General features: G+C 47.5%; 2 protein-coding genes across 2 annotated transcripts; one reads left to right on the top strand and one right to left on the bottom strand.

The window, feature by feature from the left end:
• Positions 1-2,984: 2,984 nt before the first annotated feature.
• Positions 2,985-6,039, top strand: POMC (proopiomelanocortin). The gene is made up of 2 exons (XM_057742424.1): positions 2,985-3,116; positions 5,212-6,039. The coding sequence occupies exons 1-2, from the start codon at positions 2,985-2,987 to the stop codon at positions 5,863-5,865; spliced, it is 786 nt and encodes a 261-aa protein (XP_057598407.1). The 3' UTR covers positions 5,866-6,039.
• A 1,953-nt stretch (positions 6,040-7,992) lies between these two features.
• On the bottom strand, positions 7,993-96,060 carry EFR3B (EFR3 homolog B). The gene is made up of 23 exons (XM_057743431.1): positions 95,949-96,060; positions 59,685-59,761; positions 58,563-58,690; positions 49,311-49,461; positions 35,652-35,773; positions 31,190-31,339; positions 29,543-29,677; positions 29,014-29,092; positions 28,155-28,290; positions 27,689-27,850; positions 26,806-26,917; positions 26,358-26,409; positions 24,228-24,400; positions 23,637-23,712; positions 22,997-23,158; positions 21,713-21,844; positions 20,249-20,316; positions 19,223-19,350; positions 18,023-18,114; positions 14,959-15,007; positions 13,824-13,930; positions 12,428-12,477; positions 7,993-12,029 (listed from the first exon to the last, which is right to left on the bottom strand). Exons 1-23 carry the CDS (start codon positions 95,953-95,955, stop codon positions 11,924-11,926), a joined length of 2,454 nt encoding a protein of 817 aa, XP_057599414.1. The 5' UTR covers positions 95,956-96,060; the 3' UTR covers positions 7,993-11,923.
• Between the last annotated feature and the right edge of the window lie 13,046 nt (positions 96,061-109,106).

The raw sequence follows: 109,106 nt of genomic DNA on the forward strand, positions 1-109,106 counted from the left end.
ATTCAGATTTCTGAATCCTTGTTTCCCTGCCCACCTCAGCGCACCCAACGTGGCTGCGTTGTGATACTGACTTGGTCTCCTCTATAAGACCAGCTTGTGTTACACAGAGGTTGTCGGCTAGGAACTGTCCACGGTCCTGAACCACCCCGTCTCTGCCCTCAACAGGACCTCAGAGTGGACCTTCTATTCCGCAGACCCTAGATTGCAGGGCAGACGCGGCCGTAGGAGCCGACGGAAGCTCAGGCAAGATGGAGGCTCAGGCAAGGTGGGTTCCCAGTTAGGGAGGGAGAGTCTGCAGGGCATTTGGGTCCCCCAAATTCTTCATGTACAAACAGGGAGGTGGTGGTTCTCACAGAACGGCTGGAAAGAGCCAAGGAAAGTAAAGGTGTGCGTTTGTTTTGTCCATTGTTAAGATATGTACAGATTATGGCTTATTTAATGACTTAACGTTCCTTTGACGTTCTGTTTTAGGACTTGATGCGTGTGTTTCATGGTGCAAGGTCAAAACTCTGCACCTCTGTTTCTCTAACCTTTACAGAGGGCGTGGCCAGTGTGCAATTTTAGAGTAACAAAACAAAATATTTTGGGGGTTGCGAGAGGGAAGGACTGGAATTTTGTGATTAGTAGAGGTAAACTATTATATGTAGGATGGATAAATAACAAGGTCCTACTGTATAGCACAGGGAACTATATTCAATATCCTGTGATAAACCATAATGAAAAAGAATATTTTAAAAAAATTAAATAAAAAATGTTTTGTTTAGCTCATAGAGAATTCACCTACACATATGAATTTTTAAGTATATTTCTAGTATAAAGTTAATAAGATTAGCAAATTACAAATTTCTATTTGTTTTTCCAAGCTTTCAATTATTGGGTGCTCCCTACTTACATTGAACATCTCCCTATTACTTTATTGCTTTAAAAAATGACACAATGTAATATTTGTCTTTTGTTAAAAAACAGAAAATATACAGAAGCAGAAAGAAGACAAGTTGCTTTCAGGGAGCTACAACTTTTTAGCAGGAGATTACAGCTCTGAGAGGGTGGGGAGTGAGAATGTCACCATGTTGTACAACATAGCCAATGGGGCAGGAGAGGAAATGCTCTCTGAGGATTTTCAGGAAGGTCTGAAATCATGAGGTGGGGTTTTAGAAGATGAAATCATTCCAGAATGGCTAATATTGAGAAGAACTGAAATACGGTTGAGGGGACTGTCAGAACTGTATAATTTTACTTCCTTCTTTACTAATATGTTATTTTACACTTGCCCATAGTGATATAAAACTGCCATCTTTCTGCTTCTCTTGTAAACCTGGGCATTTTTTTTCTGACCAAAATGTGTTATGTGGTCTCAGAGCTTTAACATAAATTGCCTTGTCCACCAAATTCAGGCTTTGTACTTGAACTGGAGCACCAAAATGTCTACAACAGTAGCAGCCTGTCCCCGGTCACAACTGGACGCCAACGTTGACCAATATTCTCCTAGCTGTACTGAGATGCTGATAGGCCAGCTCATTGGCTGCCAGCACCATCTAATGGCTGCTCTGAAGATACTCAGGCTGTGCTTGGCAACCATTCAGAAGGGAACCCTTTTGGCTCAGCTTTTGGGGAAAGGAGTGGGGTGGGACAGAGAGAAGGAAGTGGCTTCCTGAAGTAGACAATGAGAGCGGGGGGAACTTTCACTTCCAAAGCCTTCACTATAAAAAAGATTTGGCCCATGCTGCCACACACAGGAGATTTCTTTAGGAAAATATTTTTAAATTAGGAGAGACAATTAGTCATCTACACCTTAATGTGAATTACTTTTCTTATCTAATTAGATTTCTTCCTAACAGCTAGTTGAAAACATCTTCTGAAATCTAAAATGGTTATAGAGTTGGTGGTGAGCTGATGACAGAACTCAGGGTCATTTCAGAGGGCTGACCTTCATGAGGGGGGACAGGGCAGTATGAGAGCTAGAAAGCTGGGGAAAGATTCGGGCACAGGGGGCAAAAGGCAGCACTGATTCTTCCCTTTACTGCATCCTGATCCCTTGAACTCAGCCTCTGACCAGAAGTACTTCTTGAATTCTCTGAGAAAGAGTCTTTGGTAGGTGTTCACAATGGGAGGTAACGCCCTTCTGCTCTGAGTGACATCTTTCCTCCCACAACTATGGCATCTTCAAGTCTGGCTATTTCAGACTACATTTGAGAGACTCAGAGGACAAGAGGAGGTATGACATGTAATATGTTCAGGAGATGAACCAGTTTTAAAAGAATGGGGGTCTAATTTAAACATAAGTCTCTCCAAAGTTACAGGGGTCTGGGAAATAGTGATCCCCTGAGTGATTTGTGTACAGGACATCAAGTTGGATTGGCTGAGGTTTGGCTCAATTGAACAGAGGTTTTATTTGCCTTTATGCAAACCTACCATTCATAGGAAATAGGGTTCCTGAGGAATGATAGACTCCTGGTGGAGAGGAATAGACCACCTCGAGCAGGGGTTTCAGAGTGCTTTGTCTTTCCCAAGTTACTCCTTGGGTCTGGAGTGTTAGAACTATAGTTTCCTGAAGACGGTAAAATAGAAAAGCTCTGTGCTGGATCAGGAGAACTTAGCCTTACATTGTCATGAGCATCTAAGTCATTGTCTCTCTCTGAGCCTTAGTTTCCTCATCTCTCAAATAAGGGGCTAGACCAAATGACCCCTAAAAGAGCTTCCAGCCCTAACATCCCTTGGGGTCTGATTTTTAATAGGAGACAAAGGGGAAATTGTGCATAGTTTATCCAGGTCCCACTGCCCTCCTCTCTATCACAACTCACACGACCACCCTGCACACCAACCTGCTCCTTGAACTTGTCCTCAAAAAGCCTTGAGCTCCACAAATGAGTGTATTGTTAATGTTGGCTCATGGTCCTTCCTGATGAGTGGCCAACATTGTTCTGCTCCTTGCAGGGGTCCCACTAATCTTGTTTGCCTCTGCAGAGTCTCAGCCTGCCTGGAAGATGCCGAGATTGTGCAGCAGTCGTTCAGGTGCCCTGCTGCTGGGCTTGCTGCTTCAGGCCTCTATGGAAGTGCGTGGTTGGTGCCTGGAGAGCAGCCAGTGTCAGGACCTCACCACGGAAAGTAACCTGCTGGTATGTAGGCCATGGCCGCCATCTTGGTTTGGGTATCAGATGGGACTGGGGCTGGGACAGCACAAAGAAAGTGGTATGGGGAAGGGGAAATTCATTCCCAGAGATATGGATAACTCAACCAAGGGCAGGAATAGACCTCTAGGGTGAAGTCAAATTGGGTCAAGGAAGGGAGGAAGCAGCTTCAGGGAGATGGGTCTGGTCCCCAATTTCTGCTTGATTATTTTTACTTCCTGCCCTGTCTTCTTGTACAGAGACCCACTCCATTTAAACTATTTAGAGATTCATGCCATTAAAACAAACAATACTAACAATAGCAATAACAATAATTGCTCCTTTAACTGATCCTGTACTTTCAATCTTTTAGCCCCCAAATTATTCCTTTTTAAATAACTTCATATCACTTGCCATTTTCATTCCATTTTTCTTCCCTTTCTATCTACTACCAGTTACAAGCCCATCAAGATAGTACTACAAACCATCTCTAGAGGGAGAAGGAAAAACCCAGGTGCCATTTTCCTTTAACTCATGCCAAATGCCTCATGCTTCTCACGGAGGACTGACCTCCAGCAGCCTTTCCAGAAGCATATAAAGGCCCTTTGTGCAAGGTCACCACAGAGAGTGTGTGTGTGTGTGTGTGTGTGTGTGTGTGTGTGTGTGTGTGTATTTGTATTGTGAGGCATACATGAGAAACAATATCAAGTCAAGGCTAAAAGACACACTGCTGGTGTCTGTGACTGAGTTCCATCCTGCTGCGTGTACCTGCCTTGTGAGGGTAGAGTGCATATTACTACTTTTGGTGTGCTTTGTCAGTAGAGAAGCTGAGCTTAGGTGAGGAGAGAGACTTTCTCTCAAAAACAGAGCAGGTTGCATGTGGAATATAAAATAGCAACAAAGAGCCCAGGAAATCCTGTGAGCTCTAGTTCAGAGAGACCCAAAAGACTGTTGACCAGAGACACCCATTGCACAGCCTCTCCACTTGAAAGCTCACCAAGGAAGGATCACTGGCTGTGGTCAGAGCCCACTGGTTCTAGTCCCAATTCTGTCACCAATGGGCTGTGGAAACTTGCCAAGTTCCTTTCTCCTCTCTGAGAAATTGTGTCATTGTGTGTCCAGGGGAGAGGAGTATGAGATAATTTTTGTTTTCCACTGTTAATATTCTGCAGTGTTATAATTCTAAATCCCTGGAGTATGAAACTGCCAACTGAACAGAGTGGGTGGGACCGTTCTGTTTCCTCCTTTGTTGTCCTGAGTAACTGAAAACTCAAGGCTGCAGCCTCGAGGTCATTTTCCTAAGCAAATGTGTGCCAAAGTTGAGTTGTCTAGTTACAGGGAGCAGAGACACAGGCTCCGTGACCCCTGTGATGGAAATAATCCTGACTTTCTACCCTTCCCCGCAGTCAGAAGGTGACAGGGAAGTGAGCCACCCCCTTCCAAAGCTGATTGCGGAAAATACAGGATCAGCTCGGAAGACTTGAAAGTACCAGAGAAAGTGCCAGATGGGTGTAGGCAAGTTTGGAGGGAGATAGCTGGTGGGGGGGGGGAGTGCAGGAGGTAGGTTTGCAGACCACTGGGGTAACGTTGAGGCATTACTGAAAATATAGGCCTTAGAAACCTGACTTCTTTTCTCACCTTGGGGGATTCTCTCTCAAATTTCAACCCAGTGCCCTTCCTAGACGTGAACTGAACCATATTTATTTATTCAGTATTCATGAAGTGCCAACAACTACCACCCACCAGCCATTTACTGATGAATTCCTATATATCTGGCTTATAATGTTTAAGACGCTGACCCTGCCCACAAAGTTACGGGACAAGTAAACTACTGAGTGGGACGGGGATTTTGCTGTAGCTGCCGGGCAGGGGTACCAGGGGTCCAGGGGACAAAAGAGGTGCTGCCCGCGCTGAACCTCAGATGTCCGTGGGTGCCCACAGGCGGGGGGCGGGCAGACGTCCTCCGCGGGGAGCCCATCGTGCACGGGAGACGCTCGGGCGGCCCGCACGTGCGGAGGGCGCGGAGGGCGCAGGCGCAGCGCGGGGGTGGGGCGCGCGGGGTCGCCGGGGTCGGGGGCCTGACGCGCTCGCCGCTCTCCCGCAGGCGTGCATCCGGGCCTGCAAGCCCGACCTGTCGGCCGAGACGCCCGTGTTCCCCGGCAACGGCGACGAGCAGCCGCTGACCGAGAACCCCCGGAAGTACGTCATGGGCCACTTCCGCTGGGACCGCTTCGGCCGCCGGAACGGCAGCAGCGGCGTCGGCGGCGCGGCCCAGAAGCGCGAGGAGGAGGTGGCGGCGGGCGAAGGCCCGGGGCTCCGCGGCGATGGCGTCGAGACGGGCCCGCGCGAGGACAAGCGCTCCTACTCCATGGAGCACTTCCGCTGGGGCAAGCCGGTGGGCAAGAAGCGGCGCCCGGTGAAGGTGTACCCCAACGGCGCCGTGGACGAGTCGGCCGAGGCCTTCCCCCTCGAGTTCAAGAGGGAGCTGGCCGGGGAGCGGCCCGACCCGGCGCGCGGCCCCGAAGCCCCGGCCGAGGGCGCGGCCGCCCGGGCCGAGCTGGAGTATGGCCTGCTGGCGGAGGCCGAGGTGGCCGAGAAGAAGGACGAGGCGCCGTATAAGATGGAGCACTTCCGCTGGGGCAGCCCGCCCAAGGACAAGCGCTACGGCGGCTTCATGACCTCCGAGAAGAGCCAGACGCCCCTGGTCACGCTGTTCAAAAACGCCATCATCAAGAACGCCCACAAGAAGGGCCAGTGAGGGCACCGCGGGCTGGGGCTTCTCCCCCCAGGGAGTCGACCCGCAAGGCCCCACCTCCTGCCCTCCTGCCGCCTCGCAGCCTGGGTGAGGACTTGCCCAGGCGCTGATCGCCAGATATGCCACCTCTTAAAGCTGTCTGTAGTTAGGAAATAAAACCTTTCAAGTGTCGCATCCAACTCTGACTTTGAATATTGACTGGGTGAATAAACAGCAAACAGACATCCATCAAATAAAGAGCAGCACATACTGGTGGAGAGATACTGGTTTCCATGTGACCGAGTGGTAGTATGTGTCATAGGCTATAGTGGGAATAAAAAGAAAATGTATTTCCGTCCCTGCCCCTAATAAATGGGTCTTCAAGGGGTCAAATAGTTTGGGTGATGACTCAGTGTGGCTACATTTCCCACTCGCCACTGAGTGAGAAAAGACTGCTCAGCCAACGGACACCTCAAAAGGCAGGATTCCTCCAGTTGACCCTGGTTGCCATCCAATTCCAAGAGCCAGAGGGACACGATGAAGCCCGAACGAAATTGGGAGGGCTCTCTGGGCTCTGAGGTGGAAGCTGTGGTAATGCCTCCCTGGATCTAGCAATCTGTGGGACCTTAGGCAAGTCTCTGAACTTCTCCAAGATTTAGTTCTCTCATCTACCCCTTTCTTCCTTACCACTGTGAGGGCTATTGTGAGGATTAATGAGAAAATGAATGGGGTCATCTTTTTATCACCGAGAGACAAGTGTGAGAGCTGAGGGTTGGTATCAGTTCGAATTTGACTGCCTTCCCAGGCTACTCTCAGATATTCTCAAGCACTGGGTCTCACCCACATAGACACACACCCATGGAGACACATCTGTATAAATACAACACGACATGCACAGATGCTTCTTCCAGTTCCTGAGGCTCAAGCCTTGAGGTCTATCATGCCCTTGTCACGCCCAAGCTCTCTCCTCATGCTGTCCAGCTGCAGCCTTCTCTTCATTCTCAGTGCTCCCGGCTCAGGTCTTGACTATCCTAACAGCTTCCTAACCAACTAGTGTCCTTGTCTCCAGTTGCCTTCTTCCCCAATCCATCATACAAATTCTTCATATTAATGTATACAAAATCTTGCTTTCTCCACATTCCCTGGCTCAAGACACAAAACAATCACCCTACCCCCCACTCTTCCATCAATTCCAAACTGGTGGGCATGGCACACACAAGGGCCCTTGTCCATCAGTTTCACTCTCCTTACCAAACCCCACTTCCCTGGTCTTCTCACTCTTCTCCCATCCTCGTCCACCCTCTGCCTGGAATTCCCCACCTTCCCCCTCCATTTTGAATGTTAACCTTTTTTCAACATGAGCCCAGGCTCAAGCCCACTTCTGCTGGGAAAGTTGAGATCTCTTGCAGCCACGCCTACTCATTTTCAGGGTTTCTGCAGTCAGTTCCTCTGCACTGGGGGGCATGCAGTCCAGCTCGGATGGCAAGTTTCTTGCTGCACATGCTTCTTGTGCTCTTCTCTCAGGGAAACTGTAAGCTCCACGAGGGCAGAGGCCAAGGGTTGTGCTTCTTTTATATGTCTCTGTGATGTTTTCACAACGCTGGGGCAGATACACACCTTTACAATTCACAAGAGACTCACAGACACTGATACACAGAGATGCACATCTCCGCGTCAACTGCATCAGACACACCAGTGGATGATACAGATCAAAGCCAGCTGGGGAACACTTCTCTATGGTACTTCCATATTTACCCCCATAGTCTGATGCTCTTAGAAGTTCACAATTAAAGAAAACTGGAATGCACCTGGGAAGTCCTGATGTAAAGGGAATCAGAAAGCCAGACTCTTTAAGATAAAATCTTGCTCAATGGGTTATATGAAATGGGGCTAGAATCTAGTCATTGTAATGAAGAAACGGCCCAGGCCTTCCCATCTGAGGATGCTCCCATGCTGGGAATCCTGGGCCTCGTGTTTACATCTCGGTAGCATCCTGTCCCTTACCCTCCTTCCTTTTGAGGCAAGTAAAATAATGGTAGGTGGGGGTGGCTAAATGTCCGTGGTTAATGCTGGTGGTATTTTCAGATCCTGTTTGCATCTCAAAAAACCATTTACTTTAAAGAAATCAAATAGACAACTGTGTGGTGACAACATTAACATTTATTTGAAAAGGGCATCATGAAGGCTCATTGGGAAATCACGACTAATAGTCCTAAAGAATTATCTTGCTAAGAGTCCTTCTTACTACATCTCCCGCCCCTCCCCAATCCTCCTTCCCTTCCTTAAACTAATTTGATTCAATGAGTTCAAAATACACAAAACTGTCACAGGCACTAATTCTGCACTCACATATAAATACATCAGCTATTATATACATACATTGTCAACTATGAACTACACTATATACACATGCACACACATGGGCACACACACACTCGCCAGGTCATGAAGGTCTAAATGAACACAGACATGTTACAATGTATGTAATGCTGCAGCATTTGTGTATTCACAGCTCTGCACTCCACAGGCCAGAATCAACAGCCATGGAGGAAGAGCTTGAAAGAGGAAGGTGACGGGCTGAGGCCCCAAGGTCCCCTGAAGGAGAAAAAGACCTGATCAACCCGGTTGGTGCTAAAAGAGCATGGAAAACAGGCCACAGAGTCCCTCCCACAGGCCTGTGTCCCCTTCCCCACTTCCCCAACTGGCAGGCCCCACCACAACCATCCTTCTGCAGGCTTCATTCCTAGGCCAGATTTGGGATAAGGGGTATTTTCATTAGAAGATTTCTGGGTTTAGTGAGATGAAGAAGTAACACACTGCCCTCAGCATTCTCCCCAGATGTAAGGAAGATGCCTTGTTTCAGCACAACCCGCCTGCCAGGGTCTGTGGGTCCGGAGAAGTAGGTGTGGCCTGCCCTGAGGAGCCCAATTCCCTGTCTACAAACTTAATATTCAGCCTAACAGCTCAGGTCTAGTCTTTTCCCACAAGCCCCAACTGGCCAGCTGCCATTTCATGGTCATGAAGAGGAATTGGTAGAAATAGCCTCACTTCTCAATGAGACTCTTTGTACCCAAGTCAGAAGTCCCAGGGACAATGGAATAGCATCTGGAAAGTGTCATGACCCAGATGCCCCTAGGGAAGCCAGGAGGTCTGGTCTTTGAGGCATCTAAACAACTGCAAGGCTGTTCTGATTCTTAGGCCAGTTGAAACATATCCTCTGGGACTGAGAACACCCAGTGCAAAGGGCAGTGCACCTGTGACCCTGTACTTCAAGAACTTCTGATGGTCCTGGTCCCGCCTTTTCACTGCCCATCCATCTATACTTATGCTGGAGGTGGAAGGCTGGACAGAGGAGACTGTCTGAGGATTTTTCTTGTTCTTCTGATCTGCTCAGGCTCCTGCTCTGGGGAGGAGGTGTTTAGGAGTCAAGAAATCACTTATTTCTACCCTACAGAAAGAGGAAAACAGAAATAGGCACAGGCCATGGGGGACCCCTTTGCAAGGAAAACCAGAAGGAGCCTCCAGGGTCACACTGGGCTTTCCTCTTATCTGCTTCTCACGCACTTATGGGATTCAACAAAGTTCGCTAACTTCCAAATCCCAAATGCTACTGGGTTCTGTCAGCAGAACCCTACCCCTCACCCAAGAAGAAGAGTCTTCAGTGGTTTTGGATGGCCTTGCTGACTCAAAATCACAGCAGAGAAGGGTAGCAAAAAAGTCTGGTCACTTGACATGGTGCCACCAGATGCCAGAGCGCTTGGAAGGCAGGAAGAGTGATGCTAGGCTGAAGGCCTGGGTACCCACCAAACTCTGTTTGGCCTCTTTCCCAGGGCTTGGGAGGGCAGGGGTAGGGTGAAGGAGACTGCTTAATTTACCATTTAATTGTTCAAGTTAATGTTCATCATAAACTTTCTGATTCCGAGGCATCTTTGGCCAGAATCCAGATTCTACTCTGTGTCAGCAGGCAAGCTAATGTTCTACTGAGTGTAAATTTAAATTGAGACCGAGAAAAGAGGCACTCAAAATTTGGCCAGGTCTCCAAAAGAAGCACATCTTTGCTAGGTATTGGTGACATAAAGAAAAAGCTGCTTCAGACAGAGGAAACAGCAGTGGAATGTATGAAGAATGGGAATCCTGCACCATTTTTCTTCACTCTATTCCCAGGGTGGGGATGAGGGAGAGACAGCTGATGGACCTGTAGGTCTCTGGTTCTAGTGCTGGCTCTAGAAAGAGGCTCCAGGGAATGACTCCCAAGTCCCAGAACCAGGGCCCCAGAGCAGCGCTCGCAGTGCAGATGCCATGAGGTGGACACTACAGTCAGAGAAGCATGAGAGAGAAACAGGGCTTCGCGTCAAAGCCAAGCAGGGGAGAAAGATGGGAAGATCCACTGAGGAAAAGACATGTTTGTGGCTCAAGATTTAGATTTTTCTCTAAAGTTTCTTCCAAAGGTTATTGGTCTTCAAGTTTGTTTCTAGTCATTTTAAACTTGGTTTCTTAATAAAGAGATATTAAAGTAAAGAGAAATCTCAGTTCATGCTTTTAAAGTTGGGTTGAGCGGTAGCCAAAAGCCATAGAGCAGAGGCAAAGGCCGTGGGGGAAGCAGGAGCCGGGCTCTGCAATCCTGTAAACCCTCTGAAAGCCTCAGGCCCATAGCACAGAGGCAGCGACCGAGGCGGGAAACTACAGGAATGAGGGTCAGGCATTCCCCCTACCCAACAAGTTTACTGCACATGCAACAGGAAAGTACATATGTTAAGATTCTCCTGGTTTGGGCAAAAACACCCATCTGTCCTGATAACCAGACTCTCACAGTGTGTCTGTACAGGGCCATGCATCGGGGTGTGACCGAGGGTGTCCCCAAAAGACTGCCCTCCCCTTAGCAGAAACAGCCTGCTTCCGACCCCGCCCCCTGCTGCCTAAAACTGTACCCTCGAAAGGGGTTCCTTTGGGTCAAGAAATCTACTCACCCTCCCTCTTTTCAAAAGCAAATTCTCCAGGGAGGAATCATTTGATCACTCTCACCTTTCTGTGAGTCATATCAGCTCAGAAAAGTTATGGGAAGTTAGACTGGAAAAGAAGAAGAAAAGGGCTATTCTGGACCAGAGGGTGCTGCCCAGGAAGAGGCCCGGGTGAGGTTCTGCGAGAGGCCGCTCACATCAGGATCCTCAGGAAGAAAGGCATCAAAGAGAGAGAACTCAACTCAGAAGAACATCCCTCTGGACAAAGGAGGGGAGATGCTACAGAGGGACGCACGCAGACTTGCCCGCGTCTGCCCGCTGCTCCTCTACAGGAGGCCAGCCCGTGCTCCTGCTCCCTGGCCCAGCCGCCCAGCCTGGGGAGAGCAGCCCCCTCTATCAGCGGCCTGCCCACCCTTCACTTCATCCTCTGCTGCCCCCCATGGTGTCTCTAGCCCAGCTCCTATTATAAGGGCTCAATATTAATTAACAATATAAAGAACCACGAAGAGGCAACTGGCAGGGTGAGCAGGGGAGTGGAAGAGACTGGAAGGCCTTTGGACCCTCAAATGGGGAAGGAGGAGGGGGTGTTCTGGAGGAGTTCAGTGCCCCATCTTCCAGCTCTCACACGCTGCTGCTTTACAGGAGGAGCTGGCCTCGCTTCCTCCCGATTGCAGTCTACGGCTTCCTTTGACCAACTGTGTCACCATCTAGTTCCCTCCTGCGAGGATGGCAGGCAGGCCCCCCTAGGCCCAGCCCTGTGAAAAAGCCCTTCACTCACTACACTAAGCAGGAGCTTCCTGGGACCTCAGCCTCTCTCTGAGACCTCACCATGGCTCTTGGCCCCAGGCTGACACAGAAGAGGAGACAAAGGACACAGGTGGAATGCTTATTGGCCCCAGAGGGGCAGGTGGCCGGATCTCCCTCAGGGAAGACAAGGAGGAAGCGGGGAGGCTGAGAGGGGGCTGAGGGGGCCCTGGGGCTCCACCTTGCTTAGCTGGGGAGGTACTGCTGTCCAAGGTGCTTTTTCTCTGAGATCCCAGTTAGATTTCCATGTCATAGACGTGGGCGTGAAGGCAAGCCCCTCCCTCAGACCCCACCCCTCCGAGAAGCTTGTGTCTTGGAATTCAGTATACGCACAGATCGGGAAACTTCATCTCATAAACGGGGATGGAGTGGTTCTGAGGCTGGCCATAGGCTGCGGTGATGGTTCCTGATGGGCTTGGGGGGGGCCTGGGGCAGAAACACGAGGAGAAAGGCATGAGGAGGGGGTTCTGGGGTCCCACTCCATGCAACAGAGCAGCTGACTGAGGTTTCTCTTTGGATAGGCACCAGAGACTTTGTCATTCCATGGTTCCCAGGATTCTACAGTGACTCTGTTGCTTTAGAAAGTAAAGTACTAGCTTGTGACACTAGGACCCCCGGCTCCCTTCCAGAGTTCACTGAGCTGTCTCTTTCCTCCTTCAGTCTCTGTTTCCTTTTCTGGGGAGAGTTGGTGGCCGACTCCAGCCCTGGAGACAGAGGCTGGGGGCAGGGAGGGCTGAAGACAGGTGTGAGAGGAGGACTTAGGGGGAGGGGTACCTACACTGAGCCACAGAGGTGAGCATCCCCTGCCCAGGGCTGCCACTTACCGGATGGTGATCTCAAAGATCTGATTGAGTTTGCTCTGCAGCAGTGATGCCTAGACACAAACAGAGGGAAAGTGAGCTGGGGCTCCCTGCACCTCTGCCAGCTGACTCCCAAGCCTGTCTGTCCAGCATGCACTGGAGGTGCCAGGCACTTGTGGTCTTAGGAAAGAAACCGCTGTGAGCTCATTTCCAGCACTTATCTGTGGACCCTGGTGGTGGGTTCAGATCAGACAGCGTTGCCCAGCAAAGGCCTGCTGGGGACAGCACAAAGGCCACGAATTCCAGGAAGGACAGCAGTTCTGGAAGGGCCCTTAGCTCCTCCAAGGGGGGCAATAGGGCCTACTGGGCAGAGAGTCAGGAGGCTCAGAGCTGGTTCCAGCTCTTGCCTTAACTCCCAAGGAGCAGTTGTGCAAAGTTGGTGCATTAGGGAGGAAGCTCTCTCTGGTCCCTCCTGGCCCCAACTAAGTCCATGTACACAGAGAATGAAACTGTGCTCAACTCTCAGCTCACGAAATGAGCAACATCTGTCTCTCAAGATGGGACAAGAGGTTAGCATAATATAAGCTCAGAAAAATCTGTATTATATTTACATAGATTTTATATACTATAATATATATTACTATATATAATTATTATAATAATGAGAAGTTTATGTATATATATTAGAAATACATATAATAGAAAATTACATGCATTTTTATTGAGAGGAAAAAGTACAAGAAAAGATAAGTTATCTGTAGACTCTGGATGTTTATAATTATGTTTCATTGTTACAAAGATGGACACTGGGACTGACAAATCCTGGTATGTCATATTCAAGAAATGTGTGTGCTCTTCCCTTAACCATAAACATGAGTCCGTCTTTCTACCCGTCTGCTGCCCTCTCATTCAAATCTCTTTTCCAAGATCGGGCTGTTCCATTCTGCCCGCCGGGGTCCTCCAGCTGGAAACGGGCCCTGTAGCGAACACTGGCCATCGTTTCTGTGCCATGGCCCCTTCCCCCATCGTCACTCCATAACATGACGACCTTAATGGCAACAACCTCGCAGAGTTGTCATGGGAATGAGATCAGCTGATAAGTGTAAGATGCTCTGGTGAACTGTAAGTGCTATTTACATGCTTGCTCTGATGATTAGAATTATTGTAATGTATTTATTTGGCACAGGAGATCCTGAGGTCAGGATTTCTTCCTTATATGAAAATTGTGACCTCTGGAGGGGTGTATGACTAGCAGCCTTTTGGTTCACGGGGAAACAATGTAGTGCCAGGGCACCGTTGGGACCTAAACCCTAATTTCTGGGTGACGACAATACAAGATCTCCTAGAAACTCAGTCCTGCCCTGGACCCGCATCCAGCGTCCGTTTGGTCCCAGAATGGACCCTGTTACACCTCACTTACCCGGGCCCCGCAGTGTGCTGCAATCTCTTCAAAGGGTGCCTTCTGGAACTTCTCCACCACCTGTCGCCGCCGTTCACGCTCCTGCTCCTCGACGGCCACACTGTCCACTGCGGCACAGAGAGCCCGGTCAGCCCCCATGATGCGGTCTCAAGTTGCCGCATCCCCCCAGCTCTCTCCTCTGCTGAGGGGGCGCAGGGCGGCACGGAGGGTGCTGTGCCTTCACTTGGCCCCGGGAGGGCTAGACCCTTTCCTGATTCTGCCCGAGGGTTCAGCCCCGTTCCTTGCCTAAGAGTTTGAAAACTAGTTAAGTGGACCCTTAAGTGGGGCTAAAGACCCATATAGCTGCATTGCCACTGGGACTCTTAGGCAGAAGTTCCTGGACCAGGAAGTACTCTGGGAGTAATACAAAAAGGGACATTAACAATGGAAAAGCCAGCTAGGCCACAAAAGCCAACGAAGACCCTCTATGGCAGAGCAATCTGAGGCCATTCAGTTTAAGGCTTCTGCACATGGCTCTCGGTATCCGAAATGAAGCAAAAAAAAAAAAAGAGGGGTATGAAATATGTTTATCATGCCCAGTTTAAGAAGGCAGAGCAGTGGGAACGTTTTGAAGGAGTACCATGAACGACAACAAAAATAAAGATGTTATCAGTTATCGGAAAAATTCTCTAATCCGGGATATTAATAATTCAGATCAGGTAATACTGCCTCTTAAAGTCTAGTGCCATTATTAAATAAACAGTACTAGGATTTGTTCTTAATGATGTTTTCATTGGCCAACTTGTTCTTTTGTATGACACTCCACCAGAAGATTGTCAAAGTATTTATACAAATTAAAATTGCTTTTTACCTGATTGGCTGTCACCCTCAACGGACTACTTTTAACAGCAGTGGTCAGTAGGAAAAGGGTCCCTGGCATAGGACACTGACCCCCGTAAGAGAGGGGGAGCTGCTCATTGCAGCTTCGGTAGTTGCGGAGGGTTTAGAGGAAGCCACCAGCCTCTCCCCTCACATCTGCGGGAATCGCACTTGGGAGGGCAGCAGACGGGGCACTCCCACCCCCATGCACACCCACACGCCTCCCCAAGACCCAGCCCCCCCTCCCTTGGGGAGGGGGAGGGGGTCTCCCACTTACCAATGGCCTTCTTCAGCGTCTCGTAGGTGATCTCCTCGGCAGGCACTCGCTGAGGGAGAGGGGACAGAAGTGCGAAGAATGCTCAGAAAACTGGAGCGGGGGGCGAGGGGGGGGGCCACCTCGGCTTCCTCAGTTACCTGGCAGCCCCTTCACTTCTCCGAAGAGGGTCCTGATGGGCAGAAACTCCCTCAGGACACCCACATTCTCACCAGGGTCTCCGGAAGCTGCCGGAGCAGGCACAGAGCCTCCAACTAAAGGAGAGCAGTGAGAGATGGAGGCGGGGAGGCTCGTTCCTCATCCGTCACACGTCTCACCTGAAAGAACTCACGGGCCCCTCTCTCTCCCCTCCCCCCAGCAGGTCACATTAAGCCCCTGGGAAGAAAATACTGTAATTCAAACAAATCTCCAGAGACTGTAACAGAAAATATTTGAAACAAGAGAAGGTGGTTAGCAAATATAATCTCGTGAAAATTTCGAGAACTGGTTAACATTTTTGAAGACTTCTGATATTAAATTATCCACCACAGTGATCTGAGTATTCAGTAAAGGGAAGACACACTGAGGTTGGTCCAAGGACTTGGGTCACAGGATCTCAGTGTTCTGCAGAACCCATAAAAGGGGTGGAAAATAATAAAACCCAAAGAAGGATGTTCCATGGATGAGTGGCCTTAGGTCAGATGCTGAAAACTGTGAAAGAATTTGGACTAAATTCCAGGAATTCCCCACTAGACCATGAACTCCTTGAGGCAAGACCGTGATTTATTCATATTCTAGTACTTAAATGTAATATTAAGTGAAAGAAGCAGACACAGGGGAGAATGATTTCATTGATATAAAGCTCAAGAAGTGACATAAGTCAGGCTAGTGGCTCCCTTTGGGGCGGGGGTGCAGAGGCAGGGCTCCTGGAAGACAACGTTCTAGCCCCTGATCTGGGTGTGAGTGCATGAGGGCACGCGGGTGTATATTCATTTTGTGTCAATTCATTGAGCTTGGAATTCCATAAATGCTAGTTTGAGTAGGAATGGATGCAGTTGTGGGGATGGGATAAAGTCATCCAGCAAACAAGTGAGCACCAACTATGTGCAGGATTCTTGGCTAGTCATTCTGCAGAAATTGCAAACTGTATTATTATAGGAATTACATGCAAGAGAGAGCAATCATTCACTTTGAAGAGTCATTCACTCTGAAGATTCACCCTTTGCCCGTCTGTCCATCCATTCATCCATCCACCCATCTGTCTGTCCATCCATCCATCCATCCACTGTCAGCACTGACCAACATCAGATATTCAAGGGTAAGGTGATAGGGAACCATGTGGTCAAGAGAGAAAAAAGGAAGACAGATCACTGGGTAAGGGCAGGTAGAGAGAAGCTGGTGGAGGAGAGGGACCACAAGCTGGGCATTGAAGAATGGGTGATTTATGAATGTAGAGGTGGGGAGGAAGGGTGATTCCGACATGGGATTCCATCCTAGCAAAGATGTGGAGGTGAATGAGATAGCACGGGGGAGACTGAGAGCAGACAAGCCAGAGAGGAGGGGAGATGAAGTGAAATGGGAGGGCATCCCTGACTCTAAGTGGCTCTGAATGCCAGGCACTGGGTTTGGAATTTGACCAAACCAGCCTTTATTGATCACCTGCTGTGAGCCTGGCATTTGAAGCTACAGGGAGCCACCACGGGATTCTGGGGGGGTAGGGGTGGGGCATGGTGCGTGAAAGTGGAAAGAAGTATAGCAGGGCAGAAGGGTGGAGGCCCACATCCCTGTTCTAGCCACCAAGCCATCCCTGGGCTAAGCTGACTCTTGAAGATGGGGAGGAACCCATGTTGGTGACCAGGAGGCCACGAGGTAGCAGGCGGCTGTGTAGGAAGGAAGGAGAGCATTTCTCTTCCCTCTTCTGCTTCACTTTAATCAATTTCTGAGGGTCTCTCAAGTCTCGGGAAGGAAGAACTATGGAGGGGAGAGCAGCCAAATCACACTGTGGTCCTGACACGTGAGGTTCCCAGCCTTGGCGGAGCTAGAAGGGCCTTGGAGGACACCTGGCTCAACCTCATTTGGCTTCTCTGATTAGCCCAGGTCAGAGCTTCCTTCCTTCCACGGGAGGTTCCAGGCAAGCGTGGAAAAGCCCTGCCTGAAGGTCTGCCCCAGTAGCCGAGGAGCTGTTGGAATGGCTGAGGGCACAGTTAGAGGGAGGCTTGATCTTGACCCCACCAGCTTCTCCCTGCTCCAGCCCATCTGGGGAAAGGCTGGGTGTCCAGGCTGCCCACGCCCAAGGACCCCGCAGGTCTCCTTGTCCCAGTCCCACCCAGATGTGCATCCTCCTCACTTCCTGCTAAGGTTCCTGCGCGTCTCGTCAACTCCCTCAATTGGCAGAGTCACCATTTAAAACAAGTGTACTGCACCATGAGGCTTCAGCTCCCTTAGGATGCCTTTCTCCCTCCTCCCTGCCCTGCCCCCATTTCTTTCCCATTGAAGGAGTAAATTTGGTATTTCCACTAAAATTCCTTACTCCCCTTTACTTTTTGGTACATCTTTATTTTCTGACATAGAAGCAATAATGGCAGGAGAGATATCACATGTTAATTTCAACAGAAATTAGATATTCACAGCTCTCAAAAGATGATGGAAGGAAGAGATCTTTAAGCTACATCTTTCTCTTTAAGAAAGCACCTTTCTTGACATATCTGGAAGAAGCATCGTGAAAGCTACTGTTGCCCTCATCCTCCCGAGGACTTCCAACTTCCACATGGAACATGTCTGCCCCTATCGTGAATGAGGAATGACTACCAGCAAGCCTTCCAAGACTGATTTTTATAACAACCTCATGGGAGTGTACAGGGGGATTCAATAATTTTTTCCAGATGGAAATGTCTAGGATATATGTGATGAGAGTCAGTAAGATAAAAGGGCTTACTTGCGAAATTTACCTTCTGTACAAACTTAAAGGTGCAGTGCGGTTAAGGAAGCCTGGATTGTGGAGTGTCTGACCTCTAGGAGGTGGGAACAGTCCCCTCCCCTGGGGATGCTGGGCTTCACCAGAACAGTGGGTCAAGAATGCAACACTCACCTCCTCCTTCTCTGGGCTGTTTCTCGATTCCACCTCCACCTGCAGGGAAATGGTCTCTCCAATGCTCTTCCTCTTGGATAAGCGATCCTCGTCTGGGAAAGGAGAAGCCCAGAAGCTAGAGTCCCCAGCTCCCGGAGAGCAAGCCAGGAGCACGCCTCCAGCACCATCTCCCAACCCCCTTGCCTTTGCCTGGTCCACAGTCCTCGGAGGGCTCAAGAGGGAGTTTATACACTGGGGCTACAGGTGGAGTTCATTAGTTATTTTTTAAAATAAATTTATTTATTTATATATTGGCTGCATTGGGTCTTCGTTGCTGCGTGTGGGCTTTCTCTAGTTGCGGTGACCAGGGGCTACTCTTCACTGTGATGGGCTGGCTTCTCCTTGCGGTGGCTTCTCTTATTGTGGAGTGTGGGCTCTAGGCACATGGGCTTCAGTAGTTGTGGCTCACAGGCTCTTGAGCGCAGGCTCAGTAGTTGTGGCGCATGGGTTTGGTTGCTCCGTGGCATGTGGGATCACACCAGGGATCGAACCCGTGTCCCCTGCATTGGCAGGCAGATTCTTAACCACTGAGCCACCAGGGAAGTCCCATAGCTGGAATTATGAAGGGCTGCGGGCCTTCTCCGCCCACCTTAGGGTAGTGAGTTTTGCTCTTTAGGGCTAAGATTTTGCAATCATTGATGAGCACGAAAAAGCTGCTTATGACCAGAAAGCTTATGTCAACTTGCATGCGTGTCATCTGCTAACAGCACCAGCAGCTGTCATTTGTGTAGCATTTCCTACTTCGGGCATTTGCCTCTGCCCTCTAAGGCAGGTATCATTAATATCCCTATTTTACAGCCAAGGTAACTGAGACTCAGAGATGCCGAGGGACTCATCTAAGATTTTTCAGGAAGTAAGCTGCAGAGAACTGGGTCTCTGATTCTGTAGCCCACGTGTGCTCTTTCCGGCACAATGGGGCCTCTCCCACGCACAGGCCAGGTTACCCTATGGGCCAGTTACTCCCAAGGACGCTGCACTAGGAGGAGAGGTGGGAAAATCGAGGATCTCACCATGGATTTCCACTGTGTCTTTCAGCTCTTTTGTGACATCCAAGATGCCATGGAAGGCGACCAAAGGACACACAAGTCCTTTCCTTTCGGGCCCTTACCTGGCCAAGAAAAGCCAGAGGCAGGCTTGGAAGTCCTCGAGCAGGGCTCCTACCTGTCAGCTGAGGGATGTAGGGCAGGCAGAGCCTGTCTGCATTGTAACCACTGCCCCCCAGGACTTCACTGATCTTGCTCTGGCGGAAGAGAAACTCAATCACCACTCCATCCAGGTTCTGAGACAGCCTGGGAGACAAAGGAGGGAAGAGGCAAGTGAGAACTGTGGGGAAATAGGATGATTTCCCAATGACCTTCCTTATTATAAAAGTAATGCTCAAGGGAGTTGCCTGGTATTCAAGTGGTTAGGATTCCCGGCTTTCACTGTGGTGGCCTGGGTTCAGTCCCTGGTCAGGGAACTGAGATCCCTCAAGCCGCGCTGCCACACAGGGGTGGGGGGTGGGGAAGTAATGTTCATTATACAAAAATGACAGAAGAGCAAAAGGAAAAAAAACCACCTACATTCCCATTCTGCAGAGAGATCCACATTTACATTTTGTGCGGAATCCCTCAGTCATACACATTTTTGCACCCACGCAAACATCCCCCGCATGGCCCAGAGGCCTGTGCTAGGATCTATTTTATTCACCTATTACACAGTGAATATTTCACACGAGCTATTCTTTCAAAACACTGTGGATGGGCTATCAGTTGTCTACAGTATGGATGGGTCATAATTTATAAAGCTGTCCTCTATTGTGGGATATTTTGTTTTTTCAGAATATCTTTTCCTCGAGCCCTTCTGACACTGAAGTGATACTGGCCCACCGACTACAGTCTGAGAAGGCCACTTGGATTGGTGGCACTGTCTTGTCAGGAGGACTCCTCCAGGATGTGTTCCCATGGGCTCGGCCAAAGTTTCCAGAGGCTGCATCCCACACTCGATAGGACGATACATTGAGATGGCTTGAGGAGTGAATTATGGTCACGTGAGGAAATTAAACTTGACCCAGGACTTCTGGGCCATAGGCAGGGTCCACTTTCTGCCCTTGAGCCCCTAGAAGCCCCAGTCCCTGGCCTCAGATCATCCACCTTCTCGCTCAGCTGCCTTGTGTGTCCTTGACCATGTCCCTGGTGTGCTCCTCACCTGGGCCTCTCCACGAACACGTCCTCAGGGAGCATGTACGGAGCCTCTTTCTTCCTGGTCTCTATCACCTGAGGTTTGGGAGGAATCACAAGAAAAGCCGGGTTCAGCAGGGAGAGGGACATCCAAACAGGCCAGTGGAAAATTTCCTGTCCCCAAAGCACTTCCTCCCTTCCACGAACTCCCTGGCACCCCACCTGCAGCTGGACTTCTGAGGGAGAAACTCAGACCAACAGGGACCTTAGGGCAGCCTGAGAAGCCCAGGAGGACAGCTCAAGCTGTCTCCAGTGACACACATGCATTGTGTCCTCCAAAGGCAGGGGACCTAGCTCCCAAGAGAGTTCTGTTTCTTGCTCCTGTGTCCTATTCCTGTTTTCTGTTTAAATGGTAAAAAGGGAGCACAGGTCACACTATTCCCCAGACCCAGGTGTACTGCAAGCATCCTGTTAGAGAGTGACACAGTGAATTTCCCTTCAGCATCCTTTGCAAATTTTTGACAAGAAAGGTGACAGCTATTAAGATGGTGAGAAGTGGGAGGACAGCTGGCACCAAAGTATGTGCAGGAGGTGAGGAAGCCACGATGCTACTATTTTTACTGAAGAGGATGTCGGGTCATTGCCTTTCCTGCCTTCCTGGATCAGCCCAAGGCTGGGAAGATCCTGCCTCTGCACAGCAATACAGCACCTTCCTCCATGCCCCCCAGCCAGCCCAGGCCAGCTGGGACCTGGGCTTTCTTGTTTAGTTTTATTTTGTTTTGTTAGTGTAGTTTAAACTTCATCTTACATATTATATCATTCTACTTATACATAGTTCAGCATGTTTTAAAATGTCTTTTTCCAAAAACTGAGAACATTTGATTATAGACTGGGTATAAGATAATACCAAGTCATGATCGATCATTTAATTACGCATGTAAATAGCATAGCAATTAGGTAGGAATGTGTCCATATTTTTTTAGACATGAATAGTGATATATGTAGAGGTGAAACGACATGATAGCTGAGGTTTGTTTGAACATATTTCAGCAAAGGAAAAGAAAAAGAAAAGGAGACAGATGAAGCATATGTGGAAAAATCTTCGTAACTGTTTAATCTGTGTGATAGCTGTACAGAGATGTTCACCGCCCTACTCACACTGCTTTTGTGATATTTGCAAACTTTCATAACAAAAACTTTCCCTATAGTCGCTTTAGTCCCAGATGCCCAGAGAGATGTGTGTATGCGCGCTTCTGGGAGTGGGGGGGGGTGGGGAGCGTCGAGGGGCGGGAAGTAGAGGGAGGCAGATAGCAGGTTGGGAAAGGGGGAAAGGATACTGCCCATGCCTGACCCCACCCTGCTACGTCAGGAAACGCTGCCGCTGGGAATTAGTTCTCATGCCTAGACTAAGCACGGGGTTCATGCAATTAAGCAAAAGTTGTTCTGGGGAAACCCGGGCCTCCTGAGCTCTTGGGGTCATGAGGACACTAACCTCATGGATGTGCTGGCAGAAAGCAGGCACCGTTGTGAGCTGGCTGATGAGGTTCAGGTAGGCGGCACCCAGCGCGTAGAGGGCGCAGCGGTTGTAAACAGGCAAGTTCTCTTCGTTGACTTGGGCCACGTCCTGTGGCAACACAGAGGGAACAAGCTATACTGGTGCCCCACCCTCCAGCCAACCCCTCCCAACCTCCTTTAGAAGTGGCCCACTACTCTAGACGAAGCCTTTTGCAGCATTTGCCCTATAACTTCCCAGGGGGCAGAAGTCACCCTCATTAAAGCTGAAGCAAATGGTCCCTAGAACAATCCATGAGCTGGAGGCCCATAAATACTTGAGTGGAGAGGTGATGACCTCACTGCCCCACTCTGCAGTTCCAGCTGGAGTGACCTTGACTGTCCAAACCCTCAGGAATCCACCTCTAGGATGTTGTGACCTTCACTACAGACCTTGGATGATTCTTGGAGGACTGGATTGGCTTGTTAAGCTGGGTTCATATGTCAAACTGACAAAGTTGTGAGCGTTACTAGGGGATCTGGACACAAAGGAATCTCAGATTCTAGAATGAAGACTATTGTAGCATCTAGGTTGGCTCTGCAGGACTTAGCACTGTCAAGCAGGTAGCTGAAGTCTCCACTACAGAATACCCAGGTCTGCCACCATTCGGGGTATGATGCCCACCTAGCTTCAGGACCCTGCAGACCCTGGCCTTTGAGGTCTTTCCCAGCATCCTGGGGGGTACACTTCCACCGTGAAGGTCTAAAGCCCTATCTAGTGCCACAGTGGCTGCCTGAGAGTCACGAGGGAGGGGGCTTGCTGAATCTCCAGATCCCCAAGCTTGGGGACAGAACTGGGATTTTATATTTTTAATAAGCGCTTAAGGCGATTCTGAAGCATAGCCAGGTTTGGGAACCAGGTGATCTTTTTGAGGGGATCACTCTGGGCTTATGAGTACCCTCTTGGTAATCCTGGGAGTCTCATTCAGACCTTGCAAGAGACCTGAAATACTAGGGGGAAGGGATATTTTTGAAAGACCCCATTTCCTGGGTTTCCTTTACTCTGAGGATGGGCCAAAGCCATGAATTCAGCATTCTCTGGTGGTTCCCCAAACAGGACCATGGATTGTGTCTTCATGGAGGAATGGCCAGCCAAGGGTGCCACGTTCCTGAGCTCCAAAACGGTTGTTAAGCAGTGGCTACTTGGCACTCTCATCAGCACTTGGCCAAAACAGGTCCCCTCCCCGGACCCCAACCCCTCTGTCCTGCCCACACGGGGCCCCACCTGGACAGCCAGCACCAGGCGGATGAGGTCTACCACCACCTCCTCGTTGGCCAGCTCGATGCTGACGAGGGCCAGCAGCCCATAGAGCGCCTCGTAGTGCTTCTGTATGTTCGTTTCCTCCTTACAGCTCAGGTAGATGTGTCTGTAGAGCTGCTGGGAGTGCTGCAGATGGCGGCAAGGGCGGGGGCAAGGCCACGGCAGGCCGGGGGCGGGGGGGGGGGACGGGAGAGGCAAGGAGAAGGGGAAGAGCCGTCTCAAGGGGGTGGCACAGCTGTGTGTGCCCCACCTCCACCCTCAGGGACAGGATGCCTTTAAAACAGACCCCAGGGGAAGCGAGCGCGGGCAGCAGGACGTGCTTAGGGAAGGTGGGTCCAGTGAAACCAGCAACAAAAGCTGCTGCCCGAGTCCAGTTTTAGGAGAACACAGTCAAGGGATGGTCCTCACTCCGGCTCAGTGATAAGTATGACTGGGGGGCTTGATTCCCTAGAGCGGTCGGCTAGTCATTCTGACTAAGCATAGTCAAAGAGGAGGAAGTGGGTTCTAGGGGCACGGCCAGTGGTGACCTGGGGGCTGGAAGGCTGGGGTCTGCAGGGCCTGACCCACCCGGGGTTCACTGTGTCTTGAGGTCACACTTGCTAACCTTCTTCATGAAGATGGTGTCCTGCCGGGAGCACTTGTCCACTTTCAGCTTCAGGACAGAGATGTCACTAAGGGTACTGGGAGGGGACATCAGGGGCCACTTTAGCCCTTGTGTGAGGCCAGCAGAGCTCACGTGCTATCACTGGGCTCTATTCCAGTGTTGTTAGTTGTACCAATACCCGCCTGTGTCCTCCCACCCTGGTTCTTAGCCTGATCTCCACTTTCTCCCAAGTTCTCAAGCTCTGTCTCCTTTTCTTAAATATAGATCCAGATCATCCTCTTCCTCCCTTCTCTCCCTTTCAGCTCCCCAGTCTCTACCCTGCGTCCCCTTCTTCCCTCCCCACCTGAGAGCTCCCATGGGTGCCTGCTCTTTATCTCCCAAATCTCCACTCCCCCCGCTCCCCGCTCCCCCAGGCACAAGTACCCTTTCAGTCTCTCCTTCCCTTGCAGGACCCCAGGGTCCATTCCACGATCAGCTCCCTGGCGGGGTGGGGGGGGTCCCACTGAATTGTCCCCCTCACCTGAGTGTGAGGCCCTAACGGGAGTCTCCTCCCCCATTACACATCCAATGGAGGGGAGACCCCAAGTTCACCTGATGGTAGAGAACTTGTGACGGTTGCCATGACGATCAATGAAACTGACGAGAATCTCTAGAACGAAGAGACGGATCTCTGCGTCCTCCATGAGAGCGGTGGAGAGAAGGCGGTCAAGGAAGTTGCTGGGCAGAGCTGACATCATGTTGTTGCACTGGAAGCCGGTGGATACCTGCAAGGGAGCCCAGGATCGTGTGTTTAGGGACGCCGGCCCCCTCGGCAGCAGTGAGGAGATGGAGGAGCAGCCAGCGGAACTTGGGTCCGAAGCACCCATCCTCTCTAAACATCTCCCAGCCCCGTCCCCAACGTCCTCCACCTCAGGCAGCTTTTGGGAACCCTCCAACATCTCCCTAGGCAACCTGCTCAGCTCAGCTTAGCTGAGTGGATGGGACAGTATGCAGGGATATTAAGTTGCTAAGAGCAAGCAAAGGATGAGCCCTGGAGGGGAGCAGGAGCCGGGGAGCCTCTGAACCTCATGTTCCAGCCCATTAGGGCACAAATGGTGAACATTCACCATGAACATGCTTCATTAGGAGTACGAACAGTCACAAAGAAATGGAGAGATGGCGGAAGAACTTACAGCTAGGCTGAGGAATTGGAAGCCACAGACACGGCAACAGCCAAAGAACACACGTAGCATTTGCTTACACCTCCTCTAGCATGGCCATAATGGGGGTCTTCTGATTAAAGCCAGCTGGCATACACAGACACCTCATCCATGATGGTGTCAAAGTAGTTAAAAGCAGCAAAACAGATTTACTGTTAAGTCCATGTTGCAAAACAATGCCTTTGATGATTCAGCTTGACGCTCTGGTAAAGCCTGGTGGCAGTAGTACAGGTGGCATCAGTAGTAAACATCAATGTTCACTGAAGGGGGGTGTATTCGAGTGTGCCCCAAACTGTCACCTTGGATGCCGGTTAACGAGGATAAACTCAGCAAAGAGATGGCAGGAGTGCATCGACCAAGGAGGTAACCAGATGCGGCAGTGTCAGCGTGAAAAGCCTTTATACAAATAACGTGACATGAAAGCTGAGGGCTGAGGAGAGGGGAGGGAAGGCCTGGGCGGGAGTGAGGGGCTGTGCAGAGTGGCGTGGTTAGAACAGGGATGGGTTGAGGGGAGATGTGGGGGGTCTAGGAAGGGAAAGGGGACTGGGGACCTTCCAATTTCAGTGTGAGAAGTTTGAAATCTGGATGCGCCTCAATTAGAAACTATTTACTCTTGAACAAGGAACAACACATGAAGAACAACATTTTCAGAAAACTCTTCTTGGCTGTATTTATGATAGGTGAGCAGGGAGGGGGCAGCTATGAGAATAATCTACTTGTGAGATGTCCAGAGTTTAGGCCAGGGCTGTGCATAAGAATCTTGGGGAGTTTGTTACAAATACAGATTCCAGGACCTCACTCACACTGACGGCTCGAGATCTCTAGGGAATCTATATATCAAGCAAGTTGGTTATGGGAATGGCATTTGAGAACGATAAGTCTAGGCTCCAGTGATGGCTGCAAAGGTGGAAAGAAGACAAATGTAAAAAAAATTGATAAAGGGGGGAATTCCCTGGCTGTCCAGTGGTCAGGGCTTGGTGCTTTCACTGCCAGGGCCCAGGTTCAATCCCTGGTTGGGGAACTAAGATACTGCAAGCCCGTGGCATGGCAAAAAAACTAAAAAAATAATTTAAAAATTGGATTACATAAAATAATTATGGTTGTTATTTTTAAAAACTTGATAAAGGGAAATATGGTGGCTGGGAGACTGAGGTGGGCGTAAGTGCTATGGAAGAAACAGGTGGAAGGGACCTGGGGAGATACTTGGAGGGAAAAAGGGCAGGAACCAATAGATTCCATCTCAATACAGAGATAATGTTTGAGTGACAAGGCCATCAGTAGCTGAGAAAGTACCTTTGTGAAAGTTAGAAACAGGCGTCCTACCTGCCCTGAATGACCCAGCCCTGTGGGTACCCAGACTGGCTAGTGAGTGCAACACAGGCTGGATTTCAGCCCCCTACTCACCCCTTTGGCCAGGCATGTTTGTGCAGTGTGCAACTGTATGTGTCAGCCTTCTCTTGGTCCCTTGGAAGGAGCTGCCTCCTGCAGAGGCAGAGCAGAAATGGGGACAGGAGAGGCTCACCTGAAGGAGGGATTTCAGCAGCATAATCTGGGTCAGCCGGTTCCTGTTCTCCCTATAGACCAGAGACACAGATGCTCACCAGGATGGTGATACAGGCAAAGACCCCACACTTGCCTGCCCAGTTCTCTCTCCTGATTAGATTCTCCATGAGGCTTATTTTGTTGGGTTATCCAAAAAGGACAGTGACTTCTAGAGCCAGGACGCAGACCAGGTAATTAATGGCTTCCCCCAAAGTGGGAGGTTGTTATTGGTGGGACAGCCTACGGAATTGTTGTAGGATCCAAAGGCCCACTAAAGGCTGCTGAAGGATTTGAGAGTAGAATGAGAGAAGTAAGGGCAGAACAAGAAAAGCTGAGGTGGAGAGGGAGAGAGCCCGGAAATGTGGGAAGGGGAGTCGGGTGGCATCTAGGCTGGGAGAGGAAAGGGGAGGAAGGCGTGGTGGACTCACCCGGTCCTCCCGGTCTCCATGGGGTGATGCAGGGAAGGCAGTGGAACCTTGCTCATGATGAAGAGGATCACCTCCGAGCGCTGGTAAGTGGGCAACGTGCTGGCAAAGGAGCCTTTGGGAGGCAAAAGACAGAGGAGAGGGTTAGCCTTGGTGAGGCGGGCAGCTGCTGGGGTCACCCCTCAGCCTTTCAGCCAAACTACTGTGAAGAGTGCAGGCTGCTTCTCTAGGGAGACAAGACCCAGAGGGAGACACCTAGGTGACTCCAGAGGACTCTTCCAGGCTCCCATTCCTTCACCTGTTATTCCCGAGGCTGTGGTTGAGGTCTCCGGGATGGAGAGCGGAAGCTCCAGTGGCGCTAGGATAGGAAGGCTCTGCAAGTGATAAGCCTTCACATGCACATGGTAGCTTTATAGTTCTCCCCTTCCACATCCACGTGGCTATCCACGGCCTTCCTCTTTTCTTCCTTTTCTCTTTCTTTCTCCCACCTCCCCTCCAACCGCTCAAACGTGGAAGCATCAGGCAGGCCTCATGGGGACTGGGGTGCAGGAAGAATTCGCCTCTCTTAGCTTCTGATCTGAACTCCACGCTGAGCCACCCAGGGAGATTGTTCTGTGATTTAACTCGGGCCTGGCCCAGACCACTCTGTGAGCTGTGTGCACCGTGGGTTGATTCTACTTCTCCAGTGTTCGTACCAAGATGTGAGTGAGGACAATCTTACACCGCCCTGACCTAACATCCTTGTGGGGGCCGCCGGCCTGCGGCTCCCTCCAAGGTTCAGGCCCCCCTCCCCGGGCCCCGCCCCTCCCCGGGCCCCGCCCCTCCCCGGGCCCCGCCCCTCCCCGGGCCCCGCCCCTCCCCGGGCCCCGCCCCTCCCCGGGCCCACCTATGGTCTTGATGACTGCCTCTTGGAACATGCGCTCTTCGTGCTCCTTGATGATCTTGGTACCGAGGCTGATGGCCCCATCGTAGCTCCCGGTCAGAGCGTAGTCGATGCTGAGCCGCAGCTGCCTCAGCAGCGTGTTGAACATCTCCAACACCGTGGGCCCTGAGCGCAGCGGGGTGGGAGACCTGAAATCCGGGCTGGCACTCCTCCCTCACTCTCCCCTGCCCTGCATTACCGGGCAAGCCCAGGCTCACTTCCAGCCAGGGGCTTCCTCTACCCGCGACCTTCCCCGGCTGATTTCTCCTCCCGAGGAAAACCGGCTCTGAGACCTCCCTACCGTGCCTTGCCCTTTTTTGGAAGGGGAGGCAGCCTACGGTTAAGGGCAGTTTTTTTGTCCTGGGGGGCGAGCGGGGGGCGGTTCCCAGCCCCGACTCCACTCAGGACCCCCCCCCCCCCCCCCACTTACCCACAGAGCCGGTGGCGGCGATGACGGCAGCTTCCGACAGGACCTCCACGATGCCGGCTCGCACCGTGGCCGCGCTGCGGCTGTTGGCATCCAGGTGGCTCAGGAGCTGCTGGATAACCAGGTGGGAGTGCTGCGGCTGGGGGGGAGGAAGACGTGCTGGTCCCCAAACAGCAACCCCCACATGGCCTCTGAGCCAGGGCAGCCCTCGACGAGGACCCAAAGCTGGGTGGACAAAAGTGAGGTCCCAAAGCTAGCAGGCCCTGGAGGTGGCGCCCAGATACCCAGGTTCCTTTTCCCCAAGTCCCTCCCCCTCCTTGGTCCAACAAGGAGTTGAGTCAAATCCCAAAGGAGACTTGGATGTCCACATTTTTCCTGGGCCCTTTCACTTCAAATGAGTCAAAAGTCAATTTAAAAATACTTTCTTCCTTTTCATTTTTCTCAGGTCCCAGGGTCTTATTAGTCAGGGCCACAGAGGCCACCTGGTTTAGTCCAGTGCTGCTCAAAGTGTGGCCCCGGGTCTGGTGCCAGTTCAAGATCTGTCTGATGCCCGTTTACATTGAGCTAAGGACGGAAATTGAGAGTAAGTGTTTGAGCAATTTGACAAAGCCACGGCTGCCAATTATGGCCTGTGGGCTTGTATTTTACGTGAGGTTTTCATCTATTTTTTCTAGGAATTCTTTTTGTGTTTTATACAGTGTGGGTCTGTGATATATTAGAAATAAAACTAAACCAGTCCTCGACTAGGTTAAGCAGCACTGGTTTAGACAGCTAGAGGCTGGTTTTCTTCAGGTGTGCACCTTCCCGATCCCAGAGGTGCCCTTGGCAAGAGGGACAAGCTGGACCAGGGGAGGCACTGTACCTGAATGGAGTACATGATGATTTTAAAGCAACGGGTGGCGAACACCTTGGGTTCCCAAAGAGAATGGTTATCCAGATGGCTGTGAGGGAGGAAATACGGAGAGGACTATGAAATGTACCTGCTGTTGGGAAGGAGGAGAGGCTTGGTGGGACAATGACCCCCCCCGAGAGACCCAGCCCCTCTCCAAGCTCCCAGGTGAGTAGCGAGGGCTTTCAGGTGTAGGTGTCAGAAGGGAAGCACAAGAGGTCAAGGAACAGGGTTCTGTAGCTGTGGACTCAGGATGAAGCCGGGCACCCTCCTTCGGCCTCAGGAGTCCTCCTGCCAACTTCTTTCCCCAGTATTGTGCTTGCCCACCATGTGGTAGCTTTTGATGCCACAATGCAGGGAACATGGGTACAGAGAAGGGACCAACTTGGGCACAGCACCATGACCCTAACACCTCCTTCCCTCCTCCTGAGTCAGCAAGGAGATGACAGACCTGAAACAGTTCAAAGCTGAAAGCCAGTGGGTGGGGGAGGGGAAAACTCACATGAGAACAGGCTTGATGGCGTTTTTGATGTTGCCAAAGGCAGCCCGGCCCAGCAGTTCCCGAAGACACCTCTCAGCCAGCTCTGCCGGGTTCTCCTTCTCCTTTTCTGGTGCTTGGAGCGGGGAGGGGGACCGGCTGTGGAAACACACAGCCCAAGGGTGATGGATGGAATGCACAGCTGGGAGTCAGCTTTGCACAGGCCTGGGTTTCTGTGCTTCCCTCATGCAAACGGTCCCAATAGGACAAGCAGGAATTTGACGTAGTTGCACTAGGTTACAGGGGAGATGGCGAGGCTGTCAGAGTTAAATGGGGTAAGGAAGCCCAGAGTGGAGGAAGATTGTGGGAGGAGGAATAATGTTCTTTTTCTGGACAGCCTAGGGATAGGCCTTTGTGGGAAGGATAGGTACCCTGAGTACCATGGGCCTGGGGAGGCACAGACCAGGAGGGCCTTCATGCCCCCAAGGCTTTGGAAGGAATGGGAGATCAGATAAGAGAGCCAGACCGAGCCTGAAAAAGAAAAGAGGAGAGAGGGAGGGCAAAAGGAACGGCACGGTGGTTGGCTCAGGTTTGACTCAGTGGGACCCGAGTCACAGGGAGTAGGCTCAGATCTGGACAGAAGGAGTCCCAGGATTCCTCATCCTTAGACACCCGGGCCCCACCACTCCCAGACCACCAGGGAGCTTGTCAGGGAAATGCTATTCCAGAAATAACCACCAGAGGGCACACTAAATTTCCCAACTGGCTCTAGCAGCACCAGCTCAACTGACAGAAAGTGGGGAACCTTGTACAGTATATCTTCCATCAGGGTCATGCACAGCCAACGCGGACAGCACCTTGAACCTTTCCCTCCAACCCATGTCACAGAAGGGAAGAGCAAGGGGCAGGGACAGGATGAATCCATGCCTGGGGGTTCCCAGATTAAAACCCAATATCTGGGGGACTTTCCTGGTGGTGCAGTGGTTAAGAATCCACCTGCCAATGCAGGGGACACAGGTTCGGTCCCAGAAGATCCCACATGCCACGCAGCAACTAAGCCCGTGCACCTAGAGCCTGTGCTCTGCAACAAAAGAACCCACTGCAGTGAGAAGCCCTTGCACCTCAAGGGACTAGAGAAAGCCTGGGCGCAGCAATAAAGACCCAACACAGCCAATCAATCAATCAATCAATCAATCAATAATAAATAATAAATAAATAAATAAATCCGATATCTGTAACTTGTGTCAAGTGGCTGCTGGCTGGTCAAGCGAGCATTTTTTAAGGACCCGAAACACCATCAGGAAGTGAGAGAGAAAAAAGGTCCTCCTCAGTAACTGCAACCATGAAAGGCATTTAAAAACCTCCTTGGCCTCCTGCTTCTAGAGAGACCGAGGCAACTTGACTTTTGGTTCTTTGTGTTCTTACCAGTACACACTTACCCCAGGGAGCCCAGCACCATCACTATTTTTCCTTCAGGAATGCAGACTTTAAGGGGTACAGTGGGCTGGCAGAAGGCCAGAGCCAAGGCTCCTCGGGAACCAGGTTTAGACTCACTGCAGAACAAGCCACAGAAGCCAAGATCCCTGGCCTTGGAGCTGGGTTTTACCCCCTATCCCCAGCCGTATTGTTGCCAAGCACCCCGGGAGGGCTGCGCCTCCCTCTCGTGCTCACCTCTCTGCCTCCTCCACGTGCTGCAGATTGAAAAGCAGCGATGGGACGATCTTGTCCATGTGCTGTGGGTCCCAGATATTGGCCTGCAATTCGTCATTCACCGTCTTCCTCACCACCCCTTGTAGACCTTTGATGCCTGACATTCGGATTCTGTAAGGAAAAGAGAGACATGCGGCCATGAAGTCTCCAAGCCCTGACAAGTCCAGCTTCTGTGACAAGGAGAGGAGCACAGCGAGGGGGTTAGGGATGCATTCGTTCCCTCAAAGGCAGAAGGGAGTCCACCTTCTACTCTTTGTGTGACTTGGCCTCCTGGCTGGCCGCCTTCTTGTGCTGGTGGACGTGAGCCCAAAGGCCACATCTTCTGGCTTGTCTTGGAGATTCCCACACTGCCCTTGCCCCGTACCACCCAGGCTTCATCCCTAGGGTGCCAGTTTCTCCAGGCTCTTTAGTACTCAGCTGGGTTTTCTCCAGCCTGAACCCAAGATATAAGAGCTCAAAGTACTGCCGAAAACTGACAAGGCAGAACTAGGGCTGTAAGCAACTTACAGGGGGAGGGAATCTGGAGGGGGAGGCACAGAGCTGTCAGGCTCTCGCGCACAAAGGGGTCTTGGCTGGGACTAAGCTGGCTGAGAAGTCAGAAGGGAAATGAGTAACAGCACAGAGGGAACCCCTTTTGCACACCCCCAGTCCCCATCCTGCTGACCCAGGGATCCGCACTGCTCTGCAGGAGGAGGCCCTCTTTACTGGCCATTTATTCCAGCCTAAGGTTCCTTTCTTTAACCAAACCTTTCTTCTGATTATAACATAATACATGCTAATTATAGAAAAGTGTAGAGATGATTTACCCTACCATCACCACTCAAAGATAATTATCATTGGCATTTTGGTATCTTTCCTTTCTTCCATGTATAATATGAGACAGAATCAAGAAACTGCTGCGTAGGTAATTTGTATTGGCTTTTTTCACCTATAGCATTCTATCACAAGCATTTTCCTACATCATTAACTCACAAACATGTTGAATGGTTACTTGACACACTGTTATAAGACTTTCTAAACTAGTCTCCTATTGGTCATTTAAGTTGTTTCTAAATTTGCTCCTGTAATACTGCTACAATGGACATTGCTGTACAAAGTACTTTACTACATTCCAAATCATTGCAGTGAGTGGAATTACTGAATTGAAAGGTAAGAAATGAAAGGCTCCCAATTTTGCCAGCTTCCTTTCCCCACCCCCACTGCACAAGCTGTAGGAGAATACCAGTCCTCACTGTTCCCGCCTCAGCACTGGGGATCTCATTTTAAACATCTGCTCTAACTTTGTGTATCAGAAAAATCCTCACATCTTGTAGCAATTTCAATTCACATCCTTTTGATGATTATTGGAGCTGAGCAGTTTTTCTAAATATTTAGTTGCCATTTGTAATTTCAACTGCAGTTTTAAGTGCTGTTACCAGGGTTCTACCCTGAGCTTTACCTGGAGACCATAACTGGGTGGTGAGAGATGCCTAATGCACCAACATCCCCTGGCCCAGGACCATTAGGGCTACTGGCAATGGACAAGGCTTCCCTGGGCAAACACTCAGGTATTCTGATCCTAACTCCCAGTCAACCTCCTGAACTGAGGCTGTCCAGACTTGAGAACGAAGTAACTGGAATACGATTCTGCTCGCTATTCTCGGCTCCAGGTTAAAGATGCTCCCTAGTTTATTACAGAAATAAATCCCAGACCTGCTGGATTCATGTCCCACCCAAGAGAGCCTGGCTGGCAGCAAACCAGGCCTGGGGTGAGGAGGGGGTATTCTTCTATCCAGGGCTTCCTTACGTGTGACTATGAATTAATTTTTCTTCACCCTTTCAGTCTCCCCCGAATCCCTTCCACATACGTATACTTCTCATTCCATGACGCCCAGAGCTGACTCACCCTTTCCTAATAAATTCAGAAAAATCAGGCCTGGTACTGCTTCTTGTAATGAGCTCAGTGGAGGTCTGCCCACATGCAAGGGACCTGGGACATCTCTGAACCCAAGGGGATTACACACCCACCCCTCCACACACACCCCTATATACGAGACCAGAGGGTAGCTTCTTGGAAAGGAGCTCTGGGCTCCGCAAAGGCCTTGGGGGACCAGGGGGAAAGCTCAGGGAGAAGGGGTGCAGGAAGGTTATGGATGAGAGACAAGAGGAAGGGAGAACTCCTCTCACCCCGGCAGCCTTCCTTCCATGGGTGGCAGGTGCCAGCAAACCTCACACCCTTCTCCCGACATTCAGCGGCTCCCACGCCATCAGGACACAGCGTGACCGCGTCTGCTTCTGCGCCTTCTCCCCTCCTGCCATGGACTCTGTGTGTGTGTGTGTGTGTGTGTGTGTGTGTGTTGTATCTGTATGAGCGTGTGATTTTTGTGATTGTGTCAATTGTGTGAGTGAGCGTGTGATTGTGTGTGTGTATGGTTGTGCATGTGGTATGTGTGTGCGTGTATGGTTGTGTATTGTGTGACTGTGTGCACGAGTGTGTGACTGTGTGTGGTTGTGTATGTGAGTGTGTGTGAGTGTGTGTGTTGAGCGGCATGTGTCCACCCCCGCCCCAAGCTTGGCTCTGCCTACATGGTCAGCACCCGTGACAGCCACACCCGGTTACGGTCCCGCCCCTTCCCCATCACCTGCTTCTGGACACGCCCCACCTGCGCCAGCCCCCTGTGCCTCTTCATAGCCATTCTGGAGCGAGGCGGCTGCTGCGGGAACCAACGCTGGTGAGACAAGGGGCTCCTTTCTCCCGTGACCCCCACTGGCCTCACTGAGGTACTGCAGCAGCACAGCCCCAGGGACCCCCGGGCTGGCTCAAGAGAGGGGGGACTGGGGAGCGTGCCACTGCCGGATCAATCACCCAGGGTGCTGCCCCGGAGCCATTTCACAGCTTGGAAGCTTTGGGAACTGGCAGCCTGGGGGACGCAGGGGTTCACGTCCTGTGCCTCCGACCCAGACCATCAGCGGTGGCGAGTAAGCTGTATTTAGGGGCACACAGGGCTCCCCAACCCCGCCATTGCACATCACGTGACACTTGGGGCCCCCCGAGGTGCTGACGTGATGCGAGAAGGAGCCGGTGGCTGAGTTCTGGGAACAAACGCATGGAGAACTGGTCTCCTGTGAGCACGCTGGCCACCCAGCCTCGGCACCCAGCCCCTTGCTTCTCCGACTCCTGCAGCCTTGCTTGTGAGGATGGCTCAGCCCTTCTCTCTCCTTCCTCCTCCTTTTCCTTTGTTTCATACTGCCTCCCCAGGTTGATAACACACTCTTTGTAGGCAGGGGTTTACTCTCATCCTTTGCACCTTATATATAACGTCAAGGATGATGCTTGGCACGAAACACCGATTTACTGCTTCATCAGTCTGATGCTGTGTGTCTTGCTTTATCTACCTGTGTCAGCATATATTTGTGTGAATTTCTTTGTGATTTTATTTGAGGGGTTTAATTTTTATGTTGATGAATGTATTTCTGTGAGTTAAGTATTTCTGTAAGTGTATGTAAAAGTGTGTTCTGTAATTCAAGATGTTTATCTGAAAAGCATTCAATCCTTCATTCACTTACTCAACAAGTATTTCTTGAGTGCCTGCTGCTCTCCAGGCACTGTTGTAGTGCTGGGGGATACATCAGAGAACAAAATGATTCCTGCCCTCACAGAGCTTACATTCTAGTGGGGAGAGACAGACAATGAATGAGAAACAGATGTAAATTATGAAACGTGTTGGAAGGGGATGAGTGCTATGGGGAAATAAAAACAGAGTGGGTGAGGGAGAAGGGGAGAGGGTGTATGCAGATGTTCAGGGGAAGGTGTTGTTGACAAGGGGACATTAGAGCAAAGCCTTGAAGGAGGTGAAGGAGTGAGATGTACAGATCCACAGAGGAAGCATCCCAGGCACAGAAACAGACTGTGCAAAGGCCCTGTGGCAGGAATGTCCCTGGTGTGTTTCCAAGGCAGCAAGAAGACCTGTGTGGCTGAAAGGGAATGGGCAGGGAAAGAGTGGAGGAGATAAAGAGGGCAGCATGATCAGCCAATGTGAGGACTTCGGCCTTTTATTTGTGGGTGTCTATTTTGATGGAGAGTGGTGAGTGGGACTTCTTTCTGGGGTATATAAATGCATGTACTTCTGAACAAAAGAGAGCAGAGGTGTCTACGTGTGTATCTGTGTTGCTGGCTCTCGAATTGGGCTCAGAGGACCATTACCTTACATCTCATCCTGTTTTCTGTCCCCAGAATCTGTTCCTTTAGAAAGCATGTGCTGGGAGCCCAGCTCTGCCCACACACCCACCTAAATCCCACCAGGTGCCCTTTCCCCACCAGCAACATCAGAGCTGCGGTAAACGCCAATGAAGTCAGACATTCAGTCCGGGCTGGGAGCTCTGCAGGACCCATCCCTGCTTCTGTCATTAGAGGCGCAGCCCTGTCCCCTTCCCTTATACTCACTTAGTCTTGATCTCCAAGTCCTCGTGGCTGGAGTGGCACATTTCACTGAAGCGAGATACGAAGAAGTCGTAGCTCCGATGGTAGGATGGGGTGTCCTCCTCGATGTTGGCGAACTTCACAAACTGTGTTGGGGGGAGAGGGAGAAATGCATGGTGAGGTGACCCATTGTGCTCCTAGCCTTTGGGCTCCGGGACCTGGCATGCCCAGACTCTTTGCCATAGTAAACCTACAAGAAAATACATCTTGGGAAGTGCATACCCCAGGATCTGGGTCCAGTCCGCCTTCCAGAGCACACTCAAGAGATACGAGCTCCAAATCCTGCTCGCCTTTACTGTCTACACAACAAGACCGGAACCCCTCATCCTTCTCAGCCCTTCCCTGATGGGTGAGCAGAGGATGGAAGAGAAGAGAAAAAGAAGGGGGCTCCGTCACTTATGCTTCTACTCCCATTTACATCCGGAGCTGCCCCAAACGCACAGGCTGAAAGGCTGCAAGGAATAACGCTGGAAACTGAGCAAAGGATAAGGCCAAAGCATAGAGACCACCCTAGAGGACATTGTGGGAAACCGGGACAGATCTGAAATTTGATTAAAAACTGTAATTACATTTTATTGTTAAAATTTTGAGTACATTTTTAACGTTTGCCATTTCAGTTCATTAAGTCTTGCTCGGCATTCTCAGCTGCTAGATTCCTTCTGCCATCACTGTGCTGCACGTTTGCAGTTCTAAATAGGGACTTGATTTCAACAGAGACGCGCAGAGAAGCAAGAATCACAGACTGAGTGGAGTTAAATTACTAAGAGTTAAATATAAGTCTTATAGGTTGTTTTGTTTAACATTGGAAATTTAATACCACAAACAACTCTAAACAGATTAGACTTGGACTACATTCTCCACTATTCTGCCTTGTATGATTATTTAATTTTTACAAACCTTTGTTGGTTCAAAAAGGACATACCGTTATTCCTAAAATTATCTAGTCAGTACATTCTCATAATATGCAGTATCAATTGTCAACCTGATCCCCCATTTAGCTATTTAAAGTTGTTAATAACTTTTTTTTTTGGATGAAAATTAGCAACTTCCAGAAGCATCCTTAATTATGACAATGTTTGTTCTTGCCATAATAAATATGGATTTATTTTCTGCTGACTCATAGAATCTCAACATGCAAAGCAGATGAGGAAATCTTCCCTTGTAAGTTACATCTAAAATGCACACCTATCCTTAGCACACAAATACTTGGAAGCGAGTATTCTGATATTAGCCATAAATCCAAATGGCATTGCTTGCACTGTTGATGTGGTTCTGCAGAAGAGGCGTAGTGGTAATCCATGTGGTCGCAAGAGCATTGATCAGACACAAGTTCAGGAGTCCCAGAAAGAGCGGCGGAGCTGGTCTTCGGCTACGTGATCTCCGTCAGCCTCACAGGCTAGAACACAGACTTCCGCTGATGCCGAGGCGGAAGCTGAATTCGGGTGCATCGCTGCTCTTAACCACCAACGGGATGTTCCGAGGCTGCCCTCCTCACAGCCAGAGCCCGGCTTGGTGGGTCCACTGAGGGGGGTTCTCATTGCAGGTCTACCTCGAACTGGCGGGGTGACCTCTGAGAGGGACACTTGACTTCTCTTCCGTCTTGGTTTTCCCATGTGTGAAATAAGCAGCCCAGTCTTTATTCACTGCATCTCTTTATTTTTTTATGGATACTATATCTGCCTCAAATATGATGAGGCAGCTTAAGGTAAGACTATGTGTATGTGAGAGTGCATGCCTTTCAGAATAATGAAAACAAGACTGAAAATGAAGAGAGGCCAGCAATAAAGGAGAAACAGCCAAACAAAGACGTTGTCCCTAATACGAAGTGACTGTGTAGACCCAAATGTATGTCAGAAGAATGAATAACCAAACTTCATGGTCACTGGTGTAGGAGTTTATGGGCTAATAGCAATGATGTTTAGAACATATATATATCAGGACTTCCCTGGTGGTGCAGTGGTTAAGAATCCGCCTGCCAATGCAGGGGACGTGGGTTCGAGCCCTGGTCTGGGAAGAGCCCATGAGCCACAGCTACTGAGCCTGAGTGCCACAACTACTGAAGCCCTCGTGCCTAGAGCCTGTGCTCTGCTACAAGAGAAGCCACCGCACTGAGAAGCCTGTGAACTGCAGTGAAGAGTTGCTCGCTGCAACTAGAGAAAGCCTGTGTGCAGCAACGAAGACCCAATGCAGCCAAAATAAATAAATAAATAAATAAATAAATAAATACATTTTTAGAAAAGAACATATATTTATCAGGTACTACACTAAGCATTTTACACACAACTGCTCTTTTGTTTCTTAAAACGACTCTAAGTTAGAGAGACATTATTCTCATTTTACAGACAAAGAAACTGAGACCCACAAATGTTACATAATTGCCCAGGGTCCTGCAGGAAAAACCCAGGTCTCAACCATGGGTCTCCTCACAGCAGACCTCTGCAGCTCTGCCCAGAAAACCTGTGGTTCTGTTCCTGCTCCTGGCTTCCTCTAGCGCCTCAGGCCAAATGACCCAGGAGGGTTGCTCTGGGGTTGAGGGGCAGTGGATACTGTCAGGGAGAACAAGCAGAGGATGAAGAAGCCGCCAGAGGGGACCTTAGTCTGGCCTTATTAAGAGGGTTGGAGGAGTGAGGCCGCTGGTTTCCAAACACTGCAGAACAACAGAGTCGAGGGGGCTCCATGACCACGCCGATTTCTGCCACGAGCCGTCAGCCTTGGAGGAGGCCCGGGGAGTCACCTGTTACATGGTCTGAGACTCACCCTTGAGAAACACATTAGGATCCCTGACAGGCAACCTGGCCTCCTCCCTTCTCTCTGCTCCCCCTCCCCACACTGACACTTCTCTGAACGATTCCTGGTCTCTGTGGACGTGACACCAAGACTCTTCACTTTTTTTTTTTTTGGCTGCACTATGTGGTTTGTAGGATCTTACTTCCCCCGACCAGGGATCGAACCCCTGTCCTCTGCAGTGAAAGCATGGAGTCCTAATGGCTGGACCGCCAGGGAATTCCCAAGCCTCTTCACTTTCAACCCTGACTTGCTTCCAGCGCCGTGGAGTCAAGAGCGGGACAGGTGGCCAGTCAGGCGGTGTGGCCAGAGCCATGTTCACGCCCAGTCTGCTCTGACTGGCTGTTATCTGCACTGTACAGGCTGCTGAAGATTTCGACTATGACCCCCTGGCTGTGAGGTTAAAATGGAGATTACAATCAAATTTTTAAAAATTAATTAATTAATTTTATTTTTGTCTGTGTTGGGTGTTCGTTGCTGTGAGAGCTTTCTCTAGTTGTGGCGAGCAGGGGCTACTCTTCGTTGAGGTGCGCGGGCTCCTTATCGCGGTGGCTTCGCTTGCTGTGGAGCACGGGCTCTAGGCATGTGGGCTTCAGTAGTTGTGGCACACAGGCTCAGTAGTTGTGGCTTGCAGCCTCTAGAGTGCAGGCTCAGTAGTTGTGGCACACGGGCTTAGTTGCTCCGCGGCACATGGGATCTTCCTGCACCAGGGATCGAACCCACGTCCCCTGCATGAGTAGGTGGATTCTTAACCACCGAGCCACCAGGGAAGCCCACAATCAATTTTTTAAAATGGAACATTCTGTGACAGCCCAGAGGTAACTCAGGGTAGAAAACACGCACGGGGATTCCTTTTCCAGAACCATGGAGGCTTTTTTCTAGACTGGTCCAGCAGTCACTCCTGAATCTACCCCATCTGGGCCAGCCACAGCTGCTAAACTCACTGGAAAATTCCCTTACTCTTTTCTCCTAACTCTTCTTCCCTGGAAATTCAGTTATGAGTCTCCTTCTCAAATTTCAATTTTAACATGATGGTGCTTCTATTGAAGTGGACTGTGCTTTCCTACATCTGCTAGGCCCACAGTCAGACACGTATCTCCTCACTCTGCCTCTTGTCCTCTGTGCAACTGTGGATGTTGTGTAACTTCTGAGCCACTGTTTCCTCATCTGTAAAATGGGGGCAATAGGGCCAATGCCACAGGGTGTCACCAGGGTTAAACGAGGGGATGTACGCAGAGTGGCAGCCACAGAGCCTGCCCGGAGGAACGCTCAGGACCCTGCGCTGCGGTGAGCATGGTGACGGGGTCCTTTATCCCAGCGCATCAGGTAAGCATGGTGACGGGGTCCTTTATCCCCGGCGCATCAGGTGAGCATGGTGACAGGGTCCTTTATCCCCGGCGCATCAGGTGAGCATGGTGACAGGGTCCTTTATCCTCGGCGCATCAGCTCTGGGCCTCAGCTCTGCTGCAGTGTGACCTTTGTTCTTTCCAGCCAGGCAGTCACAGAGGCGGAGCCCAGATGGGCAGCATGAACCATGCAGGCAACCATGCAGGATGCCAGGGGCAGGGGTGAGTGTGGAAAGATGGAAATGAGTGAACAGCCACTCCCAATGAGCCGGTGCCTGAGGGTGGGAGTGAGGACGGTGGCGGAGGGCAGGGGAGTTGGAAGATGAAGGCCGAGCCCCCTGAGGCACCCTTCAGGGGCTGAAGGTCAGTTAGTACAAGAGGATGGGACAGAGCCCAGCACTGAGCAGCAAGGGGGTGGGGCTCGACGGGAGCTCGGGCCGCCAGCACTGCCAGACCCGGAAGAAATGGCCGGATATTTGTTTTCATCTCTTCAAAACGCATATATCACCTCCCAGGAACGTGAATGAGGTAGTGATAATTAAGAAAAGCTCCCTGAGTTTCTAGGATAATAGGAAATGAGTGAATTCAAAGCTTATTGTAAGTAAGGTTCTGATTTCTAAGAGGCTTAAACTTTTTATGTGTGGAGTGAGTGTTTGTCGGGCGATGTACAGATACATTCAAGATACCGCTTCACAGACAGCACTCTACCCTCCACACGCCCACCGCTCCACCTCATCAGCAAAACAATTTCAAATACGGTTATTGTGAGGCATGTTTGCTTTGTTTCAACTCATACCTTGTTCAGTTGGGAGTCTTCAAAATATTCCTCGAAGAAGCTGTTTATAGACACGGAGTTTGTGTCCGGAGGAGCCACCCCAGGCCCCGTGCCCCATCCCTAGCGCCCGTGTGGACGGCAGCACTATGGGAAAGAAGGAGTTAACGCCTACATTCTGAGCAATGACAACATTAAATGTTTCTAGGGCACTTGCAGCTCACTGATCGTATTAGTTTCCCCAGGCTGCATGCCTCCAATCTCTGCCTCATCTTCACATCGTTTCCTCCTTTGTGTCCAATCTCCCCTGGCTTCTCTCTTACAAGACCCTTGTGATTGCATTTAGGGCCACCCAGCTAATCCAGGATAATCTCTCCATCTCAAGATCCTTAACTTGATCACACCTGCTGAGACCTTGTTTCCGTATCAGGTGACATTCACAGGTCCCGGGATTGGCACGTTGGACATCTTTTGCAGGACGATTTTCCAGCCTCCTGAAACATCCATTATCTGATGCAATTTTTGGCAAACCCACGAGTCTAGTAGGAGCCACACTGCTCCCGCTGTGAAGATGAGGAAACTGAGGCTCTAAGGGAGCAGGTGAATTATTTCAGGTCAACCCGCTTGTGACAGGTGGAGCTGCAGCTCAAATTTGGGAATTCTGATGCTTTGATGCTCTTTGCCCTCCACCAGTGGTTTTTAAATTTTAATGTGTATCAGAATGACTTGGGGGAGCTTACTGAATAGGCAGATGTCTGAGCCACCCCAGGACTGTTGAACAAGACTCTCTGAGGGAGGACCTAGGCATCTGCATTCTGAACAACCCCCCACCCCCACCCCCCAACTCCTACCCTGGAGATTCTGGGACAGGGCATCTACAGACCCCACATCCTTTGTCCTTTTACTGGAAAGCTGGACCAGTAGCTGTGGAAATGATCAAAGGCAGGCTAGGAGGGAGAAAGCTTAAGCAGTACCTTTTGGCCTCCTCCTGTCCTTGGTAACAGAGGCCAGTCAAAGCTGGAGAGACGGCCACCTCCTTTGAACTGGGGTGGCTTGGGGTGGAACCAACGGGTGGACAGGTGAGCCTGCCACGGCTCCATCTCTGAGGCCCAGGCTGCAGCCTCCAGGCTCAGGCTGTCGACCATTCATTCCATTGCCTCGCTCTCCAGGACTCTTGCTCTGTGATGAAATCTGGTGATGAGGCTGCATTTGATGCCATTCAGAGGATGTGAGCCCTGTTTATTACATTACGAGTGGCACCAGGGCTAATAAAACAGGCACCACTTGGTACCAGGATCTCTGAGCAGCCTTGGGAACCCTTGGTTTGATAGCTTGATAGGAGGAGCTCCCCTTCCCCGAGTCTGAAAGTACCACAGCATAGACAACCTGCCCAGATGACCTGGTCAGGGAACGTTGGCCTGCAGTGTCCCCATGGGGGCAGCTCTGAGAGAGCCCACCTCAAGCTGCTGCTGAGTCCTCCGGGGCTGACAGGAGGAGGCCAAAATGGAAACTTGGGTAATTGTGGTTCAGAGCATCAAATCGGGGGGACCTGGTCATGGGACCACACCCGCTGTAGGACTTCACTTGGGAAACCTGGCCAAACCTGGCTGAGATGGGGTCGAGACTCTAGGGTTTAAAACAGTCTTCATCCCTCCTATCAGAGGCAAAACAGTGTTGCAATTATGAGAAGGGGTTTGAAGCCAGAGTGCATTTCTGAATCCCAACTCCCACTTAGTAGGAGGCTGACGGCGGGGGGGGGGGGGGGGGGGGGGTCCTTAAGCTCCACATGGCTCAGTCCCCCCATCTGTACAAGGGCCAGCAAGAGCAGCTGCCTCACAGACTTGGTATGACCAGCCCATCACTGTTAACCGTTGCACCTCGTTTTCCCCCAGTGGGTTTCTGGCTTGCTGTCAACACTCCATGAGTTTTCACTGGGCCCCTTTACCTGGGTGACTCACTAATGTTTTTAAATGCCTGATACAGCAGGAACTTCTTAACTACTTTACCACTACCATTGCTAGCTCATACCTTACAAATGGCTTTTGTTAAAATGCTACTTGCCTAATGCATGACTGTGAAATAATAAAGGTTTTTTTATTTTTTTTAAGATACTGCAATGATGAGGAAGGTCTCCATAGCAACAAACTGGAGACTATGAAGATGTGACACTTCAAAGGCCATGGGCACCACTAGGGTCACCCTTTCATGATCAAAGTTTCAGCTCTTCATACACAACAAAGGGTGCCAAGCTTGCTGAGGAGATCACCAACCCTCTGGCACAAGTAGGAAAGAGCCACGGTTGTGTGAAAACTGAGAATTACTAAGGGGCTGAGTCAATAAAGAGAAAGCAAGCTCCAAATATTGACATTGCAAAACCAGCTCTCCCGGGGTCTGGAAAAGAAGCTGAGCTGGTCGGCCTCACTTCAGTGCTAGCCAAGTCTCTCTAAGCAGAAGTCAGCCTTCCCCTCCTCTGTAGATGGGCATTCTGAGCCCAACAACTTCCTGCCATCAACAGCAGAACCACAGTTTAAAATACTGGGCATAGGTATTCCCTGACGGCCCAGTAGTTAAGACTCGGCGCTTCCACTGTGGGGGCGTGGGTTCCATCCCTGGCTCCGGAAACTAATATCCTGCATGCCACTAAGTGTGGCCAAAAATAAAATACTGGGCATAGAGAGAACCCCAGCTCCTTCATGGATCTAGGACTGCAGCCTTTTTGCTGTGTTTACATATAGAAGGAGAAATGGGAATAGTCGCTTTGCTGTACTAAGATGAATACTAGCTGGAAGAGATCTTGTAAACCACATCGTTTTTACTTTAACACCCCCTACCTGGTTCTCCCAAATGCTCTTGTTTATAGACACCCCTGGGAGCAGCTTTCACTAAAGCCAGAAGAACAGTCCTACTGTGACATGGTCATGCCCTACAAGTCACCTGACTGCCGGCCAAGGCATAGTGAATGCCTAGACCCAGGACATACTCCCCTGTCTAGCCATATTATACCTCTCCTCCTTTAAGATTCTTTGCAAAACTGACTGTGGTTTTAAAAACTCTTGGGAAAGCCCAGCCTTGCTGCCTGAGAAGGTGATCCCTCTGGTCCCAAGTAGCCCTAAATGCTACCCAGCCTCCAGGCCTGCACTCGAGAAGCAGAGACCTAGGGAAGCACTGGCTGCCTCTGCGCTAAGATCCCCATCATCTGCTCGTGCTGACCCCCATGACCTGAGCTGCTCCGCTGGCATCACATTTCTGCCCGACCTCCCTTCACGGAACCCACTTCTAGCCCGCTGGTCTCCAGCAGTGCTGATTTCTGCCCTGGTGTGGGAGATGAGAGAATTTCTAGTCTATAGATGACAGTTGCAACCACAAGAGTTGATGAAATTGTCCAGAGGCAGCATACAGAGTGAGAAGAGGATGCAGCAGCAGCCTTGGAGGCCACAGACACTTCAGGGGGGCACAGAGGAAGAGAATCATTGAAGCAAACTGTATCAGTTTCCTACTGCTGCCATAATAAATCACCACAGTTCAGTGGCCTAAAACAACACAAATTTGTTACCTTTTAATTCTCAAAATCAGAAGTCTAAAATGGGTCTGCATTCCTTCTGGATACTTCCATGGAAGCATCTGTTTCCTTGACTTTTCTAGCTTCCAGAAGCCACCTACATCCTTTGGCTCATGGTCCCCTTCCTCCATCTTCATGGCCAGCAGAGGAGCATCTTCAAATCTCTTTCTCTCAATCCCTCCCCACCGACTGACTCTGATCCTCCTGCCTCCCTCTTACAAAGATCCTTGTGAGTACGTCAGGTCCACCTGCATAATCCAGGACAATCTCCTCATCTCAAGATCCTTAACTTGATCATATCTGCAAAGCCCCTTTTGTCAAATAAGGTAACATTCAGGGTTTCAGGGATTAGGATGTGGACATACTTGGGGGACCGTTATTCAGCCAATCTCAGGATGGACCAGGTGGGAAGAGCTGGGGTGACAGGGCCAGGAAGTCAAGGGAGTATGAAGAAGGTTCAGTCAATGGTGAGAAATGCCACCAGAGATAGAAATGTCAGCTGAAAGATGAGTGAGGAATGGGTTATTTGCATGGTTTCCACAGATTACTAACTGCAAAGACAAAAAAATACTTTTACAATGGAGGGAGCTGGCTGTCACCACCCTAACCTGGGATGGCACTTACCATCCATAAAAGTGGGGCATCAGACACTTGTGGTCCTTTTGGGATGCTCAGTACAGGACCCAGCACTCCGCAGGAAGTGTTATACCCCAAAGTATTTAACTGCATCCAATCAAACCTTCAAATCTAATTCTAGTCTGCAGGAAGTACAGGAGACAGGAGAGCAAAATGAAGGACACCACAAGGAAATAATCAGAAAAATCCAGACTGTGGGGCGTTCTACAAAGCGGTGACCTGGTCAATGTCATGAAAAACAAAGAGGGGCAGGAGAAGGGTTGGGACTGATTAAAAGACATTAAAAGACACAGAAAACAAAGTAAACACATGAACTTTACTGAATCCTGATTTGAAAGACAGCAATAAAAGACAATGTGAGGATTATTAGGGAAATTTTAATTTGGACCAAATATTTTTTAAAAATTAGGGAATGATTGCTGGTTTTGTCAGGTGAGCTAAAGATACTTTGCTGTTATGTAGAATAATTTTTTGTTTTTGTTTTTTCCTTGTTTGTTTCTTTATTTTTACACTGAAAGAGACTTGAACTTATATTTAGACGAAGGGAAGGAACCAGGAAAAGGGAAAGGGTGGAGACATGCGGAGAGAAAAAATGGACGTAGGGAGGTTTCTGAGGAGAAGGGAACGTTTTGGAAGGAAGAAGATGGACACAAGTTGAGGGACCCCCAGCTGACAGCCCCCATTTTCTCAGTGGGCAGAAGAAGGCAAGGCCACCTCTGAGACTGAAGAAGCAGATTCAGGAAGGTCTCTGAGGAGGAAGCGGAAGGTTTGTAGTGGCCCCTGAGAGGATGAGAGAAGGTAGTGGTCAGAGAGCGATAAGGAGCTGCCCTGAAAGCCCAAATCAAATCCAAAGCATGTATTTGCAGAGGCCCCGACCCTCACGGCAGGCGTGTTCGGGTGGAGAAGGCAGAGCCTGGCTTTGGTGGGTGGACAAGGCTCCCACGGGGTCAGGAGGGAGGCCAACAAAGGGAGCCTCGGCGGGAGCTGAACCTGGGAGGGGAGGCATCTGAGAGGAGGTGAGGTCTTGATGAGGCCTGGGCTGGGGAGGCGGTAAGAGAACATGAGGGGAAGGACGGAGCCTTGGAGCAGTCACAGTTCCTCTGCTTTACCGGAAGGAGAGAGCCCCAGGGACCCACGTCACCCTACCACGCTGCAGGAAGCTCTCCTCCCCTCCCGAGGGACTTGACTTCAGAATGGGGTGCAGTGTAAACACAAAGGCCTGTGTGCCACGATCTGAGACAAAAATGCAATTTTTAAAAATTCAGGTAAAATTCACAAAGACATAAAATGAACCCTTTTAAAGGGCACAATTCAGTGGCATTCAATACGTTCACAATGTTTTGCAGCTCAATCAAGACCCCAAAAGGAAACCCACTTCTTAGTCATTAATCAGTCACTTGCCATTCACCTCCCCCACACCAGCCCCTGGCAAACCCTAATCTGCTTTCTGTCTCCATGGACTCGCCTCTTCTGCATAGCTCATCTAAATGGAAATACAATACGTGGCCTTCTGCGTTGTTTCCACCTTTTGGCTATTGTGAATAGCGCTGCTATGAACGTTGGTTTACAGGTATTTGTTTGAGTATCTGTTTTCCGTTCTTTTGGGTATATACCTAGGGAGAAATGCTGAGTCATATGGTAATTCTATATGTTTAACTTTTGGAGGAACCACTAAACCGTTTTCCACGGTATTGGTACCATTTTACATCTCCGCTAGTTTCTACACATCCTCACGTCATTTTATGGGATTTTTAAAAATATAGCCATCCTAGTGTGTGTGAAGGGGTATCTCACTGTGGTTTTTGACTTGCATTTCCTCAATGATTAGTGATGCTTAGTATCAATTCATGTACTTTTTGGCCATTTGTGTATCTTCTTTGGAGAAATGTCTATTCAAGTCCTTTGCCATTTTTAATTGGGTTTTCTTTTTGTTGTTGAGTTGTAACAGTTTTTCATGTATTCTGGTTACTGAACCCTTATCAGGCATATGATTTGTAAATATTTTCTCCCATGCTGTGGTTTTTTCACTTTCTTGATAGCGTCCTTTGATGCATAAAAGTTTTTAACTTTGAAGAAGTCAAATTTATCTATTTTTTTCTTTTGCTGCTTTTGTTTTTATTGTCATATCTAAGAATCCACTGCCAAATTCAAGATCATAAAGATACACCCCTATATTTCTTCTAAGAGTTCTATAGGTTTAGCTCTTACATTTAGGTCTTTGATCTATGTTGAGTTAGTTTTTATATATGTTGTGAGGTAGGGATGAAAATACAAACCTTAAATCCATGATCCTTCATAAGATTTTATTATTTACACTAGGCTAATATATTAGATTGTTTATGTAAAGAACCTCGGCATTCTCAGATTTAATATTTTCAGTTTATCCTTAGAGGGTGACCTCAAAAGGTCAGGACACATGGTCATTGCACTGTCCCTGAGACACACACTTGGACCCATCAGGAAATAAGGCAGGTGTGTAGAAGCAAATCCCTAAGCAGATAATCGAGCTTAGTGGGCCCTGGCTCCCCATCATCTCCTGACTTTCTTGGTGCCTCACCATCATCTCAAGTTGAGATATTCTCACTAAAGTCTTGGAAGCATCACTTAAATTTTAAAAATTATACTTCACTGCATATGATGTGCAGGAATGGTCTTAGCAAAATCAGACTTTTTTGTGACAAGTTTCAGCATAGCTTCAATCCTTGGGGTGGTCAAGCAGAAGTTGGATAAATATCCATTAAGGACGAAGAAAGAAAGAGAGAGAAGGTCCCAGGCTTAGAGAGCTGGAAAGAGCATCTGCTTGAGGGACACCGCTAGCAAAGGCTGCCTCTGAAGCTGAACTCTGAATCTATGGCAATTATCTGACTCAACTTACTTATAATCACCTCTTTTTACATAATCTCCATTGTCTGCAGTACAGTAATCATTAGTCAACAGCTTTCTTGCTAATACAGTGATTCACTGTGATGGGGAATCTAGGAATTTGCAGGACTTTGAATTTTCAAGGCCGTAGGGAACAAAATGCCTACCCCAAGCCAGGATGTGCTGTAGGCAATGCTAGAGCTGGCAGCTACCTGCTTCTATGACCCCACCCCTCACCCCAGGGAGATGCCCTCTGGATGCATTGATGGCTGCTTTAGTTTCCATTTAAATGTTGTCTTCTAGACTATAGTTATCTTAAACAGGGCAAGTGAAACAGTATCTGAAGCTGTTGCCAGGGCAACGTGACAAAAGACTTAACCCTCAGCCACTGTATGTGTAATTTGTCAAAGTCAGCTGGCTCACAGAGAGAGGAAAGAGGGGAATAGGTTGTTAGTTTTGGTTTTTGAAAGAAGAATTGAAAGACTCTCCTCTGATTTTATCAACTTAAGTAGAACAGGAAAGTAGTTGTGACCTGTGCAATAAAAGCTCAGAAAAGTCAGGTTGGGAAGGCTACGAGGGCAAATCTTAAACTTTTTTTTTTTTTCTGGTGGTACCTGTAAAACAGTTGCATGTCAGGGCTTTTAACACCAGGCTGCTTGAAGACCTGGAGCTGAAAGTATTCCCTGAAGGGGAAGGAATAGAGAGAGAGCAAAACATTGAAGAGAGCAAAACATTGAAGAAAGCAACTGGGATATTCACGTATGTTAGATACGTATGAAGCTGGGAGTTCTTGACACATCTGATAGCTCTCCTCTCCCCAGACCATAAGCCCTCATGATAGCAGCCACTTGTACTGAGACCAGTTACATTACAAAGCTTGGACTGAGTTCAATCCGCTCATGGTATCAGTGAAAAGCCAGGCTCATGAAAGATAACCCGCTCGAGGTTCCCCAGCTAGGAAAGGGCAGAACTAAGCCAGAAGCCCTGTTTCCTGCTCCCCTGTGATCTTTCCACTTATCTGATGCCCCTGTCCTGTGAACATCAGTTTATTCCATCTTTGAAAGCATAACCTGGACAGCTCTGGAGGTACGCCCCATGGAGTCAGGGGCCAAGCTTTGAGGGCGCTGGGCACCCCCTGCTCTCATAGGAATACCTCCCTTTCTATTTTTATATCTCTTGTGGCCTCACCTAAAATTATTTAAGGGAAAAATCATTTTTAAAAATCAGAAACTAAGGGACTCCTCTGGTGGCACAGTCGTTAAGAATCCGCCTGCCAATGCAAAGGACATGGGTTCGAGCCCTGGGCTGGGAGGATCCCACATGCCATGGAGCAACTAAGCCCGTGCGCCACAACTACCGAGCCTGCGCTCTAGAGCCTGTGAGCCACAAATATTGAGCCCACGTGCCACAACTACTGAAGCCCACGCACCTTGAGCCTGTGCTCTACAATAAGAGAAGCCATTGCAATGAGAAGCCCACACACTGCAATGAAGAGTAGCCCCCGCTCACCACAACTAGAGAAAAAGCCTGCGCACGGCAACAAATAAATAAATTAAAATTTAAAAAAAAATTCAGAAGCCAAATAGGAGTAGATGATAACAATGCTGACCCAGAGGTTCACCCCCCCCCCACGCCCACCTCCAGGGCCCCCCAGGCCTCCTTACCGAGTTGGTGCCAAGGATCTGCAGGTTGGGCTTCTCAGACTCCAGCAGCTTGGCCACCATCTTGAGGAAACTCTCCACGAAGAGGTTGATGCTCTGGCAGTGACAGGCCATGAGCAGCTGGTCCAGCGCCTCCATGGCGATGCACACATACCTGGGGAAAGTAGCACCACTGCCATCACTCAGCCTCCGCCCATTCCACCCCCTCTGTGTGACTGAGGCAACCTAGATGGCAGTGCAGGGACCACCCGGACAGCATCCGGCTAATGCAGCTCTTCCCCAGGTTGCCGATGTCTGGACAGCTGTTCTAACAAGTGCCCGCTGCAGCCCAGTGTTGAGAAGCAGAATGAAGCAGAGCTGGAAGGGAGCCTACAGATGAATTCACCTTACACATGAAGAACACGAGGACAGACGAGGTACACTATCTCGTGAGGAAATACAAGCAGAAAGAATTGATGCCCAGAGGAGCAGCTTCTGAACCCAAACCCAGTGAGAGCAGAGAATTACTCAATCGACATCAGGAAGTGTTTGCTGAGCATCCGCCGAGGAAAAGCTCTGTCCTAGTCAGTGCGGGGGTGTAAGGATGAAGAAGTCTCTTAACTTACGGAGCCTAGAGTTGGAGGGATAAGATAAACACACAGATATCTCCTCCAAAGGGAAAATAAGAAATGCTACCCCAAAAATGACATCCCACGAGCCTTCCAAAGGAGGAAAGAGGCTCTCGTGGGGAGGAAGTAAAGAACTTAACGAAGAAAGTTTATGAAGAATCTGAAATGGGCCTGAGGACCAACCAGCTGCAAAGGTTAAGGAACATAAAATTGCAAATATTGTATTTGAAGACCTCAGAAGTTTTATAATGAAATGCTACTCAAACACTATGGTCGACAGTACTTCCATGTTTGGGTGACACTCACCCTGCCCAGGGAACATTTGTACCTCATGGAGAATGAGATAAACACAGGATGAAAATTCTTTCCTCCTTATGAAGAAGGTGCTCTGTGTCAGTTCTAAGTCCCTAACTACCTAATTCTTCTGAAGTCTAAAACCCGAGCGAATACTTTCAGAAACTAGGAACATATGACACCCAATGGTGAAGAGCTTACCAGTTAGGTCAGCCCAACCCATTCTTTGAGAACCAAATGAAAACCTCTTTACATTTCAAGCAAACCCTAATTACCTCTCTGCTTTATTCACAATTCTACTTTTAGAAGCAGCAAAAAAGAGGACTGACCCTTCTCCTACATGCCGGCCCTTCAGCCACTTGAAAATAACAATCTCATTTACCATGTTCTTCTCTTCTCCATGCTAGAAGTACCCAATCCTGGGAATTCCCTGGATGTCCAGTGATTAGGACTCTGTGCTTTCACTGCTGAGGACCCAGGTTCAATCCATGATCGGGCAACTAAGATTTCCACAAGCTGCACAGTGAGGCAAAAACAAAAACAACCAAAAAAAAAAACAACCCCAATTTTTTCTAGACTAGCCTTTGCAGGACAACCCCAATTAATTTTTTCTTCAATGCCTCTCTTAAATCCCAAGAAAAATGCCACAAATCAAATTCCTACTGAGAATTAGGAATGCACATCTAAGCTCAAACTCAACATTTGTTCCATGATAATGACATAACGAGCATATGGTCAGGTAAGGCACATCATGAAAGATACATCCCCCACTTACAAAGCATTTGCATTCTACAGAAAGTAAGGCAGACATTCATAGGAAAAGGTTATTGTTTAACTTCTAATAAGGGAGCCTCTGCAAAACTAAACTGGTTAAAATCTTTACAGTTTTCATTAAGGAGTTAGGTGTCTGGGGCAGAATGCTAGATGTCTCCCCTGGAATCTATTTTTGCCCCTTTCACTAGTCATTTAGAAGTTTAGCTGAGCTGTGGCTGCTCACTGGGAATGTTTCCCAGCCTCTCCTGCTGCTAAGTGAGGCCACATGACTTAAGTGTTGCCATTAAAATGAAGGGAAGCGATGCACGCAACCTAAGCATCACTTGCTTGAAAGACAAGACCGTCCTGTGTCCTCTCTTCCCTCTCCCTGCTGGCTGTGGAGCGGCCGCAAATGGATGGCCAGAGGTGAAAGCCCCGGGGGACCTTGTGGAGCAGAGCCCACCGACCCAGACTGGGCTATTTCCATGTTGCTGGAGCCACTGCATTTTCAAGTCTCTTTATACCCTAAATAACACAAGTATCTGATAGTCAGGTTTAACAGGGCTTTAGAAACCTAAGCGCACAAATAAAAGTGAATCTGAGCAATCCAAACAACTCAAGTGACTGTCTTCATAGCAAAGAGATGTAAGGGCTGAACATGACTCCATCCTGCAAGAGGGGAGATCACGGAGACTCCATGGACTCGGAGTGTGGCTCGTGTGCCCATTACAGGGTGGTGATCCCTCTACTTGTAGAGCCATGTGGAACACAGGAAGTACTTCCTGATGTAAACAAGATGCAGGCCAGGTAGAGTGAGCAGAGAACTCCAAATCTACCTGGATGCTAAGGAGTTGGGCTGATGCCTCTAAGTCAAAGCAAGTAGCAAAAGGAAGGGAAGCCCAGGCGGCGCCGAGGTTAAGAATCCGTCTGCCAATACAGGGGACACAGGTTCGAGCCCTGGTCCAGGAAGATCCCACATGCCGTGGAGCAACTAAGCCCATGTGCCACGACTACTGAGCCTGCGTGCCACAACTACTGAAGCCTGAGAGCCTAGAGCCTGTGCTCTGCAACAAAAGAAGCCACTGCAATGAGAAGCCTGCGCACCATAACAAAAAGTAGCCCCCACTCACCACAACTAGAGAAAGCCCGTGTGCAGCAACAGAGACCCAACACAGCCATAAATAAACAAACAAACAAAGTTAAAAAACAAACAAACAAAAAAAGAAGCTGCCTAGAGGAACTTCCCTGGTGGTCCAGTGGTTAAGAATCTGTCTTCCAACGCAGGGGACACGGGTTCAATCCCTGGTCAGGGAACTAATATCCCACATGCCACAGAGCAACTGAGCCCAAGCGCTCTGGAGCCCACGCACGGCAACAAAAGATCCCACATGCCACAACGAATATCCGGAGTGCCACAACTGAGACCCGAAGCAGCCAAATAAATAAATAAATAAAATACAAATTAAAAATAAAAAAAGAAGCTGCCTAGTGTCAGGTTTATATGGCGTGCATAAAATAGGGGATGAATTAAAAGATTTATTCTTTATGTTTTGATCCAAATCATATCTCTTTGAAGGTTAGGCAGATAGTACAAAACTCTTGATTAGCTAGTTTTTGTTTTAAAACAGAGTTTAGTTAAATAAAAAGAATGCACAGGAGGCTTCCTAGGTGACGCAGTGGTTAAGAATCCGCGTGCCAATGCAAAGGACATGGGTTTGATCCCAGCTCCAGGAAGATCCCACATGCCGCGGAGCAACTAAGCCTGTGTGTCAAAAAATAAATAAATAAATAAAATCTTAAAAAAAAAAAAAAGAATGCACAGGAAGCATGACTGCAGGATGATTTCTGAAGATACTACAAAACCACAACACAAAGCTCCACAAAGCTCTTGTGGCAGCCACTCAATCTTAGACATCGTGCGTCCGAACTGCCTCACACATGAACCAGCTTTGCAAATCCATATGATAACATAACAGCAGGCATGACGTTTTCTAAATGTCCTCTTTTAAAGACATCAGTCACCACTTCTTCAGTACCCTTGACCTAACTTCTCTAGCAAGCAACCATAAGTAAAAAAGCCTCTCTACTCTCAAATTTTCCTTCTCATTTTTGTAAAATGTTTATTTCTTTTATCTATATGAACCAAGTCAGCTATTCTTATTGTTTAATATTATTAAATTAAATATTATTAAATATCATTAAATAGCTGTCCCTGGGCACACTCACAAATAGATCTGGTCATGCTCTTGTCTACAGAGTGTCTTTCAAATGCAACAGCAGCACTGGGTGTTTGGGCTCCTTTGGTGAACCAGAGTCACATTTCTCCTGCTTTGGAGGGCCGGCCAGTCCTGGCTCAGATAGCCTTGCCCTTCGCAGGCTGTCACAGTCACAGTTCAGGATACCAGCCGTGCCTTGCAGACCCAGGCCCAGCAAGTTCCAGGTCCGCTGTGTAGGCTGTGAAGCAGACTGACTCCTGCAGGGCTGGGGAAGCAGTTTGGGCCAGGGCCCTTCCAAAGGGACAGGTTTTCCCTGAAGAGAAACCTGGACATATTCTGGCAACCAAACATGGCAGCTGGGAAATGGGGGCAGGCAGCATGGAATTCTCTTCTTTTATGAATCATCCCAGCATCCTTCTGCATGAAGGGCTTCCATCAATTTACAGAGTTTAAGTGAGGGAAAGGAAGGGGCGGGGTAGGGTTTGGCAAGAGAAGAAACTAGAAGGCCTCCCAAAGCCCAGAGCTTAGATTACTGCTTTCCTTTTCCTGTAAAAAATTCCCAGAAAATCCTGATAAGGAAAACCATCCTTTGCTAGCCGGGGGGGAAAAATTGCTACTTACCAGGAGTGGAAATTTTGATGGAAAGTAAAAATTATGATAGAAGTGAAACGGAAAAGTAAGGAAGTTTAAGGCTTAGTTCTTTGAATACACTCTCCTTCAATTCCCAGTTTTGATCCCAAAACTAATGATGGAAGGATTGTAATTGGAAAGTTGAACTTTTCAAAGTATCTTAGAAGATTAGAAGTCAATGGGACTTTGGAACCTCCTGCTCGCTGCACTGATCCTATCTTACCATAACCTTCCTGGGTATATCTTACTCGTTAAGTCTATACTCTCAAAGGGAATAGAGCACAGATGTCTCAGGGTAACGTCCACTCAACAGGACTGAAGCCAAGTAGGTTAGTCTCAGCAGAGATCTGATCTGGGCTTGGTGTTCTGAAAGGGGTCCAGTGTAATAATAGGTCTGAGAAACTGGCCTGACTGGGTAGTTGGAGCAGGATGTGGGAGGAAGGATCTGGTGAGGACTAGCCCACCACAGGGGCCCAAGGGAGAATGTAAGTGCAGGGTACAGATGACAGCGGCAGGTGATGACCAAGGGTCTTGGATCCACTAGTAGGGCTTCCCAGCAGGTGACGAAGGCAGAACTCAAGCAATCTGGGGTGGACGGAGGTTTGTGGGCAGCAACCAAGGTCAGAAGAGGCCACTCAGCAGGTTATAACAACAGGAACTCAGGGTCATGGGCCAACAAAAGCAGAAGGTGAGTTATAACAACTGAAGAAAATACACAAGGGGCCTGGTGCTTAGGAGTGAGACAGGAAGTACCTTGAATTGAATTCCAGAATAGGCAGCTGCCTCTGCTTGAACACATTTCACTCAGTCAGGAGTGGCTTTAGGGGCCTCCAGGAAAGGAGGCGCTGGCATGCAAAGTCTGGGAACCTTTTGAGTTTAGAGAAGAAAAGAGAGGAAAGCAGATCCAGGACCAGAGATGGGGGCCGGCAAGCAGAGGGAGGGGGACAGCTTTAGGAGGGCCAGTCATTGCCTAAGAATCACTCAAAGAGCAGCAGACAAAGAACCACTTATTCTGGGCAGTCTGAATGTATTTAGTCATGTCCCCTCTGCTGGAAAGAAACTTCTGGGTTTTAGGAGCCCAAAAATAGGGGTTGACCTCAGCCAAGGGAGGGAAGGATGAAGCTCCTCATCTAGTAGGAATCTGCAGTATCTCTGTCTGAAGGGTCAGCTCCGTCCTCCAACCAGGTTCAGGGTCCTTCTGGGGACCGTGTATCTCTTGGGAGCCCCACCAGGTCAGCTCCAGGGCCAGGCTCCTAGGGGAGTCGCCCACCCCTTTTCGGCATGGGCGTCTCCATCCTCCAGGCACTGCGGAACCTGACAGATTTCAGCCTGGGCTTCTGCACGTGGTCATTGCTCCGTGGTCATTGTCAGCTGACCCTGAGTCTCACCCAGCACTGCCGTTCCCTCCCTTGCTCTCCCATTTTTAGGGGTGTTCTAGCAGTTGGGCTGAACTGGAAGGAGAAAAACATGAGGAATTCTCACTTTTTGCTGCTCTGCACATCACTGCCCATCACGACCCACATGGAGGAGCAATACCTTGAAATTCACATCCTGTCCTCTCTCTCTGCCCACACTTGGTTATCACCCCTGATGCTAAACACATACAGGCAGGGGAGGGTGGACCTACCCCTGGGTCCAACACCCAAGGTTCACATCCACGTGGTCAAACCATAAACACAGACACCTGCATGACGGCAGGGAGACAGAGCCTTAGACTGTCTGCAGGTGAAAGTTTGCTCTTCCAAAGCTGCCATCAGTGGTTGGGACAATGATGAGTGTGGCGTTGTGCAAGGAAAGACGGGAAGGGAGAGGAAAGAGAGCAGGAGGGCAGATCAAACAGACTTTTCTTCTCCAAATGTTTATGATTAGAGTTCCCAGTGAGGCCGTCAAGGCTTTAAATACTTAGATGCCGCAATGGCTATTTTTAACAGAACGAGACCAATTTTGAGTTGCAGTTCTAAGGGCAGTGGAACGTTTCTAAGTGCCTCTGATGGCTACAGGACATTTTTACTGAGAGAACCATCACTGTAGAGAGGGCAGGCAAAATTAGTATTAAATGTTTAATGTTATTGCTTGCATATTAGTTTCAGGTTCAATCTAGGATAAAGTCATTTTTACTTGCTCGAGCCTGCTTTATAATATGTCAAGGCGATTTATGTAATCAGCATGTTCAGTATATTCATGCCCTTTTTATTGAGCGTGTAACCTAATTTTATTATAGAAAGAGATCACAGAAATGAATTGTTTTCAGTCTTGCTTTTATACCAGGGATAGCTTGATGTAAGCGTGGTAGGTGGGTCTTGTGGAGATGTGGACCTCTATACACCGTCAGCACAATGCAGACCTTTACGCTCTGGTTCTCATTCCACCTTGCTCACCAGGAGGAAGGGGCCTTGGAGGGTGGTGGAGTGGGGCGAGAGGGTCCAGGGGAGAGATCATGCAAAGGCTTAGAGGCCAGAGAGCCATGGGGATCATCAGCTAGTCTGTCTACAGTGGGTCTACAGCAGCTGTGGCAGGTGTGGCGGGCGTGGCTGGGGTTAAAGGCAAATTGCAGGCAGGTAGTGGAAAACCCCAGAAATCAAGCTGGGACCTTGGATGGTATGCTAAAGGAGCCAGGAAAGTATAGCTTTGGGTCTGTGTTTTGAAGATCCTAGCTAGCTGTATTGATCTGGAAGGGCCAGAACAGGAAAGATGGGAAGCAGGGAGACAATTTCCAAAGCCACTGCCATCATCTGGAGTCTGCACCAGGTCAAAGGTAGGAGCAGAAGAAAGTAGAGGATGGATATAAAAGGCTTCATGGAGAATAGAACCAATGGGACTTAGGAACAACTGCCCTAGATCTACCCTTCTCCCGCCCCATCAGCAATGCTACCGGGGCATCTTAGAGTTCTCCTTACATCCAGCCCCAGTCCAGATTGTGGCATGACGGTAGAGTGACGACTTAGTATGTTCTGTAGTTGACCTTTTCTTTTTTTGACATACAATAAACTGCATATATTTAAAGTATACAATTTGATATTTTTTTCTTATTAGTAATGTATATATGGCAATCCCAATCTCCCAGTTCATCCCACCCCAACCCCCACCCCCCCACGCCCACTTTCCCCGCTTGGTACCCATATATTTGTTCTCTACATCTTTGTCTCTATTTCTCCCTTGCAAACCAGTTCATTTGATTTGTACCATTTTTCTATATTCCGCATATATGTGTTAATAGATGATATTTTCTCTTTCTGACTCACTTCACTCTGTATGACAGTCTCTAGGTCCATCCAGGTCTCTACAAATGTCCCAATTTCATTCCTTTTCATGGCTGAGTAATATTCCATTGTATATATGTACCACATCTTCTTTATCCATTCATCAGTTGATGGACATTTAGGTTGCTTCCATGTCTGCAGTTGACTTTTTTCATTAAGGAAGTAATACATGCTCAATAGAGAATATTTAGGAAACACACAAAAAAGGTAGATAGAAAACCAAACCATACCAAACCAAACCAAAAACCCCAGCCACATTGCTCACAAAACGAGTACTCTATATTTTGTTTGTTTTTACTATATTTTCTAGGCATTGATATTTGTTGTTAATTTGATTTAAATACTGTGTATAAAAGTATGTATCCTAATTTTCATTTACTTAAGGTATTTTCCATATTATATGGAAAGTATGTTTTAAAATATCATTTTTATTGACTAGATAACATTTCCTCAAGTGTTAAGTACCATAATTTACTAAACTATTCTCCTCTTCTTGGGCATTTAAGTTACTTCCATCTTTTCAATATTATAAAAATTATCATAATGAACATCTCCATGTGTAAAGTTAGATTATATATAAGATCGATTCAGTGGGATAGATGAATAGAAATGAAATTACTGCATCAAAGGGCATAAGTGTTTTTGAAGCTCTTGACATGTATTTCAAAATTACTTTCTAGAAAGTTTCAACCAATCTGTACTCATTCTAGAAATGTATGAAAATTCCTCTCATTTTGCCATCCCTGGGTTAATATGAGAAATTACATATACTTTTTAAAAAATCAATTTGATAACTGAAGGTGGTATGTTAGTATTTCAATCCATATATTTGGCACTTAAATCTATTGATCAGTCATTTTCTTTAAGATTCCTCTCTCTTCTAAACATAGCAAGTCCTTCCCTCTTAGAAGATAGATAAATATTTCATTTAAGTGTATTTCTAATGGCTAAATCACCCCTAACCTTACCTTCCCAATAGTATGTAGATGGTTCTTCCTTGCCTTTTATTTATTTATTTATTTATTTATTTATTTATTTAGGTCACACCATGTGGCATGTGGGATCTTAGTTCCCCGATCAGGGATCGAACCCGTGCCCCCTGCAGTGGTAGGGCAGAGTCTTAACCACTGGACCACCAGGGAAGTCCCTCCTTGCTTTTTAGGAGAGTAAGCTGAATGAGGCAGGGTGAGTTTTGCGAGAATATCGGCACATTCTGGGCTTGACGGTGTGTGAGGGCTTCTGGATAGAGACACGGGGGTAAACAGATGCTAACAGAGGTGCTCCTAGGAAGCCAACACCCCTTTCTTCCCAAATCTTGGCAACAGCATCGCATTTTACCCTTTGGAACCCACTCCTCACTCCTGGTCCCCATTTCTCAGGCTGTTCAACAACCCAGTCTATTATCATTCTCTTAAAAGGACCTGATGTTTTGCCTTAAAATTATAATATTATACAATTTCTGAAAATCTCTCTCTGCCCTCCCATACCACTTACCCATATCGATGACGACCCACGTCGCGGATGAGCCTCTCAGAGAGGTAGGCACCGATACGATCGAGCTTTTCTGGAGCCGAGAGGGCGTAGAAGGTCAGTTTCTCCATGTTGGTTTTCACCAGGCCATCCTGTAAGAGACAGATCATCCTCACCGTGGCCATGCGGTGGCCAGAGGAGTTCAAGTCTAAAAGTAAATAATCATGCAACTTAACATTTCCCAGAGTGCGATCATGTCTGTGACAGACGTGTGGGTTTTGGGGATAAGAGATGATTAGAACATAGACCCTTCTCTTCAGGAGCTCATAACTTAGCCCAAAGTGTGCTAGCTATAAACAAAAATAGTAGCTGATATAAACGTACCTGCGTACGTGCATGTGTATACTATGTGTATTTACATATGTATACGTGTATGCACACGAATGTATACGTGTGTGTGTGTTTATGAATGGATGACAAGGCTTCAGTGAAAGCAACCCAGAATTAAAACGTACTGGGTATCCAACACCAAGAAGTGAACAGAAAGAAGGCAGCTCTGCAGCTTTCTGGGAATCGTCCAGAGGATGCTGGAAATGTGACCCTCCACAGCCCACCAAGAAGAGGTCACTGATTTCCAGAGAGCAAGTCAAGTACATCATTCCCTGACATTTTTGAAACCACATGACCCATAATGCAGGCTGACGGTGGAGTGGCAGCTTGGAAACCAAGAAGCCAGGTGTCCTGTACGCCCACCTGACACCTGGCAGATACCAGAGGGAGTGCGGAGAAGACATGAGCTCCAGAGCCAAAACCCAAGAAGGGAAATGCTCACACTGACAGCAGGGAAATAGCACCATCAAGAGCTGGCGGCTCAAGGAACTATCGCCCAGAGAGACGTGAGTGAGGAGGAAGCTCAGCATGGCCGGAAGCACCAGGCACACGGAGACAAACTCCCAGAGCCCTCTGCAGATCCTGCCTTCAGAGGGGTCCAAAGCTCTCAGCCTTCAGGCCCCCAACAGCCTCTGGTCACTGACGGGACTGTGACCATGGTTTCGGTGTGTCCAAGTGAGCCCCTTGAGACAGCCCCCAGGGCCCTGGATGGGGTGGGTGGTGAGAGGCATGCTGGAGGCAGGAGACGTGACCCACCTCGGGATCCTCAGGGAAGATGTTGTCCACCAGCCTTTTGTACCTGGGGCGCAGGGCACCGCAGCAGCCGCACACACCTGGGTAACAACAAGAAAAACCCGTGAGCTAAGCCTGCCGGTCAGGCTGAGGGGACCAGGCTGGGCCGCTTGTGAGAAACCAAACCCAGCATGGAAACAGAAGGGTCCCTCCCTTCGAGCGCCAGGGCCTCGGTCCTTCCTGCTGCTTCCCTGCCCCCACTCCCACTCCAAGACATCTGCTTTCTTCGCTTGGTGTGTTTTGCTTGGGGATGAGGCATACGTGCCAGCAGACCAGCATTTGTTTAAGAAGCCAGGCCATAGAGCACACAAGGGTGTGCACAAATGTGTACACACACACACACACACTCTGGGACAAGACTATAAAGCTGCCTCCTGCAGCCAAGACCACCTCCAGTGTCCTGGAAGATGGACACAGCTTGGAAGAGTGGTTGCTCCACCTACCTTGCTCCCCACTTCATTTCTACCCTGGTCCTCAGTCTCCTTTTCCATCCTCTCTCCTGGGGCCATTTCCATTACAGAATCTTATGTGAAACTATGATAAATTAACATTGCCATCAATTATTAACATTTGCAAGTGCATCTTTAATGTAGCATGACTGTGGTGTTTGAAAGCCGTGGTGTTTGAGAGTTGGAGGGCTTCAGCGGGTCACCCAGTCAGTCGTTCTCACCACCAGCCCTCCCCCACCCCAGGAGGGTCTCACCAGTCTGGGGCAACATGAAAAACTACGAACAATGTACTACATTTTCAGAAAGCTGAAGCTATTCCATTTCAAAGGCTGACATGAGCTCCTTCTTTGGATTTTGGTGCTGTGAAATGATGGTGTTAGGAAATCAATGATAATAAAACAAACCTTGGGAAAATAAAAAGCTGATGATTCTAGGTGTTACTGTAAAAAGTTTTCAACTGGAACCACTGCTCTTCTCCTCCCTTCCTCCCGACACAGACACCTCCCCTGGGACAATCCAGTCGCATTCCAGCCGCACCCTCCCTGCATTGGGGAGGGGGGCAGTGGGCCCTGAGGGAGGAGAGAGGATGGCAGAGAAGGGCCTGGGAAAGTAACCCCCCCCCCAAAAAAAAATAATTGCCTTCTCATTCTACCAATTAATGCTTAATTCTGCTTCTACAAACGCTCTACTTGAAATGCAAATGTGCCCTGGAAGGATCAAGCCTATGGGTCATTCAGAGAGAAGAATGAATTACTTTAGTGGGATTACTTTAATCACACAAAGAGGCACAAAGAGCTTTACAGGAGCGAGAAAAGTGGCTCTCCGGACCAGACCCAGACGAGGAGGGGGTGGGGGTGGCACCGCCAGGAGGAGGAAGGAACCGTGATCTGGGCTCCAGGGAAATTTGGGTGTTAGGGGATGGGCGTGTCCTTGGGGAAGCCAAGGGGCGCCCTGAGGACAGGATATCAGATTTGTGATATCCAGGGACCACTGGGATCCCTGTGTGCCCCCCAGCCTTCCACCCACCCCGGGCGCGGGGAGGGTGGCGGAACTAGTCCACAGCTGCAGACCAGCCTCCAGGTTCAGTCTCTCTGGGCTGGGCTGGCATCTCCTCCCTGTTCCTGCCTGCGAGAAGGTGTCAGGGCTCCAGCTGGCTGGCATCCAGGGCTATTTCTTGTGATGGGACAGCTCCCTGGGGCCCTGGCCTCAAGGCCCAGGATTTAAACCTGCGCTCTGGCCCTCTACCCACTGCCGCTGTCAGCACGCTTCTTCCTGGGATGCCCCATAGCATGTGCCCTACATGCTCCCAGAAGCCTCCTCCGTCACTGTCCCTAAAACAGGAACTCTGGTCCTGTTTGCGTTTTAAGGGCATAAGAGCTAGAGGCAATGAGAAATGAGGGCCCCCAAACCCCAATGTCAGTCCCTTCTTCAAACCTTTCTGAAAGGCCTGTGAGCTGGGACCTGCCCTGGACAGAGGTTGTTAGAAACCCCGACTTGTGAAGAAAGCACAGCTCAGCAGTATCAGCAGTATTTTGTCTTGTGGAACTGAAAACCACAGCCACAGAAAGATAGAGGAAATGAAAAAGCAGAGGACTTTGTACCAGATGAAGGGACAGGATAAAAACCCAGAAAAACAACTAAATGAAGAGGAGCTAGGCACCCTTCCCAAAAAAGAATTCAGAATAATGATGGTGAAGATGATCCAGGACTTTGAAAAAAGACTGGATGCAAAGATCGAAAAGTTTACCAAAGACCTAGAAGAATTAAAGAGCAAACAAACAGAGATATGCAACACAATAACTGAAATGAACAATACACTAGAAGGAACCAATAGCAGATTAACTGAGGCAGAAAAGAATGAGGAAAAAAGAATGAAAAGAACTGAAGACAGCCTAAGATACCTCTGGGACAGTGTTAAACGCACCAACATTTGCATTATAGGGGTCCCAGAAGGAGGAGAGAGAGAAACGATCTGAGAAAATACTGGAAGAGATTATAGTTGAAAACTTCCCTAACATGGGAAAGGAAATAGCTACCCAAGTCCAGGAAGCACAGAGAGTCCCAGGCAGGATAAACCCAAGGAGAAACATGCCAAGACATATAGTAGTCAAATTGACAAAAATTAAAGACAGAGAAAAGTTATTAAAAGCAACAAGGGAAAAACGACAAATAACATACAAGGGAACTCCCATAAGGTTAACAGCTGATTTCTCAGCAGAAACTCTGCAAGCCAGAAGGGAGTGGCACGATATATTTCAAGTGATGAAAGGGAAGAACCTACAACCAAGAATACTCTACCCAGCAAGGATCTCATTCAGATTCGAGGGAGAAATCAAAAGCTTTACAGACAAGCAACAGCTAAGAGAATTCAGCACCACCAAACCAGCCCTACAACAAATGCTAAAGGAACTTCTCTAAGTGGGAGACATAAGAGAAGAAAAGGACCTACGAAAGCAAAAACAAAACAATTAAGAAAATGGTAATAGGAACATACATATCAATAATTACCTTGAATATAAATGGACTAAATTCACCAACCAAAAGACACAGACTGGCTGAATGGATACAAAAACAAGACTCATATATATGCTGTCTACAAGAGACCCACTTCAGACCTAGGGACACATACAGACTGAAAGTGAGGGGATGGAAAAAGATATTCCATGCAAATGAAAATCAAAAGAAAGCTGGAGTAGCAATAGTCACATCAGAAAAAATAGACTTTAAAATAAAAAACTTTACAAGAGGCAAGAAAGGACATACCATAAAGATCAAGGGATCCATCCAAGAAGAGGAGATAACAATTATAAATATATATGCACCCAATATAGGAGCACCTCAATACATAAGGCAAATGCTAACAACTATGAAAGGGGAACTGCAAGGCAGAAATAGAGACACAGATGTAGAGAACAAACACATGGACACCAAGTGGGGAAAGCGGGGAGGGTTGGGGGAGGATGAATTGGGAGATTGGGATACCAAATTGTACACTCTAAATACATGCTGTTTATTGTCTGTTAACTGTATCTCAATAAAAGTTCTAAAAAAAAAAAAGAAAGAAAGAAAGCACAGCTCATTTGGGGTACTCAGGGAAGAAACCTCTGTGCAGGGGCCCCCCCTCCCAGCACAGAGGCCTCCAGAAGCCACAAGGCAGGGCCCCCCTGCAAACCATCACATAGAAGCTCGGGCATTCTCCCACCTGTGGGGAGAGGTGAGAAGACCAAAGAACAAGAGAGGAGAGCAGGTGCCCCTATCAGCAGAGCTGCACTGACCTACACCCTGGGGGTTCCTTCTAGTCTGTTCTTTCTTTCCAACCTCCTCAGACCTGACATTCTGCGTGTGTGGGTATCCTGGGCTTAACACATGGGGCTGCTCTGAGTCCAAAGCGAGTTTAGGCTGCAAAGCACTCAGAGCAGGGCCAGGCCTGCTAGTACCCAGTGCAGGTCACCGCCAGCCGCCCTCCCCTCTGTGTCCCCCAGCCCAGGGCAGCTGAGCCCTCCCCAGACTGCTCGCTGGTCTGTACTGGTTGGTACATCTTAGCGCAGCTTTCCCATTGACCACTTACTCAGCAATGGTGACCAAGGCCAAGGGACAGATGAAGGTCTAAGAAGTAAGAATCGCAGAACATTCCCAGAAGATCAAACTTCACTAGCCTGTGGGTCTGAAATGATAACTTGACCTCAACCTCCAGTCACTGCCCGGCCACCTTCTCAAAGCCAGCATCCCTGAACCTCCCTGCCTTAGCCTCAGCTCCACAAACCTCAATGCAAATGTGACCCGTGATCAACGCACACAACAGACCAGAGTCAAATGCTACTGAGCGATAAAGCAAAAGGCTCCCTGGAAGAGAACCCACAGGGCTGGCCTTTGGAGGGTCCCCAGGAGAGCAGCTGTAGTGGGTAACTAACAAACATTTGCCAGAAAAAGGGTCTGAGGACAAATAAATCCATGAAACCATGCACACCAAATCCCCCATTTCAGATTTGCAGGTAAATAAGCTCACGAGAGCCTCTGAAAAGTCATAAGGTAAAGAAATCTATTTAAATTTGTTCAAATAAGTATCTCCCCATTTTTCACTGTTATAAATAGCAGCATGATGAATACTTTTAATATTCTTTTTTTCAAGGCATATGTATTGTCTACCATGTGGGAACACAAAGGTATATACTACTGTAAATGGAGTACATTGGAAACAGTGCTAATTTGAGAGTTTAAAAAGTCCTAGGTTCAAGTCCTGGTTCTGCCATTTGATCTCTGAGACTCAGTTTCCTCATATATAATAAGAGGAGATTTTCCCTAGGGTACAATTCTATGATTGAAGTCCCAGACCATCTGCAACAGAATCTAGAAAGGTAGAAATCTCCTTGAGCTCTGCTGGTTGCAGGAAGGCTTCCCAGGAGAGGAGGGACAGGAAGACATGGGGCAGGATTCACAGAGGTGAAAAGGACAGGGGGTGCTTTATTCCTTATGTGCCAGACACAATGCTAAACTACCTTACAAGCGTCAACTCATTTAATCCTTACAACCACCTCATGGAGTAGGTATTGTTTTTATCCCCATTTCCCAGATGTAGAAGCTGAGGCACCAAAAGGTTGTTACCTGCCTAGAGCCACACAGCTAATAAATGGCAAGATTTGAACCCCCAAAATCTACCTCTAGAGGCTATGACATTCTTAACGACTATACCAGGGAAGGGATGCATTAGCTAGGGAACTAGGGAAGGCTTATACAGAAAGGAAAGGACCACTAGGGCAGTGCATCTTGAAGGAAACCAGAATATGTCAGCCCAAAATATACCTCTGACAAAAAAACTGTCTTGAGCTGAAGGCAATTAAGTGGCAGCAAAAAGCAGAAAAAGCTCCCCCTTTTCTGCCTAAAGATGGGAAATAAATTCTCCTACTGGGGACAGACTCTTAATAAGTTACTGAGGAATCTGCAAACAAACTTGTTAAACTAACCCTTATTTTTCTAGTTATTTCTTCACCATTTACTACCCATAGCCCAAACCCCTTTTTTTGGTCAGTTCTTCACAAAGGTATTGTTTCTTCGGCTAAAAGGTATAAAAACTTCCTGCTCTGGTCACTTCTTTGGGTCTTCATTCTCTTGTGAAGGCTCCCATGCACACGTAAACATTCAATCAAATTTGTATGCTTCTTTCCTGTTAATCTCTCTGTCAGTTTAATTTTCAGACCCAGCCAGGGACCCTAAGAGGGTCAAGGAAAACTTTTTCTTCCTCTACGATTTCCAACTGTAAAATGCACACTAGTCATCTGGGGATCTTATTAAAATACAAATTCTGCTTCAGTAGCGCAAGGGCAGGGCCTGACACTCTGCATCCCACCAGGATCTAGGTGATGCTGAGTGCCCTGGCCCAGGGACCACACTTTGAGTCTGCAAGGCACCAGAGCCCAAAGGCTAAGAATTTGGGCTCTGGAGTTAGACAGGCTTAGGCTGAAATCCCAGCTCTTCCAATGTCTTACTCTTTGATCTTGAATAAGTTACTTGACCTAAATCCAAGTTTCCTCATAAGAAAAATGAAGATGATAATGGTTCCTTCTCAGGGGCTGTGGTGAAGATTAAATGATAACATCTTCCCAGCTCCTCTTTCTCTTCTAACTCCCTTGAAGGAAAGATACAGAGGACCAGGCTGGGGCCAGACTGAGGACAGCCTTGAACAACAGGCTGAAGAGTTTGTGTTTTGCCTAAATTAATGGAGAGCTCTTGGAGCCTTGTAAGCAGTGGGTGACGTCAAAGATCAGCCCAAGGTGGCATGCAAGATGGGACTGGACATAGATTTAAGGCAGAGATGTGTGAGTGAATTGCCCCAGGTCGGAGGCAAATACCTGAACTGAGTGATGTTATCAGGATGAGAGAGCAAGGGGCAGAATCAGCAAGACTTGAGGAGCTCTGGAGGAGGAAGAGGAGGAAGGTACGAAAGATGACTGCAGGCTTTCCGGTCCAGTGACCAGAGACCACAACCCCCTTGACTGAAATGGAGAAGAGAGAGGTGGCTGGGGCCGAGGGAGTGGGAACATCTAGGTGGGATCATCCAGGTAAGTCGTGAGGAGGGCTCAGACTCATGGGAGAGACCAGGGCTGGAGCTCTGAGGGTCAGTGGCCCCCAGTGACCACTGGTATGTGAGAGAGGACCTGATTGCTCACTGGAAAGGTGGCAGCAGGAGCAGAGCCCTTGAGGATGGCGGCCTTGTCCACTCCCTCAAAGTAGAGGGAAAAAAATCGAAGTCCGCTGTCTGATTATCTAATTCACAAGATGCTAGTAGCTAGCTGATCAATAGTCTTCCAGAGGGTATATGCATTTTTCAAAGGCTGAAAGCCAAATAAAATAATCTCTAATAGTTAAATCTTGGAGACATTTGGGTGTGTGTGTGGGGGGTATTTTTTATGAGGGAACCAGTACACAAGTGTCTACAAACCGTTCTGCTATGTTGGGCTCTGGAGTTTGCTTGTTTTTTAACCCTTTACATACCTAGTTTTAAGGAAAATAAGGTAAGGAAGCAGTTAAGAGCCTTGTTTTGGGGGTGGGGGAGGGGGAGGAAATATAGAAAAAGGTTAATAGTTTTTTGTTTGCTTTTAACCAATCACAGTAACTTTCAAAAGAGGATGGGGTAGACAACTATGCAGCCATATAGCTGACCATGTCCTGATTAAAAGAAAGAAACACAAGAAACGATCATTGGGGGAAAAAACCCAAAGCTATTTACCATTGTGTCTGCTCTACTTTAAAAAGGGACTGATCACATAACTGAAGAGATTTTTTGGAATCTCAGCCAGAAGGCAGAAAGCCCTGAGCAGCACTCCACACATCCTGGGTAGATAATCAAAGCAGCAGATAAAGGTCTTCTCTCCGATAAGGCGAAGAACTGGAGGGCTTGGTCAGGAGCGCCTCCCCCCACTCCCACCTCTGGGTGCCAAAGCAGCTCAGGAGGTGACAGAAAGCCACAGGCACCCCTCAAAAGCTTCCAACCAGAAGAAGGTGAATTCAAAGTAGCCACAACCAGGCCAGGGGAAAAAAACAAAGCATAGAAGACATTTAAAAAGAAATTGAAAACAGTTGCTTGTTACGAGAGATTAAGTGATACATTTTTATGTATTTCTTTAGTCTTGCTTCTAATGGTATTTATTCTTAATGTTTGTACATAGAAGTATATGGAGTTCAACTCACCATGTGCCTGTAAAAGAACCTTTTAAATTCTGAGCCATTTTATTTCTAAGAGAGAAGCGCTCTCTCCCAGGGCCCTCTACCACTCTCTGGGGATCATGTCTGGCAAGTCCAACCACGGATGCCAAAAGTAAATTTAATAAGGCTCCTCTTCTGTCCCTAGGACTTGACTTACCTAATATTTTTATACTTATTTTAAGAAAGAAAGGGAAACATGATATGGCCAATTTCTCTAGTAGGTATGCAGCTGCTCCGGTTACTGAAAAATCGTATCAGTGGAATTAATAGAGTATCCAATGAAACTCGGTGGCTTCATTCCAGTGGCTTCCTCCAACTTCAAAACTCTAAGAATGGTTAGACCTGCCCCAGTGGCCCCTGCTGCCAACTCCCTATAGTTCATTCTGTCCCAACCACAGGGGCCTCCTTGTGCCATCCTGCCCCAGGGCTCTTGCACTTAATATTCTCCATCTGGAATGTTCCTCTCTAGATCCTCCAGGCTCTCATCCTCATTACCCTAAAGCATCTGCCCAAATGTCACCTAACTGTGGAGAACTTCCCTGACCACTATTCTCCTTTAATTTTCTATCCCTGATCTATTTCCCATCATAGCACTTTTTACCAGCCGACAGACTTCGGATGTGTCCACACTCTGTCTCCCCCACTCGAAGGGAAGTTCCTGGAGAGCAGGAACCGTGCCCGTTTGTCCCTGTGTGTCCCAGAGCCTCAACGGGGTCTAACCTGTGGCGGGAAGGAGGGGGGAAATGGTCATACATGTCTGTTGAATGAAGAAAGAGTGTGTGATTGGGAGGAAAGAGATCGTGAACTTCAGAGTCAGTAAGGGGACGACAAGGTATTTAGCAAGAGATCTCCGGGTGCTTGCAAGACCTTCTCCTGGGAGGACGGGGGGGAGCATTTCTATTGGAGAACCATTGGTTCCAGTTCCTGGATCCTGCCCAGCCCGTCTTCTGGGGTTGATATCACCTTCAGTTTGAAGCCAGGCTCACTGGGGCCAATCTCTCTCCAGGTGTGTGTGTGGGAGAGGGCCCTTGGTTCCTTCTGCCCTGCCCCCTGCCTCCTGCCAGCCCCAAACCCCCTAAACCCCGCCTGCTGTCTCCTGGCTTGGCCTGTACAATCCTGAATCTCCGAGGAGGAGCCAGAGGTGATGCTCTGTGATCATGGCACATGCCAGGGTCAGAAGCACTGGCCCAGCTCTTTGCCTGGCAGCATCTCACAGCTGCTGGCAGCCTCCATGGACTCTGGACCTCTCACCTGGCAGCAGCTGTGTCCTCACACCTCTTGCACGCTGTGGCACTGTTTCTCCTTTACTCTGCTTGCCTGGTCCTATTTTCTCGACTGATCTGTTCCCTCGATCAGAGCTACCCACTACCTAGGGTGATTGGAGGTCTGAAACAAGCAAAAACTCTCAAACACTAAACACATCACGTTTTTCAACATCTAGGCCACTTCCCCCCAAATTCCCTATTTCTAACCCAGCATCACCTGTCAGGCTTCTGAGATGTAATATTAGTTTCTTTAGATTCCTTCCTCTCCTTTATCACTGTTCCAGCCTCTGTCATGCTGATATTTAATATCTAAAAAATACCACAGGGGACTTTCTTGGTGGTCCAATAGTAAAGAATCCGCCTTCCAATGCAGGGGACACAGGTTCAATCCCTGGTTAGGGAACTAAGATTCCACATGCTGTAGGGCAACTAAGCCTGCGCGAGCCACAACTACTGAGCTCGTGTGCCTCAATTAGAGAGCCTGTGCACCTCAATAGAGAGCCCGCATGCCACAACTAAGACACAATGCAGCCAAGAAAATAAATTAAAAATAAATAAATAAATAAAAAATACCACGGTTTACCACCTCCTCTGCACAAAGCGCTAGGCCAAGCAACTTTACAAATATTTTGTATCTATACTACTCATAACAAAGCACTAAAGTATGTAATATTATTATTTTATAAAGAAGCAGGATCAGAGAGGTCAGATGCTCTGCCAAAGTCACACAGCATGTGCCTTTCTGCAATGGGCTCCCCTAACTCTCCCATCACTTCCCCCAAAATACATCCTCAACAATTTCTCAGGCTCATCTTGCTCTCTCCTTTGCCACAGCTACCATGCTAGGACACCTACTTGACACCTGATATCCAGCCCTTGTAAAGAGTACTCGGGCAGTCTCCCTGTTTCAATTCATTCTCCAGGTAGTTTTTTATTTTTTGGACTTTTTTGGTATTTATTTATTTAATATATTTTTTATTTATTGGCTGCGTTGGGTCTTCGTTGTTGTGCACAGGCTTTCTGTAGTTGCGGAGAGCAGGTGCTACTCTTTGTTGTGGTGCGCAGGCTTCTCATTGCGGTGGCTTCTCTTGTTGTGGAGCATGGGCTCTAGGTGTGTGGGCTTCAGTAGTTGCGGAGCATGGGCTCATTAGTTGTGGCTCACAGGCTCTAGAGCAAAGGCTCAGTAGTTGCGGCGCATGGGCTTAGTTGCTCCGTGGCACGTGGGATCTTCCCAGACCAGGGATCGAACCTGTGTCCCTGGCATTGGCAGGTGGACTCTTAACCACTGCACCATCAGGAAAGCCCTCCAGGTAGTCTTGAGGCAAATCTTTGCTTGATTTGGTTTGCTTCACAGCCAAGCCATTTGTGTGGCTTGCCATCACATTACACACTAACCCTTCCACTTAGCATTCAACAAGGGATGCCTTGTAAGGTGGGAGTCGTTCTGTCTTCATATCCTTCCTCCTGGCACAGCTCGCGTCCAGCAGCCAGAAGCCACATCAGAGTCCAGCTATGCGAAGGGATGGGTGGTCTGAGGAGCAGACTGGGGGAGCCATCCAGCTGCAAAGGAGAGGATGTTCAGGTGACAGGGACCAGGCAAAAACTGGAGACAGTAAAGGAGCAGGAGAGTCAGAGCCATGGTCCTGGGGCCCTTGAAGTCATCACACTGAGGAAGGGGTGGCTGGCAGACCCCCGCACCTGCTGAGTCCTCCTTAGGAGACCTGCATTAATAACACCCTTATCTAGTCATGACTTCCCCTTTGCCAGCTAACTTCTGTATTCCCTTTGTACTGTATTATCTTACACAATCTTCTACCACTGCTTGCTCAGGCTTATTTCAATGACTCGTATTTTCTCCCCCGAGATAAACTGTAAATTCCCCTCAGGTCTCATTTTCTTCTAACCTCAGTACTTGGAGCCCAGCAGGACTCGAGGAAAGCTGGCGTGACATGTGATGCCTTTGATCAGCGTGAGATCCAGGGAAGTCACCTCCTCTCCTAGACCTTGGTTTCCTTTTTATAAACATCAACACTATTATTCCCATTCACCAAGAAAAATGCCTTTTTGCTCAAAATAGTGCATATTTATTTTCTTAGCTTTACAATCCGCTTGCAAAGGCAAGGGCTGGACTTGCTCGTCCCTACCAGAGCAAACTGAATTCTTTTTAAACAACTTACAATAAAATTTAACCCATGGCTAATGGCACAGACACTCCTTTCAAATGAATTGGAGGAAACAGAACAAAGTTCAGAGAGAAAGGGGCGTTAGAGTCAAGTACCTTCTGTGAGGACCTGGTCTTGTGTTCAGCTGCTGCTAATTTGAACCTCAGCACTTTGTACAGTACTCGCTGGGTGGGGTGGGGAAGAGGAGGAAGTTTAAGATACATAAGTTCTGCCATCAAAGAACTTGCTCTCTAGTTGGGGACATGAGACCCACCCACAATTGAAAGCTGATGATGTGTCACAATGAGATGAAGAAGTCCATAAAACTGAAGAAATCTCTGGGAGTTTGATGAGTCTAGGAAGGCTTCCTGGAAGAGGCAAGACCTGAGTTACATCTCTATGGGTGGAGAGAGCTGGTAAGTACTGCTGAACCCATGAAAGGAAAAGTCAACTGGCCTTCAAAGGGAAAAACTTTAAGAAAACCATAAAGGTTCCCTTCTCTCTTTTTCCTTATTTCTGATTTTAAAAGGAATTCATGCTCATGTGGTATGAGTGTAAAATAGGAAAAAAAAATGAATGTAAACATTGCTTATAATTGCACTACTTGTGATTATTAACATAATTTGTTCTACTTTTTGTTTCTGTGTTTATGCATATTTTGAAAATATGCATATAAAATTGGGATCATACAGTATAGCATTAAAATCTATGTTCATATATTGTGAGCATCTATTGTCTCACTAGATATTTTTCAGAACCTCATTTTAATGTCTACTTATTATTCCATCTTTTGACCAGGCCCTGATTTATTTAATCATTTCCCATTGCTGTTTCCAATTTTTCATTATTCTGAATGATGCAGTGATTTGCCTTTGATAATTAAAGCCAGGAATCGTACAGGCAGAGTCTGTTCTGGTTTTATCAGTGATAAGGAAATCAAATGGCGCCATGTGGCTGCAGGGCTGAAAGTGGAGTGGAGGGGGCATCTACTGTAGGGCCAGGACCCGGCTCTCATTGCCCAGGGAAGATTCGGGATCGAAAGACCAAGAGGAGGTGCTGACACAAACATGTTTGGAAAATGAGGCAGAGTCCGAGTTTCCAGACAGATTTTATTGGAAGTGGAATTAAACTGCAGCTGAATTCTCCCTGGGGAGACAGTTTGGACCAGACTATGTCTGAATTCACAGACACCCAGTAGCTGTCAGTAGCCTGACCTTTTGGAACTCCCTTACTTCCAATACGCTCACTGCTTTCCGGCCAATCTTGGCTAATCTGATTGCCACCTTAATTGAGGATGGGGATTTAAAAACAGAGAAATGTGTCCAGTTGATTTAATGTCAGGGCTTCTATTCTTTACTAACTGTAAGCTTCCCTGGGCTTGGGTATCACACTTCCAGAGAGTAATAGATAAAAATAAACAGAATGTTTTTCCATTCCTTGTCTATTGGAACCACTAACAGCAGGAAAAATGTATCCCAACTATTTTCAGGAACCAGACAGCCTGACTCCCAACCCCAGTTCCAGCTCTCACAAGCTGTGCAAATTTAGGCAAGGTTTCAAGCTCTCTGTGCCTTGGGCTACTCATCTGCAAGATGGGAACAACAGAACTTATTTCATAGGGTTGTGGTGAAGACTAGATAAGTTAACATAAATGAAGTTCCTAGAACTCTTCCTGGCATATAATAAACACTCAAAAAATATTAGCTGTTATCATCCTCGATACTAGTATGATAATTATCATTAAAATCTCTTCCCTAACTTAGGAGAAAGAAGGCAGAATAGAATAAAATGGAATTTCAGAGCAAGTATGGCCCTTAAAGCCTTTTGGTTTTATTTTATACTTGGCGTGTGAAACTCAAACAGCTGATAAGAACTTTAAATCCAAATCCAGGTAGACACACATCCCCTCTCAGATGCCCAAGGACAAATCTCCGAGTAGAAACACAGCTGAGCAGGGGTCATCCTGACCAGCAGCAGCGACTACCATGTTTTCAGCAGGTCTGTGCCAGGCACCACCCTAAGTGTTTCACCGGCATTCATTCACGCTTCACAAAAGTCTATGAGGTTAATACAAGTATCCTTGTTTTGTAGGTGGCACCAAACCAAGGCTCTTATTCAACTTGTTGGCTTGTAGAAATTAAAGCACTGAGGTCTCAGCCCTCAAATACCGTATATTGTTGATAGCTAAAAATAGAAATGAAAATGTACTCAATAGGAATGTGGACCATGTAATCAGGATCATTCTAATCGTTACACACATACAGGGTAGGATTGCTGAGAGGTGGCATTGGAACATGTCAAAGGAGACTAATTTTGAACATTACTTATAAGAGAAGGGTTCCATTCAATTGTGAGAAAAAGAGGGCTTTCCGTGCAGCAAGAGGGTAGAAAGAAAACACTAACATTTCCTGAGCGCCTATTATATTATGTGCCTAACTTAAGCACTTTACAGTTTTTTAAGAATCCCACGATGTAGTATTACTTTACAGGGGAGAAAACCAGAGCTCAGAGAGGTTAGTTAATTTGCCCAAGAGCACTCAGAGAGCAAGGAACAGGGCCAGGAATAGAACAAGGAAGGCCCTCTGACTTTGGAGCAATAGTGTGTATAAAGATTTGAAGTGATAAGGGATATGAAGAAAACGTGCTCAAGTAGAAAAAGGTAATTTCTAAGATGGATTTTTTTTTAAAGTTATGTATAACTGATGATGAAATCTGAACCAGCTCTGTGGATTGTACCAATGTCAATTTCCTGGTATTGATACTGAACTATTGTTGTGCAAGATATTAACACTGGAGGAGGCTGGGTGGAGGGTATGGGGGACCTCCCTCCCTGTACATTCCTTTGCAATACCTATAAATTTACATTTCAAAATAAGAAGTTTTTTAAAAGGTGGCATATAACAAAGGCAAAGTTCACCTCCTTTGAGCAAAGGTGGTGACTGGCAGAGGACCTTGACATAGAACTCTGATCTGCTCATGGGGGTGGAGGGGCACGAGAGCCAGTGTCATGCCAGAGCCTCTCCCACAACCCCTTTGGGTCGCCAGCCAGCCCCACACTAGGTTGGCTACAACTGGAGGGAGAAATAAGGTTTGCCAACACATATACTGAACACTTATTACAGGCCCCCGTCGTGCCAAGGGCTTCCTGGGGATATGAAACATTAACAAGACACAGGTCTGGCTTTCAGGGCTCTTACAGTCTAGTTGCAGAGAAAAAGCACAATCGGTCAATAAAATATAAGCTGGCCCGGGTGTACTGATGTTTCTCAAGGAAAGTTTCATGTGTTATTGCGACACAAAGGAGAGTGCATGCTCCTTAAGCTGGGTTGGTTAGGGAAGACTTCTCAGGGGTGGTAGAATTTCAGCAGAGCCTTAAAGGATGTGTATGGGAGGAGGAGGGGCAGTCCAGGCAAGAGAAACTGTTAAGTAAAGGATTATGTGTAGACACGGCTTTGGAACCCAGGCTTGCCTGGGAGCTCCCTGCCGTCTAGCTGCCAGTGTGGAGAGGGCATTCAGTAAAATTGTCGAATAGCTTAAATAATATTCACAGAAAATAATTTTAAAAGATTCATTCTCAGTATTGTTACTCCAACTAGGAATTGTATCACAATGTAGATACAGTTTCGTGTTTTATAGTACAGAAAGAACATGCTTTGAAATTAAGCAAAACTGGGACTATAAGCTGTGTGACCTCAGACAGGTCATCTAAGCCCTCTGTTGGTTTCCTCATCTGTGGGAGATGAGCAAGGCACCTAGCATGAGCTGGTACACAGTAGGGGCTCCATAAATGTGAGCTCTCTGGTCCCTACATCCATTTCAGAAGCGTTTTTCCTGTTGCTGAATTGTCATCATAACTATCATTGTTAATGTGACTTAAATTTCTAGGGAGAAGATCTATAACAATTTACTGAACTGTTTCCATATTATTTGACATTTATCTTATTTATACTTTGATGCTATTAAAAATACTGTTGAAATGAATATGTGTACATTACAGCTTTTTTCACTTTCTGGATTGTTTCCTTAGGATAGATTTCCAGACATTGAGTCAAGAGGTATGAATATTTTTAATACTCAAGAATTTGAACTGCCTCTTCAGGGACAGGAAATGGCTGAGGGTAGATGAAGAGGAGGTTCCAAGCAGAAATCTCACAAGTCCTTAGGACCCAAGAATCTCTGACTGCCCAGGTAAGGACACCAGGATTCATTTTGTAGGTGAGGGGGAGTTATTTGAGGGTTTGTTGAAAAGAGGTGTAAGAGGATGAGACTAGTGCATTCTAGAAGACCAATCAAGAGTAATCTGGCCATTGGAATTTGAGTTTAGAGACAGCAGAAGGAAGGCCATTGAGAAAAGGAGCTGGAACCAAGACATAGAGAAATACGGGCAGTGGGAAAAAGAAAGAGAAAGGAAGAGCCAGATGGGCCAAACCTGAGTGACAACAGCCCACAGCCGTGACTGACAGCACAGGGAGGTGGCGGGAGTCCAGAGCTTAGAATTAGTGACAGAAATGGGGATGCCTCACCCCCAGCGGTGGCTCCCTGCCCACACTGGTCCTGGAAATGGGAGCAGAAACTCTTCCCGCCACTGTGGAATGACAGTATGAGTGATATCACATCACCACAGTGACGTGCAAGGTTTGGGACCAGCCATGAGAAAGAAGGTAGATTGGGGCCAGAGTCTGAACATCGCTCTGTACAGTCAATGCACCGAAAGCCGATTACAAATCTGGAGGGCAAAAAGGGAGAGAAGCCTTCCAGCACCAGTATTCTATTTTTCAGATGTCTACTAACCATAGGCACAGCATACACTACCACCATGATGTTTGTAAACAAAGGAACCCAGTGAAACTTAGCCAGCTGGCTGAAATGCATTTGAATAAATAATTTAAGTGCAAACCTCACTGGCATGCTTTTGAAGACCAGGTGACGGCATGGAAAAATTCCTAGGATGGAGTTTTGAATGAGAAAGTATTAATATATATGTACTAAACTACATCCGCAGCATGGCCCAAGCTAGGAAAATTATGATTAAATTAGGACGGGGGATGTGGAGAAAAGAAAACAGCTTGATCAAGCCACAGTGAATTTTCTCCTTTGTTTTCATGTCCGTGGACGCTGCACGGATATTTGCAGTTCCCCCGCCTTCATTTTGCTTGTCTGTAAGCCTGATTAGCAGGGTCTGTTCCCTCTGAGCTTCTGCTCCCCGTTCCTGTGCTCACCTCCACTCCTCTCTCCTTTCCCCAGCTCTTTGTTGGGCAGGGAACCGTTCCCACTCCTGGCTGTGGTGGGACATTTCTAATTTAAAGGATGTTATGGACTGTTCACCACTTTCCTCCTCCATTTTTCATCCCAGCTCAGCCATCACTAACTCCTCCAGGGCTAAATTTTAAATCACCACCAGGAAAAAACTTGGTGTGGAATCTTTCATAATTTTTATTTCAGCATGCTTTGAAATTAGGAGGGGGAAGGTATTGCGTAAGATACATTGTGGCCACCAGAAGCAGGCAACCGCTTCCCCTCTCACTTTAATTTACCCTGACTCTCAGCCATTCCCAAGGCCTGGACCTCCTTTCCCTCACTTAGAAAGTGACTCTGGTGCAGATCCCACAATGAATCTTTGTTTTACTCATTGCTCAACACTCAGTATCAAATGCTAGCAAATACACAGACCTTTAAACCCAGTTAACCTATATTTGTGTCCCAAGATGGATCTAATGAACACGGTTTGGGAACTCTAACTAAATATGAGGCACTCAGCATTCCAGATTGTTCTCACGTCTGCAGTGAACTCAGCTTGCAGATGAATGCTGTCTGTGTCTGTCATCTTCAAATTGTTATTAATGTCTCAGTATTTTCAGAGCTCATCACAGCCTGTTTGATAAAATCTAGGTTTCAGCTTCTGAGCATGGGGAGTGAAAGCAAAGATCAGAGCAGAACATGGCTGCCAGCGTCCTACAAAAAAGTAATACTAATAACAACAGCTCCCTTCACTGTCTCAGACACAGGGGCTGGTAATGCACAGCAGCCCTGACCCATGTTTGGTCTGGGAGAACTAAGGCTGGGAGGACCATGGATAGAACATCGGTACTTTTCCTCCCGTTGGTTCAGAAATCCCATTCTCAGTACCAGCACCTGCTCACATGTACAAGGAAGCAGATAAGAATGGATTGGTGGGGACTTCCTAGGTGGCGCAGTGGTTAAGAATCTGCCTGCCAATACAGGGAACACGGGTTCGATCCCTGCTCCAGGAAGATCCCACATGCCTCAGAGCAACTAAGCCCACGCACCACAACTGTTGAGCCTGTGTGCTGTAACTACTGAAGCCCATGCCCCTAGAGCCCATGCTCCACAACCAGAGAAGACACTGCAATGAAGGGTAGCCCTGCTCGCTGCAACTAGAGAAAGCCCATGTGCAGCAACGAAGACACAACACAGCCAATAAATAAATAAATTTATTTAAAAAAAAAAAGAATGGATTGGTGGCTTTGTTTGGAAACAACCTAAATGTTCATCAATATCAGACTGGCTAAATAGACCAGGAAGCATCAATGTAATGGACACTGTGCAGCAGTTGAAATGAGTAAAGCAGAGCTGACAGCACCACTACCACAGCTCTTCAACCACACTGCTAATTTCAAAGGAGGCTTCGGAACTCCCATGGCAGGAGGCCATTTGTGTGAAACACTCACTAGCCAAACTTTGCACATATGTAAATACGTGTGTGAAATACACTGTAAATGCACAAAGAAAGACCCATAAGGACACACAGTATCATCAGTGTTTACCTCCAGCATGGGATGAAGAGACGAGGTAGCCACCAGTTCCTCGTGGTTATTTAAATTCATAAAATTTAAAATTCAGTTCCTTGGACACACTAGCCACACTGTATGTGTCCAATAGCCACAACTGTCTAGTGGCTACTTTACTGGACAGCACAGATAAAGAACATTTGCATTGGGACTTCCCTGGTGGCCAATGCAGGGGACGTGGGTTCGAGCCCTGGTCTGGGAAGGTCCCACATGCCGCGGAGCATCTAAGCCTGTGCGTCACAACTACTGAGCCTGTGCTCTAGAGTCCACGTGCCACAACTACTGAAGCCCGTGCGCCTAGAGCCTGTGCTCCACAACAAGAGAAGCCACTGCAATGAGAAGCCCGCGCACCACAATGAAGACCCAACACAGCCAAAAAAAAAAAAAAGAACACTTGCATCATCGCACAAAGGTCCTTGGACAGCTCTGACTTAGAGCTTTGCTTTTTATTTGAATTTCCTCCCTCAACAAAAATGTTTTATGTACTCCTCACTTAATTTAAAATAGATATAATTTAAATTTTCCCCACATTTTCTCTTCAAGATGAAACTCCTCACAAAATCTGACAGGAATAATTTTCTGTTCAAAGATTTAGAATCCAAGAGTTTAAAACACACACACACACACACACACAAACACGGGCACTGTTTTCTGTACGCGCTCAGCTTGGTTCTTGCTGGAGCTGATTAAAGACCTGGCAGTCATCTAATTTAGTCATGCACACACCAGGCATGCAACACAAACACAAGTCCATTAGACATAGATGGAAAAAAAACCAAAAACCAAAAAAAAAAAATCCAGGACCCACAAGTCCCTGACCCCTTGGGCATGCACTCGAGCAGCCATAACAAAGACAAGTGTCACTTGAGTCAGAGAGCCAGTGTACTGGGACATCGTAGGGTGGAGGTGTCATTTCAGTTTAGACACTTCCCAACAGCAATGAGGTACAGGTAACGTTTTGACAAACAGAAGAGAGAGCTTTCCAGGCAGTGGGAAGAGCACCTGTAAAAGCTCAGAGGAGCCAAGTCCAAGGGAGCCTTCTGAAAGAAGTCAAGGGGACCGTCTGTCCAGGGCAGTGTGAGGGCAGCTGCGGTGTTCAGGAGACGCCCTCAGGTGCCAGGCCAGGAGGGGAGAACTATCATTATACTAAATAACAACCATGTCACCTTTTATTGTGCCTTAGAATGTGTAAGGAATCTACTTCTGGTGGACAGATGGATGGGGCGTGAACAGGAGGCCACAAAGAATGTGACAGAGGAGCATGACAGAGGAGAAAGACAAGGCCCTGAACTAGGAATGTCCAGCTGGAGGTGTGACAAATGTGGGGGAGACACACAGGGTGAGATACACAGGGTGTGACACAGGTAAGGAGTGTGTATTCCATCTTGAGCCCATGATGAAGCAGAAATAAATGGAAAGGGAAGTCAGGAAGAAACAAAGGCTTCTGATGGGTGTCTCACTGGCCCCAGAGCCAAGGGATGACATTTGGGATCAGGACCAGAGATCGGGTGGGCGGAAGGCAGGTTAACCTTGGGCTCTCTTCCTCCCTTTACACGTGAGGGTCACCAAACAGAGTTGACAGCTGAAGGGCGAGTGGAGGGCCTTTCCAGCAGAGATATTAGAGACAGGAATGGCCGGTCCTCACAGCATGGGCACAGCGCCCGCAATCAGAGGGAGGCGAGGACCCAGAGGGCACCGTGTCACGGCAGTTTGAGGGGGGAGGTGACTTTCAAAAAGTGAAAATGGTCAGGAGAGGGAAAGACAGCAAGGACTGAGAAGGCGAAGGCCAAGGTCTCGGCAATCGGGCCTCCACTGGTGACCTTCTGGACAGGTTTTCAGTAGAGAGATGACCTTGGAATAGAGCAAGTCAAGTGGGGAATGACTGTCGAGGGAAGAGGAGAGGCGTAATCTCAGCTTCCGTGACTGCTGGTTTAGAAGCATCAGAAAACATCATATGAAACATCGATTTAAAAAAGACACCACCAGCAGGGCTTGGTTTGCCTCTGCGTGGGTCACAGGGACTTGTGGCTTCGGCAGGCTCAGCCGTCACCAGGTGTGAATAATTGAGGAACTCCAGGTTGCTTCTAATATCAGAAGCAGCTCAGGCCCCTCAGCTGGGATGAACTTCAGGGGTGGCCCTGAGACCTTCTGCTTGCAGTGTGGCCTTAAGCTCCTGGAGGTGTTTTGTAGTTTTGATGATATAATTATACTGTTAACACTTAGAGCATTGTTGTTTAATTGGTACTAACTTTATAAACTTTGTTTATCAGTATAAGCCGTGTATTGGTTACATATATAGAAGGAAGTACTTTGCGGGCCTTTAAAACCCAGGGACTCTTAATAAATGAGATCAAGGGTGGGGGTGGGGTGGCGTTAATGCCTGTGTGCATAGCTGTCTGTAAGGTGTTCTGAGCTCATTGTGGAATTCATTTATCTGAAATTTATCCATCTGAATACCTAAGATTCAGCACATTGAGGCATTCAATTTTCTTTTTTTTTTTTTAGAACACATGAACCAGGGGAATTCCCTGGAGGTCCAGTAGTTAGGACTAGGTGCTTCCACTGCTGGGGCCAGGTTCAATCGCTGGTCGGGGAGCTAAGATCCTGCAAGCTGCATGGCATGGCCAAAAAATAATAATAAAAATTTTTAAATAAATAAATAAATACAGTAGGATTTAAAAAAGGAAAAAAATAAAAAGGACACAGGAACCATGGGGGATACGAAGATTTCCATTGCATAACTCCTGCCCTCAAAGAGTTTGCAGCACGGGGCATAGAAGCCATCACATGAAAACAATCTAGTGTCTCACTGAAATTTCACTGCTGATTTAGTTTACGTTTGGAGCTAAGAACTAGAAACCAGGACTCAGGATTTACCATTAATACTTTTCCCATTCCCATAATACGTCCAGTTTCCTACTGTGGTCACCAAGCAGCCTATAAAAAGCAAGGTTACTCACCTCTAGCTTTCCAAATGAACACACAGGAGCAAATATAGAAACCAGAGGAAGCTTCATTGTTATGGAGCCAAAATGATTGAGAGCAAGTGTGAGTGCTTTATATATACAGATGATCTAACAGATTTAAGACGCAGACTCTTCAAGGCTAAGATTCCAAGATCAATCATTCAAAAGTCCAAATATATAATCAGGGAATCTGTCACAGCATGAGCAGTGGTGCTGGAACACAAAACAGGCAAGTGCCCAGAGCTGCTAAAAGATAAAGCCAGGGCCAGGGTGACCGTGGTGCCAGAGGGGAGTTCCAGAAGCAACACTTTTGAAATGCAAAGCAGAATTAGGAGCAAGCACCAGAATTCTGAAGAAAACAAAAAAAAGGCAAAAAAAAGTGCTAGGTTGAGCCACAATAAAAATGCCAAGTAAGCAGCAGGCCAAGCACAGCCAAGATCCATGTTTAATGAGGCAGTTCTAGTGCGCATGGGCATACTGGGTATATACCTGCACGAGCAAGAAAGGCCCTGCAGCAGGTCCTGCCCACATTGCAAGAAGCGAAAAGCAGATAGTCTAAGAAAGCAGCTAAGCAGAGTGGGCTCTGAAAGCAGAAATTCAGCTGTCCAGTGACAGCTTCTTAAAAAGCTCTGAATGAGTGGCGACTGCGTGCTCCAAATCAGATTCTCAGCCTCTGGAGGGGTGGCTCTGTTACTGCTATGTTGGCACTAAAAAGGATTGGATCTGTTGATAGTAAAATGTGTCTTACAACCTCTCCTATTAACGTCACCATCAGTTAACATTAAGGTCTCATTATGCATCAGGATCTGTTAAGGGCTTTGAATGCATTATTTTATTCAATCCTCCCTATAACACTGAGGTGGGATCTATGTCCCCATTTTACAGATGAGAAAAATGAGGCTTAGCGCAGTTGAGAAACGTATCCAAAGTCACACAACAGTTACCTGGGGTAACTGGGGCAGTGGGATTCAAACCCAGGCCTATCTGACTGTAGGGTCTTCATACACCTAACCCGAGGGCTGCAAAGGAGACACTGAGATTTATTCATTTCCATGTGCCACCAGAAAAAAAAATCCATTTTTAGCTAGGGAGATGTAGGTCTTTGTGCAGAGATGTCACAAGCCGGTACATTATTAAGAAACGGGTGAGTAATAAGGCGATTAAAGGCTGTGCATTCTTAGGAGAACGACATCACTGCGAGGTCACAGAAGCCCCAAGGAAGAAATGGAAAAATCAATCCTGCACACACACCTGGCCCCGCTCAGCCATTAGCCATGCCTGTGCTGGTGCTGAGATGGCACGGCAGGCCTGGTCAAGTCAGGCTTGGTTCTGTCATTTAAAGCCCAGCAAGAGTCAGCAATGCCAACGGCAGTGCTCAAAAGGCCTTGCACCAGATGGCCCTCTTTACGGGCCCTCGGCCCACTGCCCTGCCGGCACCATCAGCCTGCCAGCTGCCAATGCCGGGCTGGACTTCCTCTGTCAGCTTCTTCCGCTCTCTGCTCGGCATATAAGTTTTCCAGCAGCGTGCGCCCTGACCAGCAACTCTCAATGAACGCTTTTACTGGGGTGCTGGGGACCTTGCCGGGCTTCGGGTGGGAGCCCGGTGCTGGCTGGCACAGGTCCCCAGCTGTCTTCTGGCACACCAACTGCCAGCGATGCAAAACAGACCCGCGATTGTTTGCATGCATGTTTTCTTCTTTTCTTGGGTTTCCTGCTCTTTTATTGCAATATAATTAACATGCAGTAGATGCACAGACCTTACCAGTTCAGTGCCTTGAGTTCCGACAACTGTTAATACACTTGTGTAACCACCACCCAAACAAGAGGGAGAACATTTGGGATGCCCCCAAAGAGTTCCCCTTTCCAGTCAATCCCCTCACCCAACCACTATCTAATTTCTAACTTCTATCACCATTGATTTGTTTTTGCATGTGTTCTTGCCTAATCATACCTAAAACATAATTAGAAGATGTTAGATAACCATCCTCAGGCCTTTGATGATCAAAAGCAAGGTGGATTATATTTATGTTCTGCCATTAAAACACATGCTCACTACACCACATGTGAAAAATACCAAATAGGGTTTTTTGTTGTTGTTTTGTTTTTTTGTTTTTTTAATTAAAAAAAATGTTTACTGGAGTATAGTTGACTTACAATTTTGTGTTAGCTTCAGGTGTACAGCAAAGTGAATCAGTTATACATATACATATATCCACTCTTTTTTAGACTCTATTCCCATAGAATAGGTCATTACAAAGTATTGAGTAGAGTTCCCTGTGCTATACAGTAGGTTCTTATTAGTTACCTATTTTACATATAGTGTATATGTCAATCCCAGTCTCCCAATGTATCCCTCCTTCCCCCATCCCTTGGTAAGTTTGTTTTCTACATCTGTGACTCTACTTCTGTTCAAACAGTTTTTAAAAGAAAGTTTAAAAATCATCTGGGATCCTATCACCCAGAAATAACCACTGTTAGTATTCTAGCGGGTTTCCTTTAGGGCTAGTGTACATGCATTGAGGACAGGCTGGCTCTCTAGCGTGGCATTAGCTTTTTTTGTAAATAAATACAAAGCTTGTTGCTGCTGACCTCAGAGCAGACCATTTAGGTGTGCCTGTGTGAGAGGCAGCTCCACCAAAAAGCAACCTGCAATTTCAAGCACCAACTCTTGTGGTTCATTTGGGGCCAAAATCTGAATTCACTGCTTGTTTTCTTCTGTGGACTATGTCTGGCACTCTTTTTCCACTGGCAGTCACATGGCCTCTCCCAGTACCTCAGTTTCACTGCTCAGAAGGACAGTGCCTAGGTCCTTGAGGCACACCTTCCCCCACAAGGTGAATAACGCATTTCCCATTAAATCAGACCATTTGTAACAGAACCTCCAAATTTGATAATCATTCCTCCAGCCACTTTCACAAAAATGCAATCACAGACATGCCCTTCATATTATATAAATTTTCTTTCTTTGAAAGATGGCACTTTAATAACATTCTTCATTTAAGTTGGAGGAGTTTTCTAAAGATCCCAAGAATATGACGGGTGTCAGTTTCTGGGTCTCCTTATATATACACCCCAAGCAATAAGGTGACTAATGCTAGGTCATCACCCCAGCTTGACTTATGCTCCAGAACTCTTTTCTTCTTGCAACACTCTGTACCCATTAAACAACTCTCCACACCCCATCCCCTCAGCCCCTGGTGACCTCTATTCTACCTTCTGTTTATGAAGTTGACAGCTCTAGGTACCTCATATAAGTGAAGTCACACAGGGTCTGTCATTTTGTGACTGGCTTATTTCACTTAGCATAATGTCCTCAGGGTTCATCCACTGTGTGGCATGTGTCAGGATTTCTTTCCTTTTTAAGGCTGAATAATATTCCACTGTATGTATATACTGCATTTTGTTTATCTATCTATAGATCTGTCAAGATATAATAGGTAGCTTCCACTTTTGGCTATTTTACATAATGCTGCAATGAGCATGGGTGTACAAACATCTTTTTGAGGCCCTGCTTTTGCTTCTTTTGGTTTATATCTAGAGACAGAATTACTGGATCATATGGGAGTTCTGTTTTTAATTTTTTGAAAAACTGCCATACCATTTTCCATACTGGCAAATGTTTCCATTTTACATTCCCATTGGCAGGGCACAAGGATTTCAATTTCTCCGCACCTACACCAACACTTGCTATTTCCTGGTTTTTTGATAATAGCCGTCCTAATCAGTGTGAAGTAGTATCTCACTGTGGTTTTGATTTGCATTTTCCCTAATAATTAGTGGTACTGAGCATTTTTTCATGTGTCTATTGGCCATTTGTATATCATCTTTGAAGAAATATCTATTCAAGTCCTTTCCCATTTTTTTAACCAAGTTGTTTTTCTGTTGTTGAGCTGTAGGCATTCTTTACATTCTGGATAGAAATCCCATATCAGATATACGATTTGCAAATATTCTCCAGGCCGCCATTCTGTGGGTTGCCTTTTCACCCTGTTGATAGAGTCCTTTGGTGCACCAAAGTTTTAAATTTTGATGTAGTCCAATTAATAATGGTGTTGGGAGAATAGTGTTGGGGAAAAACACAGACCTGGTTCTTTTCTTAGTTATGTCACTCAATGAGCTGGATGACCTTGGACAAGGCTTTTAATTTCTCTGAACTTTATTATCCTCATTTGAAATGGGAGAGGGGAAAAGAAAACCTACCAAACAGGAATGTACATAGCGCAAGAATCATAGCATCCAGCACGTGGAAGGCACACACCTTTTATCCACACCTACCCCAGCATACTTGTCAGCGAGCATCATTTCATTCAGCAGGACCCCAGGACACACACTGTTTGAATTAAGAAAGGGATCATTATCCTGGTCTTATCAATGAGGAAATAGATGCATGGCCAGAGAACCTGAGACCCCAGTGCCTACATTACCACTTAGATCTCCTCCTGTGGATGCACCCCCAGTCCCTGCATCTCACGCACAGGACAGACCCCCTGTGTGTCTCACGCACAGGACAGACCAGTCACCCCAACCCAGGTGCAGACATAAGAACTGGGAAACCCTTAAAGACCATCCAGTCCAGCTCTCCCAACTTACGGATGGTGAACCTAAATGTGAGGGAGGTTGAGAATCTTGTCCAGATTCACATAGCAACAGAGCCCGAATCACCCTGACGGCCAACCCTCCCTCCCAGTGCAGAAATGAATGTCCTTGAGAAAGCAGAAGGGAGGCGTTGTATGCCGTCCAGCACCACCCACTCCCCTCCAGAACACTCAGCCCTGTTCTCCTCCGACAATGTTATCTGGGGGAGAAGAGGACATTCCCAGCAGTGCTGGGCAATAGCTTTGGGTGAAATTTCTCAAGACAGTCAGACAATCAGACGTGTTTACTCTATTTAGCAGCCCCTGGGCCCAGGCCTGCTAGAAGGACCAGGCCCTTCTCGGCTGTTTAAGGGAAACAATGAGACAACCCTGGTATTTTTTCCCTTTTCTATCCTGCCTGTATAGGACTCTCAGCCAAGGTCAGCACACCTGCTATTCCAGGTGCCCCCGAACTCCAGCCCTGAGAGCGAAGGTGCACAAGGGTGCAGAGTGCTTTAACCAGGAACATTCTGGCCAAGTGCTTCCAAGCAATGAGAAAGAGACATTTCATTGCCTTTGCCTCAAAAGGCCTTTTCATCTTTCTTGTTTTGTGAAAGAATAATGTACAGATGAATGGAAATCAAAATATTTACCCATAATTATGCCACTAAGTAACCTTCCTTTTTGAAGAAGATGATTGTAACATTTATTCCGAGCTCCACAAACCAAGAAAGAAATATGTAAGAATGACTCTCTAACTGCCCTAACCACCTCATTGGTAGGCCAAGTGGCTGATTCTCGTGGTTAACACCATTAAAGTCTGGAGCAAAAGCCAAATGGTTATATTCTGGCACCTTCTTTATTCTATACAAAATTATGATCAATGTGGGAAGGCATAGCAAGATGATAAAATATCATTGTCACTACGGGATTCTCTCTGACCTTAGAGAGATTCCCCAGCCCACCATCACTGGTACCTTGGCAACTTGGGCTGCTAGGTATGTACGTATAGTTGGATGAATGACATGTATAATTGTTTTATAGTTCAATGCAAATATTTGAGCTCTTATTCCAAGCCAAAATCTCCCCTAGATGCTAGGGAAAACAAAGGAGATTAAGATAGAGGTTATATGCTCAAGAGGTTCACAGATCTAGTGTGTAAAGAAATAAATGACATCCAGTGTGACAAATACATGACAAAAATAACAGATATAGTGCGGACACAAAGAAGGCTTGGCGGAGGCTGCAGAGCTCTGGATTTTTTCAGCATCCATCCTGTATGATTCAGCTCTAGGAACATACCTCCTGCACAAGTAGTGAGAAGCCAGGAGGTGCTGGAATGCATCGCTTTATTACAAGCAGAGCCTTTCTAAGAGGTCTTCACTCAAGGTCTTTATAAATGTTCTTGAAACTTAGGGGTTCTGATTTATAAATGTTATTCCATGTATTATTCACCTAAAAAGAAAGCTGGGACATGGAAAGAAGTCTTTCTGAATAGTTATGATGAAGTTTAGAGCCCTGCCAGGCTAAGAATCTAAGACTCCTGGTTCCCAGATGCTTGAATCTATCTGGGTTCTTCTATCGGGTAAAGAGAAAGTTAGCATTTAAGCCCAGGAATCCTAATTCTCAGATTTATAGGCAGACTATAGCAAGTGCGTTAGGGCACTGAGCTTCAAAGTCCTCAACAGGCACCACTATTCCTAGATATAAAGCCACAACTAAACTATGTAAAATCTACTAAAATATTCAGTTTGGAATTCTCTTGTGGTGAAATTTGCTGTTTGGCATTAGACATGTGTAATTGCCATCGGGTACAAAAGCAGTGTTTTGATCTCACATGCAATGCTGTGAACACTTGCTTAGGAGACAATGGAGAGAATGAACTTCAACCAGCTGCATGACCTTGGGCAAAATATTGGTCTTCTGAATCTCTGTGTCCCCAGATCAACCACAGATGTAATGACGTCCACCACCAAAGGGTTGTTCTGAGTGGAAATGAACAGAATGACACAGAATAAACATCGCTACATTTTAGTAACGCATAGGATTTAGCATAGTCTAAGGATATAGATGAAGACATCACACCTGTCCTCTTTGCGGTCTAAGAGATTTTCTCATCTTTCTGGTACAGGGATGAGAGGGACACAGCCATGGGCCACCAATCTGTGGATGGTCCTCTAGGAGACAAGAAAGGGCTCAACAGAATCAGTCCCCTCTCAGGGCCCCCATCTGGCAGGCAGACTTCCCAGAGGCAGGCGCCCAGCTTGCCAATCCTGCAGCAGCTCTCCAGTTTGACATTCTTATTACCAGACCCTTCTGTCTAAGGATTTTAACAAATACAGTCTAAATATGACATACACATCCTCGTAAGCAGGGATTGTCACCGTTTCTGGAGAGTGCGTGGCCATGCCCCAGAAGCATCCACAAGAATTGCTCAGATGGTGATAATATCCCCTTTCATAGGTACAATGTTCTATACTGTAAATACATAATGTAAATAATGTAAATACATTTTCTCATTTGACACCCTCACTATGCAAAGCAGACTAATTATTCCCATTTTATAAGGGAGGGAATAGGCTCAGAGAGAGAGAAACCAACTGTCCAGGTTACTACGGCTAGAAGATGGCCACTGGGGACTTGGACCACCATCCTTCTCTCACACACAGCCCAGTCGCAACCCCACCTCTTAGAGGCAGCAATCGCTGCTTCTAGACTGGCTGGACCTGAAGATGTAGGGAAGGAGTTTTAATTCACAAACTATCAGAAAAGCAGAAGCTCTTCCTATGAATGAAGGTCTCAGTCTCTAGGGTCCTTCTTGGTCCTCCAGGCCAAGCACTGCCCACGGACCACGTTGTTAAGAACACTGCCAAGCAGGCATGTGGGTGACTCAGTGCTGGTTGACTGACAGCCCCGGTCTGCCTGCCTGCCTGTCTCTGTCTGAGATGCGTGCTCGGCTCCCTCATTTTTCCTGCCATCACTGGTGCTCGCGTTCTGTCTTCCACCTTCATCAACCTACTCTCCTGAATCCTCTATTACTTACCTTTCCTCACCTGGGTCCCCCAGACTCTTCCCGGGGCCCTTTCTCCCTTTGACAAAGCAAAACAATGATCAAGGAGGTGGGAAGGCTGCCAAAAGGCAGAGGCTCCAACCAGAAGTGAGAGCTCCCAGCTTCCCGGCTGACCAGCCTGGGACCAACGAGAAGGCATGTCCCCCTCAGCAGTTCATCCCTGACGTGTGCACTCTCCTCCCTCCCCAAATTAACACATGCCGGTCTGTGCAGTACAGTGAGCTCTGCCAAGGGAAGACCCGTATTCTCTGAAACATTCAGAATATTCTAGGGACAGCAGTGTAGGAGGGGAGTGAGTCCGCACCCCGGAGCCAGAATGCTGAGGTTCAAATGCCAGCCCGATCACATAACTGTGTCGCCATGGGTGGGTCACTAAGTCTCTCAGCACCTCAGTTTTCTCATTTCTAAAGTGAGAATAATACTTCCCAACCCCTAGAACTGGGGGAGGATCAAGTCAGTAAATAACTAAAAAGTGCTTAGAATACTGCTTGGCACCTAGCGGTACCCAATGAATGGAAATGAAGGTAAGAGTAATTGTACTGTTACTCAAAACACAGTTAAGGCTGAAACACACAGAGGGTCAGAAGTTATAGAGGTACATTTCTGAAAGACATCTAGCTCAGGATTCATCCATTCAACAAGGATGAATGAGTGGGGTTTTGAGCACCTACTCTGTACCAGGCAGTGCTCTGTGCCCTAAAGATGCAGTGGGGAACAAGAGAAGAGGAATATTAGACTGTGGTCAATGGCTGTGCAGTGAATTAAAATAAGGCGTGTGAACAAGAGGGGCAGACAGGCCTCCCTGGATTGTGGAGGCAGGAACGGCTTCTCCAGGGCACAAACTCTCAAAAGACTCACATTCATCCGTGGAAGCAGAAATAACATCCACAGCTGCGAAGGGGGGGCAAGAGCCTCGGCAAGTCCTAGCTCATCCAAAGCGGGAAGGAAGCCGAGAGCAGAGCCCACGGCAACTTCAGGGGAAGGAATCAGAATCCGCAAACTTGCACTGGGACCAGTCTTCCTGCTCTACAAACTGGGATAGAGCCGATTAAGGGAACTATTTTCAAAAGAAAACTCTAATTTAGGCCAATATTTTAGAAATAGCTCCTCTTTAAGGTGCAACTCAGGGAGGAATTTCTTTCAGATCTTAGCATTTCAAAAAGCTGTATTTGTCCCAGGTAATTGCATTTTAAAAAAGTTTTATAGATGCTATGAGTTTTGCAAATGACTTTTCTCCTCTTTTTTGGCCTACAGGAAGCTCAAAACTGAATTTGCAACAGGGCTGGTTGGTAGGTTGTTTTTGCCTGATACAACTTTATTTTTGGCTTTTCTGTTTGTTTGTTTTACTCTTAGATTTTCTTTGTATTGATCTCTTTATTTATTGTAGCACAAGTGCGTGTGCGTGCGCATGTGTGTGTAAAATACATGCTCCAAATCCTCTTTAGAACTAGTTAGATTATAATAAATTTACTGCTCTAGGTAACTTAGCACCTATTTCAAAATAAACTATTTTTTATATCTGCTTATTATATAACCCACATTTTATGTAGCATAGGAATTTTTTTTTAAAGTTTCAGTTCACCTTATCCCCATCTGCACCCACTCCCACCCAGTCCTACTGCTTTTTTTTTTTAAGGGGCAAACATCTTCCACTGCATATGCACAATTGTACCTGGGCTGAAGCTTTCTCGCTCCTTAGGCTACCGCCTGCAGTTGCAGCATCTGTCTCCTCCTTGTTCCTTCATTTTCCCATCATCCTGCTCCTTATTCTGCACAGTGCCGCATTTCTTCAAAACATCAATTGCGCAAATCAGCCATTTGACAATTTTAAACTCTTCAATGGCTCCTACTGCTCACAGGGATAAATGAAAACTCCTTGTCCTGACAAAATCTCCTCCAGCAAATAATTCACCTAAACTCTGCCCAATTCCAGGTAGTGCCCCTAACTGTCCCTGGACATGACTTTTCTTTCCCCACCTCTTTGCACTCACACTGGTGTGTCTATCCAGCACCACCTCCTGCCCCCGACCACCTCCACCCTGCTGTCCTCTGAAGCCCTCCTAATGGCTCCACCTTCCAGTGGTCTCTTCCATGTCAAAATATTGCTGGCTGACCATTTGACAAGTAAGTCCATTCCACCTTGCAAAACTGTGTAATTTTACTGAACCTGTCTCTGTATCATTTAATTTTTTGCAGGCTTTAGAACTCATTTGCCCACTGAAACTGGAATCTTCTTGATGGAAGGAATTTTTATACATTTTTTTATCCCCCATGATACCCTGTGTAGTATCATATATAGTTGACACTCCACAAATACTTGATAGTTTATGTCTATTTCCCTTCAAAATACAAAGCATAAAGTGAATGACAGGCACATGGTTAAGTCCTCAATAAATAAACCAGTTATACTCATGTGACAATTCACTAAGATGCAAAAGGTTACAAAACATAGGAAGTGTTTAACTTCACTAGTAATAAAGAATACAAGTCAAAATGATATCATGTTTCTTATCAAATTAGCAAAGATTAGGAAAAGAATCTCAATCTTTACTGCTTTTGAGAGTGCAATGAGATAGGTACTCTCATAATTGCTGGTGAAATCAATACAAATTGAAAACAATTTGACAATATGTAACAAATCTTTAAAACGTTTATATACCTTGATCAACCCATTTGGAGGGCTAGGGAAATATTCCAAAGTTCAGAGAAAGCTCTGGGCACCAGGTACTCCTCCCAGGGTTTTAACACTGAATCTTTATGAACAACTTAAATGTACAATAAGGAAATTATATGTCCATTCATTGGACTGTTACATAGCATTAAAATGGCATTAAAAATGGCAGCCAGTGATTTTGTGTTAACTTGGGGGTAAGGGAATGCTTATATCCTAATGCTAAGTAGGAAAAAGAGTATCAAATTATGGGAAATGAATAATTCTAACCACATAAACAAATGCATGGAAGATATTAAAACAGTAAAAGCAGTTATACTTGTTTATAGTTTACTGTGTTTTCCAGATTTTCTGGAAGGATTGGATGACTACCGGGGGCAAAAAAGATGCTTTTCTTTTTTTTTTCTCGGCCCCTGCACCTTCACTTGCAAGATCTTAGTTCCCTGACCAGGGATCGAACCCAGGCCCCCTGCAGTAGAAGCAGAGTCCAAACCACTGGACCACCAGGTAATTTCCAAAACAAGCTTTTCAGAGTAGATTTATCTTTTGTTTATACCATGAACACTATCACAAGCACTGTTATTAAGCTTATGAGACATAAGTTTTTATTTTTATTTTTGCCCCTTTTTTTAAAAAAAATTAAGAAACAGAGAGAAGAGAGAAAGTTGAAGAAAGGGAAGGAGAACGTGGGGGCAGCTCTCTTATCCTGTTTAATCCCTGCCACGAGGTGGGCACTGTCATCTTGTAGAGACAGGAAACAGGCTCAGAAAGTCAGGTCCAACGTTACCTAAGGGGCAGAGCCACCATCACAACCAGGGTAACATGCCAGGAGCAGGCAAGGAAGAAGAAAGAAAGGACAAAAGCAGGTGAGCACAAAATCTTAGGGGTCATTTATCTAACACTAGGAAAGGTCGGTTCTAGTGGGTAGGATTGTGGAGGGTTTTCTCCCCTACTCCTTTTTCCAGATTTTCCATAAGGTGATATTAACTCTTTGTTTTTATTTATGTGCAAGAAGAAAACTGCAACCGTCTGAAATCACCGAACTGTGAGCAGCAAGAGAGAAGACAGGCTCCACTCAGCCGGCTCCCCCCTCAAAAGGAAGAAAGGAGTCAGGAGAAGAAGGGAGGGGGTGGAGCGACAGGCCACACAGCCCCCACCTGAACAAGCCGTACGCTGCCCCCCGGGGCTGCCTCAGGATCTGGGGGACGAGGTTGGAGTGTGTGTGTGTGGTGTGTGTGGGGGTGTGTGTGGTGTGTGTGGGGGTGTGTGTGCTGTGGGAGCCTCCTGTGATGAGGAGTGGCAGGATCGGCGGAGCTGTCTGCCAAGGTGAGCCTCTGTCGCAGGTGGAGTTGGCCCCACCCTGCACGTCTCCCTGCCATCCACAAGTCACCCAGGTGCGCTCTGTAACGCACATTTACAGAAAGTTGTGCACCGTCGCTGTTTTCCCTGCAGTCAGCTTTCTCAATCACAAAGCATGAAGAAAGGCCTGTGTTGGGGATGAAGCAGAACCTAGAGGGGAGGAGGGATTCATCAGAGCAGCTTTTGTTTTAGGGAGATCGGGCTACACAGACAGCGGTTCTGGGGAAAGGCTTCCCAATCGTCTTCATGGCCAGCTGCCCTGATTGCAGAGCGTAGCATTTCTCTTTAAGAACTTCAGTGGGGTGTACCCCCCAAAAAATAATAAATAAATTAAAAAAAAAAAAAAAAAAGAACCTCGGTGGATAAGTGGGATGCTCCCAGGCAGGACCACCATGGCTCCATCCCAGGGGAGAGGGATAGGGAAACTTTTAATTATGTAATTCTCACACATACACACACAGAAACCCTAATGGGAATCCATTTTTGCAGAGGATTTGCCCACAATCTTCCTACCTCAGTACAAAGGGCTTTTATCGTTTCTCAGATTCCTCATCAGTCTGTGTTCATTGGTAGAAAAAGAGTGTGGGGAGTCACCTGTGACCTTTCGGAGAGCCATATCCAGAAAGCGACTGGGGTTTAGGAATGAGTGAGCGGTGAGGAGCAGCCGGGGTGAGTTTGGTGAAGGGAAGGGGAAGTAGTTCAGTTGCTTGAGTGGCTAGCTAGGTCAAGGTGACTTGTGTGTTAAGCTGGAGTGGGAGGTTATACAAACAGGTATCTTTAGGAGCCGGCAGAGAGAAAGGGAGACGAGCAAAGGCCTGCGAGGACCTGAAGGGCACAGGCTCTTGAGCAATTCGTCTTGTGAGTGCAGAATGTCTTATAAAGCACTGTCACATCCAGGGTCCACACATGAGGCTCACACAGACCTGGAAGGTAGATGGGCCTCTCGCCATTTTATACAGAGATACCATTCTGAGAGACAAACCCACTTGTCTAAGGTGAGACAGCCATGAACTGACTCTGGGTTGAGATGGGCTGACCCCAGGTCTAGGATTCTTTCTGTCCCAGATGGCACTGTGTCCTCTAGTAAAGACAAGGGCCCTTATTCTCCCATAAATGGAAGGAAAAAGATGGCGGAAACTAAGGACACACGGAGACTGAGTTGTCGGGGACAGAGGTAAGTGAGGAGAAGACGAGAGGCAAGACGAAGATCTGTCTATCATCTCCATGCAGCTGAGAGGCAGCAATGGGAGTGAGATTAGGCACTGATAATGGATCCAGTAACCAGGGTGGATGGTCAAGGGACACTTTTACCTAAAGCTCTTAGGTGACTGTTGGCTCTACACAGGGGCCTCACTGCCCATAAGTTAATAAAATCCCTGGTGGCATTTTCCCAATGAGCATTTACCCAGGGACTCAGGGGAGGGGAGGCGCGCTGGACTAGGAAGCCCTCATTTTCATTTTTCCCTTTTCCATCTAACTGTGTCATCTTGGATAAATCACTTGGAAAATAAGAATCAAATATAAGAAGTCTATGATTCTATGCCTTCCCAACTTTCCTATCCACATCTTTTTTCATCACTCGATTGCCTCTGAGGAGAGTATGATTATAAGTATGACATGGACCCTCTCTTTTCATGAAAGTCAAAAAAATACTAAAATCCAGGCCAACAAGCCCTCCCCTTGGAAACTGGGCACCTCTCACACCTCCTAAGAGAAGGCTTTGCACTAAGCAAGACTCAATAATCATCTCCCAACCAGCACTGGCGTGACTTTGCTGCAGGCAACTGCCCAGAGGATTCCTTCATTACAATCTTTCTATGAATGATTCAGGGGTAAGTACCATCTCTGTTTGCATTTGGAGGAATAAGAACATATTATAAAAGAGAACTGAAAATCTGTGGTGTATCCAAAAATAGCACAGAGATATGCCAGCTTCCCGGTTCACCTTTCTGTACCATCCAACTCTTCCTTGACTTGCTTCACACAACAGAGGCAGAATGGGACCCCCAACGCTCAGGTATCCTGGGATCAGTTATCAAACTGTCTTGGACTAAATGCCGTGAGGTGACCCAGCAGAACTAGGGTTCCTAATTCTTACCCATTCTGATGGGCCTTGTCCTAACTCCTTCCCCACTGCAGGTGCCCCTGCAGTCACATGCTTTTGTCAAGTGATCTGCAGCTTTAGGCTGCTCACTCTGCAGAAAAGAATGGGGGAAAGACAGAGAGTAAGAAAATATCACTTTCTCCTGGGAACCTCACAACCTCCTAGCTTATAAAACACAACCGCCTTGCTACCTTCCTGCAGAGTCCCCACTGGCCAGCAGCGCACCCTCTGAAGTCAGTCCCCTCCCACCCCACTCCCCCACCTTGGTCCATCCAAGAGAAATGATACTTGCTGAAGGCACCTACTGTTGTCCCAGCCTGGTTCAGAAATGCACACGTGTGACCAATGGGGCAGGAAACGAGGCTGATTGAAAGGTTGAGTATCTCTCTAAATAATGAGGCACACCGACTGCTGAGCTTTTGCACTATGCCTCCAACAAACTTTGTGACTCACAGTGCTTGCAGAGTGAGGAGGGTGAGCGGCCCTGGCGATGGGTTAAATCGGGAATGTGCTTTTCTTCCGACACTCACCCCTCCGGTGCCACCTGAGCCCCTACCTGGCCGGGGGGGGTGGGTGGGAGCTGAGCATAGCTCCAGCTCTTTTGCTGGCCCTAAATAGCTGCCAGAGCCTGAGTTCTGATGGACGTAGGTCCATGGGGATCCTCTCTCTCCTTCTCTCTGTCTGTGTCTCTCTCTCATACACACACACACCAGCTCAGAGCACCGGAGCTATGTAACGCAGCTGATTTCTAAACTGGTCTGGGTCTCCAGTCCTCTCTTCCTCAGAGCTGCAATCTGGGACCCAGAGTGCTCTTTTCTTCACCCACACTGCCTCCAAAACAAGAGGAATTCCTGGAAAATTTTAAAGCAGAACAGGGCATCAAGAGGGTCTGGCTAACTGTTGCACATCAGTTGGCATGGCTGTGGAAGGGGCCAAGAGAGGTCAGGGGACAACCAGAGGTGGCCACCAGAGCTGCCTGGCCCCCTCCGGCAGCATCCCTCCCCTTCATCACTGAGGAGGACATTAACTGCAAGTTCGGGAGCTTGGGTCCCACGGGCGGCAAGGGCAGGCAGAGGCCAGGTCCATCCAGGGGCGGCGAGACCAGGCTCCCAGAACTGGCTCGCTGGCCAAGCACTCTGCACCGCGGGCGCCGCCTCCCACATCCTCCGAGCCCGCACAAGGCAGGCAGCGAGCGTCTCCCGGCAATCCCGGACCGGCTTCCCGCATAAAACTCCCCAGCACAACCTGCTTTTGTTAATTCTGCAAATGCTGTCACAACACCCCCTGTCTACTCGGCTCCAGGGAAGACTCGCTTTCCCCAGAACCCGGCTGCTTCGGATCCCCCGAGCCCTCCGCACCCCGACGGACCACCGCCCACCGGCCCCAGCTCCCTCAAACGAGTGACCCGAAGAACCCCGAGGACCCTAGGATCCCCGGTCCCGAGCATCTTTGTCCTCCTAACACAGACACGCACATAGAGCGACAGAAAGAGCCCAGCCGGGCACCGAGTCTGCGCCCCCTCGCCTCGCCGGGGCCCCACGGGGGGACAATGGTCCGCGTCCTGCAAGTTTGCGAGCTCGGAGGCAGAGCCCTCCTTACCGTACATCTTGGCCGGGCTAGCGCCTCCCGGGAGGCCGCGTCGCCTGCAGCCAGCCCCCGGCGGCGCCGGCCTTTCATTCACAGCCGGGCTGGCGGATGGCGGCGGCCAGCAGAGGCCCGGGCGGGGCGCGAGCGCGAGCAGGAGCGCGAGCGGGGGCGGGACGCGGGAGGGCAGGGGCCGGGAGCCGCGCGCCCATTCAGCAGCCGGGGCTGAGCGCGGCCGGCCTCCGATCGGGTTTCTGGGCAGAGCTGCGCCGAGAGGGGCGGGGACTATGCTAATACGGTCCCTCCCCCCCGGGCTCCGTCGCTGCCCCGCCGCTCCGCCCACGCTCCGCCTAGCCCCCCTGCAATCCCCACCTTCCGAGAAACCCGAATCCCTAGAAGCACCTTTCCCAGCCTGTCGCCCACAGGTGCTGGGTGGCGCGTTTTCCAGCGGCAGCGTCCCCCAGGGGAAGTGACCCACCCCGCTTCGGTTGGAATGCTCAGGCCAACAGCTGAGATCGCCCACAACCCGCAGGCCCCAAGGGTCAGCAAGGATGCTGGAAGCTGCAGACGTCGCCCCTCCCCCAAATTTATCCAAAATACATTGGCTGAGCCAGGGGGTGCCAGGAAGAGGAATTGGGGGGTATAACCTTCCGCCCTCCCTTGGCCCCCTTAATAAGCCCCATTCCTTAATTAAGCCCTCAGTTATGGCCCTCCCAGCCACTCCCCTGCCAAGTACTAGCCTCCAAAGCACGTCCTTCCTGGGCCAGGTACACAGGAAACGCAGCGCTGCAGGAAGTCAGCTTGCTTTTCCTTTCCCAGATTCACACGTGTAATTCACATGCTTTGTGGCCAGGATCCTCTCTGCCTGTGTCCCAGGGCCGACTTCACCCTCTGGGACAGTGTGAGAAACAACACAGAGGGGCAGAAGTCTCATGCCCATAGCCTGAAGACATCTTCTGGCCCAGGTCAGGGCCTCCCTAAGGCTTCTCACCCAGCCTCCTCTACATTTCGCATTTACCCCATTGTTGAGGGGTTCTGTCCTCAAAATATTCTACTAGTAGAAGTTAAGGAGGAGAGAACCTTAAAGATGGTGTCATGTCTTTCATTTTAATGAAGAGGAAACAGGCTGTGAGAGGTTAGTTTGTGTCCTTTTCCTAGATATACTGAGCTGTGTGTCCATAGGCCGGTTATCTCCCTCTCTGAACCTCAGCTTACTGCAGGACTGTTGGGAAATCTATACAAAACCTACATGAAACTACACAGTGGGCACTCACATTTCCTTCCTCACCCAAGGTAGGGACAGAGCCAGAGAGAGAATCCAGGCCACTGGACTTTTGCAACAGGGCTCTCTGTTGTACCCCAAACCCTTGTTTCCCATTTATCTCTGGCCTCACCACCTCTCCCACCCCCTTGACGTTTCCAAGTTTTGTTCCTGTGCCTTTACTTCTTTACCTCTCTTAGCAGCACGTGCAAGTCCTGAAGATCCCATAGGAAATTCTGGGAAGTTTCCTGGAGCTCACATTTAACCTAGACCCTCAGACGGTTCACAAAGAAGTGCTGTTTTCTATTGTCCGGTTCTAGGACCAGGTCAGGTGACTTTGAGATTTGCCGAGAGTCACTTTTGCCCTTGAACCAGGGCAGAAGGGAAAATTTGGAGTCTAGCTTGTTCTAGACACCCAGAGATACCCCTACCCGTGCAATCTGTGCAACACAAAATAGACTCGTTAAACACTGGTGTCTGCGGCACAGTGGGAAATGCAGTGTCTATCTTCACAGAGTGAAGACATTTAGACATTCAGAGTGCTGATAGGCTAATTCCTTTTTTATATGTATTATTTATTATTTATTTATTATTTATTTATTTTTGGCTGTGTTGGGTCTTAGTTGCAGTTCGTGGGCTCTTTGTTGTGGCATGCGGGCTTCTATCTAGTTCTGGTGTGCAGGCTTCTCTCTAGTTGTGGCACACAGGCTCCAGGGCGTGTGGGCTCTGTAGTTGTGGAGCGCAGGCTTAATTGCCCCACGACATATGGGATCTTAGTTCCCTGACCAGGGATCAAACCCGCATCCCCTGCATTGGAAGGTGGATCTTTACCACTGGACCACCAAGGAAGTCCCCTAAGTCCTCCTTTTTATCAAATATTTACTGATCACTCTATATTATGTGGTATACAGTGTGGAAGGTGCTCAGGAGAGGGGAGACGTGCAAAAATGATAATAAAATGTAATAGTTACTATAGTGGAGACCCATAGAAGCAGAATAGAGCTTTTTCTTTTAAGGAAAAAAACATTCAAGATGGGCTTTGAAGAATGGGCAGGATTTCTAGATGTGGAGATAATGTAAATAATTCCAGCCAGAGGGACTACAGTTTGCAAAGGTCAGGATGGTAGAGGGGAGAGAATATGTGAGGCATAGCCTGGAGTCTCATCTGGCTGGAACAGAGTGGAGGACGGGGAGCAGAAGCAGGAAGAGAGGGGAATTCCCTGGTGGTCCAATGGTTAGGACTCTGCTTTCTCACTAACGAGGGCACAGGTTTAGTCCCAGGTTGGGGAACTATAATCCCACAAGCCGCATGGTAAAGTAGGAAGGGAGGCTGGAAAGGTAGTCTGGGGCCATGTCGGGAAGACCTTGAGCACCCAATCCAAAAGCTTTCTTGTTAGTTTTAGGGCTACCAGATTTAGCAAATAAAAATACAGAATGACTGGGACTTCCTAGGTGGTGCAGTGGTTAAGAATTCACCTGCCGATGCGGGGGACACGGGTTCGATTCCTGCTCCAGGAAGATTCCACGTGCCACAGAGCAACTGAGCCCGTGGGCCACAACTATTGAGCCTGTGTGCCACAACTACTGAAGCCCATGTGCCTAGAGCCTGTGCTCCGCAACAAGAGAAGCCACCGCTATGAGGAGCCCGCACACCACAACGAAGAGTAGTGTGTGCAGCAATGAGGACCCAATGCAGCCAATAAATAAATAAATAAATAAATAAAATTTTAAAAAAATATATGCACTATGCTATACTTTTAAAAAAATACAAATAGAAAAAAATACAGAATGACCAATTAAATTTGAATTTTGAATAAAATTCAAATGAAATATTAGAGATATGCAATACTAAAAAAATTTTTTTGTCTCTCTGAAATTCAGATTCGACTTATGTTTCATCTGGCAACTTTAGTTAGTGCCATCCTTTGGGAGGATGCTCCTGGATCCTCATGACTGAACCAGGCCTGGAGTGGTCCTCACCCTCCCCCCAACCTGTATTCCCAATTAGATCCCATTGGTATGTGGCCCCTAAGGGCACAGGGGTGGGATCACTCTGGCCAGCCTGCACCCTTTGCTATAGGTCTTTGGCCCGAGCACTCAGGCCCCTCTGGGTCTATATGTTCAGTGGTGAAGGAGTCGGCCCATACTCAGCTTCTCTGAGATGTGGTCGAGATGTATAGATAAAATGAGTGCAGGAAAAGGTACTGTGGAAGTCTAGGGTAGTGACGTTATGTACAAGGGAGCTGAGACTTGGGGGGACACAATCTTTCAGCTCACAGTTTAAAACAAAAGAGCAGAACCCAAGGGCCCCAATCTCCAGACTAAGGTGCCCACGAAAAGAGCCCAAGCAGATATCAGCTATTTAGGTGAACTATGGAAAGGAGGGAAAGTCAGAATTGGGATTCCTACCCTAACTAGGTTCTTACTTTATCTGCAGAAATCCAAAATATGGGATGGGCATGCCAGAAAGGGAAGTGGAGAAGAAATAACAAGTATTGCGTGATCACTGAGCCACAGGTTCCATGCCAGACACTTTACATAGGTTATCTGATGTAATACTCTGAGCGACCTTGCAAGGTCCACACTATTATTCCCATTTTACAGCCGGGAGACTGAGGCCCTGTCCTAATTTAATAATCATATTCACAGTTTGGGCCATACAGTGTATGCAGTTTAAGTTTTTTCTTCATGAAGCTCTACTCTCCTTCTTCTACGGGCCTCCACCATAGTAGTTGGAATTCTAATAAATGAGCAGGATCTCAAGCCCAGGAAACTCTTGCCCAAGACCCATTTTCTTTCCACCATGCGATGATGCCTCACAGTCCACACTGAAGTCACGTAGCAACTGCACTTTGGACTTCCCTTGTGGTCCAGCGGTTAAGACTCTGCGTTTCCAATGCAGGGAGCATGAGTTAGATCCCTGGTTGGGGAAGTTCTGCATGCAGCCAAAAAAACCAAAAAAAACAAAAAACAAAAAACCCAAAAAGCAAAAAAACCCAATCACACTTTAAATCAAGTTGTTCTTCCTAACAACTGCTAAGATGGTCTAAAGCCCCATGGCCCACTTCTCTTGATTTACCTACCTTTGCTCTCTTTCTCACCCGTATTTCGTTCCCTCATTACCTGGGTTTGGAGGGTAGAGATTTGGAGAGGGTCTCAGGCTAAACAGACCAAAGCGGGTTCTCCAATTTGCACCACATTCCTAGGCCATCAGCAGGGGACCCCCGTGGCATCGGCTGCCTTCAGAGCCTGGGGGCCTCCTGGGACTGGTTGAGTCAGGCTGGAGGAACCATGCCTTAAAAAAGGTTATTATTCTTTGGCCAAACTTGTCCTGGTTAATACAGTCACTCTGAACAATGTCCTTTGTTGCGACAGCTCAAATGCACCACAATTCCCACAGTTTCTTTTTGAACCAGAGGCTGCATAACAGAGAAAGGCAGGCTTAGAAGCAGGAGGCAATCTACAACCATCACATAAAACCCAGGACCCTCACTGGCATCCGCGGTTCCACACCGCCAGGCCTGTCCTTTAGTCCAGAAGCCCAGCTTGCTAACGCTTCATCCTCCCGTGGCCCCCAGGGGCTCGACCTTGTCTGCACAAAAGCCTCTAATCTCCCCATCAGCCACACAACTGCAGCAGCTCTTGCTCTGGGTACCAGCCTTGAGTGGCCAGCAGCTTTAAAGGGCCTTCCAGAAGGAGGGAAGAGGGAATAAAGTGAAGGCCCCAGGGAATACAGCTTCGGGGGAGAAAAAACACAAGACCCATCGAAGGGCTAAGGGAGCTGAAGGGGAGAATGGGGCCCTGAGATTGTCAGGTAGCTGATTAGCTGTGAAGCCTGAAATAGAACTCAGGATTCCTGACTCCAGGCTTGGTGACTTGAACCCCGGCACTTCTCCCTTAAAGCTGGTACCTTGACCTACTTCTCAGAAGCCTCAGGGAAAGAACAGCTTCTAAAAGCAATACCAAGTATAGGAGCAGGTGGGTATCTGAGGGCTGAAAAAGGCATCACCACAACACAGAAAACAGCTCAGGAGCCAGGTCAGGAGGACATGCTCTTGGCCAGGTCCCTGAGAGCTGCCTCAGGCTGCAGGAGCGTCTCAGGGGCACTGAGCTACTGGCTGACTGTCTGGGGTGGAGAAGGCTGCTGTAGACAGATTTTACCTCCTCTAAATCAGATTTCACCAGCGGGTGAGTGAAGTTTCAGATATTGATTATTGACAAGTTGAGGTTCAGATGTACTAAGCCAGGTCTCTTGCCACCATCCTTTTCACTGCCTTTTGTTTACCCCATGTTCACTCTCCAGAGGAGGGTCAGGCTCCCTTCATTAGCTGCTGCTCCCTGTGGTCCCTGGAAAAGAGGCTCCTCTTCGACTTGAAGGTCAAATCCATGTCAATGTTGCTTCTAGTAAAAAGCTCAGGCATTGGGACTTCCTAGGTGGCGCAGTGGTTAAGGATATGCCTGCCAGTGCAGGGGACACGGGTTCAATCCCTGCCCCAGGAAGATACCACATGCCACGGAGCAACTAAGCCTGTGCACCACAACTATTGAGCCTGTGCTCTAGAGTCCGTGAGCCACAACTGTTGAGCCCATGTGCCACAACTACTGAAGCCCACGTGCCTAGAGCCTGTGCTCCACAACAAGAGAAGCCACTACAATGAGGAGCCTGCGCACCACAATGAAGAGTAGCCCCCGTTCACCGCAACTAGAGAAAGCCCGTGTGCAGCAATGAAGACCTAGCACAGCCAATAAAAATAAATAAATAAATTTATTAGAAATAAGTAAATAAATAAAAACGCTCAGGCATTATCATGCCCCTAGCCTTGACTCTTTCATCCTTTCACTCTCGCCTTGCTCCCAGCTGTCAGGAGACTCCTGTTCCACACTGATTACTTCCCATCACCAAGTGTAATACTTGCCCCCATGGGGAGATCCAAGCTCACCCACACTTCAAAGAACTTGAAAGCCCATGGTGTCATTTTTATTTGTTGATAGATGTAACTTAGAAAAGAAAACACAGGAAGTGGCTAGCTAGTCAGATAGATGATCTCAGAAGATCAAACCTGGCTTTCCAGGCCATAGCTAAGGAGACCTGTGTCAAACAAACTGTAGCCAGAAGGAACAGGCTTGCCCATAGGTTGGCCAACTGGGTTAAAGAATGGTTTAAATGAAATTGGATAAGAGGAAGAAAAGCACTTCCAGAATGTTGCAAACCTGGCTACTGGGGAAGAAAATAGAAGGACATGTGAGATGCTGAACTAAGACCTGAAAATTGGTGCTGGTGGAGGAAGAGCCCTAGGACCTCACTGGGGCCAGATGCCAACTTTACAAGGACATTACCCTGGCCTGTCTGAGCCAAACCCTGGCTCCTTGGCCTTGGCTATTCACTGCCTCAGGTTGGCTTTGGACCATGAAATCACCCCTCCTTCTCCCCCAAATGATGCTGACTTACACTCCCCTGCTCAGCTTTTGGAGCCCTGCAGTTAGGAATCCCTGGCCCATTTCCCTCTCCCTGGACTCTGCTCGGCCACAGGACTCCTCTTCTGTCTTTTCTGGCTCAGGGATGACAGCTCACTTCAGTCTCATGACAGGCTGCTCAGCAATTCTCAGGTGAAAATAAAGGAGAAGCTCAGACATCTATATACCAACTTGCATATAACAAAAAAAGTCAATGTGATTTTGAATCTGTTACCATCTGATGTCTATTAGGTTAGGACTCACTTGTGTTCTTATTTACAGAACGTGCATTTATTGAGAGCCTGCTACATGGAAGAGACTCTATTAGACACAGTGAGGAGAGAGAACTAAGAACATCCTTGCCATCCAGAAAACTGACAGTCTAGGAGAGAAGATAAGTCAAGACAGAAAAATGACATGTCAGAAGAGAGATGAAAATAGTCCTAGGACTTAGACTCTGAAAGCTACAAAATGCTACTTTGAAAAATTATAGAAAAGACAGATAAATAGAAATACATCCATGTTCATGGATTGCAAGATTATATATATATATGGAATGGGAGAAAATAAGAGGGTGAGTCAGAAATTATCCGCACTCCGGTTATATTAAAACCTATAAATTCTACAGCTAGAGTGTGGATAATTTTTGACTTACCCTCATATTTATAAACCATATATCTGATAAGGGGTTAATACCTAAAATATACAAGGAACACATACAACTCAACAAATAATAATTAATAATAATAATAATAATAATAATAATCAACCTGATTTTAAAATAGGCAAAGGAATTCCCTGGCAGTCCAGTGGTTAGGACTCCTCACTCCCACTGCAGGCGGTCTGGGTTCAATCCCTGGTCAGGGAACTAAGATCCTGAAAGCTGCGTGGCTCAGCCAAAAAAAAAAAAAAAGAGCAAAGGGTCTGAATATACATTTTTCTAAAGAAAACATACAAATGGTCAATAGGTATCTAAAAATGTACTCAACATCACTAATAATCCAGGAAGTGCAAACCAAAACCACAATGAGATATCATTTTCATGTCTGTTAGAATGGCTATTATCAAAAAGGCAAGTAATAGTACAGGTTGGTCAGAGTGTGGAGGAAAAAAGAACCATCGTACACTGTTGGTGGGCATATAAATTGGTAGAGCCAATATAGAAAACAGCATGGAAGTTACTCAAAAAATAAAAAATAGAATTACCGTATAACCCAGCAATTCTACTTCTGAGTATATATCTGAAGGAAATGAAATCAATATTTTGAAGAGATACCTCCACTCCCATGTTTGCTGCAGCACTATTCACAATAGCCCAGATATGGAAACAACCTAAGTGTTCATCAGCAGATGAATGGAAAAAGAAAATGTGAGATACATATGTATAAATAAGTGTGACATGTATATATAATTATATATATACATATATATGTATATATATAATTTTGTGGCCCAATATATATCTATCCTGGAGAATGTTCCATGTATGCTTGAGAAGATTGGATCCTAGGTAGGCAAACATCCACATATATCCTCCTTCCCAAATTTCCACCATAAAAACATTCCTACTTAATATAATGCAACAATTCCTCCTACAATTAAAAATATACTCATATCCTTCCCAAGAGGAGAAAGCCCGAGCTTGTCAGTTACTGAATTCAGCTCCAAGTCTAGAATCTCCGAGTGATATCCATTGTTCCTCTGTTTCATCATGACTTGTCTCAATATTTGCATCCTATAAATTAAATGATAAATTTCACTAATACCAACATACCCTGTATAAAATAGTAGACAAAAGAGGAAGAGGAAATTAGAGAGAATTTACTTGAAATAGATAAATAAAAGTATACCAAGGAAGGAAGCACAAGTGAAAACGGACTTGGTAGGGATAATTTCCCTGTAGTAGGGTTAATGCACAGCCCCATCCCTGCCACTGTGACCACTTTGTTTGATGGCACTGAGCAGGCATTGGGGTAGCTTGGGAAGGAAACTGAATGATATCCTCAGAGTGAGTAATCTGTTCACCTGATTCACTGGGTCCATTTCATTAGGTTCTTTCACTTTCTTCTTCCCCAAATGACTCTCCTCGAAGTGACAACATTATTTCTGACCAATAGGTCACTCCAAATACCTCCTCTCCCAAATTCTCCTGCAGCCTTGTTCTAAGTTCCTGACCGTACAGCCCGAACACCAGAGGCTGCCCGTGACTCATACATTCTTACTTCAGGTGATCTCTTCTTTTGGACAGTAAGATATGCGGTGTGAGGTTCTGCCTACTGGGAGTGTACTTCATCTTGACTGTCCTTTGGGACTAATCTGAGTAGGGTTGCTACTAGATTTGGCTGGTGGGGAACTCCCTGTGAGATCACGGAGTTAAGGAGGGGGCAGCGAGGCAGTGGAAACTGGCACCTGAAAGTGTGAGCAATCTTCTCAAATAATTTGTTATGCCTTCAGGAACTTTTTGGACCTTTCTCCTATATACTGCTTTCTAGGGTGCTGCAAACCACACCCAACTTTATGGCACTGTGGCTCAGATGATACCAAGTTCATGATGGACAGCGCATGATTGCATTGTTACCAGGTGCTCCTTGGTTGACATTCACTGTTTTTTCAGAAGCAGGCCAAGAAGTATCTCTTACAAACACAACAGATGCTTGCTGAAGAGGTCATAGATTGATTTTTCTGTGTGTTGTTTTTGTTTTTGTTTTTAAGAATTTTGAGATATAATTGACATACAATGAACTGCATGTATATAAAGTGTACGATTTGATATTTTCTTTCTTATTGGTAATGTATATATGGCAATCCCAATCTCCCAATTCATCCCCTCCCAACTCCCTGCCATGTCCTGCTTTCCCCACTTGGTGTCCATATGTTTGTTCTCTACATCTGTGTCTCTACTGCCTTGCAAGCAGGTTGATCTGTACCATTTTTCTAGATTCTGCATATATGCGTTAATATACAATATTCGTTTTTCTCTTTCTGACTCACTTCATTCAGTATGACAGTCTCTAGGTCCATCCATGTCTCTACAAATGAGGTCATAGATTGATGCAAAACCATAAGGATGTCCACAGTGATTCTTTTAATCGGTCTTGCCAGAAGCTCCATTTAGCAACTCAGTGTGCCATTGATAACTCAAGCACCATTTGAATCCCCTGGGTCATTAAGGCCATACATGCTGCAACCTAGAGGAAATTTTCTTTCTTTGGACTTTACTCAAAACCTGGAAGTCTTTCAAGTCACTTGGTCAACAGTTTGGAGAGCACACCAAAATGTGAAATATGTTACCTGGAAAGTCCAAGAAGGCCCAGTGAGCACTAGGCTTGCTTGCTTGCTTGCTTGCTTGCTTGCTTGCATCCTTCCTTCCTTCCTTCCTTCTTTCAATATTTACTTATTTGGCTGTGCCGGGTCTTTGCTGCGGCACACAGAAGCTTTAGTTGCGGCACGAGGGATCGAATTCCCTGACCAGGGATTGAACCCGGGCCCCCTGCATCCCTGCATTGGGAACAAGAAGTCTTAACCGCTGGACAACCAGGGAAGTCCCTGGCCCTCTTTCTTAGTGATGGGAGTACAAGGGGCTGCAACATCGTCTTTATTTTGTATGAAATTTCTTGACTTGACTTAGACTACTGAACATCTAGAAATCACTGAGGTGACAGACCTCTGTACTCTCTTAAAATTTTCCTCCCTCTTTCCCTCTTTCTTGCATGTTTGTTGTTGTTGTTGTTGTTGTTGTTGTTGTTTTAAACCAAGATACCTAGGGTACCTGATACTTCTGGGTCTCCAGATCTGATCATCATGCTGATATCCATATTTTGCTCTAGCATGACGTCCAATGGGAGAGAAAGACAATCGGTGTCTTACGCATTTAATTGCAGTACAGAAACAGAGAGAGCCATAATGCTGAGGAAAATGGTGTGTTTCTCTACCAGGTAAAAACAACCTTTTTCCCTGGTGTTTTCTAATTACTGGAATAAAGAACATGGGCATATTACAGATCAACTGCAGTCTTCTGGGTAGCAGAGGCTGTAGTGATTTGATTCAGCAGGAGGTCCCAACTGATGCAACTGGAGGCATCGCCTGGTTAAGCTTCTAATAAACCGAGAGTACTGAGGACCCATGTTACTCTCAGGATCCAGCCTTCTTCTTCATTAGCCCAACTGAAGAGTTAATGGAAATATAATAGAACTCTGTACCTTGAATCTAACAAGACTATTATGGTGGCAACTGTATTAGTGATTCCCTTGAGGATACAGTATTGCTTTTGACTGTTTTTTAGTGTGTTTGTTTAGTAGGAGGGATTGCAGGTACTTCGACATGGCCCTGTTTACCCAGTAAGCCTTATTCCATAGGTGAGGAATCCATTTCTATGATTACACCAATCTCTGAGACGGTCTAGTCCAACTCATGAACTGAGGAAATAACCGTGGGATACCCCAGGGATTCTAGGGTCCACTGTGAAGTAGATTCTGGTCAAAATTCCGCTTATGACCTGGTTTCCATAAACCCCGCTCTAACCAGTGGGCAACAGCAGTATCATGTGTTCTGAAGCATTAGCGTTAGTTCCAAGTCAGTGTTTAATAACCCATAAATGATCCTTTCACTTCCCCTCAAGCTACCTTGGTAAATGGCCGCAGTTCCCCTTGGGAAAGGGTACAGGAAATATAAATGGTCTGTACTTGTGATGGCTCCAGTCTTGTTCCTCAAAAGTACCCAGGCTTTCCTTTCATTCAGGGGCCCTTGGATCTAGTAACTAGATTTAGGGCTGTAACTCTTATCGACTTGAGTCAAACGTTGTTGTTGTTTCAAAATATGTGCCTTGTTTACTTTAAGCAACAGTCCAGGATTGTGAAGTACAGCACACACTTTAAGGATGAGACTTTCATTTTATGGTCCAGCACCAGCATCATGCACATAGCTTCAGGTTATCTAAGAAGAGCACTAACAGTTTGGAGGTTCCTTAAAAAACTAAAAATGGAACTACCATATGACCCAGCAATCCCACTCCTGAGCATATACCCAGAGAAAACAATAATCCGAAAAGAAACATATACCATAATGTTCATTGCAGCAATATTTACAATAGCCAGGACATGGAAGCAACCTAAATGCTCATCAATAGATGAATGGATCAAGAAGATGTGGCACGTATGTACAATGGAATATTACTCAGCCATAAAAAGGAATGAAATGGAACTATATGTAATGAGGTGGATAGACCTAGAGTCTGTCATACAAAGTGAAGTAAGACAGAAAGAGAAAAACAAATACCGTATGCTAACTCATATACATGGAATCTAAAAAAATGGTACTGATGAACACAGTGACATGGTAAGAATAAAGATGCAGATGCAGAGAGTGGACTGAGGACACGGGGTTGGGGGGGTGCGAAGGGGAAGCTGGGACGAAGTGAGAGAGTAGCATAGATATAGATACACTACCAAATGTAAAATAGATAGCTAGTGGGAAGTTGCTGTATAACAAAGGGAGATCAATTAGATGATGGGTGATGCTTTAGAGGGCAAGGACAGGGAGGGTGGGAGGGAGTCGCAGGAGGGAGGGGATATGGGGATATATGTATAAATACAGCTGATTCACTTTGGTGTACCTCAAAAACTGGTACAAGAGTGTGACGCAATTATATTCCAATAAAGAGCTTAAAAAAAAAAAAAGGGCACTGCTCCCAGGGGGTCCCTTCATCACAAAGGCCCACTTCCATGTGGTCCCTGCCCCTGCTTCACCACCTGGAATTTGTCAGTCTGAATGTACATTGAAGCCTTCCTCTGCGTGGGAGCAGCAGGCTTTGCTCAGCCAGTCAAGTTAGTATCTGGCTTAAATATTTCTTAAGGTTCAGAAATTAAAAAGCAGCGTGTCTTGTTTGTTTGTTTTTTGCTTTGTAGGCAGCAAGAAATGGGGCGCAGGCCTCTATCGCTCCATATGGTACTGGAAGATGCTTTTAGCAAAGGGCAACACCAGGTAGGTTCGGCATCAAGACAACCTTGTTTGGGGGCCTGAAGATTCGTTGCTTGTGGATTGTTTAGTGGTCTGTTCGATCCAGGCTTGGTAAACCCAAGTAAAGCTGACAAGAAAAGAGTTTTAGAAAACCTCAGTACAAAATATCCTGTATAACACATTTGAAACCAAATTATTTGTTCTTAAAAACATGGCACTGTCACAAAGCTTTCCCTCCAGTCTACTACTAGAAAACACTCATGTCAAGGCCTACAGACCCAGAGGAATCAGGACAGACAGAGAACCTGTTCTTTCAAAGAAAAAAAAAAAGACAGAAAGAAAGAAAATAAGAAAAAAAGGCAGCAGTACATAAAGCGCTTCTTTTTTAAAAAAAAATTATTTATTTATTTATTTATTTATTTATTTATTTATTGGCTGCATTGGGTCTTCGTTGCTGTGCGCGGGCTTTCTCTAGTTGCACCGAGCTGGGCTACTCTTCATTG

The sequence above is a fragment of the Hippopotamus amphibius genome, chromosome 7, assembly GCF_030028045.1.
Source record: "Hippopotamus amphibius kiboko isolate mHipAmp2 chromosome 7, mHipAmp2.hap2, whole genome shotgun sequence".
Lineage (NCBI taxonomy): Eukaryota > Metazoa > Chordata > Mammalia > Artiodactyla > Hippopotamidae > Hippopotamus > Hippopotamus amphibius.

What these genes read in the sequence shown, in the direction of transcription:
- POMC (XM_057742424.1), top strand. Translation starts at nt 2,985, where the DNA reads ATGCCGAGATTGTGCAGCAGTCGTTCAGGTGCCCTGCTGCTGGGCTTG. An exon ending in CCACGGAAAGTAACCTGCTG is followed by an intron (nt 3,117 to 5,211) that starts GTATGTAGGCCA and finishes GCTCTCCCGCAG; the next exon opens with GCGTGCATCCGGGCCTGCAA.
- EFR3B (XM_057743431.1), bottom strand. An exon ending in TCATCATGTACTCCATTCAG is followed by an intron (nt 28,291 to 29,013) that starts GTACAGTGCCTC and finishes CCTCCCCCCCAG; the next exon opens with CCGCAGCACTCCCACCTGGT. An exon ending in ATGGAGACCGGGAGGACCGG is followed by an intron (nt 26,410 to 26,805) that starts GTGAGTCCACCA and finishes TCTGGTCTATAG; the next exon opens with GGAGAACAGGAACCGGCTGA.